The sequence below is a fragment of the Diceros bicornis genome, chromosome 6 (genome assembly GCF_020826845.1).
Source record: "Diceros bicornis minor isolate mBicDic1 chromosome 6, mDicBic1.mat.cur, whole genome shotgun sequence".
Lineage (NCBI taxonomy): Eukaryota > Metazoa > Chordata > Mammalia > Perissodactyla > Rhinocerotidae > Diceros > Diceros bicornis.
Window position 1 is genome coordinate 55,826,186 of NC_080745.1, and position 144,179 is coordinate 55,970,364.

The window sequence follows — 144,179 nt, forward strand, 5'->3', positions numbered from 1 at the left end:
ACAGTCAATGACATATAAAGAAGCCCTTAACGAGTAGTGCCTTTTCTCTTCCTTTGCTTATCACCTGTCCCTGGGTTCCTCACTCTCTCTACCCCTAAAAACAAGCATACTTTCTAACCCACCCTTTCAGCCTGCACATGATAAAATATAATAACTAAAAAAGAAAAGAAAATGATATTATTGTAAACTGGACAACCCCTGTTTTCATAAAGGTAATGATTTGCTCCATGAAACGATTTCTTTCACCTCTTTCTGAATTGGTACATATGGAATCTTTACTGTTTTTTAAGTTGACCATAGACACTTGTTATGAGCCTTAAAACTCTTTGGAAAATTACAGAATATATAATTTTACAGAATAGGAAGAAAGGACCCTTCCCTTTCATTTGTAATCAACTAAGATGACCAGCCAAAACCTTGGTGAGTAAACATTCAGAAAACAGGAGATTTCTTTGTGCCAAAAATCGGAATAGGGGAGGAAGGTGGACTAGGGCAGCTGAAAGCCACATGCTGAGACCAGGTTATAATAGCTTCCGTAGTCCAATCCACTGCCAGGAAGCCCTAGTTCTGCTTCACTGGGCAGAGGAACCTGTGGCAGCTGGGCCTCGCGCACTGGAGTATCTGTGGACAGGCTCAATGTGGAGAATGGCAATGTGACAGGGGCAGCATCAAGTTCAAAATCAGCAAGTACGAGGACCCACGTGAAGGCTGCATGGCCCGGGGCAAATAGAAGGAACCATCAACCTCTGAGTTGGTATAGCTTGATCCTGAGTTTCAAGCATTTTTAGTTACACGTCATACATGATAAATGCAGAAAAAGGAGAGAAAAGAGCAAAAAGACAATACAAAAAACTGTCTACATCCTATCACCCAATAGGCACTGTTTTTGAGCAAATCCTTTGAAAAATTTTTTTTCTGTATTATAAACGTATGTAAATACATCTTTTTAAAAACTGAGACGTCATACTAATTATAATGGCTATTATCAAAAAACAAAAACAAAAGCAGAAAATAACAAGTATTAGTAGGGATGTGGAGAAATTGGAACGCTTGTGCATTGCTGGTGGGAATGTCAAATGGTGCAGCCTCTGTGGAAATAGTATAGCGGTTCTTCAAAAAATTAAAAATAGAATTACCATATGATCCAGCAATTCCACTTCTGGGTGTAAAGCCAAAAGAACTGAAAGCAAGGACTCAAAGAGATATTTCTACATCCATGTTCATAGCAATATTATTCACAATAGCCAACAAGTAGAAGCAACCCAAGTGTCCAGATGAAGAATAAACAAAATGTGGTATATATATATATCATGGAATATTATTCAGCCTTAAAAATGAAGGAAATTCTGACATGTTACAACAGGGATGCACCTTGAAGATATTATGCTAAATGAAATAAGCCAGTCACAAAAGGACAAATATTGTATGATTCCATTTATATGTGAGGACTTAAAATAGTCAAATTCGTAGAGACAGAAAATAGAATGGTGGTTGCCAGGGGCTGGGAGGAGAGAGAATGGGGAGTTATTGTTTAATGAGTATGGAGTTTCAGTTTGAGATGATAAAAAAAGTTCTGGAGACGGTTGCACAACACTGTGAATGTACTTAATGTCACAGAATTGTCCTCTTACAGATGGTTAAAATAGAAAATTTTATGTTATATACATTTTACCACAATTTTTTAAAGAACAAAACTATAATCATCCTATCTGTAATTTGCTCTTTTCACTTAATTTGATACCATGAATGTTAATAAATGTACTGTCTGATCATTCTAATGGTTGCAAAGTATTTGATTGTATGAATGTCCCATAATTGATTTCACCAATTCCCTCTTGTTGGACAGTTAGGTTGCCTCTGATTTTTCTCTCCCAAAAAGATGTGGTATGATTCAATCATGTGACATATCGGGTCACGCTAAATTCCTGATGACCCTTCCTTGGGACTCACTATGGTCATTCACAAATATTCTGAAAATCTTGCACTTCGATCAGAGAACTTCCTATTTACTCACCATTAAAAACATTGATTAACTACTCATAGCAGTAATATATCAATAATTAATAAATATAATGATAAATATTTAATTTAAAATATTTATTAAGTACTTGTACACTTTCAAACTTACTATGGAGGAAAGAAAGTGAGAAATGTTACTAGATGAACATGACACCATGGGCAATGTTCAAAATATTTAACAAGAGGTTGATAGAGCCACTGATCACTCAGAGAGGCTGGCTGAACAATGAGTCAGCCAGACCAGTGCACACCACCCTAGTAGTAGCCCCGACTAACCCCAAAGAAACCATTTTACCCCGGAGTATGTGGTTAAATGGGAGTTCTAAAGTAAGAGTTTCTGGAGAGACCCTGTCTTTTGTTGGTTGCCTAAAAGAGGAGGAGCATATTTGGGAAAAGAGGAGCCAGACTCTGGAGAGGTATAGTTCCACATCCCTGTGGGACCCTGAAGTGGACAGTCCAAGGCTCTGTGGGATAAACTGGTCTAGAGCCCAGGAGAGATCTGGCATACAGATGTACACTTGGAGGTCGGAGCATGCCATTGGTCACTGAGATCTTAAAGAACAGAACTTTCAGACTTCCATGGATGTCGTCTGTTAATAGCAGATTCAGATCCAGCAGGTGTGTTGGGGAGCCTGAGAATTGCAGTTCTGATAAGCTCATGAGTGAGGGCTATGCTGGTCCACAGACCCCAATTTCAGGAGCAAGTTGTCCTGAGCATGGGTGGAAGAGAAGAAAGATAGGACTTTGAGGAACCCCAATCTTTAAGAGCGGGTTAGGAGAAGAGGAGGCCGCAAGGAAATTGAGAAAGATAAAAAGAAGTCCAGGAGAGCACAGGGTCACTGAGCTCAAAGGAAAAAAGAATGATATTATCCACCCTACTGATGGATCAGGTAAGACCTTAAGAAGAGGCACTGAGCCTGTCTTAGTCCACTTGGGCTGTCGTAACAAAATACCACAGACCGAGTGGCTTAAATGACAAGCATTTATTTTCCCACAGTTCTGGAAGCTGGAAGTCTGAGATCAGGGTGCCAGCCTGGCCGGGTTCTGGTGATGGCTCTCCTCCTGGCTTGCAGACAGCCACCTTCTTGCTGTGTCCTCACATTGCCTCTCCTCAGTGTGTACATGGAAAGAGAGAGATTTCCCTCTCTTCCTCTTCTTATGAGGGCACTATTCCACCACGGGGCTCCACCCTCATGACCTCATCTAAACCTAATACCTCCTGAAGGCCCCACCTTTTCATACCATCACATTGGGGGGTGAGGGCTTCAACATATGAATTTTGGGGGGACACATTCAGTCCCTAACAGTGCCCATTGGACTTTGGGTAGATGTAAAGGTGCCCAACGGACGTGTGGCAGCAATTCCAGTGAATGGTGTGATTACTTGAGGGCACACAGATTCATTATAACAACCCAAGACCACTTCTGTAATACGTGTGGCCTGTCAGGACACTCAGGTCCCTCCAGTGGAAAGTCCCCCAGGTCGAGAATGCTGAGATGCTGGCTGGGCAGAATCACTGCCTCCCAGCTCAACGCAGCACCCTCAACATATAGGAGAAGGTGGGAGCTCTTGGGCACACATGCATGTGTGAAGAGGCTCCTAAAACAGAAATCCGGGCCACAGACATTCACATCCTTAATACCCGTTAATTTGCTAAGAACAGTCACCCAGGGCACTGAAGCCTGAACAGAACAGTCAGAGGCAGAGAACTCTAATCCCTGTCAGCAGCCTGTATTTTCTCTCTCTGGAACTATCAATTCTGCCTCCCTTTGAAGGCCTAGCAGAAGTTCCGTTTGTTGAAACTGAAGATAAGTGCAATCACAAATGCTTCCCATCCCCATTTTCCCACAAGAAGCTCAAAGAAAGGCACATGGTTTTCTAGGTCCAAGCTCCCAGGCTTGTTATTCTAGTGACCTCATCAGAGTCACGCTGCAGAAAGCCCTGCTTGAGCTGCTGGGCAGAAAACCAGGCCTGCGAGAGTCCCGCTCCCTGGGGACGGCTTCCCAAGGAGCTCCCGGCTCAAGTCACAGCTCTCCAGCCCCAGCCGTGGAACCCACTGAGGGGGGCAGTCAAAACCCGCACTAAGTGATCATTAATCAACCTCAGAAAGGCATCACAATCGGTACAATGACAGATAGGATTTTTCACGATGCTTTATTTTCAATTAAATAACAAAACTAGAATTAAACAAACCAGGTGCTGCCTTGTAGAGCCAATAATATTTTACAATTATGATTATTTCGCAAATTAAGGCAACAGACCAAGCAGAATGCCGAAAATAAGTTACCTCTACTTATATTATAATTATAGTAATTCCATTTATCCAGAAATATTAGCTACGTGAAAAAGGCCTAAAAGCTAACAAAATTGAAAACTGTGTAATTTATTCACAGGAATACACCAATGTGTCCGACTCATTCACTTTTACTCTAGACATAACTCTAACTGGCTTAGTTATTTGTTTTCACACAGCAACAAATTAGAATGTAAACACCAGGAGGGCAGAGATTTTTGTTGGTTTTGTTCACTGATGTATCCCTGGCACCAAGGACAGAACTTAACGTATCTGTGGAAAGGTGAGAGAACTAACCTTTACATGTTCTCCCCAACTTAGCTATAGCCCAATGTCTCCCTATTATGTCATGACTCAGCTACTTCACGCTTGAGCCCCCAAAGACGTTTGACTTTGCTGCCCCTGATTGATGTGCTGTGACAGACCATTTCCTTGTAAATGGATACTCTAAATAACTAAGATTTCTTATAGGAATATAAATATTCTCTCTGTGATCTTGTTTCCACTGGTTATTTGCTTAGCACCCTGTTTTACCTGGCAAGGTAAATGTCTGTCTTGTTTCCTGCTAGATTATCAACTCCTTCAAACATCTTATTAGGGCAAATTGGTTGAACCGAGCTGGAAAGGGAAATTTTAGCTCAGTGCCTAACCTTCACACTTTGCTCTCTCCAAACTGAACTCCACCTGGACAGGAATACAGTCTGAATAAATGTTTTGAATCCCCTCCTATTACCTGGCATATCATAGGAACTCAGGGGCATTGTAATTTCCCATTTGAATTGCAGAACTTCTTTTGATTGACATACTGTTCAAGTTACAAAAGTTTTATGGCCAATCTGATATTTCAAAGAAGGGCCAGGAATCCACTAAATCCATGACAGGCAAACCATTCTTGCCAAGGCCTAATTCCAGAAAAATTCAAATGTTTAAGAGTCATTTTTTTTTTTTTTTTTTGTGAGGAAGAGTGTCCCTAAGCTAACATCTGTTGCCAATCTTCCTCTTTTTGCTTGAGGAAGATTGTCTCTGAGCTAACATCTGTGCCAATCTTCCTCTATTTTCTATGTGGGATGCTGCCAGAGCACGGCTTGATGAGCGGTGTGTAGGTCCCAGCTCCCAGTTCAAGGATCCGAACCCTCAAACCCTGGGCTGCCAAAGAGGAGCACACCAACTTAACCACTATGCCACTGGGTTGGCCCCAAGAGCTATTGTTTTTTTTAATTCAAAATGAAAATAGTTTATTGAGTTCTATTGGGGGAAGGGGATATTAGAAAGGTACATTCTTATAACCTAGAAGGCCAATTTTATTGAATAGAAGACTGTCATTATTTTTTTAATCAAGAAGTTCCTGTCTGGGCATCTCTGAGACATAATCACGCAGAGACAGTCGGGCAGTTTTCTGACCTTTTATATTCATATAGCACTTTACTGTTCACAAAGCAGGTTTGCAGGCTTATCCATTCTCCAAACAACTCCTCAAAGGACAGATTACCGTATTCCCACAATCCTAAAATGACATAAAATGTAAGTTACCCCACTGACTTCATAACAGCTTTTGAAGAAAAGGAAAAAATCATGAAACACTACTGTATTAAATATATCCATCTAATGCCAATCACATCTTATTTCAGAAACATTAAAATGAGGAGGAAAAATAGTGCACTTTAGTCTTGGGGAAATGGAGACTAGACTCTTCTAATCTTGAAGTAACTTGCCCAAAGTCACTCAAATGGTTTACCTGCAGGACTAGGGCCACGCCATCTTCATTTCTTTCACGCAACAGTAGCTGGGCACCAACAAGTGCAGTCAGTGGAAAAACAGATGAGCAAGAGGCAGCCCTGACCCTCCTTCCAACCTCTCCACTGTAAGCTGCTCTTGGCTTGGGCAAGGCAGGACAGCACAAGGCGAAAGAAAGCCAGAGCAGCACAAATAGCTCTCTTCTCCCAAAAAGGTAGGCTGCCGGGGCACTCTGATGCTCTAAACCTGGGAGTGTCTTGGTTCCCCCTCAGAGCCCAGCACGCCACGGGCCTCACTCAGGTAAGTCCTGAAGAAGACAATCCATTTCTGACCCCAACTTCTGCCCTCGCAGCTGTTCTGTCTGGCTGCAGACAGGCAGAGTGGTTTCCTTAGGTAATTTGTACACGCAGAGAAGGTGGCCAGGGAACACACCCACCAAACAGTTAGCAGTGTACACCTGAGGTAGGGGAGAAGGTGAGGGAAGCAGTGTGCCCTTTATGCCCTTCTGTAAAGCCTCAATTATTTTAGACGTACTTTTAAAAATTCAAATCTGGAAAAAGCAACAAAGAAAAGCAAATAAAGAACATGCAATTGGGATTTAGCAAGATTTGGGTTGAAATCCAGGCTTTCCCACTGACTTGCTGTGTGACCTGGTACAAGTGGCCTCCTGTGCCTCTATTTTCTACCTATTCATAGGGTTTTTCTGGGGTCTTTCCCCAAACAATTTAGTTGCTGTCGCAGCTCTCTCTCTACCTCTTCCACAGTTCCAGTTACACTGTGTGGTCAGTCTGTCGATGGGCCCCTCCAGGACAGGGGTTGGTCCCCCTCTTTCACTTTTTCCCATTATCATACCTGACACACTAGTGTTTAAAATTACCCGGGAAAATGTAGAGTCAGAGAACAAACTATAAACATGATTTATATTGTTTACACTATGGTTGCAACTAGGATTTTTAAAAAGTCTAAGAATAGTGGCAGTTCCTTCCTCCGACTTTCCATTGCTACGTAGCTTCACTCATCAATATATCTTGTCGGGGGTAGGAAGAGCTGAGGAGAAGTATTTTAGGAATTGTTGAGAGAATTACATGGGAAGTCAAGTCATATGAATGAAAGTCTTTTGACTTCCACCAGAACGCCAAAACAAATACTCCATATTCATACTGCGTCAGCAAAAAACCAGTATCTCTCACTTCATTTTTCCCATCAGTTTACTCACAGATTGTCTAAGAGTATAGCAGAGGTCCCAGCATGAGGGCCAGAACTATGAATAGAAAGCAGATGTGTCTGAAAGATGGCTCTTCAGGGAGTCTATTTGCATACAGATCAAGAAGCCTCAGGGGAAATAACTCACACAAGGGAAGGTTGAATCAAGATGCACAAGTTCAGTTTCTCCCCAGGACTTTACAACTAATGGGGAGGAATTGATATTGGGCTGGATTTCCTCAAAATCGAGTATAGGCTGAGCCATAGAAACACTATTTTTATTATAATTGCAAGGGGGGCCTGGGAAAAAGTAAGTTACATGGTATCAGAACAGTTAGACTTTCTGGAAATATTTTATGATCCCAGGCATATGATCTCACCATAGAATGAGAAAACACATATTCCCAAAACAGCACTACACCACTCAAAAACCTTCCATGAACCAATCAGGCAATCTGTATAAAAAGTTTAAATCCTTTGACCTAGCTCTGCTTTTTCTTGGAAACCAGTGTAAGTATATAAACCAAAATACGGAAAAAGTTCATATCACAATAATGTTCAAAGCAGGTCAACTTACAACATCAAATAAATGATGCCCCCCCACTTACTAACTTCATACCTGATAGGTCTCTTGACCACTAAGCCTCAACACAATACAAATACAGGAACATAATCAACATTTGTAAATCCCTCTACTATTTCAAAAGCATGAATATGCAAAGAGTTTAGATATGAGGAAATAAAGGAACAGTGGAAAGAAAAGCATCAGGTACTTTAAAAGTACATATAGACTGTGTTTTGCAAATCCCCGGAGCAGTGAGCCCTGAACTAGTTAGTTAAAGACCATTAGTGGCAGATAACAGATCAACTGCCAGGGGCCCCGCAGCCAGCTGCCTCTACTTGGGCACACAGGCCAAAAAATGGAACTTCTAGGTGAAAGTGAGCTGGCACCTGTTCTCTGTTCCTACCCTGGAGCCTTAATGTTCCAGACCTCAGCTTAACTGAGACTGGAAATAAAGCGTTTAGTAGAGTGCCTTGAGTGTGATGTTGCCTGATACGTGTTTAGAGAGGAATGAAGAGAATGAAAGCATTTAAGCCTGTAGCAAGTGCCTGGAACATGTAAGTGCTCAGTAAATGGAAGCTGTTATTGTCATAATCATCATCATTATCATTGTCAGTATTATTTTCAAATGAATAATTAGCACTTGTATAGTTCCTTAAAGTTTATATAAAGTGTTTTCAACTCCCACAACAATCCTAAAAGAGAAAATAGAGGCTCATAGAAGCTGGTAATTTGTTCAAGTTAGTACTGCTAGCAAATGCTGAAGTTGGGGACTGGACCGCCATCCGAGGCTCTTTCCCCTTGATGAGGCTGGAATTTCATAACAACTGCCTCAAGCCTTCTCTCTCTCATGGACATGATTCCCAACAACCGGTCCACCTCAAATGGTTAATCAAGAATTATGGCAATCCTGCTCCCTTGCTGGTCATGGACTGATTTAAGGAAAGGGTAGTGCCCCAGTCCTTGCCAACAACTTGAGGAAAAGTCTTTTGGGAGTTTCTGGGAAAGGTGCCCTCATTACCGAAAAGACATGTAGACACGGCTTCTCACCTTCCACTGGATGTGTCCTATCTCAATGTGACTCTTCAAACTATTGTAGCCATCTTGGGACCATGACGGGAATCAGGTTGAGAATGAAACCAACACATGGCAGGGACAGAGCCAAGAGAATCACAGAGAAGCAAAGCCAGAGCCCAGACACTCTGCTCCTGGACTTCCTACTACATGAGGAAATTCTTTTTCTAACTAGTGAAGCCAGTCCCCGTTGGAGTGTCTGTTCCTTTCACCCCCAAACATCCTACTGATACATTATCTACACATGCCACTTACATATCAGGCTCAGCACACATAGTCCATCCCTCTGCAGTAGCTCCATATCTTCACATGTGGGACTTTCTAAGCTTACATCAGGTGTAATTTTGATTTCCTGAAATCCTAAATGGGCAGAAGAGAAAAGGAGACAGTGGTATGCACAGCTGTACAAAGGGAACACATATTGCTGGTTCCCATCACATGGCTAACTATAGAAGCAGAGGATACCACACAGAGTCCCACTGAAGTTTCCTGCCCCTCTCCCATGACCCCCACCCCCACAAGTCACAACAAAGCGCTACATCTGGATGCCTGATGATCTTCAGCTGCCTCTCTGTGCCCAGCGAGTGTTGTACTACACACTACCAGGAGAAAATAAAGAAGGGGGAGAAGAAAGAGGAGATTTCATCAGAGCACAGAGTCTTTTCTTTCCAGGGTAATAATGACAATTTGGCTAAAGCACCCAAAGTTACTTGTGAAATGTGTTGTTTTGCCAATTGATATTTCAGGTTCTTTTTTTCAAAAACTACAGTGCATAATATAAGCTATTCAACTGTTCTTTGACAGTGTTTTATTGAGACCATTGAGTGATTTTTATTGCATGCCAGATATCAGCTAGCCTTTCGTATCTTTCCCTAAGACTATACTTGAGTTGCAGCTTTCTCAAGTCCAGACCAGTCCTTAGGGCTTCTGGCCACCATCCTCCAATGAGAGACAGTTTCCAGTCCACACCAGCTCAACATCTCTGCCGATCTCAGTCTCAGCCATGACCTCATCAAATTCCATAAGATTCACCTCCAATCCATTTCAGCCATATACTCCCAAAGCCACACCATCGACCTATCACCACCCGTGCCAACCCTCACTTCTGAAATCTGGGGTTGTTGTGAGAATTAAGCATCCCTCTCTAACTCCAACTTTCTATCCTCCACAAGTCTCCAACTCCAATTGAACCTGGTTTTCAACCTTCTTGAGTCCTCAGGCCCATTTTCTCTCATTCCATCAGCTTGTCTGCTCTTGGTTCCTTCTCCTTAGAGGCTAGAGTTCATGATCCATCACGTCGATTGCTCTTTTTCTGGCACCCCCACTCCTTCCAAGCCACCAACCCCCAATTCTGCAGCAATCCAAACATCCAAACATTTTCGCTCCGATAATGGGAAGGCAAGTTTTGCTGGAGGAAATCTCTCAACCTTGCAGACTAATGGCGCAACACAATTAGGACTTCCAGCACAGACTAAGTGCTCAGAGTGACTCACCAACAATATGTTGTACCTGATCCGTACACACACTGGGTATTCAAAATCTTAAGCACTCCCCGTACCCGTTATTTCCAGCAGCATAGCATGATAGTTTGCATCCTGGTTCTGCCTCTTCGTAGCTGTATAACCTTAGGCAACTTGCTTAACCCCTCTGTGCTTCAATTATCTCATTTGTAAAATTAGGATAATAATTGCATCTTCACAGGGTTATTGCAAGACATTAGTGAGTTAACATACATAAAGCAATTTTAACAATGCCTAGAACATAGAAAGTATCCAAAGCATGTTACTTACTATTTTACAGAGATAATAGGGGCCATTGGACAGGATTTTCTTCCATTTCCTTTCTTTCAGCTAGTCCTCTAGTTTATTCATATCCACACGCATCCTTATCTCTTTTCTGCCTTTCTCAGAGTAAGACGTGTCCTTCTATATTTAATTTCTCCAGTTAGCATCCCCTCTACTCTTGTCTGTATTTTGAACCTAGACCTTTACACGGAATCATCTTTAGCCTATAAATTTACTCAAGTGTCTCTCATCTTGAAAACAGGAAGGAAGACCGTGAGAGAGGAAAGAAGGGGAAAGAAGGAAAGAGAAGGGGAGAAAACTCCCCTTCAGCCTTACCACTCTTTCCTGCTACCACCACTTAACTTCCTTCCCTTCGCAAACCTAGTCTGCACCATCTCCTCATCCCTTTCCTCATTCCCACCTCAATGGAATGGGATTTGCCTCCTGCCTCCTTTACACACCACTCAAGCTATTTTTGACATGATCACCAGTGACGCCTAATTGCCAGTGGTAACTCTGCCATCCTTAATTAACTGACCTCTTTGTAGCATTTGGCACTATTGACCTCTCTCTCATTACTGAACTTTCTTCTCTGAATTTCCAAGACAGGAGTCTCTCCTGTTTACCCTTCTTCCCCAGAGACCCATGTTTCTTACTTTTTTGCTAGATCCTTCTTCCTCTGACCACTCATTATATGCTGCGTCATTTATTCATTCATTCAACAAACATACTGAACACTTACCATATGTCAGGTACCATGACAGCTGCTGGGACCAGTTAAGCAGGGACAGCTGAAGCATAACTCCAGAGGGTGCTAATCACAGTAAGACACAACCACGCAGACATACAAATGGTGCTTTCTGAAGTTGTGCAAAAGCAATGACACTGGAAATAAGATACAGACCCTGCCCTCACAGTTGATCTAGTGAAAAACATCAACACGTAAGTAGACAATGAGAGCAGAAACAGAAAGAAAGATATAATCACCAAGTTGTGCTCTGGTGTAAGGTGAACATACTCTATTTATTCTCCACAATTTTTTCACCCATTTCACATTTCACGTTTCACACACTCCCCAAGTAATTACATCCAATCATGGGACTTCAATTGAACCTATTAGCTGATGATGCCCAAATTCTCTATTGCTTACACAGAATATCAAAATGCCTACCAGACATCTCTACACATGCCCTATAGGGCACCAAGCATCAAGAATATAAATATAAATAAAGCAAAAGTCTTACCATGAGACATTAACCTTATTTCCCATCTGTACCACTTCAACAGACCCCTAGTTCATCACTCTCTTGGACGTTTCTTAAAGCCCCATTCAGCGGTATCCATTTGAAACACAAGCTAACTTTATCACCAAACCCCTACTCCTATCCCACTCTTCTGTTTAAAAGCCTTCAAGGACTACTCTTAGCAGCTAAGGCAAAACTGAAACTCTTTAGTGTGATACATAAGACCCTAAATGGTCTAGCTCCTGCCTACTCTTCTGGTCCTATCTGGCAGCCAGCCACATATGGACCCTCCGTCCATATGGCCAGTCCACCACACCTAACCACCCTGAAGAACCATGTGGTGCTTTCAACCCATGGTGCACTTTCCCACCTCAGTGCCTCGGTACATATTGTCCCTATTGCCGAGGATGCCCTTCCTCAGTTTGTTCACCTCATGAATCTCTACATTTCTTTAATGGTTTGACCAACCTAGGCAGCATTGTGCCTTGAGCTCTGAACTCCCATAGCAGGTGGTCACTTCTGGGACTCATCACAATGCTGTGATTATCTGTCCACACACATGTCTTCCCTAGAAGACTCTAAGCCTTTGGGTAAAAACCCTGTCTATTCTCTGCAGGCCTTCAGCACCCAGCACAGTGTCTAGCATGTGCTGGGTACTCATTAAACGTTTGCCTGATGCAGAGGTAAACTCATTGAGTTATTTTAACATTGTTTAATCACAATGTTTTCTTATTAGAGACTTTAAAGGTAATTAATTCTATTTCATCTAATTCAAATGTCCCTTCCCAGCTTAAAATTATAAAAAACCGAAACTTCACCTTAACATAGCCTGTATTCGCAGCCAATTGGGTATACTATCATGCAAGAATTTATAAAGAAAGCAGAATGTGCCAGGATGACTCTGAGATACTGATTTGGATGTATCAGCTACTCAATGTCATTTGAAATTAAATTAGACTGTCACTTCTAATAAAATTAGAATATATGGCTATCTATATTTTCTCTTTTTTGAATGTGGAAGATAATTAAAGAAGTTAACCTACAAAAGTAAAAACAAGAGAAAAAGTGTGTGGGGCTTAATTTTTGACACAATGACCAGTCCCTTTATCATTGAAACACCCTAACTATTAAGTAAAATACTTTTGCCTTTTGTGAACATTTATCTATTCTTTACCTGGGTACTTGGACTTTTTCTAAGAGTGTTTATGAGTTATTAAATTACGTTAAGACACTGTCACCTGGTGAGCCTTGTAAATTTCCCAAACAGCTGGACAGCATTGAGGGCAGGGTCTGTGTCAATGAAACAAAATGAAGCTTCAGACTCATGTGGAATGGAGACTTAACCCCAGGCCTCATTAGGACCACACCCAGAACCTAGCAGTCACCGCTCTAGTTCCACAAGGGAGAATGAAGACATGGAGGAAATGTCTGGATTTTAAAAGTCAAGAAAACACAATGCTTCTTAACAAATCATTGTATGTACCACAATGGCTGTCTCCACTGCCAAATCCACTAGGCAACCACTCAGGTTTATCTTCTCATTCTGCACCTCAATATGCATATACAAGGAGCCCTGTGGTTTTGTGCAGGATGTGGGGCTTTCAAAGGAAGAGAAAACTTCCTTGGCTGGTTTCCATAGCCTGTGCTCTGACCCTACCAGGCTAACCTACACCCCTATCCACTCATACTTCAACTCTTTTTGACAGTTATGCAGAAGCATATGTAGGGATATAGGAAATTAAAATGTAAAAAGGAAACCTCATTGACCAAAATGTGCATTGGATTAATGTGAGTACAGAGGAGGGTACCCGACCCAGCGTAGCTATTTCTCAGAATACTATCTTTGACCTATCTCACGTCTCTCTATAAACACTCTCCTTGGGTGATTACTTCCACACACAGGACTCAAACCGAGTCTCTATGCTGATAACTCCCAATCTAGATTTCTTGACGTCTAACAGTTCATTTGGCTCTCTCTCCCCACAGGCATAAAGGATATAAAGTTAACAAGACCAAAGTCTTCTCATACTTTTTCAACACAGACGCACAGTAGTAGCTAGAAACAATTAGGAGCTACCAGAACTACATAAACCAAATTTGGCAGGAAAAGGGAAGCAGAAACTTAGAAACATGTGGCCTAGTAATTTACAAACTTGTTTTTGCCAAGATATCCTTTATTCAAATAAAATCTTACTTGGAGACTCAAAATGTAAAATCAAGAATAGCATATCTGGGCCAGCCTGGTCGCATAGTGGTTAAGTATGCGCGCTCCACTTCAGCAGCCCAGGGTTTGCGGGCTCGGATCCTGGAGGCAGACCTACACACCGCTCATCAAGCCTTGCTGTGGTGGCGACCCATATACAAAATAGAGCAAGATTGGCACAGATGTTAGCTCAGGGCCAATCTTCCTCACCAAAAAAAAAGAATAGCATACCTGCTCAGGTTGTAGAAGAGACCACCAAAAGGAACTCTAAGCTAGAAGTAGGACATCTTTCCCCATCCCATTGTCCCATGCCCCATAATGGCCCCCAAGTCTCCTTAAAACTCCTAGAAATCTACAAAACACAGTTCAAAAACTACTGGTCAAGATCCATGAAGGTACTATTTTTAATACAAAAATCAACTGTGAAAGCACAATTTTGGACGGCTAACTGGTAACAGTGGATGAGAATTTCCATGAATATTAAAAATAAAATAAGAACAAATATTAAAAATAAGTTCAGTTCTAAGTAGTCCACCAGCTCGGTGTTTTTCAGGTTCTATGTCAATCACCTCACCATATTTTCTTAAAGACAGTAAATCCTAATGACAAGGAAAAGCCTAAAATTCATCATATTTTGTTTAAGTCACATAGGCCAGGTTTAAAATGCTATCTTTCTTAGATGAATCCTATACAATATCTATCTTATATAAAAGTCCTATATTTTCAAAATCTATTTTGATACAATTAAATAAAAGGAAAAGTATCCAGAGACAAGCTTGACCATTAAGATTGACAACTCAGGGGCCGGCCCCAACTACTTCTTTTTGATAGCAGTGATGCCCGGGAGTTTGTGCTCCCCTCATTTGTGACTAGTTAATAATGATGGATAGGGTTGCTTTTCACTAGTTGTCTGGTTGAAGAAGCAGCCCTCTATTCTCCCTTCCAGCAGTTCTAACTTTGTTGTGAGTGTGGGTTTTGGGGGTTTTTCGGTAGTTCCTTCACGGGCTATGAATGCAGTTGTTTTGAAGTTACAGGTTGAGAGAGCTGAAATTGCTGTTTCAAGAAATACAACTGGTTTCAGTAGGAGCTGAAATATGAGCTCACTGCCATGGAAAGTATTTCATCAAAAAAAGTAGAATTTCAAAAACAGTACCAGTTGGTCCCCAAAATAATTACAGACTTAATTTGTAATATGTTAAATAACCCAGAAAATGGTGAATTGTGCTCAGAAATATTTTGAAAAATTATAAAATCAACAAATTGTTTAAGTATTGGTGTAGTTAAGATTTTATGCCATTATTTTGTTTACATATACGAACCAGGGAGCCATAAGACAGTTTGGGGGGAAAAGTGTTGAATTTTTATGGTGATTTAGAAGCTTGAAAACTAGGTTCAGGTCTCCTCTATAATCTTAAGTGACTAATATTACATCCCTAAGAGAGGCTCATAAACATGGACTTTCTTTCCAGATGCAGAGATGAGCTATTTTCAGGATACACTGGGTGTCTAAGAAATTGAAATAATAAAAGCTCTCAACTGAGGCAGTCAGAAGTAAGCAAAAGCAGAGAGTTGAAAAGTTGATATACCATATTTAAAACATTTTATTTTGATGCTAGTCACATAAATAAAAGTTAAAGCCTTCCCTAACCTTTGCTATTGGGTCATGATTGAAGTCTGTGTTGCCTTTCTTGGTTGAACCACTCCTAGATTTCCTGCTTCCATTTCTTAAAAGCACTTGTACCTTAAAGGCACTTGTGAAAAAATTTGAGTGCAAAATATTTCTAGATTTTTTTACTATAGTTTTCCAGTCTTTCCTAGCTGTCTATTCCACACCTAGGTAGTAGCAGGTTGTTTGTTGATGTTGTTTTTTTTTTTTTTTTAGCTTTATAGTCTTTTTTGTGATTGAGATAAAATTCACTATTTAATCATTTTACATGGTACAATTCAGTGACTTTTAGCACATTCACGATGTTGTAAAACCATCACCACTATCTACTTCTAATTCTAGAACATAGCCATCACTCCAAAAAGAAACCCTGTACCCATTATCAGTCACTATCAGTTCCCTCCACCACACTGCCTGGCAACCACTAATCTACTTTTTGCCTCTATGGATTTGCCTGTTGTGGATATTTCATATAAATGGAATCATACAACATGTGGTCTTTTGTGTCTGGCTTCTTTCACTTAACATAATGTTTTCATGATTCATCCACGTTGTATCATGTGCTGATATTGTTTTTTAAAACGGCTTACTTTTATGGGCCTATATGGCAATCAACTTAGTTTTCATAGAAATAGCATTCTTTGTTTAGTGTTCACATTACATCAGTTTATGTAATATTTAATTAAATTGCAATATTACAATAGCAAGTGCTACTGGAATAAATAGGCCTATGACCCAACACCACTGTCAGTGTGCACCTGAGCTGATAAAAGCAAGGTACACCAGCTTATTATGAGGATAGCTATTTGCCACAGTGGTCTCTGTGCTCTGAGCAACAACCAGTACGTGTTTCAGAGGGAAAGGAGAGCACTGGTTAACCCAAGGCGTTGATTTAGTGTTGGTCAGTACTCCATTACCCAGGATGGAGAGGGAAGCATGCAGAGGGTGTACAGGTGATACGTGTCTGTTATACAACCAACACAGCCTCAACTGACCCCCAAAAGGAAGTCTTCTCTATGTCTTCAAAAAGAAGCAAGGATGTGCTCCCATAAAGATAGGCATACCCTTCTGCCTCTATAAAACTTCACCATCCTGCCCATCTTTCAAGGAGCAAAAAGTCTCCCCCAAGCCTTGACTCCTCACAGTGCCTGTATGCTCTCTCTCCTTCATTTTAATTTCCAAAGTACTTATCTATCTCTTAAGGTGCTTATAATCAGTATATACAAAGTCTTTTCTTCCATACCAGGCTGTACACTGCTTTAGAAGCAGGTTCTGTGTCTTTATATCCCCTACTGCCACCAGCACAGGAAAAGAGGTGCTCAAAATACAATCTTTATACAAATCTTTAATAAAAAATAGAAGTTCAGGAAGTATTTAATAAGTAAATAATGAATGAGCACATTAATTAAATAATTAATGGTGTGTAACTTCCCACCTGGCCACAGCTCAACCCATTCATCAATGCACAGCGAAAGAAGGAAGGATGAGTATCTGATGGGGCAGAGTGGTGGGCAAATGAAGAAAATCAACTACTCTGGGTGCCTGGCAGCCATCAGAAATTGTGCCTCTCCTCCAAGTGTTTAACAGAGACCACTTTCAAACAGGACACCCTTAGATAATGACACTGCCTGATGTCCTTTGATGTGGGAAAAATTAAAAACAGAGACAGAGAGAAAATGTTTGTACTCAAAATCTCCCAACATCTTCGAGTGTGGATTTGGTTTTCCTCAATTAAATTATTACACCACTTTAATGGGTGAGCTTTTAGATATACTAGAATGGTATTCATAAGAAAATAGCTTCCAAATTGGCAATTTTTAAAAGCAAAGCAATTGGTTAAGTAAGGAATGCATAAACAACCCCAAAAGCTGCACTGAATACTTTTTTTTGGCTGTATACGACTGAAAAACTGCCAAGTTCATTTTGATAAGCCTTTGTTAAAAACAATAAACATGCCTGAGCTTGCAAACCATGCCGTTTTGAAGAAAAAGCAATTGAGAGAATTAGAAAATGCTTAAAACTGAAATGTCTGATTAAAAAGAAAATCTTCCGTGGTAACGGATTTACAATTAGTCACAACACTGTGCTGTCTATGAATATGGACGAGAGTGGGGGACAAAATGTAAAGTGAGACAAAATAAAAGCAGAACACCTTCTTCCTAAATAAAGAAGCTACATCCTACAAACTAATACAATTACAGTCTGCAACACTAACACAGGGGCCCTAGCACTATCAAGGAGACGAATCCTCCCATGCTTCATTAAGTTTAATGTCACCACGATGATGTTCCTGCACTACAGGATATGAAATTTCAGGGGCTCTGAATGAACATACATAAGATAACCAAATGTGGGAACTGCTATTCACGTCCAGTAGAATGTCAGCTCATAAAAGTCAACGTAACTTCATCTGAATTTGCCTGTTTGTTTTCGGTGATTATAAAATCAGCAGAATCATGGGATTGGAAGGAAGATAGTTTGGAACATTTATTCCATTTCCCTGCTTTAGGCAAAACTGAAGTTCTCTTCTATCTGCCAAACAAAATCCTAGAAAAATTCTAATGAATGAATGGTCACTTGAGCTCTATAGGAAAAAGTTCTTTGTTTTGTTCACTGACATATGCCAAATGCCCAGAACAGCACCAGGCACATAACAGGCACTCGATAAATAGCTGTTAAATTAAACTGAAAACCATGGAAAAACATGCAATGCAATGGTAAAATAAAAATAAATAAAATAGGTCAGTTTAAAATTCCTTCCTCAGCTCTGTTAAAGGTCATGGTGTCAATCACAGTAAACAACTTGCCATCATATAAGCCACTTTCCTCAAGGCAGCTCCACAGTCACAAACCACACCTGTAACTCGAACCAATCATCCCCACAGGGGGCTGAGAATCAGAAGAGACTGCAAGGAGAGATGCGGGTAAATTTAGTCCCATCTGTTTTGGTTACTTTTCTTCCTCTAGAAGTTTACCTGGGATGTATCTGCATATTCATTTTCATTTAAGAAGAATATAAAATACTATTTAAAATTAAGGGTTTGTATTTTTTTTATTGTGCTACAAAGGCAATTTGAGTAAATCAACCTCTCTCACCTATTTCAGAATCCCACCAGTTTAAAAAAAAAGATAAATAAAAAATATGATCAGAAAAATGATATGATTAGGTGATTCTATCCATACCATTTTTGTTCAAAATGCCTGGAGGTAATATGCCTGGAAAACTGACTTAAGTGGGAAGGAGAAGGCCTGCATTCTGATGTCTGTTCCATCACCGGTTAATAGTCCGAGCTTAGCCAATCCTTGCCAACTGGAATCTGAGCTTCCTGGGCTGTAAGGTGAAGGGTTTGAATAGACGGTCTCTAAAACCCTTTTCAATTTCCAACATCCTGTGATTACAAGCGACCAAATCCAGTCACTTAATTACTACTCCTTATTTCCACCCTTTGTTTCTCCAACAGACATATGTTGGGCGCCTTGGGAAGGTCAGACACCATTAGCCTAGTTTGGCATGACATTTGAGTGGGGAAGGGGGGAGACAAGCCATGCAGGGACAGTTGATGACTTCAAAAGCTAATGGTCTCGGATACCTGTGGAGATACTGCCTTTCTGAATTTGGCAGACCCGAAAATTTCCTCCCAGTTTAAGCTGGCTGCGCCACTGCAGTGCCCAGCTCCCAGTAAAGAAACAGGTAGGATGAGCTGGTTAGAGTCCTTTCAAAACGGAAGAGTTTAACCCGCGTCCTGGCAGGTCCTTTCTGACTCAACAGTAAAAAAATAAAATAAAATAAAGAAAGTTTTTCTTTAAGAGGTCCAGAATGCTCAGTTGTGAAAACAGAAGGCTAACCAAATAGCCCCAGGACTTAACTGGAATCTTTTTGCTGCGAACACTTTTCTCTGAGTTCGCACTACAGGTGTCGCTACCCTACTTAGAGGGCAAGACGCAACTGAGAAATTAAGTTCAATCAACGGAAGGTTTTCAAGGCTGGTGTGTTTTTAGTACACCACACACGAGAAATAAATATTATTACCTGAGGCAGAGGGGCAAATTAAAAAAAAAGATACACTGAAAATGGAGAATCGAGAAGAAAGGCGGTCTCTTGCACCGAGAAGTCTGCATTTGAAAACCACAAGAAATGAAGATCAAAGCCGCTCCTCTCCAGCCACCTGCTCAGAAACTGCGTGAGCGCCAACCCAACACTGACAGGGCAGGCGGGCACGTGGTTCTCTCCTAAGCCAACAGGCGCTCCGAGAGACCCGGGTTAGGGTCACGGGCTCACGGCGCGTAGCAGGGCGCTGGGCAGCGGGCAGCGAATGGAGCGTCCTCCGCCAGCTCCACCAAGCCCAGCCCTGGCGCCCCGCCGCCCGGCGGCGAACGATGCCTGAGTCACCTAAGCCATCGCGCCCTCGGCACAGCCGAGCTCGGGAGCGGGAAGAGGGCGAAGCCAACGGGGCTCCCTGGCCCGCGCGCTGGCGATCTGGGCGTGAGAGCCGCTCGCGGGAGACCGCGCCCGGACAGCCCAGCCCAGCTCCGCAGCCCGCCCAGAGCACGCAGACACCCACCTCCTCCGCCCGACCCCTGCCACGCCCGTCCCCAGCCCGGCCCCGCAGCGTCCTCACCTCGCGTGGACCGCTGCAGCCTGGGCGGTGGCGCGCGGACATGCCCCGGGGCGCACCCACCGTGCCGCGTCCCTGCTTGGTGGCCCCTTCCCGGGCCCCAGGCGCCGCGGTCCCGGCTTCCTAGGGGCGGGGAGCGCACGGGGCGGAGACGCCGGCCAGGCTGGGGCCGGGTGCCCAGCGGGCAGCCCCAGAGGAGTAGCGTCGCGGGAAAAACCCCAGTGCCCGGGCCCCGAAATGCACTGGCAAGTTCAGCACCCCCAGCTCCGCCGTGGACTCGCTGCCGGCGAGCGAAGGAGATTTATCACTTGGATCCGCTCTACGTGCTGCGGCTTGGCGAGGGGTGAGGGGCGCAGGGAAGGAGGGACGCGTCGCGGTTATGTAATGGATCGGCCCGCTGTGTCCCGAGCCAGCTCGCTCCAGGACTGCCCGACCCTCCCCCGGAACAGCCGTGCGTGCCTCTGACCTGGGCAAGCAGAGGGGCCCGGTGTTCTCAAAAAGAAATTTTCCCTGCAGGGTCAAAGAGCAGGATCTGGAGAAGGAATGCAAGGACTCCCGTAGGGGTATCTGGCAGGGGTCTGCCAGCCAGCCCTTCTCATTTCACAGCGCAGAAACTGAGGCCCTGAAGTGTTAGTTAAAAGCGTTGTCCCTTAGAGTTAGATGGACTTGGATTCAACTCTCCCGAAAAGCTGGTGACCTTGGGCAAGTTACTTAAGTCTCTGAGCCTCAGTTTCTTCACCTGTAAAATGAGAATAATAATAGTGTCCACTTCATGTAGTTTGCTGAGAGGATAAAATGAATGAGGTGCGGGCGTCCGGTACATAATACGCCCCCAGTAAACGTTACTGCTGTTGATTGTGCTAAGTTTCCCCCAACTCCTCAAATGTTCCTTGAAGTTTGCTGCCTCACTTGCCTGGAGAAGGAGCTGCCGGAAGCTGCCGAGGGGTACCCACGTAAGGCAGGATGCAGGCTAACCTTCCTGTAAATTACTCTCCCTGTCAGAAGCAAGTTCTCCAAACTGACAAGGTCTGATTCCAACTTGGAGTTTACATCTCTGCCACTCAACAGCATCGTCACCATCTGGGAGCTTGCTAGAAATTCGAAATCTCAGGCCCAACCCCAGAGCCTCTAAATCATAATTTGCATTTTAACAAGAATCCCTAAGTGATTTAGTAGGTTGTACATCAAAGTTTCAAAATGAGTTGGACATTTTGGAAAATTTGAGAAGGGGACTAGAAAGTTACTGAGCAGGGGCCGCACAATACCTTAGGGTATTTTTAAAATAGACTAGTAAAGTCTTTCCTCGTTTTACCCTCTGGCTATTTTGTGTCTCCCTCTCCCTCGGTTTCCTGCTCTTGAACTATAAATCTGGATTTAAGTCCTATTTTCACTTGCAAAAAACTTTGGGTTATATCTAAGTAATGATTAGTGAATCTATATCTAAAACACATAAGAATTAGCAAATACAGCTTGTAAAAGAATTCATTAGCAATGAAAATTGGCTTATAACTGTAGAGGCATCGGTGAGCCCTGAGCCCTCATCCGTGAAGGTCTTTAGGTTAAAGGCTTGAATGCTTTTGCGTTTCAGAAAAATACTACTCTTGGTTAAACATTATTTTGGGTGGCAAATAAGCCCATTCTCCATTTAAATATCATAGGACAGCCAGTTCTTTGAAAATGTTTTGGAGAATAGAAAGAAACCTCACAGGCTTCCTTCCATCTAAGTCACCACGTATAGGGGCTCTGGCAAAGCTCAAAGCAAATATTTTGTTTACTTCACTGCGTAGTGTGTGTTTGGGTTTTGTGTTTGCTTGTTTGTTTGTTTTTGATTCTTAGAGTGTTCAGATTTAGTTTGCCTGATTCTGTCTCTGGCGGAATGATTTTCGTATTTTGAGAGTTGAGTAACTGTGGATTGTTGATGCTGATGGTGGGGGCTACTGCTGATAGGCAGCGCCTGATGTAGAAAGGTCACTTCCATCTCCCTACCCCTATGGGGCTCCCCGCTCAAGGCTGTTGAACAAGTCAAGCCATAAGGGTGGGCAGTGTGGAGGTGGATTAGGGCAAGATGGAAAGAGGAAAGGAGTCTCCTTTCCCTGAGGTTAGAGGGTTGGAGGAGCTGAGGGGAAAAGGAAAAAGCCTTTCTGCTCGCTCTGGAATCCAACCAGGAGGAAAGAAAAAATGCAGTATTTCTTCTAAATAGCACTATCCAATAGAACTTTCTGCAATGGTGGAAATGTTCTATATTTGCTCAGTCCAATACAGCTATGCAATGTGGCTATTTACATTTAAATTCAATTAATTTGTGTTATCGTTTTTTAGTCTGTTGCATTAACCACATTTCAAGTGCTCCATACCAACTTGTAACTAGTAGGTTCATCACAGAAAGTTTTATTGGACAGCAGTGCTTAAAGGCCAGGATTTTGGTGAGGAGGTAATCCCAGGTATTCTAGCTTTTCCAATTGTAGTCAGAACCTCATCTGTCCTAAGGTGGGTGGAGGAATGATAAATTAAACCTAGGTCACTGAGTCCTTGTGAGAATCAAAATGAGATAATCCATAGAATGTGCTGAATACAATGCCTTGCACATAGTAAATGAACAAAAAAATCTAAATATTAATAGTCATTTTACACTTAAAAGCTGAGGGGACATGGTACTACACTTGCATCATTATTAGTTAAATCACCATATACTGATGTGCTCAACTGCTCTGGTACCTCTACTACCATTTATAGCTGTACTCCAGCCCCCTCCCCTCTCCCCTTCCTGCCCATTCAGAGCTGGGCACCACCTGTACTATTCTGGCCTGGAGACAGAGTGTATACTTGGTCAAATCCCTACCGTTTGTATCCAATGGATATCAAGTGTGTTAACTAAAACCATATAGCACCATGCTTCAGGGGAGTCAATTTTCGGATGAGATTCTCAGAAGCTTGCCACCTTTGGTACATCCATTATGGAAGGAATTGTTTGTTCCTGTTATTTGGTCAAACAAGGATGTGTGGACTCAGCAGAGAGAAACGAGAACATTGGCTCCAGATAAGTAATATTCGGGGTGTCCACATCAGACTGGAAGCTACCGGAAGGTTGAGAGTGGGGATGGAAACTTGAGGTTTTTGCCTAAACAGAATCTGAAAGTTTATTTTCATAACTATCATTAGAATCAATGATAACTACAAACAACATAAAAAAGACCCAAGTATTTTATGCCATCTGTTATGCAAATTAGGGCAATACATGGAATGGGAAATAGTGAAATCCTTCCCTGCACGCCAAGAAACATAGATTTCTGAATAACCTGCTCAGACTCCTGTTCTTCTGACTTCTTTAACGAGATCACATCCTGTGGGCGCCTTACACATCCCACTTTCTTTATTGTCTTCCTTGGTTCCATTTTCATCACTCCACTTCTTAGGAACATTTTCTTAGAATTCAGCCCCTGTTTCTCTGCTTTCCCTTCTTAACCCTTGTCCTGATCCCCTCTTGTCGTGACTGTGGCTAACACCTGGCTGTCGGAGGCCGTGTGTTCCCAGTTCCACCCTCTCTCTGAACTTGTCTGTTCTGGTCGCCAGACCTCCAGTGGATGTTGTCTCTTAATTTCTCCCCACTCATCACCTTTAATGTCAACCTTCAAGAGCTAAAGTTATCATTACAATCTGCTCTTAGCTCCTGCAAAACTTTCTAGCTTCTCCTCCCTGACATCACTGCCTTGGTCTCTGGTGCTAAAATTCTCTCATTTTCTATGACTTGAAGCCATGGAATCATTTTAACCCATTTTTCTTCTTCATGGAGTCAGGGTATAATTGAAAGATATCGAATTTGGAATTAGAAGACCAAAGTAAAAATCCCATTTTTGTCACTTCTTAGCAGTATGGACTTAGGAAGTTTCTTAACCCGCCTAAACCTCGAGTTTCTCATCTATAAAATTAGGTCAATAGTACCATTCAAAAAATATGGCTTGAGCAGCTACTTATCCCAGCCTCTGTGCTAATTAGGTTAAACTCTCACTCTCTACTCTAATGACGTTTTGGACCTGATAATTCTTTGTTATGGGGCTGCCCTGTGCATTGTAGGATGTTTAGCAGCATCCCTGATCTTTACCCATTAGATACCAGTAGTAACCCTCCTAGTCATGACAATCACAATTGTCTTCAGACGTTGCCAAATATCCCATGAGTGGGGGCAAAATCACCCCCTGTTGAGAACCACTGGGTTAGAGAAATTCTGGGAGGAGAAGTAATGCCTTCGTTTCTGGTTCTTTGAGGACTACATGAGATAAAGAATATGAAAGCGGCTGGCAATGTGCCTCACCAGAATTTGCAGAACGTGGATGTCCCCTCATTCATGAAGCTCTGTCAAGTTGAGGTGTTCTCTGAAGATCACAGTTGAAAAACATTTTTAGAAAAAAATTAATTCAGATTGTATTGTTCTGAATTATTATTTTACCTAGCCAATGTTGTTTTTAATTTAAGCAACAATATAACAAATTTCTTATATTACATTTTCTTAATAATTTTGTTCTCTCCCTCTCTATCCTCACTGCTCTCCAGCCATATTTTCTCATGCATGGATCATTAGAATTACTACACTTCCATTAGTTCAGTACTCCCTTACTCCTGCCTATCTATCCAACTAACCTTCCTGATACTGATTGTGCCCCACGTTCTTTCTACTGGAAACTCTGGTAGTTCCTGTTTCCCCTATTTACTTTCATTGAGATGGAACTCCTCTGCTGGTTGGCCAAAGTTCTCTTCCATCTAGCCTTCCTATCCACCCTTCATTATCATGCTCCCCAACACTAACTGTCACGCTCTATCATAGTCTCCTAGTTGTTCTATGATGTCATCATGCGCATGCCTGCCACAGTTCTTACACACCCACTCTTTCCCATACTCTTCCTCTTCCTCTCTTTCTGCCTTCGTAGACTTGATAACATCCTTCAAGGCCCAACTCAAATCCCGACCTCTACTAATGTTTGTAACTTTCTTTGGAAGGCATCAAAAAAGTAAGATGGGTTAATGGTTGGATGGAGGGATGGAGAGATAGATAGTTAGGTGATAAAGCAATTTAGTAAAAGGTTAATCTAGAATCTAGGAAGCAGTATATGGGTTCACCATATAATTTTTTCAACTTTTTTCTATGTTTGAAAATTGTCATAATACAATAAAAATAAATGAGGTAAAATAAAAAATAAAACAAACATGTCAAAGCCTTCCTACCCAACTCTAGCCCATAGTGGTTAAGAATCCAGGCTTTGCTATCAGGCTGATCTGAGTTGAAGGCCAGGTTCACCTCTTGCTAGCTGGGTGACCTTGGGCAAGTTACATAACAACTCAAAACTTCAGTTTCTTCATTTATAAAATGAGCATAATAATGACAACTTTCCTATAGGACTATTGTGAAGGTTAAATGAGACATATACTTGTGAAGAGCCTAGCATGGTAGCTGACACATAATTAAGTACTTAATAAATGTTACTGGAATTATTCACAATAGCCAAGATATGGACACAACCTAAGTGTCCGTTGACGGATGAATGGATAAAGAAAATGTAGTGTATATATACAATAGAATGTTATTCAGCCATAAAAAAGAAGGAAATACTGCCACTTGCAACAACATGAATGAGCCTGGAGGACATTGTGCTACATGAAATAAGCCAGACACAGAAAGACAAATACTGTATGATCTCACTTTTATGTGGAATCTAAAAAATTCAAACTCATAGAAACAGAGAGTTGAACAGTGGTTGTCACGGGCTGGGTGGTGGGGGAAATGGGGAGAGGTTGGTCAAAGTATACAAACTTTTATTTTTAAGATGAATAAGTTCTGGAGACTTAACGTACAGCATGGTGACTATAGTTAATAATATTGTATTGTGTACTGAAATTCGCTAAGAGAGTAGATCTTAAATGTTCTCACCATACAAACAAAAAAAGGTAACTGAGAGGCGATGGATGTTTTAATTAGCTTGATTGTGGTAATCGTTTCATAATGTATATGGGTATCAAATAATCACGTTGTACACCTTAAATATATTCAATTTTTATTTGCAATTATACCTCGATAAAGCTGGGGAAAAAATTAAAAATAAAATAAATGTTAGCTGAAAATAAAACAAATACAAACACTCCTCACTTGACCACGTAGAGTGTAAAGTATTTGACAGCAGGAACCTTCTCTGTCTCATTCACTATTCCCCTAATGCTGACAGAGTAGGAACTTCAATAAATCTTCGTGGGGGCCAGCTCCGTGGCTTAGCGGTTAAGTGCGCACGCTCTGCTACTGGTGGCCCAGGTTCGGATCGCAGGCGCGCACCGATGCACCGCTTCTCCAGCCATGCTGAGGTGGCGTCCCACATACAGCAACTAGAAGGATGTACAACTATGACATACAACTATCTACTGGGGCTTTGGGGAAGAAAAAAAAAAGGAGGAGGATTGGCAATAGCAGTTAGCTCAGAGCCAGTCTTCCTCAGCAAAAAGAGGAGGATTAGCGTGGATGTTAGCTCAGGGCTGATCGTTCTCACACACACACACACAAAAAAATCTTTGTGGAATGAGTAAATGTTAGTTATGCATCACCTCTGTTGTTCATCTCTGTTGTTCTTCCTCTCGTAGATTCATTCAATTAGTGTTTATGAAGCATTTACTCTGAAAAAAGTCAGCAACCATGAAAAGACCCAATGTGGCCTCACACCTAATCCAATACAGCTCAGAGGTGCTGTACAGTTTGAGAGTTCTCTGACCAAGCTAAGATGCCTTCTGAGAACATATCTGGGATAGAAATGCATGTTTACATGGAGAATGGGAAATAGAGAAAAGCTACGGGTTTTGTCACCCAACAAGTTTCGGAGTGTGCAAAAAAGGAGGTGAGAAATTCCCCATGATCTGATCCACAGATTTTGTGACCTGCTCCTTCTTGATCCCATTGGATCAGCATACAGGCCCTACTGATTTTAATAACATTGGGCTTCATTTCCCAGTTAATTTATTCAAAATCTTTCAAATTATTGCTCAAAGTTATGTCATTTTTTTCTGAAGAACAACTTGTTTCTCCAAATTAAATTTAAATAGAATTATTTAATTTCCATAATATGAAGAGCTGGTGTACACTCCTTTTCCTTCTCTGAACCTCTGGAAGGAGAGTTGTGAGGAATTGATTGATATTTGTTGAGTTCCTATAATGACCCAGGCCCTGTGAATATATTTCATTTGGTTCTCACAGTACCTATTTTCCAGTTGAGGGAAAGTGGCTTGGAGTGGTTAAATGAATTGCCCAATATTGTGTGACTAGAAAACAGTGCTGGTATATGAAACCAGGTCTGTCTAACTCTGATGTAGATTGATTGCAAAAACAGCTGGGATTCTCTCCACCTCTAATTCCATATCCTTTGCAATGTGAATTTGTAGCTCCTCCCATAGAGAACTGGGGCATATTTCCCTGCCCCTTGAATCAGGGCTAGTCCAGTAATTATTTTAGCCAGTGAGGAAGAGGAATAATCGTGGGCTAATTCTGAGTCTAGACCTTGAGGAGCCGTGCCCCCATCTGGCTCTCTCTCAGAACCCTGCATCACCATGAGAACAAGCCTGGGCTAGCCTGCTGGAAGATGAGAGAACACAAGGTGGGCAGCCCAGTCAGCTCAGCCACCCCAGCCAAAGCCCCAGGCAGCAGGAGAGCCAAGTCAAGATCAGCAAAACTGGCTACTCTCCTTACAGCAGGCTCCAGGTACACGTGTGACCCCACTGAGACCAGCTAGATCAGCAGAACTGCCCAGCCAACCTATATAAGCACGCACAAAAATAAAGGTTTACTGTTGCAGCCACTGAGGTGTTGTGGTTGTTTAACCACACGTGGCATTATTTAACCAAGAGATAACTAATATAAATTCACAATGCCTGCAGACCTTGTGCATGACTTATAATAGTGTAAAGAGAAAAGTTTTTGCAGATACATCTATCAGAAGTCTTTTTTTCTCAGTTTTTATCATGCTATTATGTTCTTTTCAATTACTCAAGAGGAAAAAAAACATGTTATGTGCAATATATTAGAAGAGAAAAGGAATTATTTTTGTTTAATGGGCCAATTATATGAGCGACTACATTGCAAACTGAGCTACAGTGCATCTCTCCTTCATTTCTATCATCAGACAAATCCAATGCAATGAACCAACCAGAATTTTTGAGTGTCTAGCTGCATAGGCACTATGCACAGTACAATGTTGTTTTAAGACATGGTTCCTGTCTTTAAGGAATTTACAATCTAATTGAAATATAAGTAGACATGCAAAATGAGAGAAATTTCAAGAACATCTTCACCACAACCTTACATATTGAAAAGAAAAAGTGCATGATCATTTTGATAAAGGAAGTCAACACTTGCTAGGAGAACTGAGAGAAGTAGAAAGCTTGAGAGAGAAGGTGCCGAGGTGAAGGCTGACTTTATAGGTGGGGATGGAACTCCTTGGAGCATTTCAATAAGCAGATAAGAAGGCTCTCTTGGTAGGTGAAACTACAGGTAATAATATTAGTAGCAGGGGGAAAGTGCAAGGTGTATTTGACAGTGAGTAAATAAGTTATTTTGATGAAAACAGAAAATCAATAGGACAAAGTGACTGATTAGATATGGAGTGGAAGAGACATGGGAAGCATGTGTCTCTCCAGCCAGAAGGATGGTGATCATTAACAGAGAGAGAAGTTAAGAGGTAGCAGCTGGTGAACTATGCAATATTAGACACGTGGAGCTTGAGATGGGCGTGAAATACCCAGCGGGCTGTTGGAAATTCAGGGAACAAGGGGAAAGGTCAATGTTAGAGATCCGGCGTGAAAAACCTTCAGCGCGAGGGAGCTGAGACGAAAGCAGTACAGAAGGGGAAGGACTGGATCTCAGGGAATGCCTGCAATGTCTAGTGGGGGAGATAAGAAAGATGCACAGCTGACTGCTAAGCAGGATGTAGCAAGTGCCGCATGAGTCACCTAAGTGTGATAACCACTCAGAGAAGGGAGAGAGGTTTACACCAGCAGAGCGGAAACATTCTCTTTCAAGAGAAGAATGAGCGATAATGAGCAGGACCTGCTCAGAGCAGGACCAGACGGCTTCTGTAAGTCATTTGAAGGGATGCATGTTTCCGGCTGGACAGCTCACCTGCTAACACCAGAAACACAGTGGAGACTGATTAAACTTATTTGCAAAAGAAAATCAGCCAACTGTGTTTGCAGCTAGTTTACTCTTTCTGGCTCTCTGTGTTTATCTTCTTAATGGATTAATTAGCAAGTTTCTGCTTCATCTTTATTGATTTCGATAAATTCAGAAAGTGCAAATTGAAGAAAATATTTGATGAGGATAAAGCCAATCCAAATAAGTAAAGCATCAAGATAAATGAACAATGGCTGAGTATTTTATTTCAGTACAGTATGAAGAATAGAAAAGCACAAAGTGAAAAAAAAAGCTACGTTGTTTTCTTATTAAAAAAAAAATGTTTATAAAAAGTAGCCATAAGTCTGCCAGCAACTGCTTGCCAGTTGCTTTAGGGTGTTTCCAACTGATCTGCTGGTTAGTTGAAAGCAGTGGATCTAAAGTTCTTGTCACCAGACACATCCACACTAACCATTCTGGTCTCTGTGTGCTCCAAGAGCTCTGCTCCAGGAACATTACATATAGGAACCACTTTTTTTTTTTTTTGGTGAGGAAGATTGGCCCTGAGCTAACATCTTTTGCCAATCTTCCTCTTTTTGCTTGAGGAAAAGTGGCTCTGAGCTAACATCCGTGCCAGTCTTCCTCTATTTTATATATGGGATGCCTCCACAGCATGGCTTGATGAGCAGTATGTAGGTCTGCACCCGGGATCTGAAACTGTGAACCCCAGGCCACCTAAGCGGAGTGCACAAACTTAACCACTACGCCACTGGGTGGGCCCCAGGAACTGGTATTTTAACAAGCTTTCCAAGTGGCTCAGCACCCTAAAATTTGAGAACTGTAACATAGGTATTCTAGGGAATTCCAAGGGCAGTTGGAAAGGGAGAAGTTGCCCCAGTAGATAGCACCCAACCCACCCCCTTTTCCTTGTCTCCCTCTTTAAGTAGAGCAGCTCCACTTTATGGTTTTATTATATTGGGCTTCCATCCATTCCATTCATCAAGCCAGAAATCTAGGAGTCATCCCTTACCTCCCGCATCGATTCATCAGCAAGTCCTCTCAATTATCTCATCAAAATGTATCTCAAAATCTGCCTCACTTTTTTTCCACCTGCACTGCCAACACCCTAATCTAGTCTGCCGTCCTCTCTTGCCTACTCCTGTAATATCCTCCTAACTCACCTACATGTTTCTGCTCTTAGCCTCCTCTAGTCCATTCTCATTAGAACACCAAGAAAGTTCTTCTCAAAATTTAAATTAGATCAAATTGCTTCACAGCTTAAAACATTTCTATGGCTCCCAAAGCTCTAAAACAAAATCTGGACTCTTCTGACCAAGGCCCATAAGTGTGTCACACCCCTGTCTGTTTCTATGTCATCTTGTGCCACACTCCCCATGTCTCCTGTGACTCTAGCCACACCCGGTTTTTTTCTCGGCACCAAGCCAAGGAGGCAGAGGCCTCTGCATTTGTTCTTCCTCCTGCCTGGAAAGCTCTTCATCTGTTTTGCAAAGACCTCGGCTTAAATGTCACCTCCCCAGAGGTCTTCCAAGACCATTCTATTTAAACTCAATCTCCCTCCTCCGTTATTCTCTATCTTAGCACTTTTTTTCCCTTCATAATTTTTATTGCAACTTGAATTTTTTGTTGCTGCTTGCTTTCATTTTGTTTGGCTCTAAACTAAAAGCTCAATGAGAACAGGAAACCATGTCCATGATGTTCACCACTGTGTCTCTGGCACCTCGCATGATGTGTGACATATATTAGGAACTCAATTATTGGATGGATGGATGAAGTTTTCAAGGTGTGGAAGTCCCTAATATAGACAAGTTAGAAACTTCCATTTTGGATGGGATGAGAGTGTGCATTCAGAAATTAAACTTCAACCCAGAGTTATATTGGTAACTGGTAATCCAAAATTCCCTGACTCCTTGCTCTTGCAACCTAGTGGAGCTAGATCACGTTGTTATTGGGAAACTTCTATGAAGCCAAAAGTTTGTTTTGCCCCTTGTGACGAGAGATTTATTAATGTTTATATGTAAGTACAAAAATATCACAAAAGAAATAAGAAGAGCTTGAGCTCTTTGCGGGGAGAATGACAATTGGTTATACAGCATGCGTTGTTAATACTTGTTATGGTTATATTAAAACTCATATGAATCCCATGTAATCTCATTTTAAAAGTATAGGCTTTGGCCAAGAACATTAGGACAGTCTATCTTGGAGTTAGGTATCATCCGGAGAGGGTCTAGTATTACTGAAGTATTACTGAATTAGATTTGGCTGCTTGCCAACTGTGGCACAATAGTACATTGTATTTCCTGTCACTAATAGAAGTGCACGTATGAGAGGAGGGGGCGGCGTCATACTCGGAGGGGAGGGAGAGGGTGTGGATGAGGACTAGCTCTAAGGTCGCTTCCAGTTGCTTCTGAGTCTTCAATTCCAGCTAAGCCAATTCAACCCAACTAAACAAACAATTATTGAAGGCCTTGTGAGTGCCAGGAACTAAGCTGGGAATATGACAGTGAACAACTTAGATGCCCACTGTGCCCCAACAGAATCTGGAGGCGGTAAATGGGAGGTGAACAAGCAAAACCAGACTGTGACATCAGCGCTTGGCTCTCTTCTTGGAATGTCAGTTTGACACAAGAATTAGACACATGTAGTGAACAATCAAAGAAACAGCACTTTCTTGTATAGTACCCAAATATTTTTGGTCCCCAGTTCCATGAAATGACCATTGGATGCACTTGGAACGGCCCCTGAATTTGAAGTCCCAACTGCCCTCATCCCCTCATTTATTCTAGCTCCTTTACTATACCCACATGTTTATTGTGTTTCCTGTGTGATGTTGAGCCATTCTTCCTTAATTTAGTAGTAAAATCCACATGCACTTCTCTTATTAGATTTATAAAATATTAGAATGTCTGATTTGCCCAGAATTTCTTGATATGATATCCTACAGCTGTTTTCCAATACACTGCTGTGTTCCTAGTTACTTACTCACATTTGACAGCACCATCATGATGCCTATTTGTTACCCATGGTAGCCAGAGTAGCACATCTTTTGTTTTCTCAGTTGCCCCTCTGCAATAATCATCATTTTCCACATTAGGTACTACATTCATTGTTCGTTTAAATCACACTCTCTTGCATCGTCTCAGCACCAACATTGCCAAGTAGTATGGTTCATGTCAAGCCTAACTTATTTAATGTTGACAATCATTGCCTCACAAGTTGTCAGACATTCCCTCCACTTTTTTCAGCTATCTTATGAATAAATGGAAATAATACAGATAATGTGGTAATGTTGGGCAAGTCATTAACTCCTCTGACTCTGTTATTTTGTCGGCAAAATTAGAAGATTGAATTAGGTTAGAGGTTAAATTACTGGACAATGAGGATTGGCCCTCACAGCATTTTAAAAATTCTTATTCATTGGCAATTTTCTAAAATTGGGAGATTTCCCATGAAACTCCAGATTCCGAGCTTCTCTTAAAAAATCAGAATCTGAATTCTCCTGAAAAATCTGGCCTCAGAGACTCCCTGCCTCGGTCTCACACCCTTCTCACATTCACAAAGGACCAGGGAGGAAGGACAACTAACCCACCTCATTTCTCTCTGATCGCACCTGAGGATGGTGCTATGACGCTATGCCCCAGGCCCTGTTCCTGGTGAAATCTAACAGGAGACTTAGAACCAGATTAAGAAAGGGAAGCTCTCTTAACAGCCTAGAAAATTCTTGAAGGAAAGAGGAAAACAGTGACGTCACCTATAGCATAGCCTTTGGTCACTGTGTCTCTTGTGGTCTTGCATTGTTCAATATTTTTCACAGTTTGGGTTGAATAGGTTTGTTGTAAAAAAATATTTGGAGAAGGGTGGGGTGGAGGACACCGTGGTTTATCTTGCTCCCTCGCCCCTCCTGCTTCTCTGAATGCACCTTTTCTAGAGCAGTTCTTTCTGTTTGGTGACTTAGGAGAAGGTGTGTGGTGTGTTGAGGGGAGCAGGTCTTATTTTTGGTTGTAAAAAAAAAGAGAGAAGAAAATTCTAGCTTGAGCTGATTGGGAGGGAGTAGTCTTTAGACTGGACACCTGCTCTTCACTTAATGGCAGTCCCCACCTGGCCCATTTCATTGATCTATATTATCTGTTGGGCCTCTCTAGGCATCCGAGTTTTCACTAGATAATCTCTAAATCCCCTTCCATCTTAATAAATCTAAACATTTCTAAGATATTCTTTCAAGGGCGTTTAGCCTCTGCAAGCAAGTGTATCCCCCCCCTCCTTCTCCTGACAGAATATCCACCAGGCTAAACACAAAGATACAACCCTTGTCTGTCTTCCTCACTCAAACCCTCAGCACCCAGAAAGAGCCCTAGCACCTAGAAGGTACTTGGTAAATATTTGTAGAAGGAGGTATTCATGGTCAGCAATTACCTTTGGAAAGTGTCCATGATGATTAACAGAGCAAATTAGCGTTTAAGAGGGCACAGATAATCACCTTAATTGCAATATCGTTATATTTTATGTTACCCAATAAAGAGGGATAGCCAGCTTAAATTGCTTTGGTTTAAATATTTTGTTTAAACTTCCTAATAACACATCCTGGGTACAAATACAGTCAGGCTTTTAAGTTTCATTTTTATTTCTACAAAAGGATAGGTATATATTCCAGGCAGTAGTGAAACAAAAACAGTAAGCCTGAGTATTAAAGGAATAAAGAACTTGCTTCCTTATATAAACAAACACATGGATAAGGAGAACAGATTAGTGATTACCAGAGGGGAAGGGGTTGGCGGATGGGCAAAAGGGGTAAAGGAGCACATATGTATGGTGATGGATAAAAACTAGACTATTTGGGGTGAGCAAGATGCAGTCTCTACAGAAACTGATATACAATAATGTACACCTGAAATTACACAATGTTATAAAGCAATATGACCTCAATAAAATAATTTACAAAAAACACAAAATTTGCTTCCTTGACTAAGACTAGGCTCAAAAAATGCACTTTCTGAAAATCAGGTTTCTGAATGGAGCCAGGCAGGGATAGGTGGCTGATCACTACCCCCTTGTGTTTACGGCTGGAACTTCCATCACCTTTCCAGCTGACAGTTCATGAGACAGTCAATGCTTTTGTGCACCAGGCACCGTGCCAGGTTCTAGGAGAGCAACAATGAGCAAAACACACACAGCTGCTGAGATCTCATGAGAGAAACCCTCATCAAGGATATAATTATGCAAATACATATGGAATTTCCAACTGCAGTAACTTTTTTGGAGGAAAGGATATTGGTGCTTTGAAAATGATTCAGCTTCATTTCCTGCCTCTCAAGATAATCAGCATAACGCAGCTCAATTTATTGAGAGCCTTATATGCCTAGGCACTGTGCTAAGCTATTCTCTTGCATTATCTTATTTAACCTTCTCAAGAACTATAGGCGAGTAATGAGTAGATAATTTGCACAAGATCACAAGTGGTGGGACTAAGATGTTTAAATAATATTTAACTCCCGTGTTCTTTATTAACTGAAAAAAACAAAACAGAAAAGTAAACAACCCAAGATACTATTACAGTGTTTCTTAAATATGAGGAATGTGTGAACCCCTTTTAAAGGAATAAAATATTTCTCACAGATTTCCCCATCTCCACTTCCCAAAGTCAACTTAAATTATTTTGATTATAATGCTTGCTGCTTTAGTACATATAAAAAGGTAAGGTATGAACTCCGTATGTCTTTAGCTCTTACATGACTATAAGACAAAAACAAATGTACAAGTAAAATACAAACAAAACTATGCTTCAGCCAGGTTTATTGTACTAACTTCAAATTAACAGCAATTATGTGGCACTCATTTAAAAATAAACATATATGAGTTGCCTACCATAGGTCAGGTTCTGTTCCCATCATTGGAATACAGTGGCAGAGACAAACAACAAATAAGTAACTAGTAAAATACAGTCTGCCCTCCGTATCCATGAATTTTGCATCCCCAGATTCAACCAAGCCGTGGACCAGTTCGCGGTTGGTTGAATCCAGGGGATTAGAAATCTGCGGATTCAGAGTCGACTGTATTTATTGTACGACTCGACTTTATAAAAGGGACTGGAACATCCGTGGATTTTGGTATCCACGGGGGTTCCTGGAACCAATCCCCCTAGGTTACCAAGGGACCAACTGCATATAGTGTGTCAGTTGACAATAAGTGCTGTGGAGAGAAACACAAGGAGAATGGTTAGCAGGGTCGTCAGGGAAGTGGCACTTATGCAGAAACCTGAGGACGTGAGGGAGCAGCCTGTGGCTATCTGCAGTGAGAACATTCCAAACGAGCCTGGGGCAAAGGAAAAGGCCCTGGGTTTGGAGAGTGCTTGGTATATATGAAGGAAAGCAAGGAGGCCAGTGGGATTGGAGCAGAGGGAACCAGGGAGGAGGTTGTAGGAAATGAGGGGGGTTCAGGGCAAGGGCAAATTGTATGCCAGATAATGATGTCTGCTGAAACTACTTCTTAGGTTCATCTCCTACCGCTGTACATAACTATTTACAGTTCTCTAAATGGATTGTATTCATTCACCCCTCCATGCCCTCTCTGCCTATCCAGACTGACTCCGCTTCACACTTCAAGTCAAGCTTAATCATGGCCTTCTCTGGAAAACCTCCCTCCACCCTGATTGGACAAGCATCCCCTCCCAACACCTTGACACCCTGTGCACAACTCTTTCCTAGTGTTCATCATTGCATTCTAGCTGGTGACTTATTTGTCTGCTTCGCCCACTAGAAAACAAGCTTCTTGAGGGCAAGAAGCTTTTTTTTCTTTTTTTCTCAATATCTTCAATGTGTAAATACCTGTATGGTGATAATAGATAATTAAGACAGATAATGTTTGCTGAATGAATAAATAACATTGGTAATAGCTCATAATAATGCCAACCCAGAGTTTGTAGTACCTGTTTGGCATGTTGGCATATAATACTTGCTACCAATTATGAAGGGTCACTAGATGCTAGGCACTGAACTAAGATAGGCTGTTTATCATTGGTCATTATTCATTATTTTCCAACAACCCTCCAAATTAGATGTTAGTATTTCCATCTTTAAATTTAAAACAGAGAAAATTACACAGGTTAAATAACTTACATTTTACTGCCCAGAGCCAGGATTTAAATCCAGATTTATCTAAATCCAAAACTATACCGAGCTGTAAACTGGACACATATAAATTAGGAACTGTTTTTGGTACACTTTTCCAAATTCTTTGATAAGTAACTGTCGTCTGTAAGAGATTTACAGAAAACCTTTATATACTGTATTTACATTGCTTGACATCACTGTGGTTTTTAAGGAAGAAAGACTGAAGGCCTCTTGTCAATCATTCAGTCACAGTGAAGAGATAGGAATAGTTTGAAACAAGGAATATACAGAGAGCATCTGGAACTGAAGTAAAATGATGAGGAAGAGACGAAGACCACAGATCCTATAGAAATGTTAATTCTGCAGGGGAAGATTTATAAACCCTGGCATTTCTGTAGTTGTTAAGCATTATCCTAATTTTTTATTACTCTATATAGAGCTATATTTATATATGCACTCAGAAAACAGGCCCAAAGGGCACAAAACGAAGTATTTTGATTATTTCTAAGTTACAGAAGTTTTTTTTCCCCTCTTCTTTTCTGCATTTATTAGTCTCCATAGCTTTTTAAAAAAATCATAATGAAACAATAAGAAAATGAATCCAATTAAAGTTGGGCCAAAGTCTTGAATAGACACTTCACCAAAGAAGACATACAGTTGGCAAATGAGCATACGAAAAGATGGTCAACATCATCTGTCATTAAGGAATTGCAAATTAAAACAACAATGAGATACAACTACACACCTAGCAGAATGGCTAAAATCCAAAACATCGACACCAAATGCCGGTGAGGATGTGGAGCAAGAGGCGCTCTCATTCGTTGCTGGTGGGAATACAAAACGGGACAGCTATTTTGGAAGACAGTTGTGGTTTCTTACAAAACTAGACATATTAGTACCACACAATCCAGCAATCACATTCCTTGGTACTTCTCCAAAGGAATTGAAAACTTACGTCCACACAAATTCTCACAGCAACTTTATTCATAGTTGCCAAAACTTGGAAGCAACCAAGATGTCCTTCAATAGATAAATGGGTAAAATAAACTGTGGTACATCCCTGCAATGGATTATAATTCAGCACTAAAAACAAATGAGCTATTCAGCTGAGAAAAGACATGAAGGAACCTTAATGTATATTGTTAAGTGAAAGGAGCCAATCTGAAATGGCTACTACTGTATGATCCCAACCATATGACATTTTGGAAAAGGCAAAACTATGGAGACAGTAAAAAGAGCAGTGGTTGCCAGTGCCACTGACTAATTGCCCCCAGTAACTCAAGGAAGGTTTCCGAAGCATTTAACTGTTTCTCCAAATTGTTTTTTTGTTATTGTTGTGTTAAGAGACGCAATCACCAACCAACCTGAACCAGACTGAGCCCCAGCACAAGAGTAGCACCAGCACAGATGAGCTGAGAGATGACCTCAAGTCACTCTTTGCTTCATTTTAGTACTAAAATCTCTGCCCCACGAGGAGCCTAAGCCTTATTACCATAACATGTGATGTATGTAGAAGCATGTTTTCCAACTGAGCCTGTGCAAGTGAATACCCATCTCTCCCTTTTGAGTATTCACTCACCATCCAAAATAAAAGGCCCCTGCTGTCCTGTGCTTGGGGAGCCACTGCTTTGGGAAATAAATCCCCGTGGGCTCCTTATTGGCAGCAAATAAACTTTACTTTGTGTGACAACTACTTCTGGTGAAGGCTCTGATTTCAACTCACAAAGAAGTGAACCCACTTTGGTTTGGTTACACCAGGGGCTCAGGGGAGGGAAAAGTGAATAGGCAAAGCACAAGAGATTTTTAGGGCAAAGAAACTGTTTAGTATGATACTATCATGGTGGATACACATTATTGTACATTTGTCCAAGCACATAGAATGCACAACATCAAGAGTGAACCCTAATGTAAACTATGGACTTTGGTTAATAACGATGTGTCAGTGTAGGTTCGTTGGTTGTAACAAATGTACCACACTGGTACATTTGATGGTGGAGGAGGCTGTGTGTGGGGGGCAGGGGTATGTGAGAATTCTTTGTATTTTCCTCTCAGTTTTGCTGTGAACCTAAAACTGCTCTAAAAAATAGAGTCTATTAATTTTTTAAGTCCATAATGAGAAAGTTTGCTATTCAAAAACCAGCAGATGCAATCCAAGAATTCCTATGCTTCTTTGTATTCCTTGCTATTCTGGCAACAGAAATATTCCTGATAGGAAAGTGCAGGTGACAGCAAATTCAAGATGTACAGAAGAATATGCTTCAGAATGCTGCAGTATTTGGAAAAGCACTCGTAAATAATCATCTCAGAGTAAGAGATTTAAAAAACTAGCAATTTGACTTCAGAATAAACCAGCAATCCTAACAAATCTCTAGCAGAGCTGGATGAAAAGCAAAGCTTTGTAGACATTTTCAGTTACTTCATAAACTCACCAAACAAATATGCATTGAACATCCAGATGGAAGTCATTGGAATGGAGATAGTGAACAAGATCACAGAGCTCAAGGGAAAATTCTACCCTCCCCTAAATTTGGATGGTTCTCGATAAAGCTTAGCTACAGTATGTAGTCTCCCCCTTATCTGCAGAGATATGTTCATTTCAAGACCCCCAGTGGATGCCTGAAGCCGAATATAGTGCTATGTTTCTTCCTGAACCCTATATATACTATGTTTCTTCCTGAACCCTATATATACTATGTTTCTTCCTGAACCCTATATATACTATGTTTCTTCCTGAACCCTATATATACTATGTTTCTTCCTGAACCCTATGTATACTATGTTTCTTCCTGTACGTATGTACCTATGATAAAGTTTAATTTATAAACTATGCACAGTAAAAAATTAACAACAATAACTAGTAATAAAATAGAACAATTATAACAATATACCATAATAAAAATTGCCTTAGATTTTAGCAACTTCAACATACAATTTTTTTTCCTTATAAAGTCAAGAACTTTCACCTTTTCACTTAAAGGAAGCACTTTACAGCTCCCTTTTCGCATATCCGAATTGCCAGCATCACTACTTTTGCGCTTTGGGACCATTATTAAGTAAAATAAGGGTGACTTGAACACAAGCACTGCAATACCGACAGTTGATCTGATAACCAAGACCTCTACTAAGTGACTAAAGGGCAGGTGGCATATATAGGGTGGATCTGCTGGACAAAGGGATGATTCACCTCCCAGGCAGGATGGAGCAGGATGGCACGAGATTTCATCACACTACTCAGAAAAGCACAAAATTTAAAACTTATGAATTGTTTATTTCTGGAATTTTCCGTTTAATATTTTTGGACCATGGTTGACCTGGGTAACTAAAAGCATGGGTAACTGACCGCAGAAAGTGAAACCATGTATGAGGGGGAAATTACCGTACTCGTACTTCTCTGCAAGACCACTTGGCCGTAGCATTCTCATCCAGGAGCTTTGTGCAGAGGATGACCTTTCCTTCAAAGCCTCATCATCCTAAATCCTATGCCTCAAGAACATCAAAGGGTTGATGCAATCTTTACCTTGTTTGTTATTGAGAACTAGTCTAACGGGGTAATGTTGATAACAATACCTAACATTTTATGGAATATATGCATTTGCCATGTGCTCCTCTGTGTGTTTTACATACATTCATTTATTTAGTCTGCATAATGACCCAGTGAGGTGAATATTAGCATTGTCTCATTTTACAAGTGAGCAACCAAGACACAGAAAAATTACCCTGTTGTCGGCATCCACTGGTAAGCTGGGGAGGCAGTCTGACCACTCTGTCATGCCATCTCTTAAAGATAATTGCTAGCTCCAGAGCCTCCGAAAATAGTTCTGCAGGTTGTTCACTGTGCAAGCTTGCCCCCCAAGGGAGCTTGAGGAAAGAAATCCAATCTCTACTCAGTTTGCCAAGCTGTAGGCCCTCAGGGTTGCATCTGCCCAGATGCAATGTGCTAATTACCTAATTAGCACAAAGGTACTGTGAGCGAGGTACTGAGTTGAATGTTTTGTGTGGATTATCTCATTTAATCCATTTGTCCCCACGCATCCGCCCATTCTGTTTCCAAGATCCCAGTGCTTCCTACACATGCAAAGAACTCTGTTGCCTATATTTTAAGGAATTTAGGCCACATGAATCATTTGTAAACCTATCTGTGAACACCAGCTCCTTGCTTGGGTTTTATCGGTCAGAAGATGTTGACTACTTGAACAGCTTGAACTAAGCAACTAGGTCAACTAAGAGAAAATGTGTGACTTTGAAATAGGCTGTTAATAATTTATAAACATAACAAACTATTTTAAACTTATATTTTCTGTATTTTTAGTAGTAATATATTTATCTATTTATTCATTTGTGTATCCAATAAACACTTCTTGTATCTTTTTTTTTGGAGAACCAGGCACTATTTGGTAATGAGAATTCAATAAATAATAAAACTATTGTTGCCCTAAAGAAAATCCTGGTGAAATATGGGAGAAATAGAGGAAACGGAACTCATTTATTCGTTTATCATTATACACTTAAGGCTTATTATATGTCAAACTCTGTTGGGCACTAAAGGTACAAAGAAGCTCTGAACTATTATTGCTAGACAGGACAAATGCTTCTCATACCAAAATATATTTCAGTTAAGTCAAAGTTCCCTCATCTAACTAAACTAAAAAAATTAGGAATTTACAGTACAGAAGTCACTTACTTAAAATTGCCATAATTTCCTCATAGAATCTTCTCAAACCACTCTCTCCAAGGGTAGTCTCAGACAGATGCTCAAAATGGAATTGATTTTTAAATTGTTAAATTCCTGATAAGCCCTGAGCTTAATTACACTGACTACCTTAAAAAGAATAATATTTTTATGCATGATATAAATACCGCCGAGTGTGAATTTTTAAATCCTCAAAATTAGTAACAATTAGTATCGTGCATCCCAGATTACAGTGCGTTTTCACAGGCATATTTCATTTGATATTCATAAAACCCTGGAAGCAAGGTGTTAATTTGCTTTCATCCCTTTCTAGAGGGTTAAGCAAGCCCAGTGAGGTTTGCCCACAGTCCCTTAGCTAACAGGTGGAGCCAGGTCTCTAAACCAAACCAAGTATCACGTAGATTTCACAATGACGCTACAAAGTCCACTATGGCATTTGGTTATTCCAGTCTTGACAGGGATATTATTATTCATTAACAGCTTAATAAAAAGATTTATGTTAGGGTAATTCAATATGAGATAGATATTTTTAAAACACATCTGAAAAGTAATATCAACTTTCCTGGAAGCCACTGTTGCTTATGACGACATATAATGGCTAGATCATGACATATTGTATGCTGTAGTGCCAAAGCATCAATAATGGCTAATTCATTAGGCATCAATAGCTTTGCAGTGAAAGCAGTTCTTGAATTGATATAACTTCACAGTTTAGTTAATTTTATTAACTAGTATGGGCAACAACCAGGAAATTCCCAGGAAAGCAATGCCATCTGGTGGTAAAAACCGGCAGATGTAATGTACCGCAATAAATTGCAAATAAAATATATAGAATAGTTTATTCACCCATAAGAAGGAATGAAATATTGATACATGCTACATTGTGCGTGAATTGTGAAAACATTATGCTAAATGAAAGAATCCAGACACAAAAGTTCACGTACTATATGATTCCATTTATATGAAATATTTAAATAGGTTAATTCATAGATACAGAAAGCAGTTGTGAATGTACTAAACCTCACTGAATTGCTCACTTTAAAATGGTTAGTTTTATGTTATGTGAATTTCACCTCATTAAACAATATTTTTAATAAAATAAATATATAGAACATATTAATTTGTAATATCTGCGTTTACAAAAACATATAATAAACCATATTTGTCCTGTCATTTGTTGACTGAGACAATGTTCTAGGCACTACGAGAACACTAAAATGCATAACTCATTTTCTATCCTTAAAAGCTACAGTTTAGTGGTGAAGATTTGTACATTCAAATAACAATACTAGAAGGTGGACTGTGATAAGTGGTACAAGGGAGAGAAAAGATAGCTACTCTGGTCAACTGGAGACGGTGCAACACTTCTCAGTGGGGGCCCACAGGGTGGCAGTGCAGGAAAGACTCGGAGAAAGTGCTTTCAGAGGTGGAGCTTGATGGAAACCAACACACCGTACGGAGAACTTCGGCTTAAAGTTAAATATGCTGCCGTCACGCCCAACAAACACAGCAGGGTGCATCTCTCTGATGTCTGCTCTAGCAGTGAGATCCAGGCACTAGTATTCGGAAAGGCAGCTCTTACCTAGCCCGCACTAGACGAATAGCTGGAAGTGAACTCCCACCATGTCGCTTTGACTGAGAGCTAGAGGCAGTCTGTGGAGTCCTGTCCACCCAGAGCTGGGGCAGGTGATGGTGAAGGGTGGTGGTTTGGGGGCATTCTGCCTGATGGAATCAGAGTCCGGAGTCAGGCAGGCTGACTAGGAGAATCAGATCAGAAGTGAGGGAGCAGAGCCTGGATTTAGATGTCAGGACACGATGCTCATTCCTTCTTCCCACCTAGTATTTTTCTCTGCTTTGCTGCTTTTGGGTGGTCGTCTCATTTATTCACCATCATTCATCATGTAGCAACTGAGTGCAGAAACTGTCTAGACCTTGAAAAGACAGTATGCTTGCCCAGAAAGTGCTCACAGTCTTTGAAGCACAGATCTGTTAACAATTATACAATTGCATACTTGCTTTAGTGACAATATACACAAAGCACAGGGGTGCTCAGGAGGAGTCCCTAAGTCTGATTGGAAGAAAGAGGAGGACCAATGTTCCCTAATCTTATCAAATCCAACACCCCATTCTTTTAATTAGAAATACATTATCATGCCCTTTTGGCTATCCTGAAATGAAATTCCTAGATATAACTTACCTACTACAGAATTTTAAAAGAAACAACATAATACCCTCAAATTAATGCAAAGGAACAAAAGGATACTAATTTATAACAAAAAATGTTTCAACAATAGTCATGACCACATTAAAAGATGAAATAAAATAGCTTAAGTCTATAGGTAGAATTACCATGAGCAAGACATCTAGAATGCAGAATAATACGGGTATAAAGTGTTGGTAACTTAAATGCACAGGCATACACAACAACTTATAGAAGAATGTTCATAGCAGCTTTATTCACAATGACTAAAAAGTGGAAACAACCCAAATGATCATCAAATAATGAATGGATAAACAAAATGTGGTATATCCACACAATGGAATATTATTCAGCAATTAAAAAGAAATGAAGTATTGATACATGATAAAACATGAATGAACCCTGAAAACATTATGCTAACTGGAAGCCAGTCACAAGGACCAGATATTGTATGATTCTGTTTATACAAATTGTCTAGAACAGGCAAATCTACAGAGACAGAAAATAGATTAGTGGTTACCTAGGGCTTGGGGAAGGGATGGGGAGAAATAGAAACTGTCTGTTAGTAGGCATGGATTTTGGAGGGGTAGTGATGAAAAGGTTCTAAAATTTACTGTGGTGATGGTCAGGCAACTCTGAAAATATACTAAAAGCCATTGAATTGCACACTTTAAATGGGTGAATTGTATGGTTTGTAAATTATGTCTCAGTAAAGCTGTTTTTAAAAAGGAATTTACCAAATATGTAATCTGAAAGAGCTCCCAATGGCGAAGGTGGAGCAATTTGAGCCACAAAATCAATAAGTAGTATTGGATTATAACCTAAAGAATAAAATGAATATCCGTGAGTCCGTGCTGATGTAAACAAACAATTGCATCAATAAATCAATGGGTGAGAAGAGATAAGTCTCCCATACAGAGGAATTCCAAATAAATTATGTAGAGCTGGGGCATAACTTGCCTCTCCTTATGTGTGGGCTGTGCGTGGTGACTTCCTTCCAAAGACCTTAGTATGGAGAGGGGAGAACAAAGAGAGACTTTACGTGGAGAAACCTGACAAACTCTGCCTCAGCCAGGTGATCAAGGTCAACCTCATCAGCGACAAGTTATGTTGACAGTATGTACCTTCCATATAATGTGCCGACAATGGCACTTTACCTCTGGCGTCTTCCTCCCCAAAACCCATAACCCCAGTCTAATCAGGAGAAAACATCTGACAAATTCCAATTGAGGGACATTCTACAAAATGCTTGCTCTGTACTTAAACCTGTCAAGGCAATCAAAAACAAAGAAAGTCTGAGAAGCTGTCACAGCCCAGAGGAGCCTAAGGAGACATGACAACTAAATGTAACGTGGTGTCCTGGATGGGATCCTGGAACAGAAAAAGAACATTAGGTAAAAACTAGGGAAATACAAATAAATTATTAGTTAATAATATTGATTCATTAATTGTAAGAAATGGACCATGCTAATGTAAGATGTTACCGAAAAAGGAAACTGGTGCATGGTATATGGGAACTCTCTGTAGTATCTTTGCATCTTTTTCTCTAAATCTAAAACTGTTATAAAATAAAAATATATTTAAAAATGTATATCAACACACAATAAAAACATATCTTTGTATTATATTTGATGCAGTTAGAGAAGTATAGATAATAACATAAAGGACACTCATATATACCCCAAACCCATCTTATTTCGCAACATATGAAGCCACCTCATGTTCACGTCCTATGCCTTTCTCCTCCTCTCATGACCTTATCTTGAACTTCATGTTTATTATTCCCAGGCATGTTTTTATATTTCTAATATGTAACTATGTATCCATAACATATAGTATTAAATATATCTTATATATGCATATTAAATATATATGTCCAATTTCTATATATCCAATATATAGGATTAAAATGATATATTTCCATGAGTACCTATAAATGCAAGTAAATATAAAGAAATGGGAAATGTCTATACCAAACTGACATCAGTACTTACTTCTGGGGAGACAGGGAGAGTAGAATAAGATAAGAGAAAAGTGGGACCCTCATTTATGTGCTATTATTGAGTTATTACAAGGAGGTTGTGTTACTCTTTTTAAATTGGCAAAAAAATAAAGAAACGTGGTTGTGGTCACATCGTCCTTCTGCTCAGAAAAACTTTCCCTAGTCTCCTTCGCCTGACACAGTGTCCCACAGCTAGAAGCTCTCACTAAATGTTTATTTATGCTGAAATATTATGAGTGATTACTTTCAGTATTCTTTGTGCCCCTTTAATCCAGTGGGTTTTCAACTCTGATTGCACATTAGAAACACTTAGGGAGGTTTAAAAAAATACTGATGACCTGACCCCTTTCCCGACAAATTAATTGGAATCTCTGCAGTAGGGCTACAGAATCTGCATCCTTCAAGCCCCTTGAGTGATTCCTATGAGCATTAATGCTACATCACAGACCAAAACTTCAGGCAGACTTAACTTCCCACTTGACTGAAGACATCTAGATGGTTCTTGGCCTGGTTAGCAAAATAAATATCCTGTGTTGTGAGAAAACTACTGACTCCCAAATAGAAAAAATGCTTGAAAAATTAAATGATTTTTATTTTTATAATAAAATCTTATGGATAGAAACCAGGTGTCTAGGCAAAATATTTGTCAAACTCTTTGTGTTGTGGTGGATGCTTAGTAGGCTCTCAAGAAACATTTTTTGTTTGAATGGATGAGTAAGTCATTGAACAAATAAAGAAATTACCAGTGAGTCCAAATAAGCTGAGGAAAGTCTACATGGAGGAAACATTCATTTGTTCAAGATTTACTGAGTACCTACTATGTGCCAGACTCTGTGTGAAACCCTAGAACCATTAAGATTCTGCCAAGATAAGGTCTTTTGAATCTTTAATAGCTGAAGTAGAGAGAGAAATGCTGGCGATATGCATTTGGCCTACACACTTTCTTCCATTCTTTTCTTAATCTTTTCTGATGAGGAAGATGAATTGTCTTAGTGTGGGAATATGTGTCAGCATTAAGTCTCCCAAGACCCAGAAAATGGAGGAAATGTCCTAACAAGAGGACAGAATGAGTGAGCTGGAGGGGACGGGAGGCGAGAAGCCTTAGGGTACTGGCCGCTTACATTCACCCTCCTAAACAGCTGTATATGTCTTCAGAGTCATTATTTCTGAGTTAGCATTCCAAACCTTCTTTGTTCCTCCCTAAGGACAGAGTAAAAGAGGGTAAATTATGTCTTCTCTAACTTCAAAGGAGCAAAATTTTTTAAAAATTCAAATAAACTCCTTTTGCTATTAATGCACAATGCCAGTATAGTCCTTCCACCTGTTTTAAATTATGAGTGCCACAAGTGTACATATTCTTAAATAAATATTTGAACCAGCTGCCAGGATGAAATTTTGTTAATAACACATTTTTAAAGCATATAATTCCAAGTTTGATATTTAACAGAAGTACGAAGAGTTTTTAAAAGGCTGGAAAGCCTTTTTCAAGTAGAATGGAATGTAAAGGTCAATTATATGCTTATTTTGTTTCTCCACTAAAACCAGAAAAGTTTGCCCTTCATAATCACCCCAGTTGACTTTTTAGTCAGTGTGTGTTATTAATTACCATCATATCCCTGACTTGATTTAAACACAAAAATGTGGTGTGGTCATATGATTAGAATGTTCTTTATAGTCCTTGTCTTTGGTTAATTAAAATACTAACTTTAAATTTTTTTGAAAGAGGTAGTGTCTGTCTCCTACCTCATTCCCCATATCAGTACCTTCAGGAAAGTGAGGATTATTGAAAATGAAGTAATGGCGGGAAAAGAAACCAACAAACAAAAAGAGAGAGAGAGAGAAGTAATCACTATGCAGTGTTGATTCTGGAAGCAGAATATGCTCCTCAAAAGTCTTTTTTTTTTTTTTTTTTTTGTGAGGAAGATCAGCCATGAGCTAACATTCATGCTAATCCTCCCCTTTTTTTGCTGAGGAAGACCCGCTCTGAGCTAACATCTATTGCCAATCCTCCTCCATTTTTTTTCCCCAAAGCCCCAGTAGATAGTTGTATGTCATAGTCGCACATCCTTCTAGTTGCTGTATGTGGGACGCGGCCTCAGCATGGCCGAAGAAGCAGTGCGTCGATGTGCACCCGGGATTCGAACCCTGGGCCGCCAGCGCGCACTTAACCGCTAAGCCACGGGGCCGGCCCTCAAAAGTCTTAACAAACACACCTGCTCAGTGGGCGGGTGGATAGCCAGCCATTGGAACAGCCAACTGTGACTTGACAGAACAATGAGTCTTGGTTCAAGCGATGTGATTGGTTCAAATGTCAAAAACATTTGGGGATTTTTATACCCCCTGTTGACTCTTTGTTTGAGTGCTACAAGGAAACTCTAGGAGGTCATAATTGCATGAAAGGCAACAATTAATAAAAGCTTACATTGAACAGAGTTTTTAAGATAATATAAATGTTTATTAATGATAACGTATAATAGCAATCTATGAGTACACATTGTAAGTCCATGAAACAGCTATACAGACGTAGATGTAGATCAATGTATATATCTTTGCAGTCAAATGATTCCTATAGCTTAGGCTTTCAAAATGATAGACCTTATACTTTCAGAATAGTATACAGTGTATATAGAACAGAAACAAAAAGTAGACTTTTTTCTTTATATTTTCATTTCATTATCACCTCATTAAGGGGGAAAAAAACCATGTCTCTAGTTCTAGATAAATTAAATGACCCTGGGGAGAAAAATTTTAGCAATTGTATAGTAAGAGTTGAAGACAATATGTTTATTTTAATAGCCTTTAATTTAATATGGTGTAGGTTTCTCAAAGCAACGTGGTTCATGGATATACTGGAAATTACCAATGCTTTGTAAAGATACCTCCCTACCAAGATGAATAAGTGATTTGCAGTTATCTGGGAATTTTGACATTCCAGGGCCTAAAGAATTTAAAACGTCCCCTTTTCTCCTCTTCTGAATTCATGGGGAGCACTACTTATTTAAAAGGATGACGGGCCGGCCCCATGGCTTAGCGGTTAAGTGCACGCACTCCGCTACTGGTGGCCCGGGTTCGGATCCCAGGCACGCACCGACACACCGCTTCTCCGGCCACGCTGAGGCCGCGTCCCACATACAGCAACTAGAAGGATGTGCAACTATGACATGCAACTATCTGCTGGGGCTTTGGGGAGAAAAAAGGAGGCGGACTGGCAGTAGATGTTAACTCAGAGCTGGTCTTCCTCAGCAAAAAAGAGGAGGATTAGCACGGCTGTTAGCTCAGGGCTGATCTTCCTCACAAAAAAATAAATAAATAAATAAAATGATGAGGAGGAGGTAGGGGAGGAGGCGGAGGAGAAGGAGAAGGAGAAGAAGAAATGATTTTTAATTACTTTTATGTTGAAATTTGGGGGAAATGGAAAGACATCTCTCAAGATAATGAGAGGGCCCTGGATGCTGCCAACCCAGAGATGGGACTTGGGGCTAAACACAGTGCCAGGCTCATGAGAGATGATTAATAAATACTTGTTGAATTTAGTAGGCCTTTCGTGGAATGGAGATTAATGAACAGGGTTTAGCTTAAATTTTGTCATGGAGATCTATATAAATATACTCCCTGGTAGAAAACTGAGTTTTCTGTCATAGATTTTTGTTGCTGGAGAAAATTTGGAGGAGCCCTACGTGGAGAAGGACCACATAGTTGCAAGGCATAATTGCTGTTTCCCCATGGCCTAAAATAATTATAGCACAACACTGCCTCTGCCATTAAGCATAATGGTCTTTTTGGAATAAATGGAATTTTTAAGCGTCTGTGCAAATTGTCCTTAAAGTTTCCAGTGTATTTTCAGAGCACTTGAACAAAGCATTTATTTGAGTAATGAGATGACAGCAATAGGAAGTGCAGGCTGACCTCATGAAGTTGTCTTTTGTCACCTCCATGTTTGGAAAGGGGATAGTGGCTTACCCAAAATGAACTTCGGACGATCTGAAGCAGAGTAACTGCCCAGCTAAGCGATCCCTTCTCCCCTGCAAACTAATCTCAGAACATTCCCTTCTTACGCCAAATGAGGTGTTGGAAAACGTGGGAGTGGAACAGAAGCTGAAAACTAGACTACAAAACTGTGCTGACAAAATCAGTTTCAACATAACGTGGGGGACACATTTGCATCAATTGTTTTAAGGGCTGCCAGTCACATGCAGTAGCCATGGTTGATTGACATCTATGTGGTGCCATCATTTTGAACATAGAGACAGCAATTGGGTTTGTTTAATCGGTAGGTGATCATCAAACAATGCTGCCTTCCTACAATTGGGTGTGACCTGCCAGAGAATCAGGAAGGTTTATTTTAAGTGTGGATATAATTTTTAATGCTGGTAGTAATATAAACTTTAAGACAGTGATTCTCAAATTTTAAGTGTTTAAGGATCATCTGGGGAGATTTTTTTTTCTTCTCCCCAAAGCCCCAAGGATGGTTGTATATCCTAGTTGTAAGGCCTTCTAATTCTATGTGAGCCGCTGACACAGTATGGCAACTGACGGACAGGTGGTGTGGTTCCTCGACCAGGAAATGAACATGGGTCGCTAAAGTGGAAAGCGCAGAACTTTAACCACTAGGCCATCAGGGCTGGCTGTGGGGAGATTTTTTTAAAAGCATTCTGGGACCCAACTCCCAGAGGTTCAGATTCAGAAGTTCTGGGAAGAGGTTCACAAATAGGCATTTTAAGCAAACTCCAGGTTATTCTGAGGCATGTTAGCCTATACCACACATTAAGATACTCTACATTATGAACATCTCTTTCAATAAAAGCCATCTGACATCTGAGATACTACGATTACTTAAGCAATTGTGCTGGGCAAAGTTATTGAGAACACAGGATTCTACTTAAAAAAGAAAACTGTCTTTGACCTACCTCATTTCTAGGGACAAAAAAAAATTGAACAGGAACAAAAATAACTCAATAAAAAATTCATTTTTTAACCATGTTTAAGGATGGCAATGAATTTAGAAGACAAGCTCTTCGTAATATAAATTATAAACAAGACAAAATAGATCATTAAAAAAATTAGCTATTGAAAAAAGGTTTACTCACTGAAGCTAAAAATTGTATCACCAGTAAAAATTTTAGATCTAATGAGAAATACTAAAAGCTAAATATCATAATTTCTATATACCTCTCTCCCAAAATTTAGTAATTGAACGATTAGTAAAAAAAAAAATCACATCAAGATGAACTGGTCTCATGAGAAATATAATTTTTCAAAAGTAACATCAGAGCTAAGAAATGCAAGTTACTGAATAAAATAGAAAATATTTATTTCAAATGTAACAGAAAAAATTGCTATAGAAATCAATAATCAATATTATTTCAAAATAATTTTGGCATGGGTCTTCACAATAAGTCAGTATTTTATAGACTCAAGTATTCCTTCTTGGACAAGATGAAATACGTATTATTTTAACCAATTTTATTTTATTACTTATTTTAGTCAATAAGTTTTTAATTTGTTTTTGTTCGTTTTTTAAGCACTCTGGTGCTTATATGTACAAGTCTAGCATCAGTATTTGTGTAGCGTGTGGTGGAAGTATGATGAAGGAAAAAGAGAGAAGGCCAAATGGAGTAATGTCAACATTAACTGAATAGGAAAGAAGGAAGGCACTTAAGTTGGGACCTCAGACCAACCAATGTGAAATTTTGAGCCTGGGCATGAAGAAATTTCGATGAGACGAATGATAGGAGTCAGACACTGCCTCTATACACAGTCCCTTTTGGAGAACAGAAGGAAACATCTGGATCATTTGGACCCAAAGAAGCCTTGATTTTTCTCAGAAGGCCATTTCAGGATTCTTGATTACTGGTACGTGATCGTGGGCATGTTCCTCTACCTCTCCAAGCCTCAGTCTTTTCTCCTGTCAAATGAAGGTAGGAATCCTCACCTCCTGCATTGTCTGGGTGGATTAAATAAGGTTAAGTACACAGAGTGCCAACCACGTGAAAGGCTGAATCCCTCAGAGCTGTCATTGCTATGAACTCTTTCGTGTAAACACTTTTCATTCCCACATGATAGCTTTGTAAAGGGCAGGCTCAGTGCCTGATTCTTAGACTCACAGAAGCTCAAGTTTGGAAGGATGTTAAGGGTCATCTCTGTGCCAAGCCCTCCCTCATCATCCAGTGCCAGATCAGAACCTGTGAGAATTCAAGAGTGTTCAAAGCAGGCTAATAATTTGGCACTTCCTAACTGATATTCCCTAGACAGTGGTTCAACATTCATTTAGGAACTTAAAAATTAGAATAATAGCAAAAAGTGTAATTTCCACTTATCATACTTGGTAACCTTGCTTTGGGCAAGGCCTTTAGCATAGTTTTGCAATTGATCACTTGAGTGATCAAAATTAACTTCCAAGTTGAAATGTAAGACTTGGTTATTGCTTCCAAAGTCTCTTTTGCAATACTGGATCAATGAGTAAAAGCTGACATTAAAACATGAGTAGTAATTAATCAATAACTAACATTTTATAATAAGTTAATAGATCTCTACATCTTAAAGTTTGCATGGCAGTGTATTCAGAATTTTCTTGGCATGCAAAAATTAGGCACAATTTGGTGTTTTCTTTTTAAAATCTTAATGCCATACACTCTTTCAAAAAGGTTCATTTCTTATATTTGAGTGAGGTTATATCTTGGTAATATCTTTCTCTACAGCCACTAAAACAGATCATGCCACAGATGAAATGGTCCTTAAGGTTCTTTGAGACCAAGCTTTATAAAGGACAGGGATCCCTACAGCTTGCTTTTGCTGAGACAGTCCTCATGGTTAATTAACTGCCACAGCCATGGCTGCCTTGGACAGCTGAGGTCAGATGACTATAGAAACACAGGCTAAAGGACGGGAAGAATTGTATAACTAACTAAATTTTCAGGGCAGAGCCAACAAAACACAGTTGTTTTTGGACAACCAAACCATTTTTTTCCACATTGCTGAAAGCTGTGTGGATGGGATCTACAGATAATGGCCTCCTGTCTCCATTTCATTTTGCCTGTCCAAACATTGCATAAATAACTACTTGATAAATTCAATATTGATGTTGGCACAAGAACAGACAGACAGGAGTGACTGCTCATTTTAAAATTTATAAATCCAATATAAATAGTAATCAAACCCCAAAGGAGAATGCTTAAAAATGTTCCTGTTTAAAATTCACAACTACATTTAACTTGCCTAATTTCAACCCACACATTTATGCAGCATAATACAAAAACACTCTTGGCCTATCTTTAAAATAATGTGACATTTGACAAACTATTCAAGTATAGGATTTAAAAATATACTCTGCCTAAATTATAGTTTTAATATAAACTCTAGAGCCATTACTTGGAGGATTAACTTGGGATCTATCTCTTGCCCAATATACCATGTATACACACACGCACAAACACGCACACACAACGTAAATACTAGAAAACATAGTCTGAGAACATACTATGAAACAGTATTTAATACAACAGAGTAAATAAACTTGAGAGCCAGCCCTGGTGGCCTAGCAGTTAAAGTTCAGCACACTCCGCTTTGGTGGCCTGGGTTCAGTTCCTAGCCACTGAACCACATCACTTGTCCGTTAGTAGCCACGCAGTGGTGGCAGCTTGCATAGAAGAACCAGAAGAACTTACAACTATACACAACTAGGTACTGGGGCTTTGGTGGGGCGGCGGTGGGGCGGGGGGACTTGAGTAGTTAATGGAAAAAGATTATTTTAAAAATGTAAGTTTTCTTTAAAATTAAAATTTAATTATCTCCAAGATACACAAGAGGGCATAGACCACCTGCCTCACTTATGGAATGTGCTAAAAGACACATAATTCATTAGCCGTGTCATGGCAGCCAAATGGCATAAATTCTTTAGATGCTGAACCTGGTTAAAATAGCAACAGCAAATTTCATGAACTGAGTGAAGGGGAGGAAGGGAAGAGAGGAGGAAAAAATCTAACATATAAAAAGTTCAATTCTTTTTAGTTGCTTTGTGACCTAAGGGAAAATTTAAACTCTTCTTAAGCTATAACTGCAAAAGTTAAAAAGCAAATCTATTTGTTTAAAAAAAAAAAAAACAACATAAGCGACTGGTGCTGAGGCTGTCTGCATTTATGTCACAGTACCCCTACTGTAACATATCAACTTCAGGCCACACAAATTTGACTAAATGCACTTGGTGGTTGTGTCTAAAAATGTGACCATTCAAGGAATGTACAAAGAAAAGAAGGTGGAAAAGCAACAACAAGTAGAATATTTTACAAAATTGAAAATGACACTAGTTAGATTTAAAAAAAAAAAACCCTCTTATTAGCACATATAATTTCATTTTTGTGCTGTATTCGAAGGATTTTCTTCAATTTGCAAATTTACTTTGCTTTTGAAAAAACAGCTTTATTGAAATATAATTCACATACCATTTAATTAGTCCATTTAGAGCATATAATTCAATGATTTTTAATTGAGTTGTACAACCATCACCTCAATCAATTTTAGAACATTTTCATCATCCAAAAATGAAACCTCATACCTATTAGCAGTAACTCCTCATTTCTCCCAAATCCCCAGCCCTAGGAAACCACTAATCTACTTTCTGTCTTTACAGATTTGCCTATTCTGGACATTCTGTGTAAATGGAGTCATACAATATGTGGTCTTTTGTGACTGGCTCTTTCACTTAGCATAGTATTTTCAAGGTTCATCTGTGTTGTAATATGCATCAGTACTTCTTTCTTTTATAGCCAAGTATTTACAGGTATAAATTTGCCCTAAGCATTGCTTTAGCTGCATTCAAAAAGGTTTTGGCATGTGGTGGTGTCATTTTCATTCATCTCAGAGTATTTTTTGATTTCCTTTGACCCATTGATTATTTGAGTGTATAGTTTAATTTTTACATATTTGTGAATTTCCCAAATTTCTTTTGTTATTGATATCTAATTTAATTCCTTTGTCATCAGAGAATGTAACTTGTATAATTTCAATCCTTTTAAATCTATTGAGGCTTATAGTATGGCCTAGCATATGGTCTACCCCAGAGAATGTTCCACGTACACTTGAGGAGAATGTGCATTCTGCTGCTGTTGGTGGAGTGTTTTATAGATGTCTGTTAGGTCTACTTGTTTATAGTGTTGCTCATCTTATATGTCCTTGTTGATCTTCTGACTAGTCATTCTATCCACTATGGAAAGTAGCATATTGAAACCTCCCACTGTAATTGTTGAACTGTCTATTTCTCACTTTAATTCTATGCATTTTTGCATCGTGTACTTTGGGGCTCTGTTACTACGTTCTCTTGATTTTTTTTTAATCAGTATACTCAGATTTTTCAGGAAGCCTTATTTTAAAAGCAACTCTGAGATGACAGCTATTTTTAAGGATTCATCCCTTCTATTAAACAATAGTCAAAATTAGGTTGATTTTCCTTTTTTATAATACATTATAACAGAAGCTTAGTTCACTACTTTGCAGAATGGAAATGGATGTACTACTACTAATATTAACTCCAATGCATTTGTAAAGAAAATGTCTTAACTATTTTGCACAGTTCCAAACACCATTAGACATTTCAGAAACGAAGTATGTTTATCTATGAACAACTGATATCTTAATTGTAATTCATCCTTATTTACTTATTAGAGTAGGTATTCATATATTACATCAGATTAGCTCACCTGGAATAAAGTGACACTTTGATACTTTTAAAATCTAAATTTTCATCCAAGATCTGCTACCAACTTACACTTTTAACCTAGAGAAGCTGCTTTGGCTTTCTCTGTCTTGATTTCCTCAACTGTAAAGCAGAGGTAACACCACCTGTTTGCAGTTCTTAAGGATACTGTGAGGATAAAATAGCTAATAGGGGCGGGCCTGGTGGTGTAGGGGTTGAGTTCGCACGTTCCACTTCGGTGGCCCAGGGTTAGCAGGTTTGGATCCTGGGCGCGGATATGCTCACCACTCATCCAGCCATGCTGAGGTGCTGTCCCATATAGAAGAACTACAACTCTACAATTATGATACACACCTATGTACTGGGGCTTTGGGGAGAAAAAAGAAAAAAGAGGAAGATTGGCAATAGATGTTAGTGCAGGGCCAATCTTCCTCAAAAAAAGAAGAAGAAGAAGAAGGAGGAGGAGGAGGAGGAGGAGGAGGAGGAGGAGAAGGAGGAGGAGAAGAAGAAGAAGAAGAAGAAGAAGAAGAAGAAGAAGAAGAAGAAGAAGAAGAAGCCATCTTCCTTGAAAAAAAAAAAAGCTGATAAATGAGACATCTTGAAAATTAACTGTACTTAACAAATACATTTTTTATAACCTATAGACCTTGCATAAAAGGAAAATCATTGCTCACACACGAAAAAACAAATCAGCATTTTGAAAAGGCCAAAAAACAAAGACAATATGCCAGGTCACATCGGTAACTCCTGGAGGCAGAGGCCAAGGCAACGTGAATGGCTGCTTCCGCTGGGGGTTGCCCACGGCTGACTTCATGGAGCACTTTGGCCAGGCACAGTTCTGGCTCTTTTTCGTTATCCTTTAATCCTCACAATTATGGAAGGGAAGAACTAATTTTGTTCCCATGTTACAGATGAGCTAACTGAGGCTTTCAGAGGTTAGGGGACTCACCCAAGGTCACACAGCTAGCTTGAAAGACTGTCAGGCCTCAACCAAAGCAGGCTCATTACAGAGCTTTTGCTAACTTACTCGACTGCACTGTCTTCCCAAAGACTCCAAGATAGCTTCTCTTTTGACCTGACAAATTCATTATAATTCCCAACATTAGACTCAAAACTTCAGGATTAGGAAGATGTGAAAGACTTTCTATGCCTATTAATATAAGATACACTTTTTCACCTATAAGATTGGTAAAGATGAAAGGATTGACAATACCTAGTATGGGTGAGTGTGTAGGAAAATAGGCACTATTAAAAGTCATTACAATGTGTACACTCATACTTTTTTGGAAGGGCAATTTGGCAGTAACTATCAAAAAATAAAATATAAAAATGGAGAGTCCTAGGGGCAGGCCCGGTGGCGCAAGTGGTTAAGTGCACACACTCCACTGTGGCTGCCCAGGGTTTGCCAATTCGGATCCTGGGCGCGCACCGACGCACCGCTTGGCAAGCCATGCTGTGGCGGAGTCCCATATAAAAAAGTGAAAGAAGATGGGCACAGATTTAGCCCAGGGCCAGTCTTCCTCAGCAAAAAAAGAGGAGGATTGGCAGATGTTAGCACAGGGCTGATCTTCCTCACCAAAAAAAAAAAAAAATGGAGAGTCCTGGATTGGTCAATATTTGGCATAGTTGTGGACAGGGTATGGTATTGAAAATAGAGGAATTAAGTCAAGGTCTGTTTGTGAGAATAGCCAACACTTACCTGGTGCTAGGGTAGTCTTTTCAGAATTTCACATGTATTAATTGATTTAATCCTCCTAAGAATCTTTGTTTGCATTAAACAGATGAGGAAAGTGAAACATAGAGAAGTTAAATAACTTGCCTAAGCTCATACAGTAGGAGGCTCCAGTGTACTTTCTCTTAACTGCTACACCTTACTGTGTCTTACTCTGAATGTTTCGATTCCTCTTTCCTCTCCACTCCCAAAATACTGCAGTCAAGCTTGTACCCTCCAAAGAGGAGATGGGAATTATCTTCTCCGGAGAACATGACCAACCCCAGAGAAAAGATTCAAAGATACTGACAGCAGTGGTTCTCCAAAGAAATGGCTGAGCTGGATCAACTTTCAGTGAAATGAAAGAGGCCAAAAAAGATAGAAAAAAGCAACTTGGAAGACAGATTCTTCAGTGGTATGAAAACATATAAGAAAAATCATCTTTTGAGAAATGAAACATAGGCTACAAAAAAAAATCAGAGTGCAAAAAGAGCTCTTGGGAATTCAAGCATGATAGTAGAAGTAATAACTCAATAAAAGAGCTGGGAGATAAAGTTGAAACGGAGCAAAAAGATTAAGGATGGAAAATAGAAGAAAAAGAATATCAAAATTAGAGAACCAGTACAGGAAGTCCAACATCCAAGCACTAGTGGTTCCTGATGGAGAGAACAGAGAGGGGATGGAATTATCAAAGAAATAGTATAAGAAAAATTCTCAGAGATGAAGGATGTGAATTTCTAGTTTGAAGGAATCCATCATGTGACCAGCATAATCCATGAAAATACATTCACGTGAAGGCCTATCATTATGAATTTTCAGAATACTGGTGACATAGAGTAGTTTCTTTCAATACTTCAAATATTTTTTAACCCACTCTCTTATCACTTGTGTAGTCTCTGAGAAGTCCACTATACTTATTACTGTTCCCTGATATATCAAGTTCTCCCCAACTCTGGCTTCTTTTCTAGTTTTCTCTTTGCCTTTGATTTTCTGCAGCTTGAATATGATATGCCTGAGTGTAGCTTTTTGGTATTTATCCTGCTTGGATGCTTGAGGTTCTTGGATCTGTGGTTTGGTGTCTGTCATTAATTTTTGAAAATTCTCAGCCATTATTACTTCAAACATTTCTTCTGCTCCATTCTCTCTTCTCCTTCTGGTGTTCTAACTATGCATATGTTATACTTTTGAATGTCCCATAGCTCTTGGATATTCTGCTGTGTGTTTATCATTATTTCTTCTCTTTGAATTTCAGTTTTTGAAGATTTATTGACATATATTCAAGTTTACTGATTCTTTCCTTAGCTGTGTCCAATCTACTAACGAATCTATCAAAGGCATTCTTCATTTCTGTTAGTGTTTTTAATTTCTAGCATTCCCTTTTGATTCCTTATTAGAATTTCCATCTCTCTATTTACATTCCAATCTGTTCTTGCATGTTGTCTACTTTTTCCATTAGAGTCCTTAATAATAGTTAAATTCCCTGACTGGTAATTCCGAAATCTATGTCATATTGGAGTCCAATTCTGAGGCTTGCTTTGTCTTTTCATGCTGTTTTTTTCTTGCCTTTTAGCATGTCTTGTAATCTTTTATTGAAAGCTAGTTATGATGTAATGGATAATAGAAATGGGTTAAAAGGACTTTAGTGTGTGGTTTATGTTAATCTGGCTAGGAGTCAGGCTGTGTTTAATATATGCTGTGGCTATAGGTGCCAGAGACTTCAAATTCCTCTAGTGTCCTTGTTTTTAACTCCTCTGTTGTCTGTGTGTTTCCCTAACAACTTCTTTTTAAATAGAGTCTGCACCTTGCAGCTATTTCAATTGTAATTATATGGGAGCCCTGTTGATGTGGTGGTAAGATGTGAGAAGGGGAAGCATCCCATAATCTTATGATGAAATCTCAGTGTTTAGTGGGCCTGTATTCTTGGGCTGTGATCCACACAAGTGTTTCCTAGCAATCTCATTTACTCCTTCCCCCTCCCAGCCACCTCCTCCCTCCATAATGAAATAGGAAAGCAAGAGGAGTCTGAAGTTATGTAATTACCCTTCCCCCTGAGGTGAGATAAGTCTCTGATAAAATCTTTTCCCCTGGAAGACAGCACTTTTTCATGGAGAACAATTTGCATGTACTTCAAAATTGTTACTTTTCCTTTCCCCCTGCCAGAGATACAAGTCAACTTTTCTTGGCTCCTCACTATGAGAACCTGGTGGGGTTCTTGGAGGTACAACCCATGAAAGTGTGGAGACCCCTCGAAGACAGTGGCCACCCAGGAATTTCTCACTCTTATGCTAGTCCACACTCTGCCTTCACAAAGTCATCAATATTACCTTTTAAATGTTCCTAGCACTTTATGGATGGTAGATAAATTGATTTCAGCTGTGATTTTCTGTATCCGTCTGTCTATTCAGATTTTAGGGTGGCGGTTTGCCCTACGACCTCTATTCTCTGATGGGTCCAAGAAAAGTCACTGATTTTCAGTTTGTTCAGCTTTTTTCTTATTGTAAGGATGGGAGTGAGGAATTCCAAGCTCTTTACAGGCTGGAGTTGAACCAGAGGTTGACAAGTTTCTAAAATCTTCCAGAAAAGAGGGGAGGAAATAGTCACATACAAAGATCAGGAGCTAGAACAGCATCAGGCTTTCTTACAACACTGGAAGCCTGGCTAGGGCTATGCCTTCAGAATTCTGAAGAAAAATAATATCTAACCTAAAATTCTATACCTTGCTAAACTATCAATCAGGTATGAGGGTAGAATAAAAATATTTTTAGAAATTTTTAGACACGTAAGTACTCAAAAAAATTTCCCCTCATCACCCTACCCTTTTCTGGGAAGCTGCTATGCTCAAAACGGTGAAATAAAGCAAGGAAGAAAAGAAAACACAGGTACTGCTATTTTTCAGTCTTGTGGAACTATTTGACTTTTTAGATTGTGCATGTAAAAATGGTTGAAATTTTTTTAAAAATACTTAAAAAGAAAGATGAATTCTCACTTGGGACTGGTTGAATTATTTGGTGACATTAACTGAAATAACCTCAATTAACTTTAGTTTGAATGTTTAGTGTTTAACTGATAGAGTGAGTATAAAAAGACACAGAGAGTTTTAATACAAATTTTATTTTTGTATTGTAAGTGATGAATACTTGTAAACTAGCCTTTTAAAAAAGGCTCTACATAAAACATAAATGGTTATATGGTGGCATCACCAATGTACACCTTTTGGAAAATGAAACAAATAATAGAGCTCATTATGGGAGAATGTGCTTGGGTCTTGGTTAAAAAGAATCCGGTGTTAATATCATATATGGATTCAAAACTGTTGTGCGTCAAACTTGGTGTGCTCTGGAAACTACTAAATGACTGGTCATGATGAAGGCATTGACAATGAAGATTCAAGTGAATAGTTCAAATAATACTATTTCATGAAATGAGTGAGTAGTAAAAAAGGTGCATTACTAAATTAATATATTATTTCATGTAAGATGTGATTTTAAATACATATGTGAACTAAATTAAATACTCTAAGTAAAATAAAAAGAAAATGAATTAGCTATCAAACTGTTTCCCAAAAACATCTTTCATTTTCATGGAGGAGGTGGTAATGAATGAAAGCAAGATGAACTTGACTGTCATTCCTCAAAAGCTGAGGCCATAACTTATTCATATTTGTATCTCATGCCCATCTGACTAAGGAAATCCTTCTCCTTCCCATCACATCACTGTTTCTTTCCTACAGCATTTATTCCTATCTGATATTTTCTTATTTTTTGGTTTATGTGCTTAAAGGCTATCTCCCTCACCAGAATGTAAGCCCAACGAAAGCAGGGACTTTACTGTCTTATCCACAACTGAATGTATCCTAAATGTTATCCAATGCCTCCCAGGTTATAGGCATTCAGTCAAAATTAAATAGAAGAAGAGTGAATGAATGAACACCTAATAGATCCAGTAGAAAACGTGACTTAATCAAATCTTCCTCACAAATTTGGGGTCATCTTCTGATCCCTAGGAGGAAAAGTGCCTTCTCTCCAAACAATTCTCACAAGTAGTGGAGTTTATGGTGATCACTGGTGTTGAAACCTTCTTACTGAATAGAATCATGGTAGAGTTGTAGCTATTAGTAGCCTTTGTCCTGTGGGAAAATTCTCAGGAGTTTATATAACCATCTCAGTTACAGAGAAATGTGGTATACTGCATAAGGTTTGGCACAATAGAGGAAATACAGTAAACATGATAATGGCATGGTGTTATGTATTTAAAAGCACAACAACCGGTTTGCTCATTTACCTCAATAGGACATTTTGCTTTATTATCACTTTGAAGCCAGATTAATTGTAGTCTCACTTTACTTGAAACTCGTCGATGGCTCCCCACTGACTACAGAAAAGACTGAAATCTTGAGCATGGAATACACGTCCTTCCAGAATCTGGCTGGTTTCCTCTCTCCCAGTATCTGTTTTCTCTCTCTCTAACCATGCTCCGGCTGAAGCAGCTTCCAGTTCCCTGAATAAGCCAGGCTGTTTCTTCTCTCAATGCTTCTCTCACCCTGCTCTTTCTGCTTGGGAAGCCTTCCCCTCCTGGTCCACTTGGTGGTCTCTAAGACTCTGTGAAAATTTTTGTAGTACCTTCCTCCAGGAGAAGTGACCAACCTCTCCTTCAAGTGCAGCCCTCTACTCTCACTTAGAGACTTCGTATAGGACCTGGCCCATGGCTTCTCCTAAAACTGCATTTCCCATTAGTCTTTGCATTGTTGACTCCGGCACACTGGCCTCCTTGCAGTCTTTCAAAACCTCCATTCTCATTTGCCAGGAGTAAAAAATTTTCTCCCAGGTATTTACACACAGTGCGTTCCCAACTTCATGTGACTCTGCTCAATTGTCACCTCCTCAGAGAGGTTGTCCTTGACCACTGTAACCAAAGAAGTTCCTTCCCTTCTCATTTTCTGAATAGAACTTACCCCCTCTCTAGACCTTTACCCTACCTTACTTTCTTTTTGTAGTACTGATCTAACATTATATATTTAGTAAAGTACCTGTCTTCCCTTCTAGAATGTAAGCTCTCTGAGGATGGGTCTTTGTCTCGTTCACTGCTATAAACATTTGTGAATGAATGAATGACACCTGTGACACTTTACTAAACGCATTGGTCTGAGACTTCTGTGTCTCCCTGCTGGACAGCAGGGGTTGCATCTTATTTCTCTTAGTCTCAGCTTCTTCCTGGCACAAAGTAACTTAATATTCCTTGTATGACCGAATGATGTCAAGTATAGATTACCCTTTACGTGGTTCCCAGCAAAGGGACTCTGAATCCATGTATACTACATAAGCTGAAGAATACCACTACATTTCTACAATCCCTTTAGCTGAAACTCTTGGGATCAGACGTATTTCAAAATTGAGAACTGTTCAGTACTTAACACCCCTAGTAGGGTCTGGAGCAGCACCCTGTAATCAAACACATAAATAGCTTTGCAACAAAACATGTGAAGAGTCCTACAAACTGTGATAAATGATGCTCAAGTCAGCTTTTCTGTCAAGTGAGTCATCAAGATAAATTTTAAGAGTTTGAGATTTTGGAATTGTGGACACGGGCTGTAAACATGTACTAGCGTCTGGAGATCTGTGAAGTGTCTCCGTGCTAAATTGGTTTCCCTACATTCTAGAAGGTTAGAAATCACTGATTTAATGCATTAGTTTAAAACATCTATTTTTTTCAGAATAGCTAACATTAATGAAGCAGTTACTATGTGTCAGTTACTATGTGCTAAGCTCTTTAAATATGGAGGTAAAAACTATTTGCCCCATTTTACAAGTGAGGGAAGTAGGGTTTAGAGAGAGGGTTAGAAACTTGTTCACACAGCTAGTCAATGGCTGAGCTGGATCCAAACTGAAGCCTTCCCACAATCAGAAGCCATGCTCTGGACTACCTGACCAGCCTGACTTCACATAGTTCAAGATAAAAACTCTTTGGTCTTGCCAAGTTTCTTCATGATGTTGAACCAAAGCAAAGTTTCTATAATTCAAGTGAATGTAAAAATTCTCAGATTATAAGCTCTTCGTTGTAAAAAAAGACTGGCTATATGTAGCCAATATTTAACTCATATTTGTATATTGGAATAATTTATTCCCTCAGCTAAACCAATGTTTTAAACATTCGTAATGAGAGATCAAGTGATTCTAGATAATTAAAAAGTTACAGTCACACTAACTTGCCCTGATTTCTTTTGCAGAACCATGATCCAAGGTCTGCTATTCCCTGACAGATGAGAGTAGGAATGGGAGAAGAGAACAATCAAAAAGGCCCTAACATAGATAATATATACATCTTTACACCTTTTCAAGAACATCTTAGTTGCTTGAATTTTTTTTAGGCCAGGTGGAAGTTGATAAAATGTATTTGTGACAACCAAATTTTAAAACTCTTTCAGAACTATCAAGTATAGTAGTGATATTTTGGCAATAAGAAGTTAGTTGTATAAGAAAAATAAAGCTATAAAAAAAAATCCCTGCAGAGGGCTATAGCTTCAACCAAAGACACAGTGTTTTGGATCTTATCACACTTGCGTGAAAGTTTCAAATTATGAAATGTAGAGTAGCAAAAATACAACACACATTCATTTTATGGTACAAAAGCAGGTAATATGAACATGAAGATTAAGAAATGAAAATAACATATACACTAAAAACATCACAACAGAAACAGGCTTTATTTCAACCAGACAAGTGAATACTTCAATTAACATCAACTCCTTCAAGACTTGAAGATATGGAAATTAAAGGTGGTGCTCAGAAGGCAGAGAAGGAAAGATTCACCATGGAGCAACTGTACTACCCTTCAAAAATCCCTTTCAACGATATGCTCAATTCAAAAGTTTAATTAGTTCTAAATTATTAGATCTCATGCGTTTCAATATTTGTACAAGATTCTCATTTGAAAGTTACCCATCAGTCCCAATGACATCTTTCAAAAAGAAAAAATATATATATGGATCAGTATCATAATTTCGTTTTAAATTTTAGAAACTGGGATTGAAATACAGCTTTCAGTTTCAAATATTTCAAATGAAAAAACTTTATTATTTAAGATGCCTTGTCACAAAGCTCCTATGTATATACATGTACAAAACAAATAGATGTACTATCTGACACCTTGACCCATCTTCTCCTAAATCTCCCAATGTGAACAGTTAATCTGGGAGACTTTTCTCCATAAATCTCAACGTCCAGCACAGGGATTTGCTGCCATTCATATGCTGTGCATGGATGAGGACATTTTATCATAGAACATTTCAATTTAATATAACCTAACATAAAATAAATCCAACTAAACACTGTATATTCATAAGGGATAAGACTAAATTGCATATAATTTTCAACTTTGGCCAGACTCATTAAATTCATAAACACTTTCAAAGTTTTCTCTTCAAGGGCACTTCTGAGAGCTTTAGATCTCATGCTTAACTTTGTATTGAGTTGGTCAGCACCTTGATTAACATGAACAATTACATTAAAGAAAGGTATTGGAGGGGAGAGGGAGTCATCCGAGGACAGAAACAGGGGGAAGGATTCTCTTTTTCCATAAGACATTCTAACAGAAAAAACAGGATGAAGAAAGGTAAACAAACAAACGAAGTAGTGTTCACAGTAAAACATGCCCGATTTGTAGTTTCATTTGAAACCAACAGCAAATCATGAAACGTCATGAAAAATATAAGTAAAGGTAAAATCTCCTAGAGTAGTTACTAAATGAAGTTAAAATTACCACACTGATCAGTAAACCCCAGAAGAAAAATAAACAGCACTTACATTTTGGGTCCTTCTTAAACATCATACAACTTTTCAAAGTTAATGCATAAAATTGTAAGTTTGGCCACGCTGCACAGGTGTTTTTTTTAAAAAATACAGTATACAGAAAAAAATCCTGTATTCCCCATTTTGAATCATAAGCTCAAAACCCAAGAGTAAAAGATCAACTAGAAGGATTTTAAATTATTTACAAATCCAGCAGGTTTATCTGCCATAATGGCTTGGCTTCCGTCCCACAGCGGCTTGCACCTTCTCCAGCAGCAGTTCTCAGTGACCTGTTCTCACAGAAGGCTGTTCCCTCTACTGCTCATCTCTACTGGTCATCAGTCATTTTGAACAGTTCCAACAGTGCCCCAACAGCTCCAAAATAACCCTACAAAAACAATGGGAACATTTCTGTATGGTTATCTCTAAACCTTACTCAGATTCCTAACATTTTTAATAATTCTAGGAATGCTGCCCTCTAATGTTGCAGATAAGAGAAATTTAAAACCTGAACTCTGCCATGAAACATGGTGGAATAATCATAATAAAATTTATTGCACATCCACTTTTTTTTATATTAAATAAGTTAACTGATATAAAGTGCTTAGAAAAATGTCTGGCACATAATGTGTGCTACGTAAGTGCTGGGTATCATTAATATTAAAATTATTTCATTTTAATCCTTGCTATGGCAAAATTAATATTACCTCCATTTCACAGATGAGAAACAGAAGGTGATAAAGTAAATGACCTTTTCAGGGTCACATGACTTGTGCCAGAGCTCACCCTCAAATCTGTCTGACTTCAAAGCTGTCGTATCTCACAGGACAACCTCTAAGTTTGGAAAGCATCTAAATCAGCTCGAGCTTTACTCTGCTCATCTGTAAAAGAAAAGCCCATGTTTCTGGGGGAAAATGAAAGGAACTGAAAGACAGAAATTTTTAGAGAACCCGATTTCCAAAAGGCAGGACCCTCCAACTCCTCTGGTCTTTGCCTGATCAACAGTTTCTTACTGCAGTAATGGGTGGCAAAATGTCAGGATGTTACGTGGCAGGATCTTTGCTTCTGCTGCAGCCAGCTAACATTTACTGAGGGCTCACATACGCTAGAAATTGTTCCAGGCACTTTACATGGATTTACTCATTTAATCTTCACAATAACTTTATGAGACAATTTCTATTATCACTCCATTTTGCAAATGCTAAAACAGGGATGGAGAGGTAGAGACTTTGTCTAAGGTCTTCCAGGCAGTAAGAGGCTGCGCACCTAACTGCTCAGCTTGACTACTTCTCTTCGGAAATGTGCACTAATATACGCTGAATGAATGAGAGATTGAGTGAGCAAGGACCCCTGAGGCAGGGCAGGAAAGCCAGCACACCAGCACCTCCCAAAAGTTCTCTCTCCATAGTATCCTCCAGTAAGGGCTGTCTAAGCCAGAGTGTACTTAAGAATGTAGAGAATTTTCTGAGACATACCTACAAGGGGTTATAAAAACCCTCCACTTTCATTGGCCACAGAGACTGAGTTATGATAACAGTAACAAACCAAAGCCAAAGTCCCCAGAGGCCTGGGGTTGTACAAAGTGACATAGGTGACTGCATTTTCACCTAGAGAAGGGAGTTTCCCCAAAATGGTGGATCTTATTCTCTATTTTACCACCAACTAACTACCTGTGTGATCTTGCATATGGTTCTAATCTCTGACAGCTTCCAGTCTGTTTTCCACATTAGTGCAAGAGGATCTGGACTTAGGGATGCCAGATAAAATACAGATAAATGCCAGATAAAATAACTGAGTGTCCTGTATTTTTAATTGTGAAATATGGCAACTCGCTGGACTAGAAGAGTGGTTTTCTTTTTCATTTTAATTAATTTTTTAAAGCTGAGGTGCTTTTTACTTTTTCAAACAAAATCTTACATGGAAACTTCATAAATAAGCAGATTAAAAAGGGAGCTGCTCTGGTTGGGGGAGGGGGAGTGAAAATTCTGGGACTCCATTCCCCTCACCCCCCAAAAAAGTTATTTTACTCCACCCCTTAAGCCTGCTTAAAACAATTTTTTTAGGCTTTCTTTAGTATTAATTTCTGTTATTTGGCCTTAACTATTTAATATTTAAGTTCTTGTTGCTTTGTGTGCTGTAATGAAAGAAAACATGGGCTTAGAGAGCTCCAAATAACTTATAAATGCATCAGCGACTTTTCAAATAAATAATTCAGTTTGGAGATGAGAAAAATGCCACAATAGTTATTCATTACAATTGAAATTTATGATACTAGTTCTCTCACTGTTTTTTCTGCTGCCAAATAGTGAAAGAATTAGGAACCTCCTGTGATAGATAAATAGTTGCCCTCTACAGTACTGATTTTAAAGGGAATGACAGAGAAGGTTAGAAAAGAGGAGGGCCTCCCACTTGCTCTTAGAAACCTCTGATTTACATTATTATACAAACTCCATATAAAGGACTCTCTGAATTAACCAATGCTCTCCATTTCCTCTGTAAACAGGCCGGCTGATGCCCAGGCACACCCGCCTCTCAAGGCCACCAGGCAACTCTTTAGCAGCCCAAGCTCTTCAGTTCTTACCAGTCAAGTTGTTTACTTGCCAAGAGTCAGCAGATTTCAGATTTACTTATGATAGTTTTATCGTTAATGTAACAATCTAATATAATTAGATACCACCTAAACCAATAAAAAGAGTACAAAATGAATGGTCATTTCTATGAAAATCCAATTAAATTCTTGAAAAAGGTAGTTAATATCGAAAGTTGCTAGGAGAGCAAATCTTAGAAGTTCTCACCACAAGGACAAAAAACCTTTGCAACAATGTGAAGCGCTGAGTGTTAACTCAACTTGTTGCGGTAATCATTTTGAAATACAGTTGGCCCTCCGTATCCAGGGGTTCCGCGTCCACAGATTCAGCCAACTGTGGATCGAAAGGCCTACGATGGTTCCATCTTTACTGAACACGTACAGACTTTTCTTTCTTGTTATTATTCCCTAAACAATACATTATAACAACTACTTACAGAGGACTTACATTATACTAGGTAGTATAAGTAATCTAGAGATGATTTAAAGTATACGGGAGGATGTGTGTAGGTTATATGCAAATACTATGCCATTTCATATAAGGGACTTGAGCATCCTTGGGTTTGGGTATCCAAGGGGGTCCTGGCACCAGTCCCCTGTGGATACTGAGGGATGACTGTGTATACATATACCAAATCATTATGTTGTACACCTTGAACTTATACAATGTTACATATTAATTATATCTCAATAAAACTGGAAAAAAAAAGATTAAAAATGGTATTCACAAACCATTGCTCTCCATTTAGGTGGATGCAACACATGAAAGACTGAGGAAAAACTCTAGCATTCTGCAACCAGATTGCTTCTAAAGTTTCTTTAATTTCTTGATCCACTTTAAAGAAACAAATCGGAAATCAAAGAAGGTGCATAAAACTTGTGGATTATGGAAAAAAAGACAACTGCAGAGCTCCAAACAGCAGAGCCCATGCTCAAAAATAGGTCTTGGTCCTACATCAAAAAATTGGTGAGTGAATGAGCGTTTATATGTTTCATGTTAAATAAAATGGTTAAAGTAGGGAGATATTTTTTAATGATTACCCATTTTAACTGATTTTTTTTGATTAACCAATGACCAGTCCTGATTATTGGATAAGAGCTTCCATTTTATATATAGTTCATCCTTATCCTTTGCATAAATGCAAACTAAAGGATTCGTTCATACGTTAGACAACCCAAAAACACTCCACTTAAGACCATTAAGTTCACACAAGCACAACCTACCTCATGTTCCAAAAACAGAGCTTTTAGCTGTCCTTTGGACCAAAAATCCATGGCATATGCCAGCAGCTTCATGGAAACCATATTGATTCTGAGAAAATTCCCAACAAACACAACTCTATCAATATTCTGGAAAAAAAAATTAAAGAAAAACAATTGAACCATGGCACAAAAATATCATTTAGCAAAGATCCAATGTTCCATATGTCACTGTAGTCCCAGGACTTTGCAAAGTAAATTTTTTTTTAAAGTAGAATTATTTCAGCATTTCCAAGATGAAGTCGAACAAACACCAGAGTGCATTCCACAAGAACAAGAGGGTAAGATTTGGGTAGGGCAAGGCAGAGACTGATACTGGGCTTATTTGCAGGTATTATGTTAGGTCGCCTTAGGTCTGATATGCAATTCAGCTTGTAACACACATATATAAAATTGTAACTGGAGTTCAAGTTCAGCTAAATTTATTTGTGCATTCCTTCAATCCACCAAACTTCCAATGATAAAATATTATTATAACCAACTCATAAATAAAAGGTCATTGCATAGGTTATTCATCTACTGAGTTTGCTCAGTTTGCTCAGAGCCAAACACTGGGAATACAAAAACGAACAATACCCAGTCTCTACCCTTAGGATACATAGTGGAATATCCCATTTGGTCAACATGTGGGTTAAAATAGGGTAATGAAAAATACATTTATATTTTTGTTGTCCTGGATGTAGACTTGCATTCTGAACACACACTTAACATTGAACTCAGCCTGTCTACCAGGCAGAGGCTACTCACCACTCACTCACACACACAGTAAGTTGCTATGGTCATGCATATTAAAGGGAAGAGAGTCTTAGAAGCTGGCATTATTTTCTGTTCAGTCTATCAACAGCAATCAGAGTCTGGGAATATCACCTTTTAACTGGCTCAAGTTTTAACAATGCAAGTTGATAAACCCATTAACCACTGTGAAAATTTCCCACGCATGGAGGGGTGGGAGGTGGTTTTAATTTGTTGCTGTTAGTGCCCACAAGTTGATTCCAACTCCTAGTGACCCTGTGTACAGCAGAGCAGGGTTTGCACCATCCTCTCACCTTCCAGTGTTATGTCAGACAATGCTCTGCTGCTATTCATAAGGCTTCCACACCAATTTTTTGGGAAGTGAGTGGCTAGATCCTTCTTTCTAGTCTGTCTTAGTCTGGAAGCTCTGTTGAAACCTGTCCACCATGGGTGACCCTGCTGGTATTTGAAATACCAGTGGCTTAACTTTCAGCATCATAGCAACACGCAGCTGCCACAATATGACAACTGACAGACTGGTGGTGTGGTTCCCTGACCCGGAAATGAATCTAGGCTGTGGGGATGAGTGCCTGATTCTTAACCACTAGACCACCAGGGTTGGCTGGTGGTTTTAATAAGTTTCCACAAATAACAACTGTAGCCACAACCTGCCCAGACAGAGGGTTAGCAAGGAACAAAGTAAGAAACTCAGATTAAAGAGGAATTTAATTAAATTTAGGAGTTTTACCTTTTCCCCCAAAAGAAGGGAGTCCAGGTAGGACTTGCTCAAAGTCCCAGTTCTACATTACTCTGCTAGGAAGCCAGAAGGAATAGAAGTGGCATTAAAAGCTTATGGACATTCCTACTTTCATATAAATTCCAAGTGGGTCAAAGATATAAATGTAAAAAAAAAAAAAGAAAGAAAGCAAAAGAGACTAGGGAAAAACATGGGAGAATTCTTTTTGAAAATAATGTTGAAGTAGAAAAGGTATAACACTCGGACGTATTATCACGTAAAAAAGCGAGAAGCAGTATTTCCAGAAGTGCATATTGAAGCATGTAAGGTAGACTGATATAATGTCTGGGATTTGCTTTCTAATATTTTAGCAAAAAGAGGAGGAGGAGAAGGAGGAGGAGGAGGAGAGAGGAGCAGAGGGAGGAGGAAGAAGAAAACAGAGATAAAGCATGTGTGGAAAAGTCTTGATACCTGTTGAGTCTGAGTTGATGGAGATATAGAGGTTTTTTAAATACTATTCTCTCTCCTATATGTCTGTTGACCAATTTTCATACTAAAAAGTTGATAAACAACCAAAGATGTAGAATAGCATGCAGAGGATGAATTCTATGGTATGTGATTGTATCTCAATAAAACTGTTGTTAAAGAAAAGAACGTTATATAGAGTTTGCTGCCTTTGGAGGGATACATTTATCCTATATTGCAAACAATATAGGATAAATGCAAGAAAACTAAAAACAATGGCTACCTCGTGAGAACACTGGGGCACAGAGATGGAAATGGTGACTCACTTCCCTATATACCCTTCTGGTGTCTTTAGAACTCTGTAGTATATGTTTGTATTTTCTATTCATAAAAATAAATTAAAAAATTTTAAGTTGATGGAGAAGCATTCATAGCATTCCAATAATCACAGCAAAAATATTCTAGATTCAGTAAAGGTGGTATCTCTCTATGAAATGGCTGGAATCAAAGATTCTCCAGTCAGTGACTCCAGGGAGCAAAGCAATCGCTGGAGAACCTGCGTCATGGCTCTCACAGGGAAATGTGATCCTGCAGGTTCCTGGGGTGTCCGCAGGGAGCCTGCACTGGCACACCACCAGCTGATAGAGCCCATGCCCGAGGTGATCAGTGCTGCCTCTCATTCATTCAATTCCACAGAAACACCTAAAATGGTAACTCAAACTAGCGTGTAACGTGACTACACTTTCAAACAGCCACTTTTGCTATACTCCGACGATAAATGGTATTGAAATTGAAATCAAAAGTGAAAAAATCAGTTGGCTCTCCCCTACAGGGATTACGATACCTGTAAGAACTGCTGGCTCACGCAAGCTGTGCAGAAAGCAGGGGAAAGGGCATCTATTGCTCTACTGGGCAGGAGATGATGTTCCCATTGAACTGACCTTTGAGAGGCCGTGAGTGCAGCCAACTACACACTATATTAGTCTTAGGGCTTCTTTGGCTACTTGGAAAAACTCCCTTTAAAGGTTAATGTCAAAAAATAAATCCTCTCTTACAGTGAGTTCCATGACCGAAGTGGACTTTGAAAAGGCACTTCTCTGGAATACATTCTTTCGTCTGAACATCAGCCTCGCACTTAAACTCCACCTGAAATGGGGACTTACAAAAAGGTATAACACTGATCCTCAGGCCAGTGACATATTCCATTTAATATCATGAAAGGAGAGTGTCTCTCTTGTAACCCCAGAGCTCAAAGGCAGGGCTGGCACCCACCTATCATAAAGACTGCCTCATACCCTATTTAACACCCCACTATTCAGCTAGGAGGGGGCTGCAGTACCTGTAATGCTCTATTTCTTGATCTGAGTGGTGGCTCTACAGGTGTGTGCAGGAAAACTCGTCGGCTATACGCTTATAATTTGAGCCCTCTTCTGTATGCATGCCATGCTTCTATAAAAAATTATATTTAAAAAAACTCTATTACTGATGCTATGATTAATACTTCTCCTGCTATTACCTTTTCCATGTCCCAGACCCTCTTTCTTGTCTTCCTAACACAACTTAGTGACAGCTGTTTGACTTTATACATCTTATATTTCAGACAAGGGTTCCATTTTTTCCCAAAGAATTTTACAATGTGTTAACAAAGCTTTGTCAGTCACCAGCTCCACCCCTTCTTGTGCCGGGGCCCCTGGCTGGCCTCAGCTGCAGCAAGCTCTCTGTGCTTTGATAGCCCTGTACAATGCTGCTTGAACTCCATGCCACAAGGCAACACTGTAAAGAAGCTGAAAGCAGAGAGAATATCGAACATTTTACCTGCAATTATTCGCAAGAATGCACAAAGCTTTTCCTCGCACTTTAGTAGGCACATGGTAGCAATGATGGTTAGAGAGGCTATGGCATGGGTTGTAATTTTATCTTGTTTCCATGGCTGCGTGGTTTATCATTTGTTATCATCCAGTGTCTACTTAAACACCTACTCCTCCCCCGCCCCCAACACACCCCCCCCTCCACACTCTATAAGCTGTGACTACGATGAAGGGAAGGTTTCCCAAGGCTCTGTACTTTCGTAAGGGTCAACAGTTATTGCATTGCCAAGGAAGGTATGTATGAATGACACACGGCTTTCCCTGAATTGAGGCCTTACCTCATTCAACGCACACATCCGAGCAATGGAGCCAATGTTGTTGGTGATGGTGACCAGCGTGGCCCGGGCGAGGTCTTCCTTGCTGATGGAATCTCGCTTTTCCTTACTCATCATGTTGCCAAAGCTATGTTGGAAATATTAGCGAAAGCGTTCAAAATCATCCTCAGGCAGACCGCATGCTTCCACCAAAGTACTGTGGAAGGCTTTATGAATAAGTCTGTTCAAACTCAAAGACTTGATTTGGCTACTATGGTGTATAAGCAAACAGGATTACGATATGGATGGTTGGCTGCCCTTTTCTTAAAAGGGACAACGTAGCATGGTTATTGATGGGGAAAACATTTTTTATAATGCCTCTAGATATCTGGACAAGAATGGAACAGGAAATTGTTGCAGTTTTCCAGAACCTTCTTTCAAAGCTGCCCTATTTTAAGCACAAGCATCAAGAGCTAAACATCTCAGTGCTTCATAAAGGGCAGGAGATCAAGTCTGAGCTCCAATACCATAGTTACTTGCACCAGGCTGGTGGGTTGACATTTTTAAAAATAACTAAATGAATGGCCAGGGTGGAGAAGTTGCCTTGTGTTTAATCACTACCGCTCCTAACTTCTTAGTCTCTACCTTGATGCTACAGCAGATCCTTGAAGGCCAAATCGTTCATAGTCTCCTCCGTAAATGTCCTTCACCAGCTTATCAACATTGGTGCTGTCGCCTTTAGCTGCCATTTCCAGAGCTTCTTCAAAGGTCTCACAACCAGTCAGCAAGCAACATAGGCCTAGGAATGTTCCACCTCCAAGACTGAAGGAACAATAAGGTTTATTTTTAAATTTTACTTTAAGATATGCCCATCCAAGTCCCCAACTACATCAAGACCACTAATATGGGTTAATAAAAACAGAAGAAAAACAAAGGGGCATTTGAATTGAAGTGCTAGGGTGCAAAAGAACCTTAGGGTAGACTGGATAAAAAAGAGGGCAGAGACTAAGAAGAAACATCAAGGAAAACTTGCCCCTAAATTTAAGAACAGAGCCAGAGAAAGACTCTCACTGATTTCCGTTGTGAGACCTTCAACTAGTCACTAACCTAAATGCTTCATTCAGTCTTCCCACCTATAAAATGGGGCCAAATCATGATCTCTCTTATTTGGGTGGTCTGAAAGCAGCAAATAACCAAAGAAATGACTTCTATATATATAAAAAAAAATATGTAGCTGAATACAAATTTTTAGAAAAAGAAACTGTGTGTACATGAAGCATACATCATATCTGTGTGATGATAAAACTGACCTAGGACTCTGCCAGGAATGGTCAGCCCAAAAGCTGTTATCTTTCACCTCATCTTGCTTCTCTAGCAGAGATAACCTCATTTAGCCTCCTCAGAAACTTCTAAAAGGAAACCACTGAGTGGTCTCATTTTGGGTTTTTTTCTAGTAAACTCTGTAAAAGGTTATTAATATTTTACTTACCACCCAATAGTCAAAAATAGTAACAAAGGTCATAAACTGGTTCCAATGCTTGAACTATGTTTTAAAGCTTTCAGTTGTTTTGGGGGAAATTCCTCTAAAATAGTCTTTTTAGACAAAATTAGAAACTAATTATGGTAGTTGACAATGAACTCAATTGGACATTAATATCAAAATCACCTGAGGGAAAGAAAAGCAGATTCAGAGTAAAGCTGTCATGAGTGAAGTCCTGGCAGGGAAAGGGCAGTGATATGGACGTGGTTTCACTATTTACCATGCAGAAGAGCAAACGTAGAAGAGTCAATTGCTCACATCCATTTGTTCTGAAGCCCCAAGAGCAGCTAGCCCCGAGAATCTCATATGTGTGTGGGTACTGGCTTTTAATTCCAAGGGAAAATTCAAGTTGAGATTAGGTTATTTTAAACTTAAATTTGAAAAAAGAAAATTTAGGGTAAACTATACTTACTGTCAATAACCATTAACAAGAAGGTACCAGATTGTAGACAGGTACATAGGCTTTAAATCGCATCTAAAGTGAAACTGTATGTAATCTTTCTTAAATTGTGATTCTTGCAAAAATATATACTTGATTGAAATTATAGGTTCTCATGGAGAAATTATGTAGGTAGGCACCACCAGCAGCAGATACCCAAACTGTAGGCGCAGTACCATGAGGAAATAAAGAGGTCCAGGGACATTACTGCGTTGACAACTGCGTCACAGTAGAAATTTTGGACTTCCTCTAAGAGTTTATCTTTATTTACATTTAACATGGCGGATCATGCTATGTTGTCGGTTTCAGTCTACCCTACAAAGCTAGTGTGTTTTAACGGGAATACCTTTTGGTTTGCGTGCCATCTGGATTTGTCTTGTTTTCTCTCTGTATATTTTTTAAAAATCTTTGCTCACATTTCTAGCTTCTGTCTTTCATCCACTCTAATTACCTGTCTTTGAACATCAGGCATTTGTATTAACCAAGGTATTCAACAACCTACTCCAAACACAGGCAACTGAAGCCATTGGCTGACTTAGAAAGAAGGCAAGTCATTGACTGATGTGTTGGCATGAGTGAAAAAGGACAAGTGTTTTGTATGACTGGAAAATGACAGGTGACTGCAGACAAGGAATCAGAGCTGAATGGGGAAAGCGAGCATGCATTTGCACAGCTGGCGCACTGCAGATAGGAGGAAAGAATGCACAGTCGCAAAAGAGCACTTTATTAATACCCTCAACCTGCCAACCGTTATTTAGTCAAGTGATTCTCTGGCTCATAATCAGATACATCTCTTTGTTTCAGCAGACACACAGAAGACCCTCAGCAAATCAGAGACAAAAACATATTGCTAAAAAAGCCATTGAATATCATCATTATTTTTTTAAAAAACCCAACAACCCTGTAGTGAGGGATTTTAGGGAGAAGTAGAAGTAATCTGCAACTACTGAGTGCTTGTGCCCTTAAAATAGATTCCAAAACAATGAGATGAGGGGTACTGCTATTTTCCCCTAAGTTTCAAAATTCTTTACATTTCTCTCTTAATAGATTACACCTTCTAACAATGTCAGCTGTAAAGTCCTGTTTTTTTTTTCATTGACTTCTACAATAAAATTGGAGTTGTGTCAATAGGAAAAAAAATGTTGCTACCTAATCTAGGATACAATAAAATTATACGTAACAGAGATGAAGCAATTGAAATCATATATTTAAAAGAAAACTGGTATCCTGTAATGATGTGGCTTCCTAAAAATAAAAACACTTACCGAGAAAGTAGGGTATGACACAATAACAAAAAAACTGGAGTTACAGCTATCAGTTCACAACAGGAGTAGCAAAACTTCAGGTTTAAGTCATTTGCCTAGATCAGTTTTCCCAGAGTGTGGTCCACACACTGATGTTCACTGTTGACCAGAATAGTTTATATCAGTGATTTTCTAACTTGGATCAAAAGAAAACTTTGGGGGCTGCCCGGTGGTGTAGCAGTTAAGTGCTCACGCTCCGCTGCGGCGGCCCGGGGTTCGGATCCCGGGCATGCACTGACGCACCACTTGTCAGGCCATGCTGTGGCAGTGTCCTATATCAAGTGGAGGAAGATGGGCACGGATGTTAGCTCAGGGCCAGTCTTCCACAGCAAAAAGAGGAGGATTGGCGACAGATGTTAGCTCAGGGCTGATCTTCCTCACACCAAAAAGAAAAAAAAAGAAAACTTTGGTAGAACAACTCTGGTTGGACAAGGAGGATCTGGGGCCCACAGAATTGATGTTTCATTTCCCTCCCCTACCTATGGCAGCCCCTGAAAGGGCTCTCTATTAACTTTCAGTCTCCCGTAGCACATTTCCACAACTACTGGTTGAAGAGACCCTGTAGGGAAGCTTGGATATCCAGACAAGATTTGTGGATGACTGTAAAGCACTAGTCTTTAATGGGCATTTACCAATAACTGGAATTCATAGGCATTATTACACATGTAATAGAGGCCAAACACCATAATTAGCTCATTAGCAGCTATTTAAGAAGATGACCCAGATCCCTGGAACCTCCAAGTTTGAGAAAGTGTAATTCTGATGTAATTCATAAATTTGTTAAGTGTTAATCAATAAAATTGTAAATATCTCTAATTGTGGAAAAGAGTTAGCTTGTTGTTACCTTGGGACTAGCTCTACTGAGTCAATTGCTCCTTCTAAGAGGAAGTCTACAGTTTCTTAAAAATTGTACGTTCATCAGGAGATCACTCTCCAAGGTAGAATCAGTTCAGCTGAAATATTCATGTGTCTCTGATACTCCTGACAGTCCTCATGAGGCCCTGGGTCAGCTATGATTCTTGTGTGAGCAAGAAAGCTTAGCTCAGTATTCTCAGTGAGGAAATGTACGCCTAGTGGCAATTAATGTACACACCAGGGCCGGCCCCATGGCTTAGCAGTTAAGTGCGTGTGCTCCGCTGCTGGCAGCCCGGGTTCGGATCCCGGGCGCGCCCCGACGCACTGCTTCTCTGGTCATGCTGAGGCCGCGTCCCACATACAGCAACTAGAAGGATGTGCGACTATGACATACAACTATCTACTGGGGCTTTGGGGGTAAAAAAAGGAGGAGGATTGGCAATAGATATTAGCTCAGAGCCGGTCTTCCTCAGCAAAAAGAGGAGGATTAGCATGGATGTTAGCTCAGGGCTGATCTTCCTCACAAAAAAAAAAAAAGTACACACCAAGGCCTATATTCTGGACACAAGCAGGATTCAGTCAGAATGTGTGTGTGTATGCCAGGGTTTCTCAACACCAGTACTATTGACATTTGGGGCTCGATACTTTTTTGTGGTAGGGGCTGCCCTATACATTGTAGGATATTTAGCAGTATCCCTCATCTCTAGTCACTAGATGCCAGTAGCACCCCACCTCCAGTTGTGACAACCAAAAAATATCTCCAGACATTGCCAAAATCCCCTGGGGGGCTAAATCTTCCCTTCTCCAGTGCTAAACTACTGATTTATGCAGACCCTGTCTTTTATGGAAAGACAGTAGAAAAGCAATGCTTTCTTCCTGATGGGTGAGTAGTACTGCAGAATTTCAGTACTGGAAAAGCCTGTGGAAACTAATTAAGAAACAACCCCTTTCATGGCACAAATGAGGATACTGAGGCCCAGAGAAGTTACATGATATGTTCATCTATCAAAAACAATGGTTTCAATACCATGTCCCAAAGCACATTCCACATGGCACTAGTTCCTTAAATTGTTCCTCCAAAAATGGGTTCTGTGGTTCAGTAAGTTGGAGAAACACTTCATACCAAATCCTTCTCTTAAATTTAAGGAAAATCTGTTTAATTTTGTTTACACTAGGCTTTCTCAAAGATTTCTGATCAAGGATCCTTTTCCCATGTTGAATCCCCATTAACAAGAAGCTGAGCCCATCTGCACTTGGGTGTGTGTGCACTAAAAACCAAGGCGCTCTGCCCAGCTGTGTGACAGGGCTGTTCTCCTGTCCACTGCACTCCAAAATTCCCTATGAGGTGTGCCAACTATTCCAGTTTTCAGTTGGAGCATTTACCTGGGGGTAAAAAAACATTCTTTGTAAACCCAGTTTAATTTACTGGTTGGAATGATTTATTATTTCAAGCAATTCAGCCTGTGCTAGGCACCAAAGTGGTTCCAAAAGAAGGTTTCTTCTGAAGCCCTCTATGACCATCCCAAGCATCCTTCCATCTAGATTCTACTGTGCTTATTGCCCTTGCCATTCATTTTGACCCTTAATATGTATTGCCTTTGAGGAAAACTTCTGATGTGTATGACCCTTCTTCCCTCAAGCTGACCAGTTTCCAGCAGGGCAAGGGTTGTCTTTTATTAAACCTTATATAAATCACCCTCTTTAACATATGCAATAAACTCTTTTTGTTTGGCTGAGGAGGGTAAGATCTTTCTTTAAAAATGTATTCAATACAAATAACCCTTTTATAAACTGGTCTTCAAGGAAGAGGCCTAGGTTTAAGTACAAACAGGTTCTCTTAGTGGAAACCATGTTTACCTGGTCCCTGTAACTCTTTTGTAGTTGTCCTTGGAGTACACTGCTAGAATGCTGACACCTGAGCCCATGTTCACCAGCAACATAGGGTATGGGTTATCAAGGCAGTACGGCTTTTTTTGACACAATTCAGGATTTGTGGGATTTTCAAAATAGTAACATTCCGGCTTGCCGTTGAAGCCGACCGAGTCAACATAAAGCAGGCCCTGAATCAAACAGTCCAGTTCATCCAGTTTATGGAGCTGCAGGTCAGCAATCTGAAAGAGAACAAAATTTTGTGAGAGAGGCTGCGACTACGTCAGGGGAAACCCCAGAGGCTTCTAGTGGGACTTAAAATGTGTCATTAACATTAAAAGCATGGAAACATCCTTGAAACACCAAGTTGTGAAATCTTGTTGATAATCAGTCACCCCACTGGAAAAGTAGCCTTTGGGACATTGTGTCTACCTACAGTGTATCCTAAAGGATAGGAGCTTGCCTGGCTGCTGAGAAAGGATCCATTAGCATCCACAGTGGGTTGAATGGTAGCCCCTGAAAGATATGTCCATGACCTAATTTTCAGAACCTATGAATGTTACTTAATTGGGAAAAAGGGTCTTTGCGGATGTAATGGAGCTAAGGATGTTGAGATGAAGAGAACATCCTGGATTATCTGAGTGAGCCCTAAGTCCAATGCCAAGTTTCCTTTGACACATAGGAAAGATTTGATATTCACAGAGGAGAAGGCCATGTGAAGACGAAGGCAGAGATTGGAGTGCTGCAGCACAGGCCAAGGAATGCCAACAGCCACTAGAAGCTGGAAGAGGCAAGGAATGGAATCCACCCAAGAGCCTCTGAAGCAAGTGTGGTCTTGCCAACCCCTTGATTTTAGACTTCTGGCCTCCAGAATTATGATTGGATAAATTTCTGTTGTTTGAAGCCACCAAGTTCATGGTAATTTGTTACAGCAGCCATAAGAAACTAATAGAGCATACCACTGAGACCGGGACTCTCCCGCAGGGTGAGGAGAGTAAGAATGTTCTGAAAGCAGCAAGAATCCTGCACTTCCTTGGCAGGACATGAGATCCTGAGGGAGGCACGGTGAGCCCGGGAGCTGGGGACAACGCCCATTGAGCCCACAAAGCCCAACTCCCCTTTCCCACTCTTGGGCTTTGGAGTTAGACAGAACTGGCTTTGAATTCTAGCTCTAACACCTACTTAACTGAGGGATGTGGGGCAAGTTACTTAACTTTTCAAGCCTCAGTTTCCTCACCTGTAAAATGGGGATAATAATATCCATTGCATGGTGTTGTTGTGAAGATTACATGATAATAATATACGTAAAATGCTCACAAAGGGCTTGATATGTACAAAGGGCTCAAAAAATGTTGGCTCTTTAAATAATACCACTGAGGTGGTACCAAAGTGTCCTTTTGCGCTCCCATGAGACAAAGACTCCCACTCGCTTAGGTACAAGAGGGAAAATGTAAAGGGGAATGAGTAGGCTGCGGGCTAGACTTAGGGGTGAGTGGCCACTTTGCATCCTTAAAAGTTTAATTCATGGTCCTCAAGAGTGATATTATTGCTGGTCCAGAGGTCTGGCTGGATGATTATTTTCCATGGACAAAAAAAAAAAAAGTAACAATCACCAACATGAAATTGAACCAATGAAGGAACATAATTTATAAGATCTAACTCAAATTTTTAAAAAATCCCTTTAAGAAAATAATAGCTTGTATTTATTGTCTACTACACGCCAAGCACTTATACCAGATCATTTAATTCTCACAAAAACCCTATAAGTAGCTATTATTACCCTTATTCTACGGTTAAGCTCATAGAGCTTAAATAACTTTCCCTAAGTGATACAACTAGCAAATATCTCCCACTGATTCACTGTTCTTTTCTTGTCTTCATTCATCATGGGTACTGCTTCTGGGATCTGGAAACAATCTATACAAGTACTATACTTAGATATTTTGCCAGAAAGGCATCACCTTCATTACAAAAGTTAACAGCTAGAAGAAAACTTTTGACTCTGTGTCACTCATCTGAATTTCCCATTCAACAAAATCCACTGAAGCTACACTTGCAGGACAGAATTAGTTAGAGCAGGACAGAATTAGTTACCAGCAATGTGGTAGAAGTTTTCTTGATACACAGAAACAATTATTTTAAGTGACACTTGGTGATAAAGTAAATCTATCTCATAAATTATTCTGACCATTTCACTTTTTATCAAGTGAAACTTTTGGGTGGGAGGCATGTAATCATACACGTTTTAAGGAGACCTAAAAGGTCTAAAGACCTAAAAGACTATAGTGAGACATAGCAGTATAAACGCTATCTTCTCAGTCCTCCCAGATTCCTTGGCCCTATGAACCTCTTCCATCGCACTTACAGCATTGGCCACATTCTGGCTTATTTTCTGGTCCATCAGGTCCCCCTAAGCACCATGCTCAAAGGCCTGTCCATAATAATTGCGTAATAAACATTTGTTAAATGGAACAGGGAAAGTTATCACCTCCTGGATCACCCCAAGCTGAAAAGCAGCAATTTCATCAGCGAATCTTGGGACCATGGGTTAACCTGCTTAAAAATTAATCAGAAGTCCATCAACAATATTGACAGCCATGCCCAGAGCCAACAACACAAACACGGACACAGACAAGTCCGTCCACCTGGACATCCTGAAACTATGCTAGAGAAAAAGAAAAATCTGTCAAGGCAAATAAACTAAGCACATACAACTTTGATCTGAAAGGAAACATCGTTATCTCACCTTTCCCTTCAAAATTATCTTCAAATAAAGTGCTAGCAGCAAACAAACATCTCTTCTACCCAGTTGACTGAGAAATGGATATTTCTGAAGTCTGAGGTCATGCATCCCCAAACTGGAAAACAGAAATATTAGTCACTTTCATTGAGACCTACAGAGACCTCCCTCAAAAGTCTTCGCCATCCAAGAAAAAGGAGAGAGTCCCAAGTGGAAGCAATGAGCCAAACCATTACTTGGACTTTCAAACAGGCCATCTGAAATTCAGAACAAGATGGGAATTACTCCTCAGCATGAGGACAACTGAGTTAACTTTGTGGAGAGCCTATAACAGCATGTTCAGATCCCAGCTATGGAGAAACACTCTTTCTCTGGGTTTAGTTTTCTTTATATCAGGGGTAACAAACACAAATGCCTACAGGAGACAGTAAGAAAACAAAAAGGAGCGAAGCCCTTGACTAGATGTAAAGTAACAGGATGATGGAGATTGTGGCACACAAGATAATCCACACGTTTAAAATTCACCCGCAGCCCACCGTTGCCATGTAGTAATGGGGGCTCAGTGTTGCCAGATGATCCTATTTTTCAAGAGCCAGAAACCCAGATTTTTATGTGAAATCTTCCAATTTTTAAATGCTAGCAGCTAATTTAAAAATTTTTAAAAAATATTGAAAGCCAACGAAACACATCTGTGGGCTGAATCTGACTTCCATCTTACTAATTTTATGTATATTCTACCGCTGACGACAGATCTGAAATATCAGTTCCAGCAAATATGCAGATGAAGCTTCAGCTACTGTGAACATAACCTTGTAACTGGGGTGTGCTGGTAAATGTTTAACAACCAGCTCTCTGGGAGCAAATGCCTTGGTTTATAGCATTTACCAATTTCTGTGGTATAATCAGCCCCACCATGGCCAATTTCAAGCTACCAACATGATGTCAATAAGCACAGAATTGGGAAGACATACATACAATAGGCTCCCTTAAGTCAGTAGGAGCTGACTCCAGTACCCCACTGCTTGTAACTCTTCTCACCACTTTTGGAGAGTATGAGTTCTGTCAATTCCTAGATCCTTAAAGTTAAGTTTAAACCATTCCCCAAACTTAAAAACAACAAACCTAAGCTTGTCCTAGGACTCAAACTCTGTAAATAATGGAAGCTAATATAAAATTGTACAGATCTCATCTGTAGGACTTTAGGCTAGGAAGTTATTATCATTACCCATTTTGCAGACGAAATACATCACTAGGGGTCAGCAGGTTAAGTGATCTACTCCGGATCCCAAGGCTAGCAAGTAGGGGAAGAAAAAAGTTGAAAAAACTCTCAAACAACTCTGATGAACTGACATTGTTTTGCCTAGTACCAAAGTCACCCAAGCAAGTATGGGTGCAGTGGGGTTCTCAAAATCACCTGGAGAGTTTGTCAAATCCCAGATTGCTGGGCCTCACTCCGAGAGCTTCTGACTGCATTTCTAACAATATTCCAGGTGATGCTGATGCTGTTGGTCTTGGGACCACACCAATTTTGGAGCTGAAGAGCTGGGATGAGTCCATTACCACACCCTACAGTGATAACAGGCGTTTGATCAAGTCATACTCTCCCCAATAGCAGCTCCCCGAGCTAACTCGCAGGGCTGTTTTCAAGAATCAAATGAGACGGCTGTGTGAAAATGCTTTGGAAACTGTAAAGTACTATATATGAGTTATAATTATGTGAGAAGTAAAATAATTCAGGTGTTCTTATGTCAAGTTGAAATGCATTTGGAAACACCATTTCCAAACCGAAGACTCTAATTTTTAGAGGGAATTCAGTGATTCCCTGTATGCTAAAATTAGAAAAAATATGGTTCCTAAACACAAGGCATGCTCAGGGTACTATTTTAAGAGGTTCTCCTTATGTGCTTCAGCTCTGTCTGTCAAAAATAACTGAATAGCTAAATAAATAAATAAATGCGGTAAAAACCATCCCAGAGGTTCCATACCTACTCCCCATGGGAATATTCTATGGACCTACCCCTAACCATTTATACCACTCCCCTGTAGTTGAGAAATGAATCAGCAAACTGTATTTCAGAAATGAATAAAATACACATCTGTATGATACCTTCCACTTCCCAAGGTGCTTTGCTGACACTGGCTCCATAAATCATATTTGGAAGTGGCAGAAAAGGTTATCTTACTAAACCAAGAACAATTTGCATATAAAATAGTTGATTCTGAAGAACAAATTACACTCAGGGCTCTTTTCTCTTCACAAAGGAGAATTAAGAGAGACCCGAGAGAGAGATGAATTTCAAAGACGTTCTGTGAGTGAGAAATACAACAAAACCTCAAAGATGGTTTTTTCCTCCCTGCACCCAATGATAGAAGAGGCCATACATGAGTGATCAAAAGTGTCAAGCCAGAAGAAAGTGGAGAATGACAGTGTCTCTCAAACCTTATGTTCCTGCAATATCAGAAATCAGTCTCGGGATTATAATAGGAACCAAGCTAATAAATGTTCTTGAATGGTCCACTTGGATTTAGAATTTCACATATCCATAATTATACCCCATCTGCTCCTGATAATTTTTCCACCATTATTAACTTTTTAGGTTGTTTCCTTGGAGATTTCTGGCTTACAGAAGGCCAATTCTTAAGTCCTCACAACTTGAAAAAAAGGTAATGAAGCAATCAGAAATCCTTTTCTCTTCCCTAAATCTCATGTCAACCAAATAAGATTGTTGTTATATCCTGCTTGTTCAAAGGATAGGTCTTTGTTTTTTTAAGTAGAAGAGTCATTTCTAACTTTTAATTAATGTTAGTCTTGGATTTAACAAAACTGACAAGGAAAAGTATCTTTCGTAATAAAGTGCTTAATGGACAGAACAGATGACTTTTTTCTATAAACTTTTTATTGGTGGAATACTTTGCATTGTAAAGCACACTCTTGTTGAAGTTAGAAAGTATAGTTGTCGATAAAAATACTAGAATTGCTTCAAAAAATAGCTGGTAGGCTCTTTAAAACAAAACTCACAGAACATAGACAGTGGGGAAAAACACCAAGTTAACTGAAAACTACAGTGTGAAGTGTCACACCTATAGCCACATAGAGTGTCCCCAGTGAGGACCACTTTTTTAAATGGTGGGATTCCTCACTGGCTTACCAATTTCTTAGACCATTTGTAGTTAGATTAGGTTTTTCTTTTGTGTTCCATTTTGGTGAATCATTAATTTTGAAGGCTAATTTTTGCCAGTCAGAAATTTCTTGTGACAGCGATCCTAAAGTGTTAAAAGAATAAGGAAGAAAGGAAAAAAAGAAGGAAGGTAAGGAAGGAAGGGAGGGAGGAAGGAAGGAGAAAAAGGAAAGAAAAAAAGAAGAAAGAAATGCAGCTTTGTTTAATTGGAAGTATTCTACATAGGGGTCTAATTTAATGCTTGTCTCAGGGTTTATAGCTCTTTCTTGTACATTCTAAATTGGATGAAGAATAGTTAACATTATCTAAGGATTTACGTACATTTACTATAAAAAGAAAAGATATAGTCATCAAACAACAATTGCTAACTATTCAGAGTCTGCTGAACATCTTTTAGTTAGCCCCAATTACTCAGATTTTTAAAACACGTATTTGTAAAGTTGTATTATACCAAAAACAGTGATTTTATACAGTAACAATGACAGGACTTTACAAGTATATATATGCACTGCTTTATTTTTTGTCAGATTGTTTAATATATACAGTAGTATATAGTGATTCTTTACAAATAAGTGAGCACTTTCTATTTCCTATTCCAGAAAGGGGAAGAGCTTGGCTATAGTACCTAAGGACCTTAGCACTTACTGTCCCCTCTGCCTAAAATACTCTCTGCAGATATAGCCATGGTTTGTTCTATTACTTCTTCTGGTCCCTGCTCCAATGTCACCTTATCATGCCAAGACCCTCCCAGCACTCCCTATCCCCCCCTTGCCCTACTTTTTCCCACTTATCACCATTTGGTATATTCTATATTCACTTGCGTATCTGATTACTGACTGTCTCCCTGCACTAGAATATAAGCTCCAGGGGGCAGGGGATTTGTTTTGTTCATAACAGTACTTGGCGCATAGCAAGAGCATGATAAATAATTGTTGAGTGAGTGAATGAGTGCTTAGGAAAGAGGATGATCAAACCTATTCATCCTCACGGATGAATGGCCCTCATCCTCAAGGATGAGGGCACAACACTTAGTACACTGACAAACGGCCTACAGGAAGAGCTCTACCTTCTTCAATTCTGTCTCCACTTCTGCCAAGACTGAGCATGGAAACAGAAGGCAGCCCGTATATGACTGTTATGCAAATACTCCAGGCCATTTGGCAAATACATTTGGCAAAGACTTTCTCCCTGCTCCAGCCTATTCATTAGGCTCCAGCAGCATGCCGGAAGGAGAGAGGCTTCTTTATCTTGGTTGTAATAAGATATGACCTTTCTCAATTCAGAACCTTGAGGAACACACTTGCTCACGGCCAACATATATTGAGTAACTTTCTCCCTGAACTTACGTTACCCTAGAGGAGGGATGGAGGCATGGATGGAGATTGCATAAATGCTCCAGGTCACAGGTTCACTTCAGGCTCCCTAGTGGAGATGGACAGACAAGGTGTCCTTGAGGGACCTGGGGAGCTCACAGCACTAGAGGTGGGTCAGCATTTCCTTCTGAATCAGAATTGAGCCAAGGCCCCAGCTCTTACCTAGGGGGCACTACTAGAACCTCTCAATCTCTCTTGAGCTTTAGTTTCCTTGTCCATGTAGCACAGGAATGATACACTTCCTGTTCTCCAAAGGTCACTTCCGGTTCTGATGTCCTAGAAATTCTTCCTCCTCTCTCCACCTTACTCCCACCTTTTTGCAGACAATGAATCTGAGGCCCACAGGAGGGCCATGTCTCACCCAGTCACCCAGCTAGTTAAATGCAGAAACAGGACTAGAATTCAGGTTCAATGCTTTTTCAATTATGGACTCAAATTTAATCTTCATGCCCCTGGATCTCAACCTTCTTAGTTTCAAAATGCTTTGATCACTGGGCCCCTTTGGTGGGAAAAAGCTCCCATGGATCATTTAAGTAAGTGGTGGTGCCAAATTCTACTGCTGGAGAGGGACAGGGGACACAGAATAAAAAGCGAAAACTTGAATATAGTCAGTCTCACTTAGATACTGCTCTAGGACTCTGTTGCCAGCTCTCGCAGAAACTACTTACTACAATCAATGAGGTAAACGATGTTATTTTTGAGGATACAAATAAAACTTGCATTTATAGCTTTATTAAATATCATGGATCATGCATTGATTCATTAATTTACTCATTAATGACAGACTTTATGGCAAGGCTGGATTACATTAGCTCCATGACAAAACACCAGTAATTTGCATTCTAGGCTCTGAGAAAATGTGTTTTACAACTTACCTTACTATATGTTCAACTTTCTGGCAAGACTAAACCCAAACTCTTCCAACCCTTCCTTCTCCTATGTTCAATCACTTCTGTTAATCTAGCTTCCTTTATTTTCTCCATCTATTATTTCATTTTATTCTCATTTTATTCCCTATGAGATGGGGCTGGACAGTATAGAGATGATCTTGACTGTAGAAGATGAGGAAATTGGAAGACATGGGTGTTAAGACATTGATATATAAAAACTCTGGACTCCATGTTACTCAGCCACATCTTCCATTTAGCCAAATTGGTTAAATCTAAATGAACAACACGGGCGGGCCCTGTGGCTTGGTGGTTAAGTGCGCGCGCTGCGATGCTGGCGGCCCGGGTTCGGATCCCGGGTGCGCATCGAGGCACCACTTCTCCGTCCATCCTGAGGCCTAGTCCCACATACAGCAACTAGAAGGATGTGCAGCTATGACATACAACTATCTACTGGGGCTTTGGGGGGAAAAAATAAAATAAATAAAATCTTAAAAAAAAAAAAAAGAAGTTTAAAAAAAAAATAATAAATAAATAAATGAACAACACAGAGTTGGTATGTACTGCCAGTCAGGATACAGCATTATTCTTATTATGTAGAACCATACTGCCTAAGTCATATTCATTAATAAAGGAATTCACCTATAAATAATATAAAGTATTTCATTTTTGTTTGTAAGCAAAACTTCTGAAAGACATTCATAAAACAAAAAAGACGGAGGAAATGGGTAGAGAGAAGTATTAATTTTTAGTAGAATTTATAGAAAGTCTTTCCTGCAGGCCTCTGTCTATACATCTATAAAACTGGCATGATTATGCTTTTCGTGAAACTGCAAGAGTCTGTGGAAAACTCTGAAATACTTTAGAAAGGGGTTTATATCATCCTGTCTTTAGCATATTGCACAGCAGTAATTGTAACAAAAATGATGATGTAGCTAATATCTATTGAGCATTTACCAAGTGCCAAGTACATATTATCTCATTTAATCCTTCATGTAACAATCCTATGAGGTGGGAACTATTTTATTTTATTTATTTATTTTTTTGGTGAGGAAGATTATACCTGAGCTAACATCTGTTGCCAATCCTCTTCTTTTTGCTGAGGAAGATTGGCCCTGACCTAGCATCTGTGCCCATCATCCTCTATTTTATATGTGGGACACCTGCCACAGCATGGCTTGATGAGTGGTGCATAGGTCTGTGCCCAGGATCCAAACCTGCGAACCCCGGGCCACCTGAGCAGAGCATGCCAAATTAACCACTATGCCACCTGGCTGGTCCCGCAGTAGGAACTATTTTTATTGTCATATAGATGAGGAAACTGAGGCACAGAGAAGTGAAGTAAACTTGTCCAAAGTTCCAAGGTTAGTAGTCTAGTTCTTTGCCATGAGATGCCATGGTTATGGACATGTGAGAGGTTTTTTTTCTTTAAGGGGTGGTTTTGTTGTTTTAACAAGGACAAACCCGACATACCATCCTGAAGTCCTCTTCGAACTTGAAAGCCCCTCCTCCCGTGGCACAGAGAGTGGTGTGAAGGCTGGAGAAGTTCTTCTCGCTGCCCATCTGAATGAACCTGTGCATAGCACAGCTGGGAAAGCGGATGAAGTGCAGGTTCCCTTTGCGCCCACACATGGTCAAGTTTTTCAGTTCCAGGTGGACATCTCGGATCCCGGTTTTCCCATAAGCAGTATTAGAAGTCAAATACTTCCTGATGCTCTTCAGGTTCTCCACTTCCTCTTGTTCCTCTTCAGCTGTAATATCCTTTGGTTCAAAGTAGACCAGTTTAACCAGCGTTCCACCAATATCCATGCCGAACCACGGGAATGCTAGAGGACAGAAAGACAGCGTGCCAATGAATTCTGTACATTCAAAGAAACACTCGATTTTTGAATAAATAATGAAATGCAGTGACGTCACATCTATATGTGCATTTAATATTCAATTTACTATATGTGCCTAAAAGAAGGCAGGCAAGGAGAAATTCACAATTTAAATGGTGCCCATGATTCTGCCCACACTCCACTCAGTTAGAGTCTGCCTCAGAATTACGAGATGGGAAACAGGATTCTGCAGTTCCCGAAGCCAGTCTCAGTTCCCATGTGCTTCTCAGGGCTTGACAATCTCACCAAGTTGAGTGCAATTCTAATACTTAAAGATACATATTTTGCATACCCTGTGGCTCCCAAATGCCATTTTTTGAGAAACTCAGCCAAAGATACAGTGATTTGTTCCAATGCCAGAGAAAAAAACTGGCTATGCTAGTTTTTGTGTACCGAGAGATGGTGTGTTGGTCTCTAACCCTCATGGTGCCTTCCTAGGGCACTTTTCAATGATAATTTTTACAGTATTCAACGTTTGTCTACATGAGTCTTATAAAGTCTACATGACTTTATAAGACATGACTCCACTGTTTTAATCTACAGAAAAAGGAGGAGAAAGGGAGAGAAAGTGGGCTATGAGAGATGATGGGCAAGACATGATGATCCCTATGGTAGCAGAATTCTAAAAACAAAACAGCTGGTGTTACATCTCATTTCTTTCTTCATTAAGCAGAGACAGTCTCTCCATCTCAAATTGCCTGCCCAGAAGTCCTCAACCCAGTGACTGTTAGAATCGCCTTTAACATTCTAATTTCTGGTCTCCTTTCCCACAGATTCTGATTTAATTCACGGATGGGACCTAGGCATGAATATTTTTTAAAAATTCTCCAGTGGTTTCAATCTGCACGCTTGGCAACTACTACACCAGAAGAATCACAGCCACTGACAGGCAAGCCCACAAATCAGCCAGCTCTTGAACAGGTCTGCACACAAAGACTTGCCTCTAGGTGTGTATGGGTGTGTATACATATGTACACACACATACACATATAATCTGTTGGCGATGCTTATCTATGACAAAATGAATCTCCATCACAATTATTTTTATTGTTGTTAAAAGAGAACGAGCTGAGCTCTCTGAACAGGCCGACTTTATTTAGAGGCAACCTAGAAAGTTAATGCTGTGCTGTCAAATGCTCTGCAATGAACACAGAGCAAACCCAAATGGGAATCCAAAATTTGGAGTCTCCCTTTTCATCTCCCTCAGCAGACTCCATGGGCTAAATCTCAAACTAATATTAAAACTGAGTTTAAGGACTCAGGGAGCTAAAGTGGCTTCTTTCAAAAAGTTTATTTTACTTAGCCCTAGAGAACCTCTATCTGAGCCCTGGTCAAATTGCACATATCATACTGAGAGATGATATTGCCCGGAACGTAAGCAGGACCTACAGAAAGTTCTTTTTTCTAGGCAGCCCTACTACTTAGCTCTCTACATCGGTATTTTGGGGAGGGAGGTGGGAGAGGTACATAGGAGGATCCCTGTACACAGAATCTTCTCTCTTGTGCTCCACTGTTGTCATTTTAGCTGTGATCCAAGCCAGCTGCTCCACACTTGGTAAGCAGTAATTCTAACAATATGGAAAAATGAAATCCCAAACTCCCTAAAAGATTAAGAGGAGCCAATTCCACTGGCGAGACCAAGTTAACAAATGTCCTATCATCTTGGTGGAAGTTTGCAAGGCAAATCCCACACAGCCCAGTATAGGTTGGGAAGCTTGCTTGTCCTAGCAGGAGATAACAGAACACTGAAAACAGCTCATCCTTACTATTCAATTCTGGTCACAGATGATGTTTCTTGGCCCATTCTCTAAAACACTGCCAGCATGACCCACAGTGTAGGTAACAGGTGAAATTCTGAGTCAGGATTCAGAATAACTGCTTCCCAGAAGCAGCAGCCAGCAACTAGCTCCCTCCACCTCTCTGGATCCCTATTCCCGTATCTGTGAAAGCAGTGGATTGCATTAGAATGGTCTCCAGTTCCCTCTCGACTATAAACTTTGTATGGATTCTTTAAGAAATACAAAAAAATCATAATCATCCCAATCATATAGGCTGACCAGAGCCCTAGTTTTAAATGTCACTGAAATACTCTACGGCATGTCAACAAGTGCTTGGGCTATGCACCCAATGTTGTAGTTACACTCCATTCTTATCCAAGTAGGGAAGACACCTACTACTGGACAGGAAGAGGGAAGGGTCTTCTGGAACATTGCTAGGATAACCATTTTGGAAAGACTTTGGCAACATCTATTAAAATTAAAAGTACACATACATTTTAACCCAGCTAATCCTTCTCCTGGACCATATAAAAAAAGCACCAGTGTTCGAGGATAGGTATAGAACATTCATTGCAGCACCCTTCAGAGTGGCCAAATTAAAATAAAACAAAACTGGAAACATGCCCTTTAACAGGGAAACTGTTCAATAAAGTGCATGATTTCCAAACCATGGAATATTGGGCAGCCATTGCAAGAATGAATGAGAGCTATACCAGCTGCCTGGAGAGATATCCTCAATCTTCTGTTAATGAGAAAAGCAAAAGATGCCTAGAAGTGTGAATAATTTATTTATTCTATTTGCTTTGAAAAAAAAAGGAGGGGAGGAAGGTAGGGTGGAAGAGAGGAAGAAAAGGAGAAAAGGAGAATGGGAAGAAGGGTGGGAGGGAGGGAGGAGGGCAGGCAAGCAGGCGGAAGGAAGACCCCTACGTGTTTATGATTACATGAGCCTGCAGACAGGTATAGAAGGCCACCCCTCCAGGTTGTTAATATTGTTAGGGGGTGGCAGGAAGAGCAGGTTGTGTGGGTGGAGGCTAGAGATCAGGGGAGGGGATGGAGAAAATTCTACACTTGGAACTTTCAGTATACGCAGAAGTAAAAAAATAAGAATTCAGTGATAATGAAAAATAGGACACATCTCAGCACAGAATGGACAGAACAAGCTGTGTGAAACCCAGAAAATAATCTAGTTCTGTATCAGAAATCCAATATTCACCCAGTCACGGCTGTCACCAGCCTTCTGAGATGAAGAGTCCCCAAAAGGCCTTTTATTTGGTTGGATATTGGTAAGTACGGGCAACTAGAAAGAGGTCTCACTCTGAAAAATGTGACAGGGGACACCTAAACATTCTATAAATTATTTAGAATCCTGGTTTCTTCTTCCTGCCTCACCTCTTGCTTATTTTTGAGCCATTTCAAACCTTTTGTTGGCAACTCAACAAAACAGCGGGAAAAAGTGTAGAGTTTTGGAAATTCAGTTAAATGTTATATCAGCAAATTTAGTTAAGTTAAAAAAAAAAGAGAGAGAATAAGGATTGAAGTACTGTATTAGTTTAAATGGCAATAGAAATTGCTTTCACTTACCTACATTCATTTGTTACCTTCATGAAAAAGTGAACACTCTTCTATTCATATTTTAATGCTTTTTTACAGGATACTATCATATTTTAAATGTATAGTTTTATTCCTCTTCCTGATATCAAAGTCTACCTAAACCTATGCTTCCCACATACAAGGTGTAGATGGAGATAGAAGAGAAGGGGAAGGAAGGAATCCCAATGCAGCTATCACCCATGACTCGTGTTCTCTTTAATCCAGGATGTCCAGAGGCTTTGATAAATTCAGCTGAATCACTGACAAGAAGAGTCTGTTCTGTGTTTGCCAGAAGTGATGTTGGTTCTAGATGCAGAATGTTTGCATTCACCCTTTACTCCTCCTTAAACCAGATGTCATTTAAAAAAATTTCTAGAATATTCATCAAGGATGCTCAGCAGGAGACGCCATTCAAACTGCATAAGAAGACTTCAGCAAACAAGTTAATGATCTCATTCAAAATGGCTTCTACCATAGTGAGGTGTGTATAAACCAGAAGCTGAAGCTCATAAAAGAAGGTGCTATAGGGGCTGGCCCCGTGGCGTAGCGGCTAAGTGCGCGCGCTCTGCTGCTGGTGGCCTGGGGTTTGGATCCCCAGCACTCACCGAGGCACCCCTTGTCAGGCCATGTTGTGGCGGCGTCCCATATAAAGTGGAGGAAGATGGGCACAGATGTTAGCCCAAGGCCAGTCTTCCTCAGCAAAAAGAGGAGGATTGGCATGCATGGTAGCTCAGGGCTGATATTCCCCACAAAAAAAAAAAATGTGCTACAGGTAAGTAGTTGACTTTTGGTCCATCTTCTCTCAGTATATTCTAAAGAATAAAAAGAACTATTTCCTAAAGAAATTTTGCACATGTGCACTAGGAGACATATACAAAGATGCTCATTGCAGCAATCTGTAGTAATGAAAAACGGGTAACAATCTAGCTGTCCATCAATATGTAAATAAAATGTGATATACTTATATGATGGAATACTATATAGCTAGGAGAATCAACTAGATTTATATGTCTCAAGATGGATAGAGTTCAAAAATAATGAAGGAAAACTGCTTTCATGGTGAGCGGAAGTGATGCGTAGGTCCTCACTTCCAGGCCAGAGCATTTAGTTACAGGCATGAGAAATTCCAGAGCTTTCACACATGCATGGGAAGCATTCAAGATCATGGCTGATCTGTTAATCCAGGTCCTGGAGCAAGGACGCAGCCAATCCTCAATGCACATACAGCATGAGCACGAAATAAACCTTTTTTCTTTAAACCACTGTGATTTGGGTATTGTCTGTTACTGCAACAGAACCTGGCCTATTCTGACTACTACTTGGAGTGGAGTGCTGCTTTAACAGCAACAAAATATGCGGCATTGGCTTAGAGTCAGGCAGCGGGAAGTGAGGAAACGATTTTGGAGGCCAGCAATGCATATGGTAAAACTATTATATATGATGACTTGGAAGGCAGAAAATAAACCTAAAGAATGAGTAGATCTTGTGAAAGAGATTGAAAGTCGAATGTTAGCAGCAAGTATGGTTACTATTGGCTACTGTTGGCCACGTTTTACAAGGTGTAACCAAAAAAGAGAGGGAGAGATAGGCTCAGAAAGTAATTGACTGGTTTACAAACAAAAAGGAAAGAGAATAGAGTCCATCAAGCCAGACTTGCAGAGTTGGAAAAAGGAGCTGTTTCTCTTCCCCAACAGATAAATGTAAAACTGAGAAAGACTTTGTGCAAAAAAGGGTCAATGAGCACTTAGCTTTGGGGTGAGGTTCAAAGGGAGAGATTGGCTATCACATCCACTCTTAACACTCTGAAAGGGTTTCTTATTTAATTCTTATTGGCTTCTTATTTAATTCTTTCAATTAGAATCGTTCAGGGAAAAAGAGACTAGATGGCTTCCCAACCAAAGCCTAACAGGTTCAAAGCATCATCAACTAAGTCAACAAAGAAAGACATGGAAGCCAAAACACAAAGGCATACAGTGAATATAAGTATGCCAAGAACTGAGGGCTTGATTGATTGGCATATGGAAATAAAATGGAGTTAAACAGATAAGAAACCTATTTCCTTTCGAAAAGAGTTGTACTGCCAAAGAAATCAAGAGCATGAACCTAAAAAGCCTGGGAAAACTGTTGAAGACCTAAAAGACCTCTTGAGCCCCCAATGTCTGAAGTCAAGAAGCGGCTGAGAAAGCTGTTCAGCCCCCACAGGGGGCACATTCTTTAATGCTCACTTCAATGTGCTCCAGGAGGCTGCTGGAAAAAGCCAAGAGCTGAAGAGAACAATGCAGTGAGGAGGCCCTTCCAGAGAGAAGAATTAGGACTCCAAAGGAACATTCTTCACCTACAAGGCAGGGAGTGCAAAGGGATTTCAGAACTGCTTCTGCATTTTATTTTTATTTTATTTATTTTTTGGTCAGGAAGATTGGCCCTGGGCTAACATCCATGCCCATCTTCCTCTACTTTATATGTAAGACGCCTGCCACAGCATGGCTTGATAAGCGATGTGTGTAGGTCTGCGCCCCGGATCCGAACCTGCAAACCCCAGGCTGCCGAAACACAGCATGAGAACTTAACTACTACACCATGCTGGCCCCGGCTTCAGCATTTTAGAATGACTGAGGACCAGTGAATGGGTGAGTCCCATTCACTCCTCTTCTGAATAGGAGTGTACACTGGGTTTTCCAATGTTTGTTTCACCATTATATATTAATATACAACGTGCAAGCAGGGGATCAACAGCAGGTAACTTGCCTCTTTCAGTTCAGAAGTCTCTAGATCAAGAGGACCCACATCTAGAGTTGATGTTGAAATGACTTTGTATCAGCCCCTAATTTAGTGCCTACTATGCATCATCCAGATGCTGTGACTGGGTGGGACTTTGGGGTTGGTTCTTTTCGGGAGGGGATGAGTGTATTTCACCTGCAGGAGGGAGAGTGAGCCAAATGTCTGGTCATCAGAAGAGTAAATTGTGGTAGTCACCAGTGCTGCTGGGCAAATATTTCTGGTTTTCTTCCTTCCAGGCCTGTGGGGTCAGACTGCAACTCCTGGCCATTATAATTGATCTGGGCATGTGCCTAATCTGACCAGTGAGTTGTGAATGGAAACGGTGTGTGTCACACCCAGGCAAGTGCACTTATGGCTGATGTGAGACCCTTCAGAACTCTTTCTCTGTTACCATAACCAGCAAAATTCAAAATAACGATTGCTCTATCAGCTGGGACACAGAGCAAAGAAAAGCCAGAATGGAGGCCCCAGCCACACTTCAATGGACTTACAGTATGAATGAAAAATGAACCTTTGTTATTTTAAGCCACTGAGATTTGAGGGTTATTTGTTACTGCAGGATGATCTTGCTTGTCCTGACTAATACACCCTCCATCAAAATCTTTGGCTGTTTTTCTCCCTGGAACCATCCCTCTCCTGCAGAACCAGATCCAGGGACTGCCAGTATTGCTGATAAACATGTGGTAGCTGAGTGTTAATAAAAAGGTATGTAGGTCCTGTTGCATTTATTTCTGTCTAAAGATTTCTCCAAACACAAAGCAAGACTGGCAATCTGGTAGCAGTCAAAACCATGAAATGAATCTGTATTCCAAATATTGTGGTGAAAATATTTTAAAATTTTATTGGTAGTTGATGGCCTTAAAACAAAGCTTGTTTCTTAAAGACCTCTTCAGAATACTAGAGTAGTCTCTGAGGAGCACTTATGCTTCCTGCAGTAAATTTCAAGAGTACACAGTGAACTCCAAATAGCAAAAACGAGCAAAGACCGAAAAAAAAACCCACAGAAAAGGTTTCCTATAAATCAAAGAAACAATTTTAAAGAGCTAAGGGAACCTGACGTGAGAAAATCCACCTCCTCTTGAACAACCAGCCACAGAGCTTTAAGAGGTATTCCTGGTGAGGCAAGACTCCCTAACGCCAATATTTCTTCCTGTATGGAAATTAGGCACGAATGCTCAGGATCAGCTCCTCTGGGCCCGGGTCTGACTCAGCAGCCTGTTGCTGTCATGGACAGTTGAACTGTTCCTGCAATGTCCGACCAAGTTGGAATTTGCTGTAATAATTGTGTAGGGGAGCAGCAGGACTCAATTTTTTTCCCCACTCTTTGTGAATAGATTTGTTAAGCAAACTAACCGGTGGAAAAGATGTTTGAGGATTGTGTAATCAACAGAAAAAAAGGCTTTCAAAACACTTTGGAGATATTTTTACACTATATGAATGCTAATTATGTTCAAGTTGCCTAAGGACCTCTATAAGTTAAAAAAAAACAAAAAACCTTGTTAACTTAGAATTGTATTTCTTTAAAAATTTGCTATGTGAGGGCTAGCCTTCCCTTCACTAAGTCTAAATTTGGTTGATAGTATAATGTAATTCTCTGCTACTACATTCATAGAAACATTTAACTTTAAGAGGTGGAAGGGACCTTTGGTGAGTCCAGCATCCTATTTACAGATAAGAACACCGAGGTTTAGAAAGATCAAAGAATTGTCTGAGGTTAGTCACAGTATCAGAACCCATTTTCAGTTTCAGGAGCCAATAAATTGCCCATTTTGCTAGGCTAATCTGAGTTGAGTTGTCTATCACTTGCAACAGACAGAATGATTGTGGGCAAGTTTCTTTCTTGAGCCATTTACTAACCTGTAAAATAGAGGTGGATTAACCGATCACTAAAATTCTGTCTAGTTCTCACCTTCCATCATCCTAAATACAAACACACAAAGCCCTCCCAAACCATACTTTTAACAGATTAAAACATAAGAGCTGAAAACCTAAGAACTATTTAAGGGCCTTTAAGAAAGTGGTAAATGTAAAATTTAATAAAAGGGTTTCCATAACACTGTAAAGAAACCCATAATTATTGCACATGAGCAATCTGCTAAACATTAAATACTCTATGAAAAAAACTTGAGTCATGGTTTCTTTCAAATTAATGCATACCAGATTTCTTTAGTTTGAATTTTAGTCACATGGCAATACCCAGTGTTGGCAAGGGGACAAAGACATAAGCACTTAAAAAGTACCAATGGGAATGTAAACTGCTGCACTCTTTCCTCGGGGCTATTTGGAAATACATATTAAAAAGCTCCAGATTCCTATACCCTGTGATACATTACTTCCACTTTATCCTAAAGAAATAATTATGCACGCATTCCAAAATTTATCTTTAAAAAATCATTGAAGTTTTACTAATTATAATGAGAAAACTAATTTTTTGTCCAAAAATAGAGGGCTGGTTAAATAAATGATTATCCATTAACAGAAAGGAATAATACACTGCCATTAAAATCGTTTAGTAGGATGGCATTTAATGATGCGAGGAGAATGTTCATTATATATTGTTAGGTGAAAAGGGCAGGTGATTAAATGGAACATTTTGTATGATTACAATTTTGGGTAAAAATTAAATGGCTATTTGTATACAGAAAAATGAGACTAGAAACATTAGGCCAAAATGTTAACAGCAGTCATCTCTGGATCGTGGATTAGGGTGATTTTTTTCTTCTCCTGGTTTTTCTGATGACGTTTTTCAATTTTTTACAATCAATACGTTTAATCTTCATAATCAGAGTTATTTTAGGGTTCTCAATCAAAAACTTCTCCGTAATGATGCAAAAGAAACAGAAATTGTTTTAACTTGGCTTCAATGAGCAGATAGCAGATCTCCAGTCCTGCCCATGGAAAACAGTATGCCTGCATTCCTCATCTCAACAGCTCCTTCCCTTCCCATGCAACACCCTACCCATATCAAGCCTGTCATCGAAATCCTTAGACACAAGCCATCAAGAATGACAAGGAAAGCCTGACACCCACGAGGAGAGTCGTTCAGCCAGTTCCACGCTTGACGCCACCAGGGCTCCCCCAGGTCGGAATTTAGGGTGAGAAGAGGCCTGACTGACCCACCTACGCTAGTGTCAGGGCGAAACTCTGTATGTTACACTTGGAAATTCAAAACATATTTAAGGGGATACAGGTATGTTTGTGGGAAGGGTCACACACTCCTGTGTGACAACAACCTTTCTCCCCCTGGCACAGCCTCAGATTCCCATCAACTCTCCCTCTTGCCCAGACAAGAATGGGAACAAAAGAGCTGATCATATCGTGTGAGAGAGAAAAAGAGAAGAGCCAGGATTCCTTTCAGAACTTCTGAGGCAAGTAGAAGTATTATCTGTGACATGCGCCACCAGAACTCACGTCTCTATTTCACCACCTCTGCCACGTAGGCCCAAATCCTCTGTTAGATACAACAGGTGTAGTACCTAGGGCCTGTGATATTTTTAGGCACTCATGAAAATATTTGAATTTCTTTTAAAATCACAAGAAAACATGTGAACTTTCAGGCTAAAAAAATACTGTAATATACCATATTAATACATTCCTCTTTATACCAATGCAGTCATAAAATAGAATTTTTATTTATTTTTTAAGGAGGAAGGGGTCCATGAAGGCAAAAGTCCCTGGAGTCCACGGAAGTCAGCCTGTTTACAGTTTGCTCCACAGCCAAGCCCAGGTTAGAAGTGACATGATACCACCCATACAGTCTACTTGGCATTTGCAATTTGAACTGGATCTCTACGGTTTGTTTACAATCGTATTTTCTGAAAGCTTTGGGGGCCGGCCCAGTGGCGTAGTTGTAAAGTTCGTGCTCCACTTCTCGGCCCGGGATTCGCAGCTTCGGATCCAGGGTGCGGACCTGCGCACCGCTCATCAAGCCATACTGTGGCAGCATCCCATATATAAAATAGAGGAAGATGGGCACAGATGTTAGCTCATGGCCAATTTCCCTCACCAAAAAAAAAAAAGCAACTTCAATTTTAGTAGTTAGTGCAACTAAATTTTAAAGTAAAGGTTTAATTATAAACTTAAAAACGGCTGGCTATATTCAACTACATTGTTTCTCAGATTTGCCTCATCATAAAAACCACCAAAGGCACTTGTTAAAAATACCAACTTCCAGGCCACTGCCTGAAGACTCTCATGCAATGGACTGGAGGAAATGTTTTTAATGAGGGGGCCTGTATCTTACTGGTCAAGTTCAAAACCACTGTTCTAGTGGAATCAAAATGAATGCTGTAAGTAGCTGGACCACAGTTTGAAAGTGAGAAACCAGAGTCTGAGCAAGCTGCCCTAGCTTGTAACTGGGAGGGAACTTGGACGCTGATGGCTTGAGGGCAATGCACGGTAATGACCCAGCAGACATCCCTTTCCCAGGAGGGTCTTAACACATCTAATCGCTTGTTAACGAAATTATTTATGGGCCATTTATAACATGAGTGCCGCAGGTGATTTTCAAATTTTAAATACAGCTTTCAAAGTTCCAGTTATCATCCATCCATGACTAAATCCCATGGCTATGGGTTTAGAAACGTTCCGCATATAATTAAATTTCGTCCATGTGCTCTTCTCTCCTAGTGACTCCCATTTTAAAGGTAACCATGCATTCCTCTGTAAAGAAGTTAGCTCTGGCAACAGTATTCATGTATTTAGGTCAGGCAGGCAGACATTCTTTGATTTCCAGCCCATGTGGCTGACCTTGACACAGACAACCACATGAAATCAGAACAACAAACAGAAACACCAACATAAAAGCTATGTTACTGTTTTTTTTTTAAGCTTAAGATTTGGGAGAAAGAAAAAGCTCTTGCAAGGCGCCATTCTGGCACCAGTAAATGTATTCTTAGCTTGGATCTGGACCAGGAGGAAGCAGGGGCAAGATGGAGCTAGAGATGAAGGGATCCAAAAATGTGAAACCCACGAGGTTAAAAAAACTTTTCCTTGGGGCCGACCTGGTGGCGTACTGGTTAAGTTCTCGCTCTCCACTTCAGCGGCCTGGGGTTCACAGGTTCCGATCCCGGGCACAGACCTACTCATCGCTCATGAAGCCATGCTGTGGCAGGCATCCCACATATAAAGTGGAGGAAGATGGGCACGGATGTTAGCCCAGGGCCAATCTTCCTCAGCAAAAAGAGGAGGATTGGCAACAAATGTTAGCTCAGGGCTAATCTTCTTCACCAAAAAAAAAAAAAAAAACCTTTTCCTTGAGTGTCTGCCTCAAGCCCCTGAGCAGCTCAGTGAAGTGCAGTTGCTTTCCCAAGGGTCTGGGGCCTCTCCCTGCCACTCCTACAAGAGAAATCAGACTAAAAGGAGGAGTATCACTCCAGTGACCACCAACCTCAACTGCTCCCTTCCATCTCTGTAGTCAAGCCCTGTATTTCTGCTCCAGGTCTTAAGAAAGGGAAGTGGTAGGCAGATGAAATTTGTTTCCCATTCCGAAGTAATGTTCTCAGGCTCAAGAGGTGGGAAGAAAACACAATTACAGACATTTTCGATCATCATCCCTATTTCTCATCAAGAAGATGCCTGTCCTGCTCAATCTAGAGGCAACGGAAGGTGAAGATCAACCTTCCATGTGGTCCTCACCTTTAAATCACGCCACCTTCTTCATCAGAAATACAGTCCTTGGACTAAAAAGATTCCATAGTTTTGACTGTGCAGAGATATGCCAAAGAACATGACTACGTGCACCTGTGTGACTATCTCCAGTGTGATCATTTCAGCAATCAGAGCTGATCATAGCTTACACCCAGGATGGCTCCTCCAGCTACCTAATGCCCTGCAATGAGGCTCAAGATGGTAATCTCATTTCTTGCTTAAACAAATCCCAGTTTAAACCACCAAGAGGTTTAGCTTTCTGTCTTGACAAGCCACCAGAGCATGCTTACTTACTCCAGGGATGCTACTGACAATTTAATACCAGGGAGTGGTTAATGAAAGAGGCTTCGGGGAGAATAGCATTGTTAGGCGGCACCACCAGGTAAAACAACAGGTCTACCAGAAATGGGCTTTGTTCATTTATTTTAGCTCCACTGTGAAAGTCTGGCAAATCTTTAAAGTCTGGCGGGGTGGGGACAGGGGAAAGATGTGCCAACTGCTTACATGGCAACGCAAACTGAAATAAAGGGGAGGTCATAAGCACCCTCCTCAAATAATCTGAGACCAACTCCATGCTTATGCATCCATCAATTCATTGAACAGATATTTATTTTGTCCCTACGCAGTGTGAGGCACTGTGGCACAGCGTTGGGATACAGCAATGAACATGTCTCCTTGGCACTTACATTTTAGTCCACAAAGACTGACTGTTAATCAAGAACAGTCTGGAAAGAAGACGTGAAAACTCTGCTATGAGTGAAATCCACATTGTCCTAGTACCAGACTTAATTTACTAATTTACTTAATTAAAACAATACTTTAATATTTACAAATGGCAGCTCTATGCAGGGTTCCTTCTTAAGCAGAGTAACTGTCACAAAGTAAAGCCTGACACTTCCTAGTCACTCAAGAACCTTATAATTAAGCTGGAGATGACACTCAATCCTACAAAAAGTTTAAAATCATAGGACATTAGTGTTGGGGGAACATAAGAGCTCTTTTAGGGAAACGCACATCAAAGCCACAATGAGATAACACTTCAAACCCACTAGGATGGCTATAATATAAAAATGGAAAATAACAAGTGTTGGTGAGAATGTGGAGAAACTGGAATCCTCATACACCGCTGGTGGGAATAGAAAATAATGCAGTCACTTTGGAAAACAGTTTGGCAGTTCTGCAAGAGGTTAAACATGGAGTTAATGTATGATCTAGCTAGTCTACTCTTAGGTATATGCCCAAGAGAAATGAAAACCTATGTCCACACAAAAATTTGTATGCAAATGCTCATAGCAGCATTATTCATAATAGCCAAGAAATAGAAACAACCCAAATGTCCATCAACTGATGAATGGATAAATAACATGTGATGAAATAATATTTCCATACAATGAAATACTATTTGGCAAAAAAAAGGAACAAAATACTGATACACACTACAACATGGATGAACCTTGAAAACACTATGCTAAGTGAAAGAAGCCAATCACAAAAGACTACATATTACATGATTTTATTTATATGAAATGTCCACAACAGGCAAATCTATAGAGACAGAAACATTAGTTGTTGCCTAGGGTTGGGAACTGTAGGAGAAAAGGGGAGTGACGGCTAATAAGTTTTTTGGGGGTGATGAAGTGTTCTAAAATTGATTGTGGTGATGGTTGCACTCCGTGACTATGCTAAAAACCACTGAATTGTACACTTTAAATGGGTGAATTGTATGTGAATTATATCATAATAAAGCTGATTTTATACATATATAAAGCCTTGGCCCAATCCCTTCATTTTATAGATAACTTTTAAAATACAAATGCCAAATTATAATAGTATTTGAAGGAAATCTTTCTAAAATGCATGACCCACTTTTCCATATTCTTAAACAAAATAGAAGAAAATTTTAGCTCTTTCTCATGACTCAGGGTCATATGAGAATCAATTATTGTGCATATTATATAGTGATGCCCTCAGGAACCACATAAACCTGTGCGTCCCGGGCCGCTATGTTTTGAGTATTCTTTTGTCTCTATTGTAGCTTTCTATGTCTTGCTTTTGGGCTGTTACTGACGTATATGTATTCCGAACCTGCTGCATATGAATGCAAAGATACCAGAAAATCAAGTCAGTTAAAACTGTGACTGGTAAGGGTAAATAGACTCAGAGAGAGCACAGGAAGTACTCCAAGTGTAAAATGCATAAGCATCTCCTGTTTTATCTACTTTCCAACACTGATTTTGGTTGCTCATAAATATTTGCTTCCTTCTGGGTTCTCAGCTGTCTTCTGGGTTATCGCTGGCAAGTTGCCAGAATTGATGATCACTGAAGTTAGTAATAAATGTTTTTTTACCATAACCATGTTTTTTTACCATACCAAATAAAATGTTTTTTTTACCAAAGGCACAGTTAGATGTAATATCTAATTGGGAAAAGAGATTAAAACTTAAATAATATAAATATGAGCATGTGAAGTATTTTATTTATCTGGTGCCATTTAGTTTGGGGGCATAGTACCCTCTTCTATATCACTAAGGTGAGAGTTTCAAACTCTTTAGTATTAGAACTTTTCTTTTATTACCTCTTAACTCTAGATCTCATCTATGAATGAGATAAAAAGCAACATCTTATTTATATTGGTTTATTTTACAAATCATATCACACATTTAATGTAAAGTTAACAAGACCGATTCTGTTTTGATGAATATAAAGGCTGGAAAATTGTCACTTAACGGATGATAGTTGCAGTTTCATGAACTTCAGCATCCAATTTATTTCTGTACTTTGTTTGGATTACACAATATGGAGAAAATCTTGATTCACGGAGAGTAGGTGCAAATCCTAACCGTTATTTGAATAGCTTTCCTTGCCATCTCAAGGATTTCTTCAATCAAAACTGATTCAGTAGCTTGAAAGGATTTACTGAAAATGTTTCCCAAAAAGCTGAATACTTAAAATGTCTAACTCCTCACTTTGCTTGTAACAAATGTAAAAATCAAACAAAAAGCATCTAAACCTTATAATATGTGCTAAAACTCTAAGACAACATTATCAGGACTTGATAAGTTACTCATTTACTTGTTATTATACAACTAACCTAAGCTACAGCGAGAGCATTTGCCAAACAAATATGCCTATGCCTTGCCTAAAATTTAATCGAGTGTGATACGTGTGTGCTGAAGTGGTGTACTGGCTTGTGCAACTTTATCTGGACATATATGCACAAGGCAAACTTTTTTAAAGACTGCAGAGCTACAAACTTGTCAATCAATGGTCTGTTTATAAGAATTCAGAAGCAGCTTATTCCAAGGCTTATAAGAAATGAGTTAATCCAGCAACATTGTACCAACTAACATTAAGGGCTTACTATGTACCAGATGCTGTGCTAGGAGTTTTACATGCAATATTCAATTTAATTCTCATACCCCAATGAGGTAGGCACTATTATTATGCCCATTTTACAGATGATGAAACTGAGACTCAGAGAATTTAAGGAACTGACCCAAACTGACCACCCAAAGTTAGGTGGTCTCCAACATGCCTTTTAATTACAGCTTTTAAATAGACAAAAATATTTTTAAAGCACAATTCTAAATGAAATAATTGGACACCCTAAAAGTTCCATCCCATATATAGCTGATGCATAATAAATATCTATTGAATGAATAAACAAAAGAGCAAATCCAAACACTTTGTACACCGTTACTTACACAACCCAGTATAAAAACTCATATTAATGATGTCCCTAAATTATTAGAAAATATTAAATAATACTCATTATTCTATCAAAGAAGGCAGGGATGTATAAAATTCAGTTGAAGCACATTTTTCATAAAACTTAAAAAGTCATAAAACTGACAAAAGTAAACTGGCAGTTATACAGATAAGAATCCACTGATGTTTAACTGGTTTGATCCCCAGGAACGCTTGACAAACAAGAGTGATACCATAGATTCAGGATCTTTTTTTTTGTTCTTGTAGTTAACTTGAAATACAGGGTCATAGGTCTAAAGATTGTCTGGAATGGCACATCTCACCAATTTCAGCAATACTCTTCCTGTCAACCTCAGGTTCAACCCTGAATCCAGCACCTCCAGATTCCCAGGCCTGAGCCCAGTCCTACATCCTAATGAGTTCTCTTCAGGATGAGTGCTAGCTTGCCTGTTCCCACCCTAACGACTTCAGAGGGAAGGAGAGGGGTGGGATTCTTTTAAAATTGTTCCTAATCTCTCAATCTCAAGATACAAACTACACAGGAGATATTACTCACTTCTAGTCCAGTGATTTTGGGGTGGTCCCAAAGCAACTTTTTTGGCACAGGACTATTTCATTCCAAGAATGAGGTTTCAAATATCAGATTATGAAGAAACGGTTAAAAATTAATCATAAACAAACAATAACAAGTACTGGCAAACAAAGGAATCTTCCAGGGCAACACAATATCCGATTTTCACCTATCAACAAACAGATGTAACCATTTTAACTGTGGTTAGTTAACTGAATTTATTCATCTAATTGTGCATCATAAAACACTATAGTCTCAACTGGATAAAATACATTGTTAACTACTTTAGCAAATAACAGATTATGGTTATTTTTTTAAAAGAGTTCTTATCTTTTAGAAATATATATATGAAAACATTTACCATTAAAATGATATGATATCTGAGATTTGCTTCAATATCATCCAGTCTGGGAGGGGAAGTTGCACATGTAACACATAAAATAAAATAAGATTGGACATGAGTTGATAACTACCGAAGCTGAGTGATGAGTAATTAGCAGTTAGTTATACTATATAGTCTAGTTTTGTATAACATTTGAAATTTTCCTAAATAAAAAGATTTTTTTTTAATTCCAACAATCTCCATATATTCATTCCGGATAGTGAGAGGACTAATGAAGCACAATGAGATATCTTTGGCGTAAAACTCAAATGGGTAGGAACTGGGTAAGTCCCTTTTTTGCTTATAGATCCTGCTTATGGAACCAAACACACCCCGTTCCTTTCCCTCTTGGTTGGGACAAATTTCAACCTGCCCGCCTAACCAGGAATATGAAATGAAGATATTCTGACAACTCTACCCTGCCATTTCAGCAGCACTAAATAAATTATAAATCACCCTAGAAAGCTGCAAGGCTCAACTGAGTCCAAATTTACACCTAGTTAAAGAAAAAATGTTGGTGTTCCCCAATCCACAAGTAATGAACATGTAACTCGAAATAATTCAAGTCATTCAAAATAAAAACAATAGTGACTCATGATATAAGTATAAAGAAGGCCAAAGTTATGGTTTTCCTGTGATTAATACTTTGGTGCCTGCATGTATATGTATCTGTAAACATAAAGACATGTATATTATATTCTTCTTGCCTTGGTTCCCCTGCTGCATTGCTGTACACCAACACCCACTTGTTGGTGAGTAATCCAGCACTGAGCCCAGTTATATTTGGGGTAGGAGTTTTAAAGGCAGAAAGGGAGGCAGACAACAATGTGATTCTAAGTTCTACCTTAGAATACCACAGTGGGCCCTCAAATATTTATAGAATATTTTCTTTCCTGAGAATGAGGCTTCCTTGTCTAACTTCTCATCCTCTGGCATTATCCTACTTAGCAGAGGACATACTGACCTTTTCCTCCCATTCTCTGCCTCAATGGGACTTTTCTCTGAGTGACCTGTGACCTGTATCCCAGTCAGTGGTGCACTGGTAAATGTTTAATAACTGGCTCTCTGAAAATAAAGCCCTGATTTTCAGCATTTGCCCATTTTCACTGTGTAAATATACCCACTATGACCAATTTCAAGTTATCAACACGAGGACATGGAATGCAGAGTTGGGAAGCAATGCATACAATCAGCTCCCAGAGCCTGCAGGAACTGGCTCCAGCATGCCACTGGGACTCCTGGTTTGCCCAAGATAATCCCAGTTTATGCCTATGGTCCTGGCATAATTATTAATGGTACTCTCTACCACTCTTTGAAAGTGTTAATGAAATATTATGTGGTCACTCCAAAGAATAAATCACATTTGGGCCACTTCCTCACAGTAAGAACCTTCCATAAAAGGTAAAAAGATGTGCTATCTCCTTGGCCAGACTGATATCACCTACCTTCCCCTAGATGTGTGGCATCTCTTTAGATTTTTTTCAGCAAACATAGTTAGTTGGGGAAGTATGAATAGTAAACAGCCCAGCTGTGTTCAAGTCCTCTGACTCAGACACGCAGAGTTTAGCAACTTGTGGAACTGCCATAGCATTTGAGTAAAATCAAGCCAGGCAACTGGCTTCAGGCTATACTCCAGCTTGGAACCACATGAAACCAAATATCATATCTGGAGTCTAGCACAGTGCCTGGCCCAAAGGAATGAAAACTGGTTGGTCCTTGTGGGACCCATGGGGATTATTAAACCTCAGCATTCAAGGCCACCCAGGACAATACTTACCTGATTCCCTTTATGACAACCCCAAGTGCCATCCTCCAGCCTAAGCTAGCAATCCAATACAACCCCCACTGAATCTCATGAGTGATGGAGTCTGGCAGGGAAGAGTGTGGATCTTGGCTCTTCAGAGGGTAGGACCCCAAGGAAAAGTGAAGATAAAATAGCTATCTCTAAATATCTAATGAGCTGTCATGTAGAAGACAGATGAGATATACTATATTGTCAAGGAACATAGGGTAGAAGTTATGGGGAGGCAGATTTTGACTTAGTATAAGGAAGGACATCTAACACTCATAATAATAGCTAACATTTATTGAGTGCTTATGTTTTGCTGGAAGCCTCACCATACTGCTGACCTTGAGCTTGAAGTCAACTTGACCTTGAAGCTTAAGTCCATTGCTGCCTCTTTCCGTCCTGGACCGCCTACCTCAGGCTGCACCAGGAGTTGTTTGTCCAGAAGCCCCAGAGGGTTCCTTGTAAGTGGTACTGCCCAGGCTAGACACAGCTCACAGAAGTTCACGCAGGTCCAGACTGTCCTGAGCCTCCACCTAAAGTCCTTAGGGCCTCAGATTCAGCATGGGGTCAAGGCTAGGCACACCAGAAGATGCACGTGCTGGTCTTAAAGGCAACAAGCACCCAGAAATATCCATCCCATCATCTGCCAAAACCAAATTTCCTAGGCTGTGGGTTAAAAAGAAGGCCCAAGAACTGGATGCAGCTGTTCTGAATTCTGAAGCCTTATTCAATTCATGCAGCTTCTATTAAGGAAAAGTGCTCACTTTTCTAATGCTTCTTATGTCTTTTGTGCATATCTGCCTCACTCAAGGGCTGAGACATCAAACAGTAAAGATCAAAGGAAGATACTTCTTTTTTTAAAAATAACTTTGTGCTGACACTAGATTAGCAGTAAAATAAATTACACAGTCTTCTTATTCACAAAGTGGCCAACATTCTCAGCCAGGGCATGCCGTACTGGGTGTCGGGAGCTGCAATGGGGCATCTGTGAAAGTGACAATGAACTCAAGACTTGTGACACAGGCTGTATGGCCTACTTCTAGAAACGTCAGAGGGAATTAGGGGAGCTTCCATTCAGGAGGTGATGTCAGATCAGGTTGGAGAACACTCTGAAACCCAGCACCAAAAAGGTTCTCAATAGGGGCAAGATGGGGTTATGAAAATCATGAAATTTCAGAAAGTTCTGAAAGCCTCTGTGACTAAATAACAGCAGTAATATTAACAATAAATACCCTTTACTAATAGTAGCTAGTATTAATAGTAAAATATCTTTTACCATGCACATACTAGAATTCAGGCATTCTACTATATACTTTATCTACATTTTCCACATTTGGTTCTCAAAATTGATAAGATGGACACCATTATCTCTATTCAACAAAGAGAGCCTCTGAGAAGTTAAGAATCTCACCTAAGGATACACTCTTAATAAGTAGTGGAATGAGGATCTGAATCCAGGTCTGGTGGCTCCAAAGCTCTTTCCACTATAGAACACTACCCACACTTCCTGGGAACCCGCTAAGGTCCTGAGTCTGGTCCTATAGCCCAGCAAAGTAAAAATCTAAAATCAGATATTTTTACGCTGAGTCCGTGAGGCTCAGCTTCTTCACCTGTAGAAGGAAGATCATGATAGTACCTGTCTTAGTCCAAGTAATGCTGCTATAAAAGAAATATCACAGACTGGGTAACTTACAAACAACAGAAATTTATTTGCTACAGTTCTGGAATCCAAGATCAAAGCACTGGCAGATTTGGTGTCTGGTGAGGGTCCGATTCCTAGACAGCTGTCTTTTCACTGTTACCTCACATGGCAGAAGGGGTGGGCTAGGTCTCTGGGGTCTCTTTTATAAGGGCACTAATCCCAATCATAAGGGCTCCACCCTTAGCACCTAATCACCTCCCAAAGGCTCCACCTCCTAATACCATCACCTTGGGGGTTAGGATGTTAATATATGAATTTTGGGGGGGACAAAAGCATTCAGTGTATAGCAGTACCTATCTCACAGGGCGCTGGGAGTGTTTGATGAGATAAGCCATGTAGAGCGCCCAGCTTCCTGGTACACAGTAAGTGTCCCTTAATGTTGGCTACTGGTACTTCCACAAACACATGGATGAGTTTTTTGCCAGAGGTATAAAAATTGCATACATTTATTTTTTCTGAAAGTTTTACAGAACACAGTTCCTTTCCCAACATAAATAATGGGCTTATTGTGGCAGAAAAGAAAAAAAGAAAGCCAGCTAGCTGGCAATGAGTTAGACTTGGGTTTGAATTTTGGCCTTGTCATTCACTGACTACAGGTCTTCAGGTGGGTTGCTTCACTTCTCTGTGCCTCTCTTTCCCCATCTGTAAAATGGAGAGTGGGAGTGGTAACCGCATGCTTTTGTAAAAACAACATATAGAACAATGGGCACATAGCTGTTGCTCATAATAGCCACACTAATTACTCAATCAATGGGACTAATCTAAGTACCCAGTATTGTGATGAGTTTTCCCCCTCTTTCCAAACTATAGAGAAATCTCCTAGAGGTCCAGATCATTATTTTGATGTAACTGCCTCTAAAAACAACTTTCTCTCACTCTTTCAAATCATCTGCTGCTTTCAAATACATTCGCAAGGAGAAAATACACACACATATATACACGTATGAACAGCCAACTTTAAGCATCTAAAAGACGTCATAAATTAAGTAATGAGATACCAAGCTTGACAGCTGCGCTATCTAGGGAAAAGGTCTGCTTGGAAATTCTGTGTGCCACATTGGGTACATTGAACAGGTTCCATATCTGATTCAGAATATTGTCATCCCAAGGTGAATACTGGCTTACACAGTAAAGCTAAAGCACATTAAATATAATAGAATTCAAACCTTGGTTTATTTTCATGGTAATTGGTTTGTATTAAACACACACACACACACACACACACACACACAAAACCACAAAACCTGTCAATTAAAACCAGTACTCCTTTGTCTCCCTACTAATTCTGTCTCCAAAACCATGATGGATTTTGTTTTATTCACTTGTTACATGTCCCACATGTTAAAAATTAACAGCACTCTTTCTATCTTTGGTTACTACGCTAAACAAAATATGCTTTGTATTAAGGTTGAAATTCACTTACTGGTCTTTTGAGGAAAAGTGTGTTTCATATGTCTAACAGATCCTGATACCTGACTTAACCACTTAGATGCTGGACACTTGGGCCTTTAATTCTTAATCTTCAGTTCAAATGTGCATTGTATGATTCATAACTTCATTGACAAACTTGGGAATCTGACCACATCCCAGAAGATAGCAATACTAGAGTGTGCCCTTGCTTTCCAGTTTCCTTGTTCTTGAATTTGCAATGCTTCCCATCCATCTAGAAGTACTGAATATGTTTTAAAAAATGCATCTATATCCACATTCTATGCAGATACAACCAAAAAATTCTACCTAGTTATCTTTTTATCCTGGTTTTTCTAATTAGCCTGATTCAGAAGTAGCGGAAAGCCCAAATGCCAAAGCTAAATATCCCAATATTTCGAAAATTAAAGCCTTGTCCTACTTTCACAATGGTGGCTAGCTAAAACTGGTAACAGATTTGGTTTCTTCAGTTTGTACCCACAGCAGTGTTAGGTGCATCATGAACTCTCACCCATTTTCTGCTACTGCTCTATCTGGATGATTCGAGAAGTCAGAACTTCCCTCCATGAGGCCGCTGGCACGGATCCCGTCCTTATTCCTGCCTGTTGCCACACACTGGGAAAGAAGAGGGCAGCTCACATTCTCCAGGCTTCTGATGACGCTCAAACATTTGTCTGTCTGCAGCATAGGGTTTGGTGACTCAAACAATTACCTCCTTTGCGTTTTTCTCCTCTCTCCACTAGTGTGGCTCATCTAAGTGTCCTTGGGCTCTAAAATATCTAGGATTTCAAGGCAACATTTATATACTACTTTGTGCCATTTCAGTTTCTCCTCCAAAAAGTTGTATTCACCAGTTACATCAAATATAACTTAAGAAAGAGTTATGTACAAAGTTGTTGCTGCAGCACTGCTTATGATATGGAGACTCTAGCTGCAGCCAAAAGCTATGAAAGGTTAAATAAATTATGGTATATCCATACAATGGAATATTGGGAATATAATACAACCATTAAAAATGATGTTTTAATGCCATAAGAAAATGCTTATGCTAAAATTTTTAAGTAAAAAAGTTATCAAAATCTTATGTTAGTAGGATCCAAAATGACCTTTAAAATGTGGCACATTTTAAACAGTTATTTTCTCTGAGTGATGGGACTATACTTTTTCCTACTTTTTTCTACATTTTTGTATTGTCCAACATTTTTATTGAGAAAGGGTGAAAAAAGAAGTAATTGTGGGACTGGGAGTATTATAGCTAATCAAATAAAATTTTTTAGGCTTTCTTATTCTAGGCCTATATATGTATACTTTTTTTTTTTTTTAACTAAGAAAGTCAGTCTGAGTTGTCTCTGCCAGCTCAGGTGTCTTGTGCCATGGATTACCAGTGGATGGTGTTCTGTGTGGTGTGATGACAGCTGGCATTGACTGAATAAATGCTATGTGCCAAGCAGGAATCAAAGTTCTTTACATATATTGTTTCATTTAATCCTCACATCAACCCAATGAGGTAGTATAATTATCTCCATCTTACCAATACTGAAACTGAAGCATAGACGTTAAATAACTGGTCCCAGGTCATCCAGCTGCAATTCCAACACAACCCCTCCAGAGTTTGAATAACTATACCATTTACAACACATTAGGCTCTCACAGCATTTTATTAGGACTATGATTAGTTTCAAAATATTTGAGAAGTGAGCCAACTCCATAATGTGTTACTATGTATGCTTCAAAGAATCAGAGCACCAAGGAGCAGACCAAAGGCACCTTATGGAAACTCCATTGAAGGACTTTTGTGAAAGCCTATCATAGAGACGGAAACAGCTACTTCAATGAGGTGGTAATGATGTCACTTGTACCTTTTTACTGCAACATCAATCGAATATTCATGTACCCAAGGTGCAAGCCATATGAAAAAAATATATATCATCTATAATCAGACTTCCAACTTAATTGGGGAGATAAGTCATATAACACACATGAAACAATAGGCACAAGGCAAAGGAGAAAAAAGCATAATTAAATGCTAAGTCATGTGGCAGAGTGGATAACTAGTGTAGAAGTCATGCAGGAAGAGGTGTCAGCTCTGAAGTATCTTAGAATTTTGAAGGTACAAGAAACAACACTTGGAGATCACCTAGCCAACTCCAGCAGTTCAAGATGAGTGCTAGTAATTTGGTTGAGGTAACACAGCTAAGTAGCAGAGGCAGGTCAAGCAACCAAAGAAGCTTGATGAAGCAGTTAGTCTTGGAAAAGCTTTCCGAGGACAAGCCGAGTGAGTGAGGTGCTGGTACTTTAGATGAAAACAGTGGACAATATTCGCCTTTCCTGGTTTAGCAAAATCAACCTGCCACTGGTCTGATTTTTAGATTACAAGATTGTGAATAGGCCCTGCACTGAGGGGTCAGATTTAAATTTTTAAAATAATTGAAAACTACTGAACTGTGTGTTTCATTCCATTCATCGTTTTTAAACATTAAGTAGTTTAAGGTGTATTGCACCCTACCCAAAATATTACCAAATAGAAACAGATCTCTCCACATAAACACGTCAGGTGCCTATCAGAGTGAAGTGATATCTGGCTGTCCTAACACACCTCTGGTTTGGACAGAAGCAGGTATCTGATGTTGTAAACTCCTAAGTAGGAATTATTTGTCCAGCCTTGATGCTTCCACCACCGACATACTCTTAAATTTCATTTAAAGCACCTAAATACTCTTTGTAACAACTGCTTCCATAAAATCTATCAGTCATCAGAAAATAGGGATATGCTTACCTTTAAGTAGATTTGTCTTAGAGCAACTAAATATCAACTAATTGAGCAATATTTTTTAATAAAAAGATACCTCAACGTTAACAGGCAAGGTATAAAGATATTAAATGAAGCCTAGTTTTAACTAAGAAATTTTAGTGGTGAAACACAGCAGATGTGACTCAGAACATGTAAAATTTATTTGTTTGTTCAAATTAGAGAAAAGAAAACATAGTAGGATAATGAAAAGTCAATTTTGATTAATACTTTTTAAAGTTTATAAATAACTATGGTCGCTAAACTTTAAAGTTTTCGTTTTTGTAAAAAATACAAACCACTTTAATTTTTGACAAAGCACACAGGCATAAAGTTATATTTTCTGGTATTCTAAAATAATAATTCCTACAGATTTGCAAGCAAAAGTTTAGGCTCAAGGTTATTTTTTCTCTGCCTCCAAGCTATTGTTAAGAGAGAGTATTTACAATTCTTCAAAAATTATTTCAAGAGATGTTATACCCTCAATTAAACAAAGACCATTCAAGCCAACAATACTAAACAAAAACTAATACAGTTCTCTTTCGTTATAACTATTTACATTGCAAACTCTTGTACAATTTGTTAATGTGGATCAGAAAAATAATTAAAATGTGGTTTCAAAAAAAGTAAAACAGGTCAATAAATCATAAGTAATCAATATTAAGTCCATAAAGAAAATCATTTTCTAACAAGTCTCAAAAACAAAAGTAAATACAAATTCAGGTGCTAGATGCCTTCCTTACAACCATAGCCAAATCTGCTGTGTGGCTTTAAAGTTCCAGAAAACTTTCAACCTAACCTAAACTTAACTTACAACCTAAACATTTCAGATCTACAGAACACAAGTATCAAAGTTACCACATCCCACAGTCGGGTTAAAATGCTTTCTCAAGTCTCAGAGACTTTAACTGAACGCAGAAAAGCTGAGAGTCTAAATTGAGAAAGAGAAAGAAACAGAAAAAAGTGAAGCTGTTGGCTAAATATCAAGCTTTTACCACAAATCCAAAACATATCTAGCAATTTCCCTATATCAAACACAAAACTCATATGTAAAAGAGATATGTCTGAATGCAATCACTTATTAGCATGCATTCTACTTACTTTGCTTTTTGCCATTTATCAGCTTCATTAAAGAGACCCAGAGAGAAGTAACCAGTTGAATGAGGTTCAGCTCAGATAAGAAAAACCACTTGTAAATTCGATCTACAAATTTACGTCTCAGAACGTCCTGTGAGGAAGGCACTCTTTACAAACTAACAACATATATACAAGCTTTAGACTGTGAAATAACGCGTTTCAGCTTTCTGCGCTGTACATTACGATTAGAAAGCCTCAACTCTACCTCCCCACTACTTGAAAAAAAATCCACCTCCAATCCTCATTGGTCCACATAGTTCCGGCCCACATGGTATCAGTGGGTGTGTCCCTCCCAACAGGTCCTCTCATTGGCTGCGAAGAAACAGCGCTTAATAGGCTGTGATTTGGAGGGTTGTCAAACTCCACGCCTCTAGGCTTTGCCTACGCCAATAGACTCGAGATGTTGGCGGCTACTCTGCGATTCAAAGGGCAAGCAGGCTGTCTGAGCGCCAACCCCAGAAAGGGAAAGGGGCTAGAAGGGAGAGGGCAACTCCGCCTGTCCCACCTGCTCTACCCCTACTCCCGGACTCCACCAAATAAATGTTCACACACGTGCATTTTCCCACCGACAAATCAGAAAGGCAGGCAGGCGTTCGCCTTTCACAGAGCTGTGACCTAACGAGCAGCTCGGGCTCCGCGTCCAATCGGCCCATTCTACAGATGCAAGCAAGCAAAGGTCAGGCTCAGGCAGTGATCTTTAGTGCTTGGCGTCCCTGGGGAAATAACCAGATCCGGGCGCCCCCTCCGAACACTCCCCCGACGGCGGGCGCTGGGACCCACCGGGCGCGCTGCGGCGCCTGCCCCGCCGCTCCCGGGTGCCGGGCCCCGCGCGCTGCGTCTGCCTCGCGCCCGCGCTCCCCTCCCGGCGGGACTTACGCGGCCTGTTCTTCTTCCCCGAGTCCATCCTCCTTCGCAGCCGGCATTTCTTGGCTGGAGAGTCGTGCTGAGGGGGCGGTGGCTGCGGCTGCAGCTCTGGCAGGAGCGGGAGGCGCGGGGGCGCCGCGTCGCCGCCGTCCGCGGGGCTCCGGCTGCAGAGGCGCGGCGGCTGGACGGGCGGCGGGTGGAAGCCGTTGTGCAGCAGCCCGTTCACGGCGGCAGCGCCGGCGTCGGCGGGGGCTGCCGGGGCGTGCGGGGCCGAGCGCTCCGGCTGCCCGCCCCGGTCGCCCATGCCGGGGGCTGTTGGGGCAGCGCGCTGGCCCCGGCTCAGGCGGTCTCGCTGGAGGTCATTCTCGGGCGTCTTTATTTCCCCGGATCCTCCCTGCGGCTTCCGATTCAGCAGCCGCAGAGCCGGCGCCGGGGGATGGCGAGCCGGGCGTTCCCCCCCTCCTCCCACAGACTCGCCGCCGTCCTCCGCGCCCTGCCCCCCGCGCGCCGGCCCCGCCGCGCCGGCCCGGAGCATGCCCGCTGCGGGCGCGGAATCGGGGATCCCCGCGCACCCCCAGCCGGGGCCCCCGCAGCCCGCCTTCCCCAGATCCCCGGGCCCCGCGACTTCAGACGCGGCGGCTTCGCCTCCCAGACCTGTCCCCACTACTGAGCATGCCCAGTCCTGCCCGCCACCGCCACCGACGAGTTTCAACATGGGGACTGAAGTTCTCAGGGTTTGCAAAGAAGAGACAGGCGGGTTGGGCTTTGTATGGCGCAGCGAGCCGAGAGGGACTGGGCGAGGCGGGTGCGAGAGGAGCGAGCAGCTTCGGGAGGAATGCAGCGGGAAGACAAATATTTGTGGAGGTTTCAGGTTTGCTAATCCTCTCCACAGTAGGCCAGATACCTTTGCAAGGTCATTCACGTTGTCCCCTCCTGAAACCTTTGTGAATGCGTGTGTGTGTTTGGTTAAGTGACCAAACTACTCACAGGCTTGAGGGGAGGGAGGAGAATGATTATTTATAGAAAGGTGGGCCGATGTGGGGAGGGAGAGGAGTGAAATTTCTTTGCTGGCACACATACAAACACCATGTAGGTCTCGTGGATGGTCTTTTGTAGGGAGGAAACCTAGGAATACAGTGTAAGGACAGCGAAGGACACAGCTGTAGGCAGGATTAACTGGTGCTGGAAGAGACCAAGTAAACAGAAGCAGTCCCAAGCTATAAAAAGCACTTTCCTCACCCAGAAAGGACTTCAAGAGACAATGTTATCCTATTTATAGAGTAAGGAGTTGCCTATGTTTTAAGAAGGGAAGGCAGTATCGCATGGTGATCAACACCATAAGCTTTGGAGTCAGAGCTGGATTCAAATTCCGACTCAGCCACTGAGCAAACCCTGAGAAAATCACTGCTCAAGTTAACACACCAACCATTAGAAAACAGGACTGGGCATGCTCAGTAGGCAGGACAAATTTGGGTGGTGAGGACCATCCCAAGGTTGTGCAATCCCTTGAGGCTTCAGCTTTTGAATCTATGGAGGAGCTGTTGAGAAACGTACCTAAAAGTACCTGGTACAATCCTAGCACACAGTAAATGCTCAAAAGAGGTAGTTATCCCTATTACACTGTTACTATTAGCGGTTCACCCTTCATTTCAAGTGAGGAGAACAAACCATGCCTATAGCCATATTTACTGTGTGATTTATTGTAGGTGATATTCTCCATTATTTGTATTTACTTAATCTACAGAGGAGTCAGAGGCCAGCAAACACTGGCTGGGCTGCTGGGTTGCCAAGCCCCTGGGCCTCAGAGGGTTCTGCAGCAGCCAGGGCCTCACCCTCCCACTGGCAATTCCCCCAGCAGAGCGTTACCTAGAATCCCAGCTGTAGAACCACAGGGGCCATTGGAGAGCTCTGGTCCATCCACTCATTTTTTCAGACAAGGAAACGGCCACAGAGAGATGGCTGATGTTATTAAGAGCAAAGCTAGGGCTAAATCCTAAATCTTCTAACTATCTCTGCTCCCTTGACCTTACTATACTATTTGAAGACATAGAGGAAAAAACCAAGGTGGTATGGCCCCTGCCTACCTCTCCTGCCTCATCTCTCAGGCTCTCACTACAGGACAGCCTGTCAGTTCCTCAAACAAATGATTATCCTTTTGCATCTGTTTCTGTTGCCTGAAATTCTCTTTCCGCAGATCTCTTTGTCTATGATCAATCCTCAAATCTCTGCTTCAACCTCTTATATTTAGAGAAACCTTCCCTGACCTTTAGGACTATATTAAGTCTCCCTACTCCCTACACTTTACCTTCATGACACTACCTGTTTGTAACTCTGCAAAGCATCTGTTCCCTCATTTGTAAATGGGGATACTAATAGGACATCACTGAGTTGTTACAATGATGAAATGAATTAATATATGTAAAGTGCCCAGCACATTGTGCTATGAAAACCTTAGATATTACTATTTAATTGTTCATCTCCTCCACTACACTGTAATCTCCATGAAGGCAGATGATTCTTGTTCATCATTGTATCCCTAGGAAACTCTTGGTAATTGTTTGTGACTGAATAAATGACTTAGGTAGTATTTCACCCAGGGTATCTCTCACTTTCTACTGTAAATTTGCTAAAAAAATCTCTACTGCTACTACTAAATATTCAAATAGTTTTCAAATTCCCATATAATTTAAGCTGAGTAGTTTAAGAAGCAATTTACATCAGAGATGCAAGTAGAAGCTTTAGCAATGCAGTGTCTCCAAGGACATATCCTCTCTAGCTTGATTCCCAGGCATGATGAGGAAGGCCTGAGCCAGGTGGCTCAGACCCAGGTAGGCCAGAAGTACTGGTCCTGGGGACAGAACATCCTCCACCTGCTTCCTTTCTCCTGCCCCCTGTCCTCTGGTGCCCTGGATCAGTTACATACGGCATGTGGTAGGGAGGAAGTCAAGTGGCATCTCATAGGTTTATTCAGGGGGTGTGTGTCTCAGAGGTGTAACTTTGAGGCATGAGCTATCACATGCTCCAGCAGGGGTATGGAACAAAATGTTTGGAAGAGAGTGAGGGAGGAAGGAACCCACAAGTCACTTCTTCCTCCCTCCCTCCCTCCATTCATTCATTCATTCATTCATTTACCAATCATTTATTAAGTATGTACTACGTAGGCACTAAAACAGATAGTGGGAATTCAAAGACAAAATAGATGCCTTCACTGCCCTCTAGGGGCTTATAGTTCTATAGAGAGAGAGAGAAGTCAATGGTTCTCCAACATGCGTGTATGTACGGAATAACCTAGGAAGTTTTTACTTTTAACTTTCTGTTGAAAATAACAAACACACAGAAATGTATACACATTCTAAGGGTAGCACTGAATGAATTTTGCACAAATGAACACCCTGTGCAACCAGCACCCAATCAAGAAACAGAACATTACCAGTGAGCTGGGAGTTTTTTAAGAGTAGATTCTGGGCCCAAGTCCATAGACTGATTCAGTAGGTTTGGAGTACAGGAGTCTGAATGGTGATGATGATGACAACAACAAATATTTTTAAGATTAAGGAAACAAAATAGTAACAACAACTTTTTAAGAAATGGGATTGTGATGCAGATGATCCTTGTTTGGAGAAACAACAAAGCAAAGTACAGTCATGTGCTGCATAAAGATGTTTTGGTCAACAACGGACCACACATACAACAGTGGTCCTGTAAGATTGGTACCATATTGCCCAGGTGTGTAGTAGGCCATACCATCTAGGTTTGTGTAAGTACTGTAGGGGAGGAAGAAATTTTCCTCTACTCTTCTAGGTTCTTCTGGCTGGTCTAAGAATTAAATTGACATGAGACAGATTAACAGGAGAAAAACAAAGAAAAGTTTAATAACGTGCATATATGGGAGAAATCCAGGAAAACCTAGTAACTTGCCAAAATATTGGATGCCCTCACCTTAAATATGATCCTCAGCTAAAGACAAAAGAAGATGTTGGGGGTGGGGGGATGCCTTCAAAGGGAAGGAAGGCAATTCACAAGTAGGAGAAAACGTGTGAAAAACAAGTGTTTGGCCACACAGAAACAGAAGAACACAGAGGGGAGCCCAACAAACAGGTTTTTCTAGGTTCCTCTCTGTCTATTACCTAGTTCATGCTATGCTAAGGTGACAGCTCACTTCCTGAGACAGGTTTTTTTTTTTTAAATCTGAATTCTTTTCGGCAGTTAAGGGGGAGGTAACAAGAAAAACTTTGAGTCTTTTGTTTCTTAAAAATAATCAGCCTAAAATAATCCTCATGGTAAAGAGACACATTTTGAGGTGGCAAATTTTGTTCCCATTCAGTATGCTCTACGATGTTCACACAACGACAAAATCTACTAAAAATGCATTTTCATCATGTATTCCTGCCCTTAAGCGATGCATGACTGTATGTCACCTATGCAGTGGGAGGTAACTCCAGAGACTCCAGAGAGTGAGCTTAGGGGAGCAGGAAAGGGAGGTGGTGCTGAGATGGACTTTAAAACTGGCTTCAGGGAGGAAATGACTCTTAAACTGAATTTTGAATAATAATGAGATTTCTTCAGGGAAGGTTAAAGGAAATCTGTTCAGAATTGAGGGAGTGAAGACTTTGCAGGTGGGTTTGAAACCATCTGGCATGTTTGGGAAACTGCCAGTTCAAGGAGGCTGAAAGATAGCTTATGAAGGAAGGACGTGAGTGATAGTGGCTGGAAAGTTTAGATGGTGTCCAAATCTCAGATGGCTTTCTGCCCATAGGGAAGAGTTTGGCCTTTTTCCTAAGGGCTATGGGAAACCATGGAAATTTAGGCTGTAGAAAAACTACAAGATTTGCATTCTGGAAGACTCTCTGGTAGCAGCGTGGAGAATGGATTGGGGGAGGAGGTCCCTAGCTGGGGAGACCAGATAGAAGCCTATTGGAAAGGATCAGATAAGAGGTGATAAGGGACTGAGTGAAGGTCATAGCAGTGGGAATGACAGCATCAGGCATCAGGTAGATTCAAGAATTTTTTAAGGGTCGAGTCCATAGGACTTGGTGGCCAGATGAAGGGTAAGGGAGAGGTAAGGCTAGGATGATTTCTGTTTCCAGTTTGGGCAACTGGGAATATGCTGGTTTTAACATGCAAGATAAAATACACAGAAAAGGAGAAAGACTTTCTACATTTATTCTCTCTGGATCTTACACTTTAAAAAGGATGATCCTTGAGCCCGGCCCAGTGGCACAGCAGTTAAGTGCGCGCACTCCGCTTTGGTGGCCCAAGGGTTCGCTGGTTCCGATCCCAGGCGTGCACCCAACGCACCGCTTATCAAGCCATGCTGTGGCAGCGTCCCATATAAAGTAGAGGAAGATGTGCACGGATGTTAGCCTGGGGCCCATCTTCCTCGGCAAAAAGAGGAGGATTGGCATCAGATGTTAGCTCAGGGCTGGTCTTCTTCACCAAAAAAAAAAAAAAAAAAAACCACACACAACAAAGCCCCATCTCGTGGAGCTTACGTTACAAGGAGGGGAAGACGAGGCATTCATTCCTTCAACAAATATTTGAGGGCTCACTGTGTGCCAGGCACTGATGTAGGAGCTGGAGAGATGGCAGTAAATAAAATTAAAAAAAAAAAAAAAAAAGGATGATCCTTTAAAAATATAGATCTGTTCATGCCATTCTTGTACCTAAATTCCTTCATGGATGCTACATATTTCATAATACATCTAAACTCATTAGCAGGGCACATCCAGGTCCTGCACGCCCTGCCTGCCTCAGCCTCCTGCACTCCCACTCTCCCCCTCTGCTCCTGTGAAATCACAGAGGCAGGTCCCCAAAGGTACTGTGTGATTCTTGCCTACTCATTGCTCAAGACTCAACTAAAGTACTCAGCGGAAGGCCTTCTGTGGACAGATCCCCCTAGAATGGGTTGGGTGCCTCTCTGGTGTAAGCTGTATCACTCTTTGCCTATCTCAGTCTAATTCAACACTTACCACATTTCATTGTAAAATTTTTTTTTTTTTTTTGGTCTCTTCAAGGATGAGCAAACAAGAAATCAAATTCCCCTCCTAGCCCAGATGTATTCTTTTTGACCAGCTGGGTGTTTTAAAATGAAAAGTTTGGATTAGAAAGCAAGTAAGTGAAATTTACACATGTATGTTACCTGTCTGGTGTCTGAAGCACTTCTGACAGCTCTCAGCCTCCCAAACCAGGTGTGGGGGCTCTCATCTTTGAATGCCCAGGACTCAAGACTATGCCAGACACAAATGGGAGCTGAAAAAAAAAATATGTGTGGAATCAGTGGAGGATGCAGTGCCCTCACTGTACAGGTGAAGAAGCTGAGGCAGCAGAGGTCCCAGTTTTGGGTGAGCAGGGGCTGTAAAACTCCCCGAGGAGGTAGGCCCAGACTCAAGAGAGAAATCTTGATTGGCTTACATCTGTGATTGACTTAGGAACGGTCTGGCTAATGAGATACCAGGGAAAGTCTCGGGGCTTCTGGGAAAAGCTTCCTCCCATAAAAAGAGGGAGGGCAGTAATGTGGGATTGTAACAAGTTTTTGGTTACTCTAAATAAGACTTGTAATTTACTGTTATTTTCTGAAGACACAGATAAAACCTGTCCACCATGCCGTCATTACACATTATCACTGTAGAAATTCTACTTGCTAGAGTGGAAATAAAGTCAAATATGCCCAAGCTTTCATGCATTTAATAACCACTTTGAAGCTACAGTGAGAGCTCAGAGCAAGAGCACACTTCAAGACATAGTTTAAAAAGAATTACTAGATGACTGCCAAAATAATATTGACCCAAGATGAACTTTTTTTTCATTTTTGCTTTTCCGTTCGTTATTGATGTTGGTGCCCTCCTTAGAGATTCACCATGGGGCCACCTCACACAAGAGACTATTTTCGAGTATAGTGCTATTTTCAATTACAGTGACTTTCATACTGCATTCTGCCGGGCCCTAGGGAGCAGAGCTGCCTCGGGGTCAGAGGCCATCAAAAACCAACAAAAACTGCTCTGGTGAATATAGTGTCATAGTGAGGTTTTGAGGACCCCTTCATCGGGGCCTCCCTCTTTTCCTTTCTTCAAAATTGAGCAACTACTACATAGCAGGCACCAAACTAAGTATCAGGGATATAATCTTGAGCAAAAACAGACAAAGTCCCTGCTCGTGTCTAGATTACAGAAAAGACAGGCCTTAAGCACACAAGCACCACAAAGCAAAGGTGTCAGTGCATTCTGCGAGGTGCAAAAAAGGTAAGACTCCCAGTACCGTGAGGGCACATACCAGGGTGACCTGGCCTCAGCTTAAGCTTCAGCGGACGAAATAATATTTAAGCTGAATTCTGAATATTGAATAGAGTTAACTAAGGTGGGAGTGGATGTGGAGGAGGTATTTTTAGCCTATCCTATATCATAAATATGGTGGGTACTTCATAAATACTTGCTGAATGAAAGGATGAATTGACCCTGTCTCTCTCAATAGGGCAAATCAAATGTAAGGAAAATTACTCACTGAGCCAAACCATTAGAGAGAGTTTAGGCCAATCCCTTTCTCTTTACTGTTCTTCCGCATTGGTTGCTTTTCTCTCTGGTGATGGATTATTTTCTACGCAATACTCTTATTGCCTATTTAAGGTTTTTTTTTGGTCAACAGAGTTGGAAAATATAGCATCAGCAGCTGCCACTACCCGTAATAGCTGTGTGTACAGGAATGATACACACCCCACGTGAACAAACTTCCTGTCACTAATATTTTTTGAGCACCTACTAATTATGATTTGGTGAGAGGGGATGGAGTGTGGCTGCCTAGAAATTTGATAAGCTATAATCAGAGTGACCCCAAGTATTGGGCATAATTTCAGGAATGGAGCTGAGTTTAGCAAAATTATGTCTTATTATCTATCATTTATTGAGTCCTTATGGCATATGCCATACACTGTGCCAAGCACACGATAAGTGTCATCTTTTTAATGAGCACAGTAGCCATGTGAGCTGGGTACTATTAGTATCCTCATATTCCAAATGAGGGCACTGAAGCTCAGAGAGGTTCATTAACTTGCCCAAGTTCACACAGCAGAAAATGTATAACTGACATTTGAACTCTGGTCTGAGTGGCTCTAGAACCTGCACACTTCATAACTCAACGGTAGTGCCTCCCAAAAGGTGGTGTATCTCCCATTACTTGCAGACTTTACATGGTTGCAAACACCTGATATAATATTCCACTGCCCACACAGCATTGCTTTTCATAACAATTACTGGGTCCCCTTATTTCTCACTGAAATTTTTTTTATCTGATTTTCTTGTGGCTCTAGGGGACAGGGGAAATATTATTGGTCTAACTTTCTGAAGTATTTTTGCAGTCTTGCATATTAGATTCTTGTTTCCAAAAGAATCTTTTTTTCCTTTTTTAAAAATTTCCTAGCTATAACAATCTCTATTTTGTATAGTTATTCAACAGATTTTTTTTTTCCTGAGGAAGATTGGCCCTGGGCTAACATCCATGCCCATCTTCCTCTACTTTTTTTTTTTCTTTAAAGATTTTATTTATTTATTTTTTCCCCCCAAAGCCCCAGTAGATAGTTGTATGTCATAGCTGCACATCCATCTAGTTGCTGTATGTGGGACGCGGCCTCAGCAGCGGTGCATCGGTGCGCGCCCGGGATCCGAACCCGGGCCGCCAGCAGCGGAGCACACGCACTTAACCGCTAAGCCACGGGGCCGGCCCTCATCTTCCTCTACTTTATAAGGGACGCCGCCACAGCATGGCTTGACAAGCAGTGCATCAGTCCACACCCCGGGATCCAAACCTGTGAACCCCAGGCCACCAAAGCAGGGCGTGCAAACTTAATAACTTAATCACTACACCACCAGGCCGGCCCCTCAACAGATATTTTTATTTTTTATTTTATTATTATTTTATTTTATAATTTTATTTATTTATTTATTTTTTCCCCAAAGCCCCAGTAGATAGTTGTATGTCATAGTTGCACATCCTTCTAGTTGCTGTATGTGGGATGCAGCCTCAGCATGGCCAGAGAAGCGGTCCGTCGGTGCGCGCCCGGGATCCCAACCGGGCCGCCAGCAGCAGAGCACAGGCACTTAACCGCTAAGCCACGGGGCTGGCCCTCAACAGATATTTTTAAATGACGCTACCATGTGCTAGCCATTGTTTCAGGTACTGAGGTTACAGTGATGAGCAAGGCAAAAATGTCCCTCATCTCATGGAGCATACATTTTCCAGGCATAGGACTAGGAGAAGACAGAAAGTAAATAAGTAAATAAATAAAGATAGACTGTGTTAAGTGACATAAAAATTAAACAAAATGATGTGAGGGGCCTGCCTCGTGGCATAGCGGTTAAGTGCACGCGCTCTGCTGCTGGTGGCCTGGGTTTGGATCCTGGGCGCGCACTGACGCGCTGCTTGTCAGCCCATGCTGTGGCAGCATCCCAGATAAAGTGGAGGAAGATAGGCACAGATGTTAGCTCAGGGCCAGTCTTCCTCAGCAAAAAAAAAAAAAAAAAAAAACAGGAGGATTGGCGTGGATGTTAGCTCAGGGCTGATCTTCCTCACAGAAAAAAAAAATGATATGAAAGAGAATAACTGGAAAGGGGGGTGCAGTTTAGGTAGGAGTAGTTGAGGAAGCCACATTGATGCTGGTCCCCGAAGGCTGAGACGTTGAGATGCGAACTGTCATGTAAAGAGAGTTGGAAGAGCATTCCAGCTTACGAAAGAGGAAAAAAAAATTTGTGTGTGTATATATCTATCTATCTGTGTGTGTGTGTGTGTGTGTATGTGTATATATAGTCATCTCTCTGTAACCAAAGTTCCAGTATTTTGGGGATGTTAGTGACTAGGGTGTATGCACATTCCTTCAAGAATGATAGCAATGGTAGGAAGTGTCTTATATTAGGGTCCCAACTTTCAGGATATTCAGATGTGTCTTATAGTTTACCTGTTTTCCAGGTCAAGTCCCCTCTGAAAAGTGAAGGTTCTTCAGCTGCAAATAATAAAAGTCACTTTAACTCAATTCAGCATAAAAAGAATTAATACAGGGTGAATTAATTGGGTGAATGAAAATCACTGGAAAGGAACTGGTGAACCAATTTGAGGACATTCCCAAAGGCCAAAGATGGGATAATTTGAGCATCAATAAGAATTATAACTGCAATATATTAAAACACATCAAATATGTCTAAATCCATAAGTTCATAAAGACAATTTTTTAAAAAAAGCCTGGTAGGTTATCATTGGAGGATGCTAGTGAATCAATTCATTATTTTGAAAACTGGTAAACTAAGGAAAAGAGTCAAGCATTTATTATTCCTTACTGTCTGTACCCATTGGGTAACCTAATAATAGAGGAAAGAAGTTTCTCTTTATAAAAGTATTCCAGGGCTGGCCCCCTGGCTTAGCGGTTAAGTGCTGGCACTCCGCTACTGGTGGCCCGTGTTCAGATCCCGGGCGTGCACCAACGCACCGCTTCTCTGGCCATGCTGAGGCCGCGTCCCCACATACAGCAACTAGAAGGATGTGCAACTATGACATACAACTATCTACTGGGGCTTTGGGGAGAAAAAAGGAGGAGGATTGGCAATAGATGTTAGCTCAGAGCTGGTCTTCCTCAGCAAAAAGAGGATGAGCATGGATGTTACCTCGGGTCTGATCTTCCTCACAAAAAAAAAAAAAAAAAAAGAAACAAAAAAAAGTATTCCAGCTAATAAATGAAGAAGGAATGATAGAATTAAAACATGACCATTCTGGGCCGGCCCTGTGGCTTAGTGGTTAAGTGCGTGCGCTCTGCTGCTGGCAACAAAAAAAAGTATTCCAGCTAATAAATGAAGAAGGAATGATAGAATTAAAACATGACCATTCTGGGCCGGCCCTGTGGCTTAGTGGTTAAGTGCGTGCGCTCTGCTGCTGGCAGCCCGGGTTCGGATCCCAGGCCCGCACGGATGCACCGCTTCTCCGGCCATGCTGAGGCCACGTCCCACATACAGCAACTAGAAGGATGTGCAGCTATGACATACAACTATCTACTGGGGCTTTGGGGGGAAAAAATAAATAAATTAATTAATTAAAAAAAAAATGACCATTCTATAACATAATGAATGAATAAATCTAGACATTAATCATCAAAAGCTGCTAATATCACAAAAAGAGAGACAACCAGATATTAGATGCTTTCAGATAGCGGAACATAATACCTCCTACAAAGTGGTCTTGCCAAAAAAAAAAAAGCAACAACAACAAAAAACAAACCTGAATCTAATCAAACCTGCTCCAAGTATTAACTTACAAGATATAGACGACAGTGGACATCATCTGGGTGCAATCAGGAAAATCCAGATTGTGCGAAGCTCTACAGGGCAAATGACCTGGTTTCTTCAAAAAATAAATTGAGAGGAAAAAAAAGTTGAAGGGGGATCCTACAGATTAAAAGGGACTTCAAGGATATATCAAGTGCAAGTATTGGTCTTATTTGGATACTTTAAACTGTAAAAAATCTGATTTTTATGGGACAATTGGAAATTTGAATACTGGATATTTGATGATACTAAGGAATTGTTAATTTTTGTGTGATAATGGTATTGTGGTTATGTTTAAAAAGGAAGAGCTTTATCTTTTAGAGATACATAGTGAAATATGATACAAAGTCTGGGATTTACTTTGAAATAATAAGGGGAGAGGGAGAGGTATGTGGGGAGGGTATCAATTAAACAAGATTGGCCAAAAGTTGATAATTATTGTAGCTGGATGATGGATCCACGGGGGATGGGGGTGTCTTCATACCATTCTATTTTTTTATGTTTGAAATTCTGCATAATAAAAAGTTAAATAAAAAGTGGGCTTTGTTCCTTTACCCTCCCGTTCTTCTGCCTGGAAGATACAGTTAAGGCCTTAAGGTGAAGCTGCCATCTTGTGACCATGAGGCAGCAAGTACGAGGTGAGACTGAGAGGCCAATATATGAAGGATGGTGGAGCTGAAAGATAGGAAGAGGCTGAGTCCCTATGATCTCATGGAGCTGCTGCACCAGACCTAGAATACCTACTTCTGGAAATTTTGTTATAAAGGATAAACAAACCTCCATGTGTTTAAGCCTCTCTTAGGTGAGGTTTCTTTTATTTGCAGGCAAGATCGTTCATAACTCATACAGCTAAGACTCAAAATATGAGAAGGAACAATCTAGGTGAAGAGCAAAGCTGAGGGCACCATAGTCAGGAGGCCCTGGGATAGGAAAGAATTTGGAACTTATGGAAGGCCTGTGTGACTGGAGCATCATGAGAGAGGAGAAGAGTGGGGTAAGATGAGGCTGAAGGTGTAGACAGGGGCTTGAAGACTTGAGGCACAGCAGTCTGTGGTAAGCAGTTTGGATTAGTCTAAGCATAACCAGAAACTGCTGACAGTTTTGAAGTAGACAAGTGACAGTAACTGATTTATTTATGTTTAGAAAGATACCTCTGGCTGCTACATAGAGAGTGGAGAGGGGCAGGGGCAAGAAGGAAAGCCTGGAGAGACCAAATAGAAGGTAGCCAGTCAGAGGAGAGATGATGGGAGTTTGGCAGTAGAGATGGACAGAAGTGGACAGTTTTGAGACCTATTTTGAAAATAAGATCAGCAGAAATTATTAAATGGGTGTGGAAGATTAGGAAAGGGGAAAAGTCAAGGATGACTCCTAGTCTGCGGGTTTTAGCAACAAAGAATTTGAAGAGGTAAGCTTCATATGCCAGTTGGATATCCTAGTAGCTACGTCAATTAGGCAGGTAGATATGAGTCTGGAGATGATAAGAGAGGCCTGAACTATAGATATATATTTGGAAGCCATCAGCATAATATTGTATTTAAATCTTGTGTTGGATGAGATCACCTAGGGAAATAGCGTAGGTGTAGAAGAAAAGAGGACTCAGGATCGAATCTTGAGCAATATCAACATTTACCCATAGAGTTGAGAAAGGAAAGGAGACTGAGGATGTAGACTCTCATTAAGGAGAAGAAAAACCAGGACATTACAGTGTCACAAAAATTAAGAGAGGGGAATATTTCAGAGTCCAAGTGGACCTCATGCTGCTGAGAAGTGGAGTAAGAAGAGAGCAATAAAGTGGACATTGCTGTTGACAGTAAGAAGGTCACTGGTGACCTTGACAAGAACAATCTGAGAGGGGTGGTAGAGCTGGACTCCAAAGCTGCGTGAGCTGAAGAATGAACAGGTGATGAAGTAGAGATGGCGCATGTAGAAACTTTCTTGAGAATCTGCTATAAAGGGAGCAGAAAAACAGGGCAGTAACCAGAGGGAGTTTAGGGGTCAAAGTAAGGTTTTCAAAGATGAGAGATAGTGGAGCCTGTTTGAATGCCAATAGAATGATCCACTGGAGAGGGTGAAAGGCGATGGGATCTAGAACACAAACGGAAGGACAGGTCTTTGATGGGAGGAGGGGCACTACCTCCATTGTTAAAAGAACAAAGGAGAAGTAGATGCAGACCAGGGAGAAGTCTAGATTTGATGACTGAAAGATGAGGTAGCTTCCTTCTCTTTTATCAGTGAAATATGAGGTGAAGTCATCAGCTTAGAGGGAAAGGTTTGAGGAGAGATGAAGGGTATGAAATAGTGGAATATTCAGTTTACTTCTGAAATTGCCAGGCAGTGTTGAGTGACCACTTGAGGATGGTGAAAAGGAACTTAAAGTCATTTGTGAGATGCTCAGTAAACATCAGCTGTCCTTATTCTCAAATGCCAGGTAAGTAAGGCTCATTTAACCCTAACAACATACTGAAAAGCTAGGTGTTATTATCCTCATTTCAAAGAGAAGAAAATTCATAGTCCCCAAGTTCATTAAGTTGCCCAGAATCATATACCAATTTAGAAGGTGGAGCTGGGATTTGAACCTAGATTGGGCTACCCTTAAAGCCAGTTTCCCCACCAAACCAGGTATGCTGAGGCAGTGTTGTCATATTGGCCTGCAGAGTGGCTGGAGCGCCCTCTGGCAGTTGGAGGGGCACTAGCTTCATGGATCACACCAGGTCCTCTGGGCTAAAGCAGCTGAAGAAAACTCTGCCAGGATAAGCTTTCAGCTGCCATCCCTGTTGCTGCTCTGCAGTGGTCACATATGTGACTTTGGATCAAAGTCAAGGCCAATGATGAGCAACTGCTTTTTACACAGGATCCAATTCAGTAGCTAGGGTAGGGGTGGCACTTATTTTTAGCCAGTGTTTCTCATTCGAATATCTTTTTCCAATCCTATGATGGATAAAAAAAGTTTTGTTCCGACCAGCCCCAGTGGCCTAGTGTTTAAGTTTGGTGTGCTCCACTTTGGTGGCCTGGGCTCAGTTCCCAGGCATGGACCTGCACCACTCATCTGTCAGTGGCCATGCTGTGGTGGCAGCTAACATACAAACAATAGAGGAAGATTGGCAGCAGATGTTAGCTTGGCTAATCTTCCTCAGCAAAAACAAAAAAAAATGTTTTGTTTGTTTAGTGGAGTTAAAAAACATTTATCATGCTCTTGACTTTGTGGATCTGGAATTCACTCATGGCTCAGGGGAAGCGGCTTGTCTATTTAATGTGACTGGATGGCTAGGATGGCTCAAATGGCTATAGATGGTTGGGATGGTTCAACTGGGGCCATATATCTGAGGCCATAATTCTGGTTGCAGTTTGGTTCCTCAGTTTTTCTCCACATCGTGTCTGCTGGAGCTGAAATATCCAGGACGGCTTCTTCACTTCCATGTCTGGCACCTAGGTTGGAATGGCTAGAGTAGTTGGGCTAGCTGGTCATCATTCTCTTTCCACATGACTTCTCTGCTGGGCTAGCTTGGGCTTCCTCACAACACGACAATCTCAGGGCAGTCAGACTGATGTGGTAGCTAGCTTCAAAAAAGTATATTTATACTGCTTAGATTAACCTACTTTATGGCATAAAAGAATGTCATTGAGAAGACTGGTACAGCAATTTAGCCACTAAATCATTAACATTTGGACATTTTTGAGAAGAAGCAACATAGAAGTGTTTTCCATTCTTTTATCCTAAAATGAGATCAAAGGCAGTATTGTGAAGTTAGGTCACTGCTGGCCAAGTCTGGTTCATGCCAGTCTGCACCTCCTTGCACTTGTCCTATGGCCATCTTCAGTCTTCAGAGTACTTACCCAATCTGCCTGATCATGTATCAGCTGGGATGGCTGACGGTCTCGAAACTTTCACCTCTTTGGCATATGCTACATTATGTTATATAAAATCGTTATTGGACATATGAAGATCCAGAAAAATGGCCTCATCTGGTAATGCATCTTTAAAGTCTACTTTAAATTCTATGGGGATTTGTCTTAAGACAAATCCAAAAGAAGGAAAATAAGCTATAATACAATTCTGTGTTATAGTGCCATTTCTATCAGAGAGAGGGAAGGAGAGAGAGGGGGAGGGTAGGGAGGGGGGGAGGGTAGGGAGGGAGGGAGGGAGAGAGAGAGATTAGTTACAAGTAATCTATGTATTCAGCAATAAAGGAATGGTTTAATTTATTCGTTCAAGAGGCAGTATAGTGTAGTGATTAGGAGCATGGACTCCAGAGGCAGAGTCACACTGCATAAGTCCAAATTCTGGTCCTGCCACTTACCAGCCGTGTAATGATTTTAGGCAAGTTAACCTCTCTGTGCCTCAGTTTTAAAGTAGTCTCATCTTTAAAGTAATAATAATAATAGTATCTACCTTATCGGGTTGTTTAGAGGATTAAATGTAATAATAAGTGAAAAGCAATTTAAATAGTGCATGGAAAATAGTGCCTGATTAGTACAGAGTTATAATTATTAAATTATTGAAATACATTTACTGGGACCTACTATGTGCCAGATGCTGGAGTGCTGGAAATAACAAGCTAAATAGGACATAATTGCTACTCTAGTGAGAGAGGTAAGCATGGAGCACGCCTGAGAAGTACAGTATGAAATGGAGATATGTACAAAGGTATCTAAGAGTGTGGAAGTGGGAGCATCTCCCTCCTTCTAGGGAGGACAGGAGATGCTCCCAAGAGGAGGCAATGTTTATAAGGATAAGTAGGAGCTTGCCCAGTAGACGGGAGAGGGGAGGGTGGTGGGTGAGTTATTTTGGGCAGAGTGATCCCATACACTATGCTGTGTGCTTTTCAGAAAACTCAGGAAATATGGATTGGGGGTAGGGGGCAGGGGAGTAATGAGGCTGAAAATGTAGGCAAGAGCCCAAACCTGAGGGGTTGTGTGAGCCATTGAAGTGGTTTAGCCTCTCGTGGTTGGGAGTCATTGAAGACATGCATTTTAGGCCTGGCTGCTGTGTGCAGGACGAACTGCTAGACCACCAACAGAGCAAGGGCACCAGTCAGGAAACATCTGCAGTAATCTAGGCAAAAGAGTACGCTGTTCTGAACCCGAGTAGTGGTAGGAGCAGCCCAGGCATAGCTCAGGCTTCTGGCTTGGGTTCTGATGCATGGAGGAATGTGGTCAGTGAGATGGAATGTCATATGGTCTTTAAAATGCTCTCTATGAAAACTATGTAGCAAGACGGAAAAACGTTCATGATGTAATATTAACTGATGAAAGCAACCTACTAATCATGTTTGTACCATTTATGACTATAAACCAAGCAAATATACTCAAAGATGAGTTGAGGAAGGGAAAAGAAATAATCAAAATAGTTTGATTTCTTAGGCTATTAAGATTGTGGATGATATCTTTGTTTTAATTTACATAAATGCTCTCATAACTTTGAAGAAAAAAGTATACAAAAATTATAATGAAATATTGTATTTGAAATTATGCCTTTGTTTTAGATTTCTCTTAATTCTTTAATGTTTTTTGGTAACAGCTTAATGAAGATATAATTCATATACCATACAATATACTCATTTAAAGGGTATAACTCAATGGTTTTTAGTATATTCACAGAACTGTGCAACCATCACCAAAATGAATTATACAACATTTTCATCAAAAAGAAACCCCATACCTATTAGCTGTCACTCTCCATTTTCCATTAACCCCTAGCCCTAGGCAAATACTAGTCTACTTTCTGTTTCTATAGAGTTGCCTATTTTAGACATTTGATATAAATAAAATCATATAATGTGTGGTCTTTTATAACTGGTGTCTTTTACTTAATATAATGTTTTCAAGATTCATTCATGTTGTAGCATGCATCAGTACTTCATTCCTTTTCATAGCTGAATAATATTCTACTGCATGGGTATACATTTCATTTATCCATTCATCAGTTGATGGACATTTGGCTTATTTCCACTTTTGAGCTATTACGAATAATGCTGCTATGAACATTTATATATAAGTTTTTGTGTAGATGTATGTTTTCATTTCTCTTGGGTGTATATTGACTTTTTTTTTTTTGTTTTTGGTGAGGAAGATTAGCCCTGAGCTAACATCTGTTGCCAATCCTCCTCTTTTTGCTGAGGAAGATTGGCCCTGGGCTAACATCCATGCCCATCTTCCTCTACTTTATATGTGGGATGCCTGCCACAGCATGGCTTGATAAGCAGTGAGTAGGTCCGCACCTGGGATCCGAACCTGTGAACCCCGGGCCACCAACACGCGAACTTAACCACTATGCCACCAGGCCGTCCCCTATATTGACTTTTAAAGTATAAAAAGGCAAAGGGGCATGAGGGATAATTTTGGGGGCAATGGATATATTCTATATCGTGATTGGGTAGTGGTCACATATCTGTACATATTGGTCAAAACTCATTGAATTGTATACTTACATTGATTAATTGTATTTAAGTTATATCTCAGTAAAGCTGACCCCCAAAATAAAGGATGGAATAGTAGGGAGACAGATTTGGAGGCATATTAATATGTATAATGTTTTAATATTATATAATGCTTTTCTATATATCAATATTTTCACTGTCTCATTAAAACAAACAAAAATTATGATCATTCCAATAAGCCAGTGAGTAAGAAGGAAGGTATTATTGTGTCCATTTTAGATATGAGGAAAATAGACCTGCAGAGGTTGGTTAAGTGGTTTGCCTAGTATCACAGAGCTGCTAAATAGCAGAGGCAGAATTTCTTCCACTGTTCACCTCCGCAGCTTTCAAATGCGTAAGTAAAGTTGCTTACAAAACTTGAAGGAGAAAGAAGCTACACCCATGTAGATTTCATATTTGGGCACGGAATAAAGAAACTGCCCCACATGCTGGCTCTTCCAGGACCTAGAATAAAAATGAAAGTGATAACTTAAATCACAGTAAGTAGAACAGGACCTCTGAACAGCAAGAAAATTTAAAAATATCCCACCTTTGATCACAGTGCTCTTTTAAGTTGCTCTAACACTTGAGCTTTGATTTTATGGAGAATAGAATGTTCTATATCTCTTCCCGTGTTTAACAGTTTCTCTGGGACCTATGCTTATATGTGCTCGCATCCTTTGCCTGCGGTTCTCCTGCCCTGCTCAGTAAGGCCAAGGGCTGGCTCCTGCAGGCCGTCTCTCTCAGGCTCCAGCATCAGTGATCTTCCAGCTGGTTTTAGTCAATGGCAGGCACTGGTGAGAGAATGGCAGGGTCTTCATCTCCTTCCCTTGCTGCCTTGGGTGGCATCTTCAAAGCTGCTGTCCCTCTTCTGGGGTCTCCAGCACCTCTAGCACAGGACATGTCTGTCTCGATTCTGTCTTCTGCTGGATGATCTTGACTCCTGGGCTCTGATTATACCGCCTTCTCCCTGTGTCTTGCCCTGTGGTGATGGCTTTGTGCTGTTGCTAATGTCTGCATTGCCTCACTGCCCTCTGATTACCTTCTCTTCTTCTTCTTTACTGCACCACAGTCGCTCTCTTCTGAACACCCAGGGTGGTTTCTCTTCTCCTGGTTGGACTGTGAATGATAGACCATCTGTGATGTTGACTCAGAATTGGACCTAGGACCATACCTGAAAACAGTTTTAAGGCTTTAACCACTTCACTTGGCATCTCTTTCTGGCCCACCCCTCAGGCACACTTAGATATGACATTCATTATTCCATTATGGATGGGTATATTTATGTCAGAAATACAACCCTTAGGAAACTAAAATTTATTTTTCAAATCAGCTGTTTTGCGATCATCTAATAGCTAAACTAATGTGTTTAATAGGTCTGGAATCTCTGGATAAACACTTAGCTTCCCATTGGTCATATAACATTTTGCATGTTAAATTAGTGTCACATTGTGATTTATAAGAAATACATATTTAGTCATCAGATGGGGGCTGGAGGTTGAATCAATTGTCAATAGCCAGTGACTTAGTTAATCAGGACTGTGTAATGAAGCCTCCATAAAAACCCAAAGGGACAGCTCATCAGTCCTTTTTCAAAGAGCTTCCGTGTTGGGGAACCAGAACGCATCCCATGCCACCGTGCTGGGCTCCAAGCTCCACGAGGACAGAAGCTCGTTTGTTCAGGACCTCACCCCATATATCTCTTCATCGCACTGTTGATGTATATCCTTTGTAATAAATTGGTAATCTAGTGAGTAAACAGGTTTTCTTGAGTTCTGTGAGCTGTTCTAGCAAATTAAGTGAACTCGAGGAGGGGGTTTTGGGAACCTCTGACTTATAGCCAGTTGGTCAGAAGTAAGGGAACAACCTGGACTTGCAATTAGCATCCTGAGTTGGAGGGGGGTCGTTGGAACTTCCAGTTTGTAGTCAGTTGGTGAGAAGCACAGGTAATAACCTGGGTTTGTGACTGGCATCTGAAGTGGAGGGCGGTCTTGTGGGACTGAGCCCTTTACCTGTGGAATCTGATTCTACCTCTGGGTAGATAGTGTCAGAACTGAGTTGAATTCTTGGACACCCTGCTGCTGTCCAAGAACTGCGTGTTGGTGTGGGAAAGCCTCTACACACACACACACACACACACACACACACACACACACACACACACAGACACATTGGAATTGGGTCCAGAAACCCTTTGCAATTAGTATAGTGGAGATTTTATTAGTCAGCGTACTTAACACTAGTTTCTGTAATAAATAATTCCAAAATCAGTGGGTTAATACAATAAAAGTTTATTTGTTGCTCACAAAGAGTTCATTGTGGTCAGCTGGAGGTTTCTGCTCCGTGCAGTCAGTTAGGAACCTAGTGTTGCCCTAGATGTTGACATCTGGCTAGCAGATGAGGGACAACAGAGAGCACAGAGGATTGTGGGGGATGTTTTAGGGACTAGAACTGGAAGCATCATACACCAACTTTGTCCACATCTCACTGGCCAGAACCCAATCACATGGGCCCTACCTAACTGCAGGAGAGGCTGAGAAATGTAGTTTAACTTAATGCCTAGGAGGAAATACAAATGACCTTGGAAAACGCATGGTCAGTCTCTGCCACTATTTGCCCTTCTGGTCAATAAATTTCCATTTCACTTTCCCTCCTATATATAAAATAAACTCCTCCCCACCCTTGCCCCCCAGAACATTATCCAAAGTCACTGAATCCAGCTAAAAGCCCTGGGTGATGCTCAGTCATCTCCATCTGGTTCACAAGGGGTTCTTTTCAGTTGAGTAATTTATAAACCCAAAAGAAGAGCCATCTGCCCTCTGCTCCTTTCTCATCCCCAAATATAAAATGGCAACCAGAAACAAATAACTTCAGTGTCCCATTTGGAAAGGGAAGAAATGAAAGACACAAAGCCGACACTGGTCCAAAGCAGTAGGGCAGGCATTGTGACGTCTCCCTGACCAAGTGGCATTGGGAAATGTCTTTGATTGGACTGTTTCTCCTCCATGACAGGAATTATTTTGTCCCTATTTCTCTGTGACCCCTGGTTCCACTCTCTGGGAATTCTCTTCATTGTTCATTATCCTCCATGGCAGTATCTGAAGTAGGTGATGGGGGTAAGCTATCTCTGGGACTATGCAAATTTTGGAGTCTGCTCCCTTCTCGTGGAAAGCTGGGAGTCCAAGGCTGCTTGTTGTTTTGTGCCTTGACTAGTTTCTGTGCCAGACTTTTGTTTTGTTTGGAAATACAATTTCCTCAGAAACTTAACAGTTCTCATTGATTTCCTTCTGGACAGTTCCCATGACACAAACTATACCCCAAATACTTTCCTAGACATAGTTCTCAATACACTTTATGTCTTTTTTTCCTTATCCTCATGTCTCTCAACTTAACAGCAGCCATGTTGACGCTGTCAGGATTGAGTGGGAAAGCCACAACTTTAATGTGATCTTCACCAAAACATGGTTACCTAGCAGGCCTTTGTTGCTCACAATTTTCTCAATCTTATTTCCTACTATTTGGGGTCTAGAAGTAGTCCACTTCAAGACCTCAAATTTATGTAGTTTTCCTATTTTCTTTCATTTCTTCCTACAAACTGCCAAAACTTGCCAGCCAACAGTGGCCAATACACACTAACAGTTTGGTTCTTTCCAACTGCTTCTCTTGGAACTGACAGATCAGTAAGCATATGGCCTGCCTCTTAAATTATTACAAGTGAGAATTTTTGCCAAGTGTTTTGCCATTGCACAGCATGGATTGCCACCTTTTCTGCCTCTGGAATCAGTTTCCTTTCTTCCCATAACTGGCATGCTAAGCCAGTGACATTTACTTTAGTTTTTTTTAAGGAGCACTGCACTTCAAAGTCCCATTTGTGGTTTTTGTCATAGTATTAATGCTAGTTGAATAAAAACTTCAAATCTCAGTGGCTTAACACAACAAACAGAATAACACAACAAAGTTCATTTCTCACTCTGCAGTCCAGTGTGTGGGGGAGTGAGGGCAGAGAGGGAACTCTGCTCTGCGCAGTCAAGCAGGGCCTAAGCTAACAGAGGCTCCACCATCTTTACTGCATGAGTTTCAAATTTGCCCTGAGCATAGATATCCCCTACTTGCTCTGGGTTCAGCTTTCATCTATTAACTTGGGAGTATCCCTAGGGACCTCTCCTACCTTTCTTGAGATGAGAAATACTTCACGGAGTGTGTCCTACCTGAGATCTAGTTGTTGTGGAGTACGAGGGTCCACTGTAGCTCCCAGTTACAAGATACTGAAAGCAGAATTCCTTCACCCAATAAAGGGAATTGTAAACAACTAATTTAAGTCCTTTCTGCTTACAATATCTGCAATTGTCTCTATTTCCTGACCCCTGACTAACACAAATGGCAAGAACCCTGAGCTTGGTGGCAGATGACATGAGTCACTTAAAAGTTGGGTTGTATCAGGCAAATACCTTAACTGCTCTAAGACTCAGTTTCTTGATTTCTAAGGTGCGGAAAATCACAATTACCTTCCCTAACTGTGAGGTGTAGGAGGTAACAATAAAAATAAATGGTTGTGGGGCCGGCCCGGTGGCTTAGCGGTTAAGTGCACGCGCTCCGCTGCTGGCGGCCCGGGTTCGGATCCCGGGCGCGCACCGACGCACCGCTTCTCCGGCCATGCTGAGGCCGCGTCCCACATACAGCAACTAGAGGGATGTGCAGTTATGACATACAACTATCTGCTGGGGCTTTGGGGGAAAAAATAAATAAATAAAATCTTTAAAAAAATAAAATAAAATAAATCGTTGTGGTACAGGACAGAACCTCTGTGAACTGTGAAAATATTTATTGGGTGTTTTCTGTCTGCCAAACACTATTTTAAGCATTTAATGACATTATTTCATTTAATTCTCGTTAACAGCGTTATGAGGTAAGTTCTATTGTTATCCACATTTTACAAATGAGAAAATTAAGAGTTTAAATAGGTTGAAGCACTTGTGTAAGTCACGGCTAGTAAGTGGCAGAGCCAAAACTGGAACCCACATCAGTCTCACTCACAGATTTGCTGTATTATTCAGGACTCTTGGTTACAGTAATAGAAACCTAACTCAAAATGACTGAAGTTTAAAAAGGGAATTTATTTGCTTATGGGACTGAAAAGTTTAGGGATAAGTTAGCTTCAGACATGGCTAGATCCAAGTGTTCAAACAATATTTTCAGGAATCTGCCTTTTTCTCTCAACTCTTACTTTTGTGTGGGCTTCATTCTCAGGTAGGACCCTCAAACGTTTCAGAAAAAGCTTTGGGATCAGCTCTGATTGGTCCTGTTGGGTCATCCTCTTCCTTTAACTGATCCATGTAGCCAGCGGAATTCAGGCTCTCCTTACCAGGATTATGTCACATGCTCAATCCTACAGCTAGAGGCCAGGGTCAACTCCATCTGAAGTTGCATTGAGAGATACAAGATGTGGCTCCCCTCAAATAAACCATCAGAATGGGGGAAAAGAGATACTGGAAAGTCAAACCGATAAATGTTTATTACACAAGGATGCGTAATTAAAGAATGATGGGACAACAACCAGCTAAAACAGGGCCAAGGCATCATTTCCCACTTTCCCATAAGAATATTTCCCTTTACCTATCTGGCCCTCATCATGAAACTATCAGGGGATAGATAGACTTAGGGAATTTATCTTGATTTCCTGCCTTGAAAAGATTATGTACCTTCCCTCCACGAAAGTTTGCCAAATGGAATAGTCTTCCTGTTCCCACCTCCAAACTTCTCTAGGAGTTATATTTAGTAACTCCCACACACAGCGTCATGGACACAGTAACCGTCAAATAAAGAAGAGGAGAGTAGAAAAAGGAGTGGCAGGTGAGAAACAGGGAAAGGTGATGATAGCAACCCAACTGAGGGACACATGGGGCTCCCAAAAAACCTCATTACTTTATTTTACATTTTTTTCCTTCTGTTATTTATTAAATTGCTCCCAAGGACAGGGAAATCTTGGGCATTACTTTTACCACAAAGCAGATGTCACAAGGGCCGAGCAGGTTACATAAATGAGTTGAATGGGAACTAGGATGAATCCAGGTAGTGCATGCTCTTTCTAAAGTGAGTTGTGGCTATTCAACTCCAACTAATTATTGTCACGTGGAAATGCAGGCCCAGGGTTGCCAGATCTGATTTTTCAAGAGAAGCCGGAAATCCAGATTCTTATGTGAAATCCTGCAATGTTTAAATGTTTATGTGGTAGTCAGTCTGTGAGATGGCCTCCAATGATCCTCTCCCCATGGTATTCGTGTCCTTGTGTAGTCACCTACACAAGGTGTGTCACTACATCAGGATTGGTCCAGGTGACCAATAAAATATGGCAGAATTGATATGTGACCCACTGCCAAGGCAAGGTCATAAAAGATATGAAAGACTGTCTCGCTTTCTCTGGGATCACTCACTCTGGGGGAAGCCAGCCACTCTGGAATGGGGACACTCAAGCAGCCTGTGAAGAGGCTCATGCCAACCTACAAAAACTGACACCAGTTTAAGAAGCACAGTGTTTATCTGGGATCAAAGAACTGCAATTTGGGAAACACAAACTGCAGCAAGCTACAGGTGAGTCTGAAGAGACAGTGGGAAAGTCAGCTTTAAGTTTTAGGAGGAAATTAAGGAGGGTTGTCTTGAACAGAAGTTCACTGGAGAAAAACAAGAGTTTGAGGTTGTGGTGGTTTCTCACTGGCTGCAAGCAGTGGTTAGTGTGTTGTTGTTGGAGCAGGGAGGGATCTTCCTTCTTTTTAACAGCAGGAGATTAAAGTTCCAGGTGATTAGTGTCCTCCTCTGTCAAAATAATTCTTATCTTCCTTCCCCCTGCTTGTTATGCAGGCTGCAGTGAGTGGTATATGCAGGAGAGCTTTTCCTTCAGAGCTTCTTGACTCCATTTTAAGTAAGGTTTCCTTTGTTTATTTTCACACCCGCATGGGGAGTAACTGAGATCTCCCACCAATAGCCAGCACCACCTTGCCAACCATTTGAGGGAGCCATGTTGAAAGTGAATCATCCATTGTCAGTCAAGCCTTCAGATGATGCAGCCTCAGCCAACATCACACCTGCAACCTCACAGGAGACCCTGAGCCAGAACCACCCAGCTAAGACACTGAGATAACAGATTTTTATTGTTGTTTTAAGCCACTAAGTTTTTTGTCTTTTGTTGCTCAGCAATAGGTAACCAATAATGGTCATAACTAATTTTTAAAAACTTAAATATTGTGCAAGCAAAAAAAAATTTTCTTGGGCTGAATTCAGGCTGCTAGTTTATAATATCTATAGAGAGAAAAGCAAGATACAGTAGGCTCCCATTTTCTGATTCTTGCTTGCTTTAAATTAAATTTTTCAAGTATAATAAATCCAAGAGGAAAAATGATTTAATAAACTGAATTATTTTTTCCAGATTTAGTTAGACTTATGTTCAAATATGATCCCACCACTTACTGGTTATGAGAACTTGGAAAATTTTCTTAACTTCTTTTGGCTGCAATTTCCTCATTTGTAAAAGGAGAATAACAATAAAAGTACTTCTCAGGAAAAGTTGTAAAATATTTTGAAATGAGAATAAGAAAAAATTAGTAGGTGTCGTATCTAGTTTACTCACCCAGATTTATAAGGCATTTCATTGTCTTTGATCTATTTTACAACTCCATAAATTGTAGAAAACAGAGTAATGCAAATGATTCTTGTCCATGCAAATTGTGTCAGAAATGCAAATTGTGTCTAGTGGTAGGCAATGGATTATTGTGCTGTGGCTATAGATCAGTTTTGCACCTATAAAGTTAGTTCATTTTAGCATTCCTGATAAGTTAATGCATTTGTCTGCTCTTTGGATTTTCATTTGAACTGGTTGTAATATCTTACTTATTACCTCATTAATTGATATGTTAAATAAAATCATAGACGTTCATTTTATATTTCTAGGTGAATCATGATTCAATTAAAAAAAATTTATCTTTCAACAGACTTCAGAGTGTTCTTATGATGAATAAAATAATCAATGCAGGTAAAAAAAAACCATTAGCATAGTGCCTGGCACATACTGTTTAATAATATGAGCTCATTTTATAATGAGAAGGAAAAGGGTAGTGAAGAAGTAATGACGGAGGCCACCAATTTAGGCGAGACAAAGGTCCACTGGTCTACTTATTCTCCCCATTCCCATTCTCCGAAAAAGAATACTCAGATCTCTGAGCTTTAAAAACAGCTTTACAAATCAACAAAACAGCAGTCAAAATTCTAACATAATAATTACACAACAAGATCTCAGAAAAATTATCTAACCTCTCCCATCCCAATGAGAATGGTAATACTTACTTCAACAGCTATTATGAAGGCTTTCTAAAGGAACATACATGAAATGGGGATACTGTGAATGAGCTAGAAAGGTTGTTGATCTGCAAACAGATTTAGAAAGCATGTGCCTGAGTGTTCTTTCAAATTCTGCGCCTCCTGGCAGGTAACTGAAATGCCTCCAGTGGGCCAGGTATAAGAAACAGATAGCTCTATCCATCTATTTTCGTTTTAGATAGAGATCAAATATTTGATAGAGATAAAATATTTTTTATTATCCAACAAACCTGATGATAGTTGGAAACAGATCCTCCGGCTCAGGGTCAGAGAAGCAGTATGGAATGGGATGGTGTAGTGGAGCGGGGCAGCTCCAGTTAACTGTTGCCACCCAGGAATTCAGAGTTTTATAAGAGCAGCAAGAAATCTCAACTATTATGTAATATTTATTAGATCAAGTAATTTATTAAGCATCCATGCCAGCAAATCAAAACACATCTATCACCCTTTTGTGACCTCTGACTTAGGCCATGATGTTTTGGGTGTGCTCTTCGGGTGGCAACTACTTGTTGGTGACACTCATCACAAGTTGCTTATCACCGTTTGAAGCCTTTTTTATTGGCAGGAGTAGAAGATGATAGAGAACTGCTGGTCATTTTTGCTGATCAGACTGGAGTTGTCAGTAGTCAACAAAGAGAACATGTAATATTTTTAGCTTTGCCATCAAAGACACAGACACTTTGTGTTGCCCATCACACTTTGCTTTGTGCATCACGATGTGTAAACGTGGGAGAAAGGGTTCTAAATCTATTCACCCTTTTAGGAAGCTTTGTACTATAGCAGAAAATAGATGACTTTGGAGTCATACCGACATAGATTTGAATCCCAGCTGCATTGCCTAAGAGCTAACTGACCATGGATAATTTGCTTCATGTCTCTGCACCTCAGTTTCCTCACTTATAAAAAGAAAGTAAGAGCTGCACAAGGAACCAGCCTCCTTTTATCTTCCTGCTCTGCCATCTTTAGTGTGTGGCTTTCAGCCCTTAGGTTACAAGGTGGCTGCTGCATCTACAAGCATTGCTTCTGAGTTCCAGGCAGACATGGCATATGTCTGGTGAGTATGTCTCTTTTATAAAAATTCAATAGCTGTTCTAGAAGTCATACTTAGCAGATTTTTGCTTATTGGCCATATTAGCCACCCTTGGTTGCAAGGGAGCTAGGAAAATAAAGACTTTTTTTAGCTGGGCACACTTCCATTTACTCATACAGCAGAATTCTACTACTGTGAATGGGAGATTGGCTACTGGGTAAAAAAAAAACCCAGTAGTATCTGCTGAAGTGCTCAGTAATCCTAGATATTATGTTTATACTAATTTTTATCTCAGCTAATCTCTCTCCTTTGTCATGATATCCAAAATGCTGGGCATATGGGGTGTGTGTGTGTGTGTGTGTTCAGTCTGGTTTCTTGCCATTAAACTGGTATATCAGAAGTATATTCTTCCCTGGTAGATTTCATAAAAGGCTAAAAATTTAAAAAAAAAAAGAAAAAAGAAAAAAGAAAGGATATTTTTTACATAAGTAGCTATACCAAGAAAGTACTTCTGGGTTTTCATTCTGCTGAAGATTGCTGCAATAAAATAACCATTATCAATAGAAGCTAAAATTTACTGAGCATCTACTGTGTGCCAGACACTGTGCAAAGTTCTTTATATTCATTATAATCACCATAAAAACTCTGTAAGGTAGACTCCACCATCCTGCTTCACCAGTAAGTGAAATGATGCTCAGAGAAGTTAATTTGCTTAAGATCACACAGCTAATACAAAGTGGAGCCAATATTTGAATTTGAATCTGTCTGATTGCAAAATTCCTCCTCTTAGCCACCAGATTATACCGTCAGATTGTGAGACGTTTCTCACCTGCTTCTGGGGACTGTTTCCAAACTTTATTCAAAAGCTCAAATCTTGGCCTCATCATTTGGCCAATGCTACAGTAACAATTGTTGTAGGTAAGAATCATCAACGGATGGTAAAATTAGCAGGACAAAGTTTGATGAGAAACAGGATTATGCATATTTTCAAAGTATCTTCACACAAGGTACCCACAAATTATAAAGAGAATAAGAGTAACTTTACAACAGAGAAACAAGGCACACCCCACCATAACCAAGTAATGAAAGTTAACAACACTAGTAATGAGATATATCAACATCACGTGACTCCTGACATGATGCACTGAGAAGGGCACAGCATCACTTCCGTGGTATTCTTGCCAAAAATGCATAATCTGAATTTAATTATATAATGACATCAGACACACTCAAGTTGAAGGACATTCTACAAAATAACCGGCCAGTATTCTCTAAAAGTTTCAGTGTTATGAAAGACAAAGAAAAATTGAGAAACTATCTTAGGTTGAAGGAGACTAAGAAAATATGACAACTAAATACAATATGTGATCTTGGATTGGATACAGGACCATAAAAAAATTAGTGTGACAATTAGTGAAATTTGAGTAAAATCTGTGTATTAGTTAATCGTATGGTATCAAAGTTAATTTTCTGATTTTTATAATGTACTATCATATGTAAGTTGTGAACATTTGGGAAGCTGGGTGAAGGATATATGAGAACTGATTTTTGGTTTTTGGTGACAATTTTTTTTTCCACAACTTTTTTGTAAGTCTGAAATTATTTTAAAATGAAAAATTAAAAAAAAAACCTTATCTCCTCAGTTTACTTGTTAAAGGTGCTTACTTATTAAAATTATGTCTGAACTAAAAGTAAATGGACTGTAAGTACATCTCCACCAGCTTTCTCACCTGTTCTGCATCCTGTGTTCTGTCTCTGTAACAGGCTGCCACTTTCCTTTGTCCAGATGGTGTCATGCTCAATGGTGCCAGATCTAAGAGAGAGCTATTTACACCCTAGATAGCATATACTTGTATATTCATTATGAGAATTTTCTGGCAAATCAAAGAAAAATGTTTTGTGCTAACAAAATCGATGTATTATGACAGTTTACCATCATGTGGAAGTAAAGTGTCTTGGGAAGGGCATTTTTTCCTAATTCACATAAAAGGACAGTATGGGCTAGTAGTAGCCCTGTACTCCATTTCCTCCAAAGGCACCACCAAGATACAACGTCTCCTCCTCTAGAGTAGATCTAGTCACAGGCCATCTCCTGGCAGGAGGGAAAACCCCTTTCCTCATCCTTCCTTCAGCAACAGAATGGAAACTTTCTTTCAGATTTTAAAATGTCCTGAGGTGTGATGTCCCCAGGTTGGTTGTGGGAAGACTAC

General features: G+C 40.4%; 1 protein-coding gene across 3 annotated transcripts; it reads right to left on the reverse strand.

Moving 5' to 3' along the window:
• Window positions 1-63,627: 63,627 nt before the first annotated feature.
• PANK1 (pantothenate kinase 1) lies at window positions 63,628-115,800 on the reverse strand. 3 transcript variants are annotated; one of them, XM_058543505.1, is made up of 7 exons: window positions 114,875-115,800; window positions 88,292-88,644; window positions 78,628-78,881; window positions 73,278-73,454; window positions 72,657-72,780; window positions 68,542-68,667; window positions 63,628-65,118 (listed from the first exon to the last, which is right to left on the reverse strand). In XM_058543505.1, exons 1-7 carry the CDS (start codon window positions 115,575-115,577, stop codon window positions 65,059-65,061), a joined length of 1,797 nt encoding a protein of 598 aa, XP_058399488.1. In that variant the 5' UTR covers window positions 115,578-115,800; the 3' UTR covers window positions 63,628-65,058. The 3 variants fall into 3 exon arrangements, with proteins under 3 accessions (XP_058399488.1, XP_058399489.1, XP_058399487.1); XM_058543506.1 differs by lacking the exon at window positions 114,875-115,800 and adding an exon at window positions 113,963-114,725; XM_058543504.1 differs by lacking the exon at window positions 73,278-73,454 and having other exon boundaries at window positions 114,875-115,743.
• Window positions 115,801-144,179: the final 28,379 nt, after the last annotated feature.

Coding starts and splice junctions, on each gene's coding strand:
- PANK1 (XM_058543505.1), bottom strand. CDS start 115,577: ATGTTGAAACTCGTCGGTGGCGGTGGCGGGCAGGACTGGGCATGCTCA. Junction 78,882..88,291: donor TCGAAGAGGACTTCAGGATG/GTATGTCGGGTT, acceptor GTTCTCTTTCAG/ATTGCTGACCTGCAGCTCCA. Junction 65,119..68,541: donor CTCTGTTTTTGGAACATGAG/GTAGGTTGTGCT, acceptor TTGTTTTTGTAG/GGTTATTTTGGAGCTGTTGG.